Source organism: Apteryx mantelli, chromosome 2, assembly GCF_036417845.1.
Source record: "Apteryx mantelli isolate bAptMan1 chromosome 2, bAptMan1.hap1, whole genome shotgun sequence".
In the NCBI taxonomy this organism is placed as follows: Eukaryota; Metazoa; Chordata; class Aves; order Apterygiformes; family Apterygidae; genus Apteryx; species Apteryx mantelli.
Genome location: NC_089979.1, coordinates 15446434 through 15590612, shown reverse-complemented (window position 1 = coordinate 15590612; position 144179 = coordinate 15446434). Strand labels below are relative to the sequence as shown.

The following is a 144179-nucleotide window of genomic DNA, read 5'->3' as shown; positions in this document are numbered from 1 at the left end:
GCTCAGTGCCTGATGTGTGAACAGGATGGATGGTTCTCAGGAGCGGCCCAACAGAGCAATATAAATTGAGACTTGTGATTTCTAATATGAAAAGGGTCAGTCTTGGCCAATAATAGATTCCCCATAAATGAATTTAGGCTGAGAGATCTGGACTGCAATGAACTGCGCCAAGAAATCTCTTCTAAGTAATTATAGCAAATCCATATAACTCTCTGAAAGAAGTTTGTGGCTACAGATATAGGGAACTCTTACTTTCTTATCATTGCTGTGGAAGTAATAAGATAATAGATAGCCAAGAATTTGCTTTAGAACAATAGCGACTTCAGGGATTCAATAGGACTATTCTTCATGCATATCTTATGTGGTGAACACAGACTAGAGGGTGAGGGATTGAGGGAACCACAATGGATCAAAACTGCATTTTTAAGCCCTTGATTTGATTGTTTTGTTAGGTGTCAGATATTTTCCCATAGAATATGAAATATCAGCACTTTCTGAGGCCAGACAATGACCTGGCACCATGAACCCATTATCTGGAGGCAGATTTTAAATGCATTAGATTGACATGAAGGTGAATCATCATGGTAAAAAAGAGGTCTGGGTTTACTTTATATGAAACCTGAGCAGATGCACTCTGAACTTTATCACCTAAAGTCACAACGTTCCTTCACCAGAAGGCAATGATCGAATTAGCATTGCGAAAACTGCTGTAACTGTGTTGGAGTGGTATTCTGGGAAAGGAACTCAACAGTGTCAAGAAAACAGAGATTAAATGGAAAGGATGTAAAAGTAGCAACTTGAAAGAGCCCCTGTGGCTGGTGTAGGAAATTGGATGGGAAAGGCACATTATATCTCAGGACAGGATGGCTATTCAGGCTGCCATAGACTTGAATGAACATGGGGCATGATATTCCCTAAGTTGATAAAATTCTTCACTTTGCAAAGTGAAGATGTTTGGCAGGAACTTTCTCTGCTAGGGAGTGAAGCTGAGTGGGGACCACTGTGGGCCTTCTAATTGCAGATAGAAGGGAACTGAGTGTCTTCTAGAAGGGTTCGGGGGAGACCCTTTATCCTGTGTTCAGCTTTGGAGATAGGTTTTAGAAAGTGCATGCCACTCTTCCTCTATCTCTATTATGAATAACAGTGCTACAAGAGGAAAAAAATAGTGTTGCTAGCCTGGGAAAACTATGTGGTTCTTGTAATAACTAATTCCTTTCCATGCCTTTCCATCAAAGTCGGGGAAGGGGTCCAATTTGCTAAAATCTGTAGATATGAAAGTAGATAAGGACCACTTGACAATGGAGAACTAAGAGGCTTTTAAGAACTGAGAAGCCTATTTCAGTAGGCTGAATTTCACTGAATGTTTTCTGGGGGTCTACAAACCAAAAAATTTTGAAAACTACTGAAACAGACAAAAAGAAAAACATCAGCTTCCAAAATAATTAGATATGAGCACATAAAAAGTACCATGTTAATAGGTACACATAGTTATTCCAATATTCACATTTTTATTGCACCAGCATGATTAATTCAGAGTTCCCTATGGTTCAAAATCTGGGCGTGTGAGAAGTCTGAATGAGTTACTCTCACAGTAAGGTACACAGAGGCCTGAAAACACCCAGCCCCAAACTTGGTCATCCTCTGGAATAAATGCTATAGGTTTTTGAAAGAACTCAAATAATAATTGCTGGCATAAAATATTCACTTGCACAACTGTATAAATAAGATAGCAGAGTCGTGCTGTGGTCACTTTGAAAGCTAAATAACTTGCTAGAGTTGTTTCACAAAGCTCTGAAATTTGTATTGGGAAGGCACAACATAAAGAAAAAGCAGTACAAGTTTTTCCTTAAAGCTTTTCTCTCTGTAAAGTGCTAGGGGCTAAACTGAAAGAAATACTTTCTGAAAAATCTCATCACAGCTCTTTTCTTTGTTATACTCTGCAGCACATTGAATTGCAACTGTTGTATTTGGCAAATAATACTAGAACCTGTAAGTGAACTCAAAATATCTATAGCTAAGGATAAGACAATTCAACTGATCATAAATTGAAACTGTATGAGCAAGCTGGAGAGAATACTTGTCTGTTGCTATAATAATTTTTGCTCGCACTCTTTTCAGCAGGGTGTCAGCTTTACAGGCATGACAACATTATAAAACTCTTGCTGGTATAGCACACCTTGAGAACTTGTCACAATTGCTAGTCTATGGAAATAGCAGATGTGCATTATAAACAAACCTCTTTTTAATGAGTAACACGCCATTTCAGAATTGTAGATACACAAGGCTGAGAAAGACCTTGGGGGGTAGCCTTGTGTCTCCTTTTGCTCTGAGACAGGATGAATTATGCCCAACATGCCTGACAGATATTTGTTTAAGCTGCTTTAAAAGACTCCTGTGAATGGGATTCCACAACTCTCCCAGCGAGGCTGCTCCAGCATTTAACCATTCCTATAATGGAATAGCTTTTTTTCTTACTATTTAAGCAAGTCTTCATTCTCAAACTGGACTGTCCACTGCCCTGAGATAGTCCATATGACTATGCAAATTTATGCCTCTGCAGTCTGGTTTAATCTGTCTTGAAGAATCATGCTTATGCAGGTTACAGGTTAAGATGCTTTATCCAACTGTCAGTTTGTGAAACTTCCCCTTCATTTCTGAAAGTCAAGCTGGATCCTTATACAACCATCATATGCAGTAACCATAACCACACTATGTACAATCTGACTGCCTATCTAGAATGCAAGCTGGCTTAGGGCTATAGATGCTGCTTCAAATCTGAACTACATATCAGTTTATTTTTAAGATTGCAGTCTGAATTTTTAGAAAGGAAAACAGGTTTTCATATCACAGAAATAGGGGAAATATGATGTCATTCAATAACCTTTGGAGCAAACACTTTTAGAAGGACAAAAAAACCCTTCAAATTCTTTGAATACTCTATTTATCCAAATAACCTGTCATTGTGAATTTCTGGGAATGTGGGAAAAAAATGAAGTGCATCAAATGAGAAACAAGATAAAATAATCTTCAGTCATCCCGTTCTGATCATTTACAGCACGAGCTGTTTCATTTGCAAACATCCATGGAAACAATTCCTGAATATAGTCTTCTCAAAGAAATCAAGCCCATGGATGACCTGAGTGAAGCTGTCTGCTGCGACAGGGACCTAATCAAAGCTAGAGAACTATCCTCATTGCTGGAAAAGGATTCACTTTAATAAACAGTTTACACAACCATTTGACAAAGACTAATAATTCTGTTTCACAAGCATTTCTACTGGAGGAAAGTGGCTGATTACCAGGAAATAAATAACCTTAAAATGACAATCACTCCATTACTATATGTTAGAGAAGCATTAGCTTGGATTTATATTTTTTGTATATGCTATGAGAGAGTTTCACGTTCAGTTGGGACAAACCAGAAGGTGAAGAGAAGAATGTCTTTCAACAGCCATATGATGATTTAGAGTAAGGTGATCATCTCTCTTCCTTTCCAAAAAGATTAGAGATGTGGCCAAAAGGAACACTGTGTACACTGCTTTTATTCTCAGAGAGAGATGATAACTCATTATAAGTGTAAAAATGTGCACACAGCCTACTTCACATTCAGAATGTGAACACAAAATTAGGAAAGTGGAACCTGGAACAGAATATTTAAAATGAGAAGCATTGTATAGTTCATAATGCAATAAACAGAATTCACAGAGCTCAAGGCTATTAGTATAAAGAGCTATTCTCTAAGTATGAACTAAACACTATGCTTAGTTGAAAATCTGCAAGCAAAACTAAACAAATGGACTTTTTTTTCCTTCTTGAGGGTGAGGAACAGGAAAATTGTCTGCTGTTTTTTCAGTTTTCTTTGCGATATCTACTTCAAATCATAATTCATCAACTTAATTTGCCCCCCCTACACAAATGAGCAAATGCCCCCCACATTAATGTTTCCATTTCTTACTTATTTCTTCAATACACAATCAACACTTGGTTAATTTTTGTTCAAACACGATACCTGCAATTCTGTTCAGGTCCCATGCTATGATTGCCTAGTAAAATACGATGGATTTCATGATTTTTACTCCTGTTACTTTTTCTATTGGTGAATTAATACTGTTTATTCATCAACAAGTGAGCAAGTTGAGTTTAAAATTTCTCCTAGGCTTCCACACAGTGTTAACTGGTCTTTATGGAAAGCATGAGAGAATTTATATTAGCAAACTGCTGTTACATTTTCCTCATCCCCCATGTGATATGAAGAGACTGGAGTGACTGAGAAATTGAAGAAGGAAATTCACTCTTTTTTTCCGAAGCTGTCTGTGTGTACAACAGATTTTTGTTAAGAACTATCACAAGAATTATCCAGGCTGGACTAGAAGGACACCTCTGGGACTACTGCTTGATAGAGACAAAAATCATCAAAGCACCTCAGAATATGCTCCCCAGGTACAGGGGACTTCACCCGGCAGATGCTGGGGAGAGTGATTCAGAACTAAGCTCCTTGATTTCATCTCTCTCTTCTTCTCTCCTTTCCTGACAGAAGAGCACTGAATTACATGTATATTTATATTGCTAAGGAGGATGTCTACAGCTAGATTTAAAGGGATAATTATTTGTGACAAGAAATGAGAGAGCCTTTTTTTCTTTAGGGTTTAATCTAACCATACTCTGATGGGACTTGAATTTCCTTATACACTGGTTTACATGACATGGCTGAATTCTTTAGACCAGCCTTCATAATATATGTTGGAGCACTGTAGCACAAGGCTGACTAAATTCTGCTGTTTCACTGTAATTTATGCAGGTTACAGGGGAGTTGCACCCTGCTTACAAATGAAAAAATTAACGGATGAGCAGCACTAAATGGAAATGGGATTGGTGGATATTCATCCCTTGCAGACACTGCTCACTCAAGTTTCTATAGTTATTCTATTATCATGTATTTATTTGTCTTCTTTCATACTATCTGCCAAGTCTTGCTCCCATGGAAATCCATCTGTGACATCATTCCTCTGGACCTCCAAAGGGGAAATCAAGGAAAATACTGAAAGGTTTTGGAAAGAAAAAAAGCTAAAGTACAAACATCCCCTGTTTCTTATAGTACAACCAACTATTTCAGCTGTATAAAAAATGTAAACAGTCAATCAACTAGTGATACTTGGTTATCTGTAGGCAGGCCCCATTCCAGTTCTCACCGAATTCAAGAGCACTATTTCTGCTGGTTGACTTTGAATCAAGCGCTGAATATCTCTTTGTTGGATCTGTCTCCATTTGCACATAACTCAGCAGAAAGCTGCAGGTTGTACTCAGTGTGTTTGTAAACAGTATAGCATTGATAGAGCAGTGAACAACATGCTATTTTATAAGAGTATCTTTAAAATCTTCCATTTTCTTGCCAGATTACTTGACTTTTCTCTATTACAATTTTCTCTGACTGGTCTCGCTGAAAAGTCTGTTGAGCACATCAAAAGACTAAACATAAGACATAAACAAGCTCTGAAGCTTCTTGTGATTAGGCTAATTCAGGATAAAATCTAGCAAGGAATTTCAATTTTACAGCCTAGCTTTTGCATGTGGGAAGAGTTCTCCATTAATCCTTTAAAATCAGGCAAAACTCTTGCACTGACACAGTCACTTTGCCTGGGGAAGGAGTCTTGGCCCAGTCATCAGGCATCTTGAATTCAGCTTGAACAATTTTCCATTCCTCTATGCTATATCCAATAAGCACATATGCTAATGAATAGCATTACTTTTAAATAGCCTGACTTAAACATTCCTTAGCCTGAGTCCTCCTTTCCTTGCTTCCAACTCTTAGCTTGTTCATTTTCCAAGCATTAAAAAAATGAAATATGGTGTGGATAATGTAAGATGCAAGAAAGATGCATGAGTAGTCACATGACATTAATAAAATAGTAGTCTTCATGCCGTTAGTAAAGACATTTTGAGTCCAGTCTTGTAAAGCACATGTGTTCTCATGTCCTCTCTCCCCACATATCCCCTCCATTCTGGCCATGTAAGTGCACTTGCTCTCTTCCCACCTCTGCTATTTACCTGGAGATGTTAATGGTCATGTGGGAAATCCAGCTGCTTTCCCACAACTGGTCACCCTTTTGGGGCATTGACCTTCAACCTTCTCAAAGAAGGAGTTGCCTCACCAGTGGGGTGAGAGCCCACAGATGTGTGCATGGAGGTGTGGAATCAGGAGAGAATTCGGGAGGAAAGGAAAGGGGGCACAAAGGAGAAACAGTACATGGCAGACAAAGCACACCACCCTTTGGCAACGTGAGTAATAAGCTAGCTGGTGAAGGCCAGACAGCTTGTTCCAGTGGCACGGTGGAGGAGGGAGCGATATGGAGGTATCGTGGTCCGCCCCTGACCACAGAGGGTTGCATACCAAAAAATAATTGCTGTTCACGGACTAAGTGTTGACCTATAGTACCCCTAGACTCATTATCCCTGATTACCATATTAAAAACACACCCTTTGCTGCATAACGATATGTAAATAAGGGGGCATATCCCACAACAATCATGCAAATGGCAATCTGGCCAATGAAGTATGTCTGCTGCGCTTCCACATCCCACCTTCAGCAACTATGAAAGAGAGGACAGCCCACTAAGGTTTTTTGGAAGGGAAGAAAACTGGACCTTCAACCTGTTCACTGGAGATTGCTGACGAGCGAGCCTCCTTCTTTCCTCCCCCAAACAGGGATGCCTCTTTGGTAAGACTTGCACCTCTGACAAACGTTGGACATTACCCGGGGAAATATATTATTATTGAAAGTGCTAAATTGTTAGTTTGAGCTCATAGAAAGAAAATTTGTAGCAGCAGGTGCATTTATCAACAGCAATTCTGAACCTGTTGTATCTGTCGCTTTAATAAATTCTTATTCTTTTCTACTTTGCAAAACTGACTCAGGGAAAGTCCCTGAACAAGGGGCTCTGGCAGGCAAACGTAAATTACCAAGATAAGGAAGGGCCTGCCTTCCCTCCATTCACGCAACAGGAGCTAAGCCTGAGATAACCAGGAGAAATTTAGGTGTGCCACCCAGAACCGCCTACAACTGCAGCACTCGTTTGAGACACAGGAGACCACAGCAAAAGTCCTTATTCTAGTTCCCATACCACCGGCTAACGTGAGTCTTTCTTTCTCACCCAGTACATATTTAATTAATGTAGAGAGTCCCAAATTTGCAAGAATAGAGGTGGCCAGTGAGGGCACTTCCCTGAGACACAGGATCATCAACCAGAATGGAGATTTGAACCTGAAATTCCTGTGTGATTTAAAAACTAGGAAGCTGATTGATCTCAGCAGCATCCTCCATCCTTTAGCAGTCTCTTCATAGACAGGTCTGAGAATCAATTCTTCAGTGCCTAAATAGCCTGGGAATTAGCCATTACAAAACTGCAATTAGGTTTTGACAAGGCCATTTAAAACTAACCTCCTCTGAGAACGGAAAGCAGGTAAACAGAAGAAAACAACAATGCCTCAGTGCTTCAGGCAGCTTTAGTTCCAGTTTTGAAAGCACCTAAATGATTCTGGAGCATAAAGGTTTCTGCTGAAACTGTTGTCCCTAAATTCCTTAGGTGTTCAAGCAATTCCTGTTTCTTACTTCCCTCTCTCTAAATCACCTCCTCTATTTCAACCCCTTGCAACTATTTCCACAGACAGTTAGGTGAGTGTTCATTATCCTAAAGTGTTCAGAATTCAAAACAGAACCCCAAATCCAAATATTAATTATGGAAATTTCTAAAAAATTGTATAGGAGCTTTTATCAAGTATGAATGAATGTCAGTTTTGTATATCACATAAACAACTGTACTTCACTGGTCTGTCATTGCTCTTCTGACTGCATTTTGGAATAAGATGGCACTTATAGCATCTCCCATGAGTACATGAACCAAGATTCAAAACCTCTTTTAGCTCCTATGTCAGGAAACTTTCAAGCAAATTCCATGTTAGCCTACAGAAATCACAAATCCATTCCATTTCACAGTGGTTTCTCAAGTTTTTTTCAGTCTCTACCAATTACATTGTACTACAATGTAATAAAATGTACCATTAAATTTGCACTAATTGTGTTTGCTTGTTCATATTTAACTCTTCCAAAACACTGTCCAATAAAGACAGCAGTTTTCTATTGCCTTTCTTAGTCCTGTTGGAATCAGAATGAATAGCTGGAAATAGAAGTTAGTTTCTAACAAATTGTTCTCTTTTAGTATTATTTCTTTCTTCTTTACAGAAAATATTTCCCTTATTTTATAGCACGATTTTATAGCATGGCCAGATGAGGCAATTACTTGTCTGGATGAATCCTTTCGTGTAGTCCCAGCGGGGTGCTACCTACTGACTCAGTATTACAAATGTGGAGCTGTCCTGTAACCAGTTATTTTAGCACCTGTTACCCTCAGAAATGTTCTCAATATGACTGCAGAGGACTGGTATGACAGAGGAAAGTCCAGGAACTGGCATGAGGGAAAGGCATATGGAGCCAGCTAACAGAGGCAGCCAACAGGCACGGCAGTTTGTGTAGAAGGGCACCAGGAGCTCTGCTGAGGACAGCGTGCATGGGCTCAGCTATGGTGGTGACATGCCACAGGGCATGGTCCCCAACGGTGACTGGGGCAGCTATCCCTGTAGCAACAGAGGCCTGGACCTGGAGGGAGCTCCCAAGGGAGGATGAAGATGTGCAGGTCTGTAGAGGTGCCTGGGGCCTCTCGCTAAGGCTGGGGCTGGGGGAGGTGGGCTCCTGGCCTGCAGGAGGTGTGTGCTGGTGGAAGGCCTGTGTCATCAAGTTAAGGGGATGCAGGAGGAGGTCAGCAGACTCAACAGTGTTAGGGACAATGAAAAGAAGATGATCTGATCTTCTCTGAGACCCTGCAGCTTCAAGAACCTGAACCCCAAGGGGGATGCACAGGCAGAGTCCGAGCTTAGCCAGTTGGGAAACAGAGCCTCCCATGATGGTGAGGACTGGAAGATGATGACTCGTACCAGGAGAAAGGCTTCTGCTACCCCTGCAGATCTACTACTACAGAACAGGTCAGTGTGCTGGTAGCTGATGAGGGGCTGGGAGCGCTGTCCAATGAAGCATCCAAGCCGGCTGAGCCCGAGCCACACAGCAGCACCAGGAGGAAGCGGTGAGTGATAGTGGGAGACTACCTCCTGAGGGTGCCCCCCCAACACCTGCCAACCTGACCTACTGTCTGGGGAGGCTTGCTGCTTGCCATGGGCCCACATTCAGCATGTTGCGAAGAGGCTGCTGAGGCTTGTCTGGCCCTCAGACTATTACTGCTGCTGTTCTTCCACGTGGGCACCAATGATACTGCCAAGGATGACCTGAGGCATGTCAAGCATGACTATATGTCTCTGGGGGTGAGGGTCAAGGGCATGGGTGCCCGGGTGATTTTCTCCTCATCAAGGGGGAAGAGCTTGAGAAAAAGTGGTTAGATCTGACCAGCAACTGGTTGCACACCTGGTCTTGACAACAGGGATTTGGTTTTTACAGCCATGGGACCCTCTCTGAGGATCAAGGACTGCTAGGAAGAGATGGGATCTATCTGACAATGTGGGGCAAAACCATCTTTGCCAACAGGCTAGCCAGCCTCGTGAGGAGAGCTTTAAACTAGGAATGACAGGGGAGGACTAAACTCGCATATCCTGAAAAGGAAGTATACAAGAGGTGGAAGCAGTCAGGTGATCTGGGAGGAATACAGAGACACTGTCTGAGTGTGCAGGGATGGGGTTAGGAAAGCCAAAGCCCTGCTGGAATTGAATCTCGTGAGGAACCTGAAGGGCAACAAGAAGGGCTTCTACAGGTATATTAGCAGCAAAAGGAAGACAAAGGAAAATGTGGGCCTGCTGTTGAATGGGACAAGGGACCTCCTGTGTGGAGGAGGATCATGTTAGGAAACACTTAAACAAACTGGACATACACAAATCCATGGGACCTGGTGGGATGCGCCCATGAGTGCTGAGGAAATTGGCCAATGTCATTGTGAGGCCACTTATGATTATCTCTGGAAGGTCCTGGTGGTCGGGGGAGGTTCCTGAGGACTGGAAGAAAGCAAATGTCACTCCTATCTTCAAGAAGGGCAAGAAGGAGGATCCAGGGAACTACAGGCCTATCAGCCACACCTCAGTCCCAGGGAAGGTGATGTAGCAAATCCTCCTAGACACCATTTTCAAACATATTGAGGACAGGAAGTTGGATTTGCAAAGGAGAAATCATGCCTGTCCATCCTGACAACCTTCTACAATGAGATGACTGGCTTGGTGGATGAGTAGACCAGTGGATGCTGTTTATCTTGACTTCAGTAAGGCTTTCAATACTGCCTTCCATAACATCCCCATAGAAAAGCTGATGAAGTACAGGCTAGATAAAGGGATATTGAGGTGGACTGAAAACTGGCTGAAATCACAGGCTCAAAGGGTTTTGATCACCAGCATGAAATACAGCTGGAAGCTGGTCATTAGTGGCATATGCCAGGAGTCAATACTGGCTCCAATACTGTTAAGCATCTTCATTAATGACCTGGACGATGGGACAGAGTGTACCCTCAGCAAGTTTGCAGAGGATACAAAACTTGGAGGAGTACTTGATACACCAGATGTTTGCGCTGCTATTCAGAGGGATCTTGAAAGGCTGAAGAAATGGGCCAACAGGAACCTCATGAAGTTCAGCGAAGGGAAATGCAAAGTCCTGCACCTGGCGGGGAATAACTTCTTCCACCAGTACAGGCTGGGGGCTGACCAGCTGGAGAGCAGCTTTGCAGAGAGGAACCTGGGGGTCCTGGTGGACAGAAAGTTGACCATGAACCAGCAATGTGCCCTTGCAGCAAAGAAGGCCAACAGCATCCTGGGCTGCATCAGGAAGAGCATTGGCAGCAGGCCAGCGAAGGAGATCTAAGGACAAAAGGCAATGGGAGCAAACTGAAATAAAAGAAATTCCATTTAAACATAAGAAAAAAACTTTTTTACTGAAAGGTTGGTCAAACACTGGAATAGGTTGCCCGGAGAGGTTGTGGAGTCTCCATCCTTGGAGGTATTCTAAACCTGACTGGGCATGGCCCTGAGCAACCTGCTGTAGTTGACCCTGCTTTGAGCAGGGAGGTTGGACTAGACAATCTCCAGAGGTCCCTTCCAACCTCATCCAGGATTTGAGATAAGTTGTCTCCTGTCAAACTTTTCAGAGCTATTGAAGATGCTGAGACATTAGCTTATTCCCTTGTTGAGCATCCGCAACTGGTCAAAGCCCAGGAAAACAGAACAACAAACAAATTTCAGCAGTATTTTAAAAAGGGCATCAAATTCATGGCACTTCTTCATGAGTCATATTAAGGTAATGTAGGGCTACAAATGGGACAGAATCTATGTAGAATTTTTCTAGCTTTAAAACTTTTTCCATCTGTAAGCTCTGTTTATGTTGCAATATAATTACTAGTTTGGTTTCCAGAAGGCTGTTTGAATGCTGTGTACAACTGAATGCAGGATTCCCAAGAAAGGAACCTCTTGAATTCAGACCTGACAGAGATGCAAATTATACTGGGGATGCAGTAGCCCTGTCTAAGAATGGGAGACTGCAGACTTCTACCCAGAATAGACAACACATTTTGCTTTGACACATGAGGGCTATCAGAGAGAATAAGAAATGGTAGGCTGGGTGGGGGGAGGGCAGCTCATTCTGCAGTAATGCAAAACATTTATTTTTCTCTTCAGCTTTCTAGTAGATTTTAGGGAGACTAAAGCTGTTTAGGTGATGTCAATTACAGGGCTTCTCTTTCCCATTTTTATAATGATCAGTATATTAAATAACACATATAAATATTTTAAGATATATTCACACATCTGACTATCTTAGTCACCTTAATTAGTTTTCAGGCCAGTCTTTTCCTACATGACCTTTAGAAGTAACACCTTAAAATCTTTATCCACTATCCAACTGATAGCTTGAGTCTTCATAGCATCCTGAGTTATGGTCAGACACTTATGTAAATATGAACTGAATTCTCACTCTGGCATAAAAGAAGTATGTTTTTTTTCAATCCATCACATTCCCACCATGAACTCTGACTAACTTAGTAGAGTTGAACCAACTTGCAGAGAAGTTATTTACTAGAGAAACTTCAAAATAACAAGGATGCAGAATGGTCTTCATCCTGGAACAAGATTTCTTACCACAAGCCCCATAGACATCTGGGCCCATAAGGAGTAGCTGAATGGTTAGGGCAGGTCAGAAATTTGCCAGAGATACAACATTTCATCAGAAGATTCAGAGTTATGTTGTGGGAAACACTCATTTGAAACATTTCATGTCTGACAGACTTTCATCAAATTAATTCCTGCTGGGTCTGCCCTCAGGTCAGGTATCCTGGAAGCCGCAGCATCGTTGGTCCCAGAGTGCTCAATAACACTAACATTCTTGACAATTTCATCAGAGCTATTAGCCGGTGAAACCAAGCAGCACACCAACTTCACTAGACAGCTGCAAGGTCTTGGGAGCCACCATTTCACAGGAAATTTGGAAAATTTATGGCTTTTGTCCAATTCAGACTTTCAAAAAATGAAACTTCCTGCAAAGCAGAAACACTGCTTTTTGGCCAGCTCTAATAAAGTTAGACTTTGCAGTGTACTGAACAGAGGTCATATGCTGAAATCATTAGAGAATAAACTGTATTTAGTTCCCACTGATGCTGGGATTTTTGCTTGAGTAAGGACTTAAGCATTAAGCTAGAAAAAATATAACATCACTAAGTCTAAATTAATACATATAAAAAAGTACTATATTAACAATATATCTTGCATCCAAAATGTTCTGGGGAAAAAATGTCTATGAGACATAGCTTATCAAGTAGCTCCCAGCCCTGGGATTCAAAACACACAGGCTTAACTTCTAGCTTTAGGAATTATTACTTTGTACCTCTGTTCTCCCATCAGTAAGATAGGTATAATGAGATCTGTCTCCTTTATAAAGCATTTTAAGATCTACTGAGGTTACAGTGATTAAGAAATAGTGATATATGTTATTGCTATTATTTTAAATAATGAAAATGAATAAGCCACTGAATTAATTTGAAATTTCCCAACCTCCCTACTTGGATTTCTTACTTATTACACCAGAGCTCTACAGAATGACTTAATAATGTCATATATATACAATATGTTATTATTTTGTTTTTTAATAGTTGAAAATGATCATCTGGTCAATCCACAATAAATACAAGCTATGTTCTCACAGTGTGTTAAAAAAACCACTGGTGTAAATCTCTGCTTAAACTGAACAAAACACAGATTGTATTAAAAAAAAAAAAAAGCTAATCAACATAATACTCCTGAAAATGTAGAACTAACCACCAAGAGACACAAATATGCCAAGAACCACTCTATCCTACTCAATAAGCACATCTTGAAGCATTTCTGCCTGCAGACACATAGGAATTGTATTGCCTATGGCTAGCCTACAATTTGCTGAGGTATAATTCTGCTTGGACCTGCACTAACCTCTGCACTGCCAGGATCCCTGCTGGGAGCAAGCCCAGAAGCTGCTCCTTGGTTCTTCCTCCCATTTCCCTGTACACGTCCCCTTGTGACCCACAAATTTGCATCTGCAGGGAGCTGGCAGAAGAGAAAGACCAGGGAAAACATTTGCTCAGGCTTTTGTAGATCTGGCTCGCCGTTATTTGTATCAGCAGAAGAGGGCATGGGGCGGTCTGACCTGCCTGAATTAAACATGAATTTTACCAGGATTAGCCCAGTGTTCTTGTACCATTTTCTGTCTATTAACTCAAGCCCCCCCCTTACTTTTCTAACTATTGTTGCATATCCCTGCTCAGAGCTCTGCATGATGACTTTTATGTCTCCCTCCTCAGAGAGACCTTGAAAAATCAGAGCCCATCAGCCTATCAGAAGTCTAGCCTATTTTTTCTATTGTGCATTACCTGACGGTTCTCAATTATACTTTAATAGTCTCTTATGAGGGCTCTTATCAAAAATCTTTTGAAAATCCAAGTATGCTGTTTCCACTGGGTCCCCTGTATTAACACTCAAAAGAGCTCTAACAAGATAGAGAAGCACATTTTTTTCCTTGGAGAAACTGCGCTGCTTTGATCCTGAGAAGCTATCCTTATCCAAGTATTGTACTATTCTATCCTAATTGAACCCTCAATCAGGTTCCCTGCTATATAATAAAGTTCACTGATCTGTAACGCCTCAGATGGCCCTGAGCTTCATTTGTAAAGATATGGACGCTAATGAGTTTTTAGTTTTCAGGCTTAGTTGCTGTAAAGACTGTAATATATCCTTGTCAGTATTGCTACTGTTAAATGTTGTGTTTGTTTTCAAATCCTTAGATGAGTATCAGCCAGTCCCTGTGATTTACTGCTCCTGGGTTTCACAAGTTGTACCACAGATAACTTTCTCCTTAGGAGATTCAGTCTATTAAAGGCCACCATCTGGTTTCAAATAAAAACTGCCCTTTAAATAGTATTTTCCCCATGCTCTACCATAAAGATTGATGCACAAGTGCACTTTAATTCCTTTGCTTATCCCTATTATATCTGATAGGAAAGAAAAAAAGTTCTAAGAGTGGAACTTTATTAAAAAACATTTTTATTAATGTATCACTGTCAGGATATCACGAAACTCACTGTGAGATCAAAGAGGAGAGTTTGCTTAGCAAGACTGAAGCCAGCAACATAGAACTGTTCAGGTAATTTTCAACACTCAGTCCACGAGGGTAAAAAACTCACAGTTTGTGTGAATCCCCTCTCTGGATGACTCTCTTCTGTGAGCATAAAGGGAGCCTAGGGCAACTTCTAATTTAGGTGCATCAGTTGAGTTGCTTAAAGAAAAGCAAGAAAAGAAAAAAACACTCTAGAGAATAATTTGGAATTCCTTGGTCCCTGCTCTGAAGAGCATTTTTGTCTTCTGTAAGAGCCCATCACTTTCCACTCACTCTGTCGGGAGCAAGGGATCACCTTCCTAGCACACACAGCTAAATTAGCTCCCTAAAGTACACGTTATTGTACATTTAGGAAAACAGTGCTATGTCGCATTTTTATGGCTAGACAGTCTCCCTGTGTTTCATAAGATTGATGTTTCTTGCTAGAAGACCCTTACAGTTTTGTTCAACAGCCATTATGTTTAAGAACTGTTTGATCTGAATGTAATTTTGTTCATAGTGAGATTGCACAATTGGAGAGAAAAATATGAGCTGAAACAGATGAACCACTTCTGAACAAGAAGTGGGAGAAAAATATGCTCTTTTGGCCATAACTAAAAATTCTGGTAATTTTCTCTTTGAAAACCGCTGGACCTCCAGACTTTGGAGGGAGGACTAGGGAGAAGGACAGATGGGAACTGGAAATCCAGCTTGGTGCTCTTTCCTGTCTTAGGGAATATCTACTCAAATTTGATCAAGGAATATAAGACTTTTGGAAATGATAATTTGTCCTGTAAGTAGCTCTGCTAAGTATTATATGTTGTTGCATATCATGAAAAAAAAATTAGTTGTGTCTCAAATTGGCATGGAGAGTCATTGATACCTTTGATGTTAGACTCTCACTGACTTGATTCCCCATTTGAAATGTGAAATATAGTATCTCCTATCCTCCCAGAAGTGTGGCAAAGATTAATTATTTTTTGCAAAGTATTCATAGAGCTGAGGGAAAAAATGAAATGTTGACAGAAGCAATACATTTATATTCTGCAGTGAATAAGACTGCTTACTAGATAATGAGGGAAAGACAAAGTATTGTCTATTCGTTTGTTAAGTAAGCATCATTTGTTCTTCATGGAGAAAAATACTAGAACCTATGGAAAACCAGTACATGACCATAGACTTTAGGTCTGTATAGTCTATATTTACTACATAATTTTACGGTAAATAATATATCATAAGTTATATGAATGAAGAGACTAAAGTTAAGATAACTTTATCTTAATTGTGAAATACTTGGATTTGCAACCTTAAAGAAGGCAATGTAGTTTTTATAGTGTAAGATATTTATCTATCTGTCTGTCTGTCTATCCAAATATATCTTTACTAATGCAACACACCACTGGAGTGATATCTCTCCTGAGATATATTTGCTTATCTATGAATAAAAAAAAAAGCCTAATTTCTAGCAGTCAGACTAAAAAACATCAATCTCTCACTGTATAGATAAATCATTTACTTTATGCATCTCTTTTGGGGGTTGGATTTGAGGGGCGGGGAGATGCCTCTATCTATGTACATGCATGCTGTTCTTTTAGGGCTGAGTATCAGAGTGTTGCCCTCACTGCAGGAAAGCTGTCGTTGTTTGGCTGATATGACTGGCAGCAGTGCTGCAAGTCGTGTTCACAGAAATGATCTGCGGATACCTAGAGCTAATCCCTCAGCAGGCTCTTGATGAGAAAATAGGAAACCTAGACTGGTCTCTGGACTCTGAAATGAAATTCTGAAAGTACATCACAGCTTTATTCAGCCTGAATTTTTTTTTTCAGGATAGTCTTCTATAGAGGTCATTAAACTAGCAAGCCTACCATTCTGTGTGACTCCACACAAACCCCAGGACACCGTCAGAAAATGCAGAACACAAACTGCAACCTCATAGAGATTTTTGTGGCTATCTCCAGCCTCAGATTCCCTGGGCAAATTCCCCTACATGGTAACATGCTGGTATATACTGATTTAGAAGGAAGGCTGGTTCTGTGGAAATTAGAAGAATAGGCTAGAAGAATCAGGTTCATCCAGCTTAAGAAAATGAAACCTTAGAGAAGCAAGGTTTGCTGTCTGTGAATATATAACTTGGGAGTCTAAACCCCAGAGAGGAAAGAATTGCTCAAGTTAGCAAACAATGATGATGCAAGGACAAGTCCATGAATAAATTTAGATTTGGAATTAGAAGACTATTTGTAATCCTAACAGGAGTGAGCTTGAGGATGCATGGAGGAGAAAAACCCAATCAATTTAAAAATGGTTCCTAAGAACTTTTTTGAAAGGCATCACAGGGCAGGACTGCCCTCAAAATAGAGGAGTAGGTTGACTGGGACCATCCCTCTGTATTTTTATTCCTAGCTTTGCTCTAGTTCTGAGTGCAGCGGCTCACTTTCACAGTCTGTAAATGGAAGGTAACGCTCCCTCCAGCCTCACAAGGGTTTTACTCACTAAGGTTATGTGCTTTGACAGTCTCTCAGAGGGAAGAGTAGTCTAAAATTATCAAATGCTGCCAAAAATACAGTATGTTTCCTTTAACAAACCCTTAGATTAACTCAAGCCTCAAGTAACAGCTATTCAAGTGTCCTCTTAATGTGAATGGGATTGTGGATTTCACTTTTATCGCCATACAGCATTAGGTATTTTATTAAGCATTGGCCAAGTTGCTTGCAATGAAAAATTTTCTGCAGTAGAAGTACAACATTAAAGCAACAAAATCCTAGCTCTACTTTTAACCTTAGGAGAATCTCAGTAAAAAGCATGAAGAATCTATTAGAGGAAAAAAAAAACTTGCGCCCCACACAGCGTGCCTGAAAAAGATCTCACCTTTCCCTGAAATGTAGTTGTCTCTGAAATACAAGGGAGCCTCTGGAGAAAAGAACACAGATACACATTGTTATGTGAAAATAATGTTAACTGAAACTGGATAGATATGCTGTGATTACCCAAGTTATAGCTGAATCAGACCTAAAATCTGGATCGTTTTAGAAATATACAAGATCTTTTTGGATAAAATATGGCAAAGATCTTGATTCTATTTCTTACATGAAGAAGCTGGCCAGCAGCCAGCCGTCGGCCAGCAGCTCTCAAACCTCATGATGACATATTGATTTAGTGGCTAGTGTGGATGAAAAAATATCAGGCTCATTAGATGAACAATTCTGTTTCCTGTCATTAGCATTGGTATCTTGAGAACAAGGACAAATGCTACTAATACTGCAGACACAGGCAGAAGTAGTGACAGTAGCTCTAATACGGACAGTAATGCTATTAATAACAGTGAAGATGGGGTCACCCAGACTGCTGTATGGACTAGACAGCCCCACTGGGGCGGCCGAGTAGCTCCTTCAGTGCCAGACGTCATGGCTGCCTAGTAGGTTGCGTTGGGTATAGCTGTCTTTACTGTAGTCACACATCTTGCTGCAATACTTTTGGGAGTCTCCTCGTCAAGTACTGAGGTCCTTTGATTGCAGTGTGAGATCTGATGCTTGAAGTGCAAATGCATATTAAAAAGAGAATGCCAAGTGGACCTGAAATGGTCTGCATTCCTGAAAAAATATGGGTAGACCCATAAATGTTTACTGACATGGCTATGACAACTTTGTACGGGAGGTCGTACTGACTTCAGTCAGCACATGAGACTGCCCAGGAACTACTTGTGTGGGAGCTGCAATGTCTCTGTGAAACAACAAACTCAGATTTTGCTGCATGATGAATATAAGTCTAGAATTTCTTGGGGTAACTTGTGTTGCTTTCTACACAGCTAAACTGCACTCACTACAAGATTTCCATTTCCACATCACCAAGGCTGTGATCTAGAATCAATATTATTGACTGTTGCCCTGGCCCACCCCCGGGGTCCATGACAGGAAAGCGGACATGGCAAAAGCTGTCATAAACAGCCTATCATTTGTAAGTGCTGCCAAAAGCAAATGGTCTGAAAGCAACAAAGGTTGCTATGCCTGTTTTCCTGCCATGCTGTTTTTCTGTCGCAGATAAGCTGAAGGCCAGATAATTCATATCCATCACACAAGCCTGGAGGAGTACGGGATGGCTGTGGGGGTTTGGGTGGCCTTAGGCACTGGTTTCATGGACTGAGGCAGCTAGACAATGGAGTCTTATGTGTCAGTGCCAAACCAAAACTGGCGAGACACTGCTTAAGGCATTGGTTCCTGTTCTGGACCAGGGACTCACAGCAGCATCTCCCATACTCACAAGTGTCCTATGCCCCATATGACTGTGGGGTTGTGTCTCAATCACACTTGTTGAAGATGTTTTCTATGCACTCCCACTGGGTGTGTGGGAACAAGGTTCAAGCCACTTCCCCTGATTTATGTAAATCATACTAAATGAAATCTCAAGAAAGACTGAGAGTGCGTTCTCCGTCCAAGCGCCTAGAGGTTGACGCACCTGCCATATAGAAGACTGAAGAGCCATCCAAGTATTTTGAGTACTATCTAATTGCTTTTAAACATCAACCAAAAAGCCAACATCAAAAGGTCTTCCTTTGAAACAGAAAATTTTAAAATCTTAAATCATTTCCTATGTGGGCCTTGATCTAAGACTGCAGAGCTAGAAACTGGACTTTTCCTGGATTCAGTTATTCTGGCACCACACGAGCTTAAGCAGATGGGTTTTCTCACAAGGTGACTGTGCTGAGAGATCCTGACCAAGCTGTAATGGTATTCACAGGAACAGTAATGATGTGTCAGCCATTAATACCACTTAAACCCCAGGTTTACAAAAGGATTTTCTTCTCTTTGTTTCTGTACCAAAATTCACTAGATTATCTTTTTGTAACTGATTATAACAGGAGCTGCTGATAGCTCTGTCAGAGAGTGGAGGGCACTTGAAACTTTTCTGCATTATTGCTAAGATCAATAAGACCTTAAAATGTGTACTGCCCACCTACATAGGTGATGAGGTTTTTATTTTTGAGAGGACTGCAGACTACTGATCACCTCCCAGGTGATAGCTGCAAAGCAGCCTAAAGGATGCAGCTCCTCGTGAAGTTTTGGGGTGGCACTAGTTGCTAGCAGAGCACATCCCAAGCTGTGAACTCCAGATCCTGTCAGCTGCAAGAAGCCTTTCAGTTCACCTTTTAAAAATAGCTGCAGTGTCGTTTTGCAGAAAGGCAAAAACTACAGCCATGAGCAAACTTTTCAGACCCAGTTTGGCGCCATATCTCTGTGGCTGTAAAGCACAGATCATCTGCAGCAGCAATTAAAGCTGGAGGAGGAGGAGGAGGTCAGTGGACCAGTCAATAATAAGCTCTGAAGCTTGTTAATTAAGGTTTGGAGTTTTATGTAGTGCACTTCTGCCATCTAGAGGTTTTCCTGCCATTCTGAAAACATTCTGTACCAGCAGGGAATTTTTTTCCTTTCTATATCCCAAACCTCTCTAACCAAGTATCAAACCTCTGATTAAAGGATGACAACGCTAAGATTGATATCATAGTGAACTAAGCTAGAATTAAGAATGGGTTGGAAATGGGAAAGGAGTGTCATGCTGTTCATAGCTTTGGTGGATAGAAGATTTACACAAACATGTTCATAATATACTCAAATATATTTCATAATATTCAAAATATTTCATATTTCTCCGGGAAATAAAACATTTTGGAGGAAAGGGGATAACGCAGGAGACCTGAATCAATATGTAAGATAAAACATTCTAAAAAACTCAATGCAAGAGGCTGATCTTTTTTAAAGAAACTGTAAAAGAACAATCTTTATATTTACCACCCAGAAAATAATTCGACTTATAATGAAGGTTGATCCTGTGATGAATACAAACCTTATACAAAATGCACCACCAGAACACTGCAATTAAATACCTCCAAGCATTTAAAAGTAAGGGGATTTACATAAAGATGCCATTAACCTTACAGTTCCTTCCATTCAATTAGTTAAACATAAAAAGCCCCCGTACCTGTTCTCCTGGCAACTTAACTATGACCCTCAATACAGACTTAGAACCTCTTTCAATGTCTACAGCTCTTTATGCAAGTCTCAAATACTTTATGAGCAAGGAGACAGGCACATCAGCTGAGCTACATCCTGTCCTTTAAGTTTTAAACACCCCTGCTATGCTCTGCTTTCATATTTAAAAAAACAGAGTCTCTCCTATCAGTAAGGGACTAGAAACTATTCATTCAGGAGATTCTGGAAAGTGAATCTGCAGAAGAAAACTGATAGTTTGAGATGGGTATTGCAGGTTGGGAACCTTGAGGTGAGATTCAAACCAGGATTTAGGACATTTGTTTGCACTGCAACCTGAGGGCTGCCTCAAGGTTGCCTTAACATCAGACACTCCACTGCTTTAACAGCAAATTAGAAAACCTGGCTCCACACAGTTTGAACTCCGTGCACCAAATAATACACCTGGCAGGAGGTGGTCATGCATATGCAGGGCGCTTGTGTTCAGGCTACGTGTGCGATAGCTGCACGGTCCGAAGGCAAGTGGCCCATGAGCCAATATGCCAATATGTTCATGGATGCTCTAGCACACACCCATCAGACGCAATGCAGTCATGGTCAGCCAAGCGTCAGCCTCTGCAGCCTAAAACACAACCCCAAGTCCTTGTTTGACCGCTGCCACACGCTGAAAGCCTGAAAGCTCACTGGGAAGGCCCGGACGTGCCTGCGGCACTGCCCGCACACCTCCCGCTGCTGCTGCCGAAGCCCTGCTGCAGCCACTGCGGAGCAGTGCCTACGTCCCTCAGCACCCAGAGCCCATGGGCATGCGGCACAGACCTCATGCACAACCACAGGATCAGCCTGCAACCAAAGGACAGTTGCAGATTTGTTTTTTTAATAGAATGAGAGGAGGAGATCGTTTGAATTTTTAATCTAGTGTTGGTTTGCTGTAATTTGCCTGGTGAGGAGAAGGCTCATGAAGACATGTCAGCCCATTTCTCATCTTTCTGGCGGTAGCTCTGAGCGCTAAGAACAAACACCGTCAGCACTACATTTTAAGACAGTCCCATTGTGTTTTTCAGTGGCTCCAAAGTGGGGCAGATTTCAGGAACATCCCTGCGTTACCCTGTCCTGCTGGCTTGCTCTGCATTCCCACCTGCTCAGCGTTAGTCCTTTCCAGTAACTTTTCAGTATCTGTACAGCTTTTATATATCTAACACTGCCTTTTAGCATCAACTCTGAGGGCCAAGCGTGTCCCAGATAATCACCTATCATCCAGGCCCTGTGAGTTCAAATGAAGTCCTTGGAGATCTGAAGGAGGACTCTGAGCTACCCCTAGCACCCAAGGAAACGGATTTAGTCCGCAGGCATAGGCAGCGCCCTCAAGTAGGAAAGCGCTCAGAGGAAAACACACTCGGGAGAAGGGGAGCGCTGGGGGAGCCGTGTCTGCATTACCCGTGTGCTCCTCCAGCTCTGCTAGCACCGCTGCTGCCCAGCGTGTCCATCCTGAGCCAGCCGGTGCCAGGGAAGACACAGGAGTGTCAGAGGCCAGAAGACCTTGCCAGTTTTCGTGTGAGCGTGGAGGCCAGGAAAGGGTTTAACAAATACAAAGCATATCCATTTCAGCAGCCGTGAAAAATGGAGTCGCCGGGATTTCAGTCTTTTGAGGACATCAGGGGCTCCTCTGGCGAATGCCTCGACTAATCTACTTCATCAGCCTTTAAAGAATTCACTGTGGTACAGGGCTACCTCCTAGTGCTCGGGGTCTGACCCTACTGCATGCTTCAAAGTTTCAGGAGAAAAATGACTTATACCTCAGCCAGATAAGTACTTCTACTCTTTTACCAAGCAGGAATCCCACTGCTGGTAGGTATCCCAGGAAAAAAGGCCATAAACAAGCAGTAGAAAAGCCGTGCAGAGAAACCTTTTTTTCAGTGTTCATAGAGTGGCTAGCACAGTGGGACAGCAGTAATACAAAATATCATTATTATCATCCCAAAAGACAGAGAGAAAAGAAATACCTAAATACCTAAAATACCTAAAGAAACAAAACTGAAAAAGGAAGCATACTTTCCAGATCAGAATTTAAAATAGAGGCTGCACTCTGGTGTGTTGTGATTCAACCGAGAAAAGTTTTTATCCTCTGTGCGTTATAAAATACACAGCAAGAGGTGACTTTAGACAGGTCTAACCCAAATACAAACTTCATCAAAGAAGCAGGAGAAAAGCACTGTATTAGAAATACCAGTTGAAGACAATGAACTGGTTTCCAATCTCTATATTCTGTTTTTTAGTATTATTGTATTGAATTATGTTATTGTGACCATTATTGATTTGAATTAACCACTTTCAAGAAAGTGATTGATTCAAATCATTAGTGGTGACAATGACATAATTCAATGTATTGTTATTAAAAATCAAAATACAGATTTTGACATCCAAGTCTATTCACTTCATTTGGTGACATATATAAAAAACTATATGTGTCATCTGTACAAAAAGCACCAACAGAACACCGCTGGAATGACTAGAAAACATTTCAGAAACCTCATTCTTCCTGGCCTTGACAAATTCACTCCAATTTTAATTGCATTTCCAATTCTGTTGAAAACAACAACTTCACTCTTCCCTTTGTTATCCTCCAATGGTACAAATTTTGCCATTTTTAATTACACAAAGAAAAAGTCCTATCATGGTATGGTCATTTCCCATTCACTGGCTTATCCTCTGAGTGACTCGCCGGAGCCACTACCTGTTTGATACCTTAAATCTTCCCTAAGCTGCCCCTCACAGCTGAGATACACATCTACAGAGAGCTAAAAAACAATTATCTTCTTTCAAATCCCTACAAAATATCTTTTTTACTGTTATTCCTTCAAGTAATCAGCCCAATGGTGACAAATCAGTCGACCACTTGCTACCAATGTTGTCTCATTGATCCTTGATGTTCCACTATCTCCCCGTCTACATCTGCTGTCTCTAGTGTTTATTTTTTACACTCTTCGAGAAAAGGACCATTTTTAAAAATGTAAGTGTTAAAATGACTCTTTTTTTGCTAAAAAGAAATCATTACCCTTGCCCAGCAGTGGGCAGAAATTGGAAACCAAGCAGGACAATGGCTGCTTGGTGCCAGGAATGGTGGGAGCCTGTTGTATTCAGTGACACCACCTGCACGGTGTGTTTGTGGGAGTGTACAGGGTGTTCATGTATAGGTATTCACATATAGGTATTCACTGAAGTGCATATGTGGATGGTATCATTGTTTCCAGTGCATCTGAAGCTGGGTGAGGCACAGTCCACTTCCAATTTGACAAAAGCATCAGTTTTAAAGTAAGCCAGGTACCTGATTATCATTTGGACTGGCAAAGCACAGAGAGGGCAAGAACTATGCAGGAGCAGCTAGGTTTTAGTGCCCTGTGTAATAAGGAATGATCTGATTGCCTAGGGGCAGGTTCCTATACAGAGGACTTGATGACAAGCAGGTAATTATCTATTACAATTTCCAGCTTTTCTTGCAGCTTTTTTTAGACCAGGTTTTCCACACAATTTTTTCTTAGTGGGGAAATTTTTGACATCTTTTCAAACAGGATCAAGACACTCTATTTCATAGGTACTTGTGCATGGATATTTTAGGTTGTGTGGTACCTCCTCAGGTTCATCCTGCAACCTGTTATGCTATTAGGCCTTGTCATCTATTTGTGTCCCCTTGGAGGTCTCATTCCCCTGAATAACTGCCCCGATATAAGCTAGATCCTTTCTTCTCCACCTCTTTTTATTTCATACCGAGTCCCACCTGGAACAATATTAGAGGTATAGAAAGTCCTGGAAGACTCAAGGGAAGTTCGTCTCTAGGGTAAAGCACTGCCAATGCAGGAGTTACAGCAAAGCTCATTTTAAATACAGTCATGAGCTGTGTTTGATACCACTGCTTGTTGCTTGTACTCCCCATCTCAGACTCAGCTCTTCCTCCCACGTCTGAGATCAGTGGACCAGGGAGCCATCACAGGAAAAAGATCAAGAGCCATCGTGCTCAGTGTGGTCCGTGCCATTGGTTGATCCAAATTCAACAGCCAAAGTGGATATTTTGTTTTAAACGAACCATGTACTTAGGAACAAATTACACCAGAAAATACATGACAGGCCCTGCTCTAACATTTGATGAACTGTATGTCTATTGATTTAAATATATATTTTTCTTTCTCATTATCACTTAGAAGTACAGGGATAGTGACTGATTAATGAAGCAGTAGGTATTTTTTCTTTTAAGTCTGATGATAATTACTTTTTTTAATGAATAAGGTCCAGGTTCAATAAAAGACCCATCTGGCTTCATATAATATATTGATTTTATGGGGCTGCTGTGAAGTGGAAGCCAGAGAGAGTTTTTATTGAATCTAGGCCCAAATATAATATATCATAACTCTCATTTTCAGCTTATTTCATTTATTAATAAAAGTCCATTTAAAATCTTTGGATATTTTTCAAAAGGTTTGTCCTTTATCCTCTTTGTTGTAATTAGCATGCAGGGTAATTAGTTTTTACATAGGAGTTCTCCTTCATCAGATAAAAGTCATCTAAATTATTTTCATTTGCTTATGGAAATAAGAACACCACATTTTTATTTCTCCTTCAATTGCTCCCTGGTGATTACCTTAATTGGAATTACTATTTCTATGCTGCTATTGTGAAGTTTAACTCTTCAAGGATTGCTGCTGTGGACAACTAGCCCAGAGCTTTCTCAAACAGTTTCAGTGGATGGAAAACAAGCAAGCTCTGCGTGAAAAGAGAGCAGAGCACCAGTTATGGTACCACCTAAAATCTCCAGCTTCCACGTCAGATATCCATGAACAAGATTTTGAAGGGCACAAGGTCACAAATAGCAGACTTTCTGGAGAAGGTTTTGATAAAGCAAGCAACATAATTAATGTAATTAACATATTTTAAAAGCAGGATGGTGTATAATATAATGCAGATGGTGATTGAGGCATGTTCTGTCAGAGAAGGCCATTTGAATTCCAGTGTCCTTACATAAATGACAGTACCACTGCTATAGGGGTCAAAACTGGAATAGATGTTCTGGAAGGGTTTGAAGGTGGAAAAAAGGGTAGTGACTTTACCAGCCAGCTAAACCGAGCACAGCTGGGACGCCTGCCTCCGCGCTGGCCCCCGCGGGCACCCTTCCCACAGCTCAGCCGGTACCGCTGGCCAGAGTACGGCTGGACGGGTGGTTCCCAGGGTCACGCTTCTCCGTCCCTTGAGCCCGTCAGTCCAGGTGCGTGGTTTCCAAGCACCGCGGCGCGGGTTAGATGGGTAACGCTCGGCATGGCCACCACTACCGACTGCAGGGAGCAATCAAGAGAGAAGAGCAAAACCTCTGCCCCACGTGGCAGACTGGCCGCTTCGCCCAGTTTTCAGCCGCTTTGGCTGCGCGTTTGCCATGCTCATCCTCTGCTTCACTCGCACATTTTCCTTCCAGCCGGCCCCGGCATGAGGCAGGGTCAGGCACTGGCAGGCTCAGGTGGGGCTGCCGCTCCACCACCCCTTCTCGGGGCGGCTCACGCACCCGTCTGGTCGCGGGCTGCTTCTCCCCGGCCACGGTCTCGAACGCCTTCAGTGACGTGCAGGTGGAACCAAGAAAGAGCTTTGAACAACGGCCATTGTTCTGACTGCATAAAAACTAACTTGCACACTGTATGACATCATTTTCAGCTATTTTACCATGGTAACCAAAATCTTTTGGGTACCAAAACTAGCAGCGCTATATTTGTATAAACAAGTGAGAATGGAGCATTAGGCGAAACATTAACTCTTCACCTAGCAGAGGCTCACCACTGGCACAGGTCTTCGTTTTTCATTCAGAGGACTCTTGAGGAAGGTGTCTGGGTTGCTGCTAAAACTATTTCTGTTTCCTTGTTTGTTTATTCAGGAAGGTTGGGACTGCAAAAATGAAAAAAATATGTATTTGCAATGAATAGATATTTTATGTAATATTGCATGCAATATGCAGTATAATGTAATATATGAATCTATATCTGTACCCAATAACAATATATTCACTAAAATTGCATTTATTTGGAAAAAATATTACTCTGTAGTAATAAGAAAATTTTAAGTTATCTTTTTTTTATAGCTTCTAAATCAAAGAGGGAAAAAAGGAGTTCAGACCCCAAATTTATTCCCCTTTCCTTCTTTCATTATGAAATAAAAATTTCTGTTTCATCAGAAATGATGGAAAGAATTTGTAAATTTCATAAATGTTTTATTTTTCGTTACAAATATTTTTAACTCAATAGTATTTTAGGGACACAGACTCCTCAACTTTTTTTCAATATAGTTTTGCTGCTGCCTTGATTTAATCTTCATGGTATTCTGCAACTTGTGCACTCAGAGTCTTTATAAGAGTGGGAAAGATGTGTGGAATACAGGGCAGATGAAATGGAAAATATTAAATAATTTAAAATATATTTTTAATTTTTAAATAATAATTTGTTTTAAACAACATGAAGCACTGTGCTTGGAATACATGTAATCTGTCATTTCAGAATAAATATTTCTTAATTTTAAATATTTCCAAGAGTGTTTACTCTTACTCTTTTTACTGTAGATCTTATTGCCTAATACTTAGCGCAATGACATTTTGTTGCTTTTTAATTCTGGGACTCACATGTAACTCTGTTAGGGCTTTTAAAAGACCTCTGAGAGCTTATTGAAAGTATTGTGATTAATTATAAGCACCAAGTAAGATTCCTTTCCAGCTGAATAACACAGACAATAAAATCTTACTTAGCACGACTACATTTAATATCTACTTGACATCTTTATGTCATTGACTCAGTGGCAACTTTTCTTTAATGTTAAGGTCATTAGAAATACTCAGCTTGACTGTTCTCACATCAGGAAAAAAATACTTTCAAAGCTAATGTAGTAAAACTGGGAGTGCAACAAAAAGCAGGCCCATAAAATGAAGCCCAAAATTAAAAAATGGGCAAACACATTGATTCAGAAATCAGCTCTGTGCATGCACCCAAGGACAAATCTAAGAAAGGAGATGATTTCCAGCGCATGGTTCCTAATAACCCTGCAGTATTAGACAAAACTAGCTGGGATGCATCGGCAACCGTACTTGCTTGTCCAGCACACTGAAATCAGGTTATAAATGATGCTAATCCACGCACTTTATTGCTAAGGAGGCAGAAAAGCCTCAGATTTCACGTACTCTGATTTCAGGCTGATTTATTTCATTTCCAACACTGAAGGGGGAAAAACATTTGTAAGCAAGGGTAAACAGTATGAAAACTCACAGGGACACAAAGACGTGGAATATAGGATAACAGTTCAGAGTCACCCCTCAGAGCCAAACTTCACTTTACAGACTTTTCTGTTTATCACTTAAAACACACAAAACCAAGCAATCCTCCAAAACCTACCTCGGATATCAAATATTTAAGCTGTGTAATCACCAGACTATCCTCCTCTGGATTCCTGCATGTCGCTTCAGGGATCAATTAAAAACACAACGTCTTCCTCCCACTCCTGCGGGTTTGATCCTCCCAGCCGCTGGGACCCAGGGACTGTGTTGCCAAAGGTACAAAGCTGAATATCGAATGAGACACCAAGGGCAAGAAGGCAAGAGGGGAGGAAGGTGGAAAAAACCTGCTTGCTGCAATTATTCATACAAGGAAAACACTTTAAGGTTCAGATGCAGAACTAGAATAAACTGGTGAAATTTTAGAGAAACTGCCTACAAATAATGCCTAGGTGCAGTGTGATTTGAGAACGTTAGATACACGAGGCCCCATGTGCTTTATTCCCCATATCCTTGGGGAGGAACGGGTGCATTGCAGGCAGTACTGGGGTAAAAAAAGAGACTTAAGTGAAAACAGCCCCTGCACCATGAGGAGCCCATTTTTCATCCCATCTCTGTTACTGCCCGAGGCATTAAAATGGAAAACCTGAGATCTGGGGCTACTGGGGAACAGAAGTTAGTCACTGTTAGTTAAGCAGGTAGTGTCTTTTGTAAGATTGTCCCCTGGGCAAGACAACTTTGCATGAGAGATGGTTTTGGCAAATAGTTCTAGTAAAATAGGAGGGAGGAAAATGCCGTCTTGAGATACCACAGAAAATACTTTAAAGTATAAGATTAGTAAGGATAAGCTAGGACAGTAGTTAGGATGGAGAGGTGGGGATTAATTTTAGAGGTACACTGGGGCTGGACATTTTAGGAAGAGACTAAGCTGGGGGAGTGGAAAGGTTTGGATCACAAGGAAGATGTAGATTTGAGAGAGCATCATTAATGTCAGGGAATTTCCAGACATGTGAAGTCCGCATAGGGGTGCTTGTTGAAGGGGGTTGAAAGTATTTATCATTTGGAGGGTAGTCAGGCTGAATATCTCTGAGGGTGCCCACAAGTTCCCATCTGAGATGTCTCAGTCCTTTGCATATAACATTGAAAAATCATTGCCTAATGATTTCTGCCATAGAAATAATGTCATAAAAGCATAGGCAGGGGTTCTCACTGCCTAACTGCAGGTGACTATGGCAACTGGAAGACTAGTTTCCAATGCTCCCCATGCAGCAAATAGAGATATGCTTCTCCTGAGGGAGATTCAGCAGAAACCCACCTCAGATGCTCTGATTTGCCTCTCTGGGTGCCTCTCTCTCGCTACGGAGGGAGGCTGGATAAGTAGCATAGAATAGCTACCTATCTTTTAGAGAACTAATATAGGTAAGATGAAGCTGACTTAAGCAAATACCTCAAGGTGAATTGAGTGTTAAGACTTACTGCGTGATATGGCTACAAGAACTAGAGACTAGCTTCCTACATACTGCACTTGCCTAAAGTTAGGCAATTTGAATAACCAGTACTTCCAGACGACAGCAATAGATCATCCTCTGTCAAACATGTGATGTCTTAAACTCATGGGTTACTTTGGAACTTTATCTTCATGCAACTTACTTTTTGATACATCTAAAATGCCCCAAATGATTTTGATATATGACAAAATGTATCTCGTTCAAAGCCAAACAAATATCCACTAGTTCCACTTATCTTCTTGGAGCTCCCTTCACACAAGTGCATCCCTGCACACTTCATAAACAATCACTTTCTATGGCAGTATCTACTAATGAATCTTCTTTAAGCGCCGACAGTGGGATGAGCAACATCAGCTTTTTCTACAAAGCCACGTCCAGCTGTTTCTCATTCTTCATAGTTGTTAAACTAAATGATCTGGCACATCAAGTTTAAGCTGATGTTCCAGGTAATTTTCCTGTTGCAATAATTTGGTACGTTCTTGCTCATGACTAAAAGCTTGATGTTCCATAGATTTTTGTGTGCTAACCCTACTGTGTCAGGGATGCTCTAGATGACCAGTCAGTGTTAAGATAGTGTGCAGTTCCTAGGGGTATGTGCCACATGGATACCATTAAGGCCCACCTCCCTGCAGCCCGATGCTCCATATACTTAATAGCAAAAACGCAACTAATCTCTGCTGTGCAGGATCAGCCTGTTAAAAAAAAAAAAAGTGTACATGAATAAATCTAATGTAAATTCATATACTCCAATGTATTCATATATTGCATAATACAAAATCTAAAAGTACATGGCCTTTTTAAGATCTTGTTCCTACTTCACACTTTTGTTAGTTCAATTATTTCTCTCTCTGGCCCAGCATTTTAATTTTTTCTGGTCCTCCCTTCTGTCTTTCTTCTATATGCAGTTCTCTCATTCTTCATATTAATTGCAGTAATTACCTTTCCTGCTTTCACAGTTTTCTTCCCTTCGCTTATAAAATCTAGATTTTGCAGATATGAAAAAATATTAAAAATCTTGGAATATGTTCTCTGCCCTCATTTTAAGAAAATGCCAGTACAGCTGTGAAAGCTGGTCCAACTAATTGAGATCAACGTGCCATGATTTTGTGCATTGTCATCAATAGATCTTACAAAAAGAGTATAGAGTTAAGTGACACATGTTACTAATGGTGTCTGATCACATCAGTGGCAAGCAGTCACATTCACGGCACATTCTCAGAACTTGAAATTTCCATTCTGTGGGAAACACCAGTGTTTCAGAATTTTCTTTCATATGCAATCAGAATAGAGACCCAACATTTCAGATTTTCTTAGGAAGCAAATATCTGAGAAAAGGAAAGGTTTTAGGAATACAGAAAACTATTAAGAAGATTTTTCAGTCTTTCCAGTTATTTCAACATTGCTGAAGTAGTCTTCTCTCCTTTCTTAACCTTGCCGGTTATATAACATAGTGTATTAGAGTCTGAACAAAGTGCTTTGGCCACATATAAAGTATTTTGATGAGCCTGATATAAAATATTTTGCCTCTGCCAGAGCAAGTTGTTTCAATAATTTTTCATTAAAAAATCGAGCAGCCAATACATCTAACTAGCATTTTTATTTCCTCAGATCAGCATTTTCTGATAGAAATTATTGGCCAGCCCTAGTTATGTTTATAATTCCCCTATTGGAGTGTTATCAATAGCAACTACTAATTTATTATCTTTTATAAACTATAACCAGAACCTTAATACTATGTATTAACCTTGATTCACCTGTGACTCACCAGGTAAAGCTGGAAAACATCATGGATGTTCCATAATTTTCCAGACCAAATCAAACCTCTTAGAAGCTTTCCGTTCTATTTGAGATAGATGACAAAGTTCAGAACAATTTTCATATTCCTCAGCTGTTTGCCTGCTTAACTGGTGTCAAGTCAACTTTGTTTAAGATCTTGACATCAGAGAGTGGGAGGCAGATATTATATCTAGGGATTTTCTTTGTTTCAAGGCTTACATGCCTGTGTCCCATATTGACTTCAAAACAGATAAGAAAATGTTTATCTCTGTGAAAAGCCCCTCGTAGTGAAGAAGAGGCGGCTGCTGGTATTCAAAGATGGAATGAAAGCCAGTGTTTGTACTTCCTGACAGCAATGACATTCTCTTACATGTTGCTTTAGTTTTTTAATTATTTATTATTATTAGTCTTCTTAGATGGTTTGGTGATTTACAAGATGTTCCAAATCCCCTTCTAGTGCCTCTTCTTTGACGCTTCTCCGTTTCTTTGCCACGTCGAAATGTGAGCACCAGGTGGCACTAACATCTTGCTGTTCTCAGCAGCAGCTTCCCTGCGAGAGCAACAAAGCTCCTTCCCAGGGTCAACAGCATTTCGGGGAAATCTCTGCAAAAATTTGTAGCAATTCTTTCCAGGCTGCAAACAACATTTACGTTCTGGAAAGGAGATTAGATAGGAACCTGTACTTAAAAATAGATTAGTAATCTGAATTAATCTGATGGAAGGGTAAGAGACAAAGTAGGTAACTTGGAAAGACATACCAGTGAAGAATAGGATTTGATCGTTATTATTACTATTATTATTTCTCTTTGTGTTACTGTTAGAGGCTCTTCTTCTTTAGAAAAGACAGAAAAAAGGGATAAGAAAAAAGAGAAAAGGGGTTTTGGATATGTAAGAAATACTTGCAAAGAACAGGGGAATACACTGTCCTTTGTATTCACTGAACAGGAAAAAAAGTATATGGGCTTAAATCAATATAAAGGATATTTAGGGTAGACAATAGATAAAATGCTATAAAAAATGTAGTAAAGTACTGGAAATGATTGCACAGGGCAGCTGGGGCAACCTCATTACAATGGTTTTAAGGAACAAGTGAGATAAACCAGTCAAGGAAGAAGGGCAGGGGAAGGATGAAAGGAGTTGTCAAGTCCTTTCTAGTGCTGTTTTCTACAATTAGGTGAGATAATTATACTCAGGTACTCAAACAGCATCTTGTCCAGTGGTACAGGCTGCATAAAAATCAGATAAAATTCTGGATAAACACTTGGCAACTGTAGCTGCTGAAATCCAAACAAGCTAGTTGAAAGCTAACTCAGGTATATCTGTACTAATGGCAATCAGCTCCTTGGATTGCACTCCATCTGTATCCTTAGGGTCTACCCTCAAAAGAGAGATTAAGGGATAAAGAAGCAGCTCCTTCTCACCAAGAATTTCAGTCTTTCCCTTTGGAGACACTTCTTTTTAGTACCTGAAAACATGCGTTTGCCTGGTTGGCTTGGTTTGTTTCTTCAAGCCCTTCACTTTCAAGCTTGGAAACAGACTTTGTGGTATATATGTGTAACAGTTTCCCACACTGTGGGCAATAAAGATAAAACCTAGATTGAAATAAAAAAGAGAAGAATCATATTTGGTGAAAAATATATTCTAACATTCCCACATATCACATATGTGAACATATTTCATGTAATAGCAAACATCAAAATAGGAAGATAATTTTATGAGATTGATGAGGAAAATTATATTTCACTAGTTAAATATGATGGTTCTAGATCAGATATAAATCCAGAATCAACAGAGACAAACCCTTATTTTTCTGGATTATTTAAAATGTGGGGAGTTTTCCACTTAAAATTTGACAGAGCCTTTTGAATTGAGACTCTCAGTAGCTTTTTCACACTGATGGTGACTTTTGTTCAGTAAGAGCCTGATTTTGCTCTCAAGCAAGAGTCTTTTCTCTGTTTGTAGTGATATTCCAGTGTTTGGCTCTTCCTCATAAAGTTCCAGTGCTGCATTTGTTCCTGTGTCTTTCAGACCTTCTTCATGTCGGCTGCTCTTTGGCACATGTAATGGCTGGCTACAGAACCCGTTGCGTAAACACTCCCATTCGGTATTGTGATCTCCTTAGGAATGACTGAATTGGAACTAGACGAAGTGATATAATATGAAGCTGAAAACAGCAAAATGATCCCCAATTTAAGGCCATTGGGAATGCCCTCAAAATATTAACTAATGCCCACAAAAAATCATGACATGGGCATTGACTCTGATTTAGAAGCTGCAAGCCTAGGGCTGCCTCGATTAAAATAGTCACTCCAAGCTCTATGTATTTCCATTATTCCATGCAGAGCTACATGAAGAACTAGAAATCAGACCTGTGTCTGTCCGTCTTTCATCGTTGCTGTCATTTTGCCAGACTTTCCATGGTGAAATGGAGAAATCTCTGTTCCTTTTCATCCTTGCTTTTCCTGTGATCACACATGCAAGGAAACAAAGTTAAGCCAAAACTGTCTCCTACTAAAGATGCCAAATCTCAAACTACATTTCTGTTTTACACAATGACTTGCTTGTGTGTGTGTCTCTAATTTCACCTGTGTAAACTGGTCACTATGATAGCTTACTAGATTAGGAATCAACTTGAGGTGACTGGAAAGCTCTAGTATGAAAATGAATGGCATTTGCTTTTGTTATGAATAATAAATCTTTTGTTAAAATTCCTCCCACTTCTCTCAATTCCCTTCTGGATGGATTAACCATGGCACCCATATAGATTGATGATACATTGTCTCTGATGTCTGATGGAGGAAGAAATGGAGCAGTCCCAGGGAAGCACCTGACTCCAGTAAAGTGGCAGATTACAGCCATTGAGAGATTTTCCTATTGGACACTATAACCAACCATCTTGAAAATGGTTAATAAAAAGTCTTGACAGGAAATCCACATTAGTATTTAGTTTTTAGAGAAGCAAACAAACTTATATGTGTCCCTCCAGCTATTTTTGTCTTAATTCTGAAGTTCCCATGTTATGGTACAGCCTCCCTCACTAACATTCCTGCGTATTTTAAGAAATCCACCTCTCTTTCCCATCTTTCTTAACACTAGCAATTCCAGTTACCAGAGAGAGAAAGCAAAACTGATTTTATAAGCACCATATTAGTTAGGATTTTTAAATATATAAAACTTACCCATATCCATCATTGAATCAGTCTGTAAGGAAAGGTAACCTATTTCATTAGACCAGATGGTGAAATTAAGAAAAAAAGAAAAGCCTACACACAGTGCAGAAACTGAGCTTTCCCATTTGGAGCAATAAATGCATCAATTTTGCTTTTCAAAATCTTTGATCTTTAGATGTATTTTATCTTCTAAAAAGTTGGAGAATTAAGAAAGTCAAAACTGATAATGAACTTCTGATTTTAGTGCCAAGAAATGTCAGCTGACCCCAAAGGAAATATTTTTATTCATGGAAATTTTTCTTAATTTGCTATTTTGTTTTATTTAAAGGAAAAATTAAAATCCACAGTAATTCAGTTCCTGCACAACTCTAGTTATGATAATTTAACAACAAACAATTTATAGACAAATAAAACTAAAACTGAAAGGAAGATGATTCAGCTTATGAGCCTTAAACAAGTAAGTTCTATCTGAGTCAAACTTTTGAGACAGAATAAAAGCAACGGGCAGTTGTTGCTTTTTAATTAAAGCAGTGAAAAGTAAAGCAAAGAATAAAGAGAGCAGTACGAAAACTAAAGCTTGGCAAAAAGATTTGAAAGCCTGCTTGTTGCAGTGGAAGCTGTAGAGAGGTCGACAAGAACAGTAGTAGGGAAGTGACAGGCTGCATTCTGAAATGTGAAAGGTGAATTGCTGCCTGTGTTAGGCAGCAAAGTGATAAGAACAAATAAGATATTCAATAGCAGCAAACTTCTTTGGAAAGTTTGAAAGACTTGGAAATAGATGGAGGTCTAAGATTCAGGTAATATGAAACTGAGAACGTTAAAAACAAATAAGAACAGAAGGCAAGGGAGTTTCAGCTGACATTTTCAGAAATGCATTTAGTACAGGAAAGAGTCCCTTTGGACTAGAAAGTACCTAACATAACCTTTTAGAAAAAGAGTCAAGGGACCCAACAGGAAAATACAGAGCAGTCACACTCACAATCTACTTTCAGAGATCAAAAGGAAGAATAGTTAAAACAGTCAGGCTTCTCTTGCCTTCAAATGCATCCTTTGTTAGACTTCTATGAAGATCTCTCTGACATGCTACTCAAGAGGGATGCATCCCTTAGCTAAGATGTCCTAGAGCACTTGATAACACAGCCCACCAGCAATGAATGTCACGTGAAGAAAGAAGCATCAACAGATAAGACAGAAAGGGGAACAGTGGGATAAGAATAACAGGTTGTCATAAACATATCCTTTGCCTCCTGAAAAGAATGTCTGCATACCTCAGAGATCAGTGTTAGAGTTGGCTCATTGCTTTGTCAACAATTCAAGAGAAAAAAAAAAGAGCTGAAATTGTTTGCATGTCTTGTACAATAACAGAAGAAAATACACATTTAAGGCTGAAAAAAATAAAGTATGTTAACACTGATTTATTCTCTGACATACCTCTCCTGGAAATTGTATGTGAGGTGTATTCTAACTCCTACTGCCAGATAAAGAACAAAAAAAACAACCCAGTGACATCAGACAAAACAACACAACTGTTTGCAGATATCTCTTCAGAACTCAGCCAAGGTGGGTAGTTCAGGTTTTTCTATTTTTAGGGACAGATCCTCAGCTGATGTAAGCTGGCACAGGTCCACTGAAGTCAAGATGCCGAGCTTTAAAACTAAGCACATAGTTAAGACCTTATTTTGAAAATGAACAGCAGTTCACACTATGCACTGTTAAGCCCCAGATGCCTCAAGCAGGAAATGCATGGAAGACTCGGCTGTTACATCCAGCTCTCTGGAGCTCCAGTCCTCTTTGACTTTACCCACACAGTGATCATGAAGGATGTCCTTAGAGCCATCAGCATTAAACCTTTGCTGCTTTCACTCAGCCTAACATCACTCAGTTCCTCTTCAGTGCTATTTGCCTCTACTCCTGTATGTGTTCACTAATCTTTTATACATCATAGCAACCTAAATTAGACTATTAGCAGCTCAGGGTAGGGATTTTATCTCCTCATTTGTTAGTAAAGTGCCAAGTATACCCATAGTACTATATAAATAAACAATAAGGCTAACAGGCTGGCTCTATATATAAGGATTTAAAAGTCAAACAATCTTAACATCAATCCACCTCTTTATTAGCAGCCACTGAAGCCTGCAGATTCCTGGCCTAAAATGCACACGCTAGCCAGCTCCAGCTGGCAGCTTAGCTGCAGGTGACAAAACATCTTTTCTGACTTGCATGGAAATGTGTCTGGAAGCAAAGAAAAAAATAAGAAAATAATATCCACTAGAAAGAAAATACAATACAGGCCAACAAAGGGATTTAGAAACTGGGGAGGCTGCAGGGGTGGGGCAGGGAATCCATAAGCTAGTGATGATTCAGAAGTGCAGAAAGACGTTGGATTCAGTGATGCTGATGGCGATTGATTGGGCATTTGGCAATATGCATCTCTTGTCATTCCAAGCTGTCTGTCTGTATTCCTGTTCCCTTCGCTTTGTCTCTTTCATCTGAAATAATCTGTCAATACAGGGAGCATGGGAATGGAAACTGAATCCCTTACCTGACCAGTACTGGAAGTGCACCACGGGGAGAGGGAAGGGAGGGGATGCAAGGACTGTGTGAGCTTTTGCCAGGTGCAGCTGTTAAGTAATGCAAACGTGTTAAATAACACCAACTGTCTTGATGAGCCCTTTGTTCAGCACCAGGCGACCTAAAGTCAGAGATCCTGTTTCAGTTTTCAAAGAGTGGCAACCTAAGGCCAGGTTTCTCAAAGGTGATGAGACTTTTGAATTTACTTCATTTCAGGATCTCCAACCACTGACATTTTTCACAAAATGTTGGTGTATTTAGAGAGGAGCACTTGGCACTTTCTGAAACAGACTTTAAGCTGGGCATATTATAATTGAAGCATCCTACATCATTAGACACCTTAAAATACCCTGAAGACAGATTAAGCATTTCATGGGATGAGATGGGGGAAGTAGAACAAAGGCTGGACAAGGTCTGGGTGATGACCCTGATAAAAACAAAATCCTTACATCCCCATCTCGAATCATGTAATTCAGGTCTCTAGGCCTCATCTATGCTAGAAGGTTTTCTGCTGAGGCAGGTTGTTGGCATGCTGCTTTCTTTTTGTATGCACATAGACTCTCTAATATGAATTCCACTGTCTCTTTGATCGTCTCCTTGAAAATATTCTTCTTCTTGTCAGAATAATGTAGTTACCCATACACTCTGTTCTTCTTATGGTACAGAAAAACTGAAGCAACAGGGCCAGCAAAGGGTGTGGAGACCCCAGTGGGCATCTCAAATGAAGTCTCTGAGCTGTGAGTGGCAGAGTTCAAAAGAGCTGCTAGTCAGGCACCGTAAAGGGAAAGCTGCATTCAGGAATAGCAGCCGGCCTGAACCAGAGTGCCTCCATATGCGTGCCTCCATACTGCATTCAGGCAGCTTCAGCTGTTTTGTAAAGGGAAACACCCATCATAAAAGAAGTAAAATATTTCTTTCACAGAAAACAAAATTAAATGTGAGTACATGGCAGGGCAGTCTGTGCCAGAAAGCAAAACAAAATTATATCAAAGAAAACTTTCCTGTAAAAAATCAAATCTCACTCAGTTACGAGTCCTGTCAACTTCAGCTGACGCAGGAGTATAGGGTTGTTCAGATGAAAGAGGATTGTTGAAGACATTTCTGTAAGAATGTTTTATTTTACCCCAAATGAACTTAAAATTCCTTTACAATTCCTTTCCTTTCCTCTCTCTGTAACTGACATATTCTTTTTTGACATCTTTACTCTCCTTTCCCTTGTCTGCAATTCATTCTGAGAAAAAAGACTAAACAGCAAAGTGTCATTTTTTCTTTGGTACGATGGCCTTTCACCCTTGTGATCCTTTTGAGGAAACCAGCTCTTATGTTTAGATCACTAATCCCCTTCGGAGCAGTTCTTACTTTCTGGGTGGCTTTATCAGTCAAGACCCACAAAGCGATGGCTTCTCCATTTATATTATTTTAAATGAGGCTCCCTTATCCATTGCATGGCACGGTAGGGCATCTTTGCTAGATGGGGGGACACTGTTTCGTACACTCAGCTCACTACAGCAATTAGAACCTGCTTGTCCACTAACCAGCTACACTTCCCCTGCCTCACAATCACGTTTTCACAACTCTTCACTTTCCTTTCACCCTTCAGATTCATTCCAGACCTCTGAAATGGACATGATTTCTCAGGAATCATCTGCAGATCTACAGTGATGACCCTCAGCTTTGCCTCAGCAGGAAGCTTCCCTTCTTCCATCCTTCTTTGTCACCTAAAATTCCTCTTTAAAGATAAAGAACAGCATTGCAGTTAAGGCATTGGATTTTGGACATTTGCTTCCATTTTTTAACTATGCCCAGACTTCTCCAGTGGGTTTGCCCATGTCACTGAGAATGGAGTTTGCCTTCCCTAACTTCAGCTGTCCAGTCCAAGCTGTTCTCTACAGTCAAGATCAAAGCATCTCCAGCAATTGAGGACTTGGAAACATCATTCTCTGTGGGTGTTTATCACTCTTCTTTGACTAATGGGAAAGTCAAGACAACAAGGTTAGTCTACACACCACAGCTTTCAGATGACTAATATTTACAAGGAAATCTTACTGTAACTCACTATCTAAAATGGTAATAACAATGATGCCTTTCTTCCATCTGTTACCTACTGTCTCTGTTCAGGTTATAAAACATTATAACACTCTTACTCTGTGTTTGAAGGGTGCTCAGTCAAAGAAAAGAGGGACTATGTGTGCCTCCACTGTGGGAAAGGTTGCAGCACCACTCTAGCCCTTGTTAAATACCAGATCAAACAGAGGAGGACACAGCCATCTTCTGATGGCAGGTGGAGAGACGTGTCAGCTGTCAACCATACCCCATCCATCTTTCCTTTGTTAGCCAGTAGGAAGATTACTTGACAATTATTTTTAATTTAATTTAATTTAATATTTATTATTTTTATAGTTATAATTTACCTTCCACATCCATTCAGCATGTGAAATATTGGCTGAGCTTGCTAGTATCACAGTGTATATTCACTATTCAAATATATGCAATTGTTTGCCCTGCTAACTGTGTTCAGAGATCTCGCCAATTGTTTTGCCTTCCAACCTCATACTTCCTCTTCTTGACATATTTTGAGGAGGAGAAAGCCTAAGCCGCTAAGATCTTAATGTTCAGAGGCATTCGGAATTTAGCTTTTTGATTCAAATGATTATAAAGAGTGAGGCTAAATATGTAATTCACATCCACACCTGGTATCTGATTGTGAATATCCAGAATGCAGGAATACCCATATAACACATTATTCAGTTAGTCAAGTGTTGTTTTCTAAGAACAAATCCAAATTGGTTTAGATTTATCCAACATGGTTTAGAATTATCCACTAGCTTTTGGTTAATCTAGAGCAGATGGTTCCTCCAGTTCAAAACCAACTGCTAATGTCACAAGGATCAGGATCCTCAGGCATTTCAGCCTGAACTGATCTCTACTCTTGATCTCTTGTTGAGAAGGCTTATGAATCCAGAAGCAGCGATTATCACTATAACAAAGTTTAAGGCATCAGAAACAACATAATGAAGAGAGTCTGCTGAAGCAATTCACTCACTTTACGCCAGGAATCCAATCTGTTCCTGGCTCTTACACTCATATGAAGGCTGTGTTCAAATTTAGGTCTTGCCTTATATGGTCAAATAAAGATCATATCTGTGCCTAAGGAACATTTTGTCTGAAGTTATTTTCTACTTTTCCGTTCTCCTCTAGCTAAGCTACACTTCAGTTAAGTTCATTCTGAAAATGTTCTCCTCTTTATAAACACACCAGTATATATTGGCATCTCCTCTGGGTATGTATCAATGCACAGAATGTTATCAGCGGTAGCACAATTCCTATAGACCAATTATACTGCTGACATTTACTAAATAACCAACAGACAAGACAAGGCATGAGCTGCTATCGTTCTCCTAGTGTGAGGACAGATGGGCAAACAGTCTTGTTTAGATGATTCTCAGGATTTTAGTCAAGCAGTTAAAATACCTGAGTAGTCAGAAAGAATTGTTTTTTCCATCTACATTTTAATTATGATGGTTTACAGTATAAAAATGACTGGGTAGATGTATATATTTCATAGATATGCACAGGTACATACAAGCAGATACAGCTCGCTCACACACACACACACACACATATAACATGCAATACAGCATATGTAATATCATAGTATATAATTTTATAAATTCACTCTCCTAAATGTAGATTTGTGTCTTGGATATATTATTAAGATGTGATATTCAACTGCATATCAGTAATTTTAAATTTATTTATGTCATCTGTTTCTTCAGTTTTTTCAGAAATCACTTATGTGCTGAATGACTTTCTAACATCTCTAATTTAGAAGGGTCAATACTAATCCGATTTTTGTGTCAACCTTACAGCACGAAGCACAGCAATTTCAATAATAAAATTAGTTATTATTTTGACAGCTTTCCAAAGTGTGATGTTGGCCTGAATTTGGAATGTCAATAAACTCAAAGCTAAGCACATGCTTAAGCACTTCCCTGGAACAGTGCCAATAAAACCAGCTGAGATGAGGGATTCATTAAAGGTAGACTTATGAATTGTTAGCATGGAAATGGGCACTGAAGCTTTTTAAGTAGATTACATAGACAGATCGGATAAAAAGAAAGAGGAGAGACACTAATAATGAACCCTGTTGGACATTACAGGAAGCTGAAGTCAGAAGTATCTGCCAAAAGTATCCCGGTAAGGACCTGCCTCCATTCCTTCAGACTGTGTGTAAAAATAAGAATACTACTGCTTTTCACTGACCTTAATAAGGCCCTGAACAATGAGAAAAGGTACAGAGCAGGGAGATTCAGGTGCCATATTGGGTATTATGTATATACGTATGTATTTATCCCTCATTTATGTCCATATTAAGGGACTGCAAAAACATTCTCATGCTGATGGAAAACTAGTTTGGAATTCCCTCAAAAAATAAAAACATAGTGCAGATGTGCAGCTGGAGTGATGCAACAGAGATCACTTATTAGTCAATATAAACAATCTGGTATACGTACAGTACAAAAATGTAAGCGCTTTCCCCAAAACTGTTTAACAGATTAATTATGCAGTATTATTTCAGTAATTTCAGTATTATAGCAGCAGTGCTCTTAGCCTGGCTTCCTGCTTTGTGTTCAGAGTTCCCATGTTCTTCCTGTGTTGTAAACTTACAGCACCATGGGAAAATCGAAAGTGGGTGAAGATAAAAAAACTGATGAAAACAATGGCAAATTGGGACAAACGGAACCCCACTCTTCCCTAAGTGCCATGAGATCTTTACTGTTCATGGGAAACAGAAGATCCTGATGCTTAAATTCTAATGCTAAAGACTGAGGCTTAGCAAACTACTGACTCCTCAGTATATTTACTCTGTAAGGATGAAGGATTGTTGGTCCCTCTGGGATTATGAGTCTGAGAAGCGGTGTTATTTCAGACCTGATGTTTAGACCATTAACAACTCAGTGCAGTCTTTTCCTTCACTTCAAAAGCTGTACTCCTGTCCCTAATGTCATTTTTTCCCACTTAGTCTGTGGATTTGATGTGATTAGCATCTGAAATATATTACTTGGGCTGGCATTAATTAATTTAGCTGATATATTGCAACTTTTAAACTATGTTGGCCACAGGAGGCTGAGTGAGGTATGACAGATTTCATCCTGTTCATCTCTTTATTTGAGTCTTCAGGGTTAATTAACCCCAGAGAATTTTAACCATAAACAAGAACATGTTCAAAGTAAAAGGATTTTCTCTACCAAACTTTATTAAGATCCCACCAGTGGTTAGGTGTCCTGTCAAGAAGCCACAGTTCTTTCACTGAACATGTGTTAGCTAGATACCACAAGAAGAATGTGCTCTCAGACCAGATTTCAGAGAGTTATTCAGGCAAGGATACACACCCAAGAAATGGCCCTTATTTATTGTGAGCTGCACCAAATGCATCAATCCCACATTCTGCAGTCTCACAAATCAAGATTTAAACTCTGCAGCTCTTATTGCAAATCTATATGAACCAAATCTTTTGAGTCTTGCCCTCATTAGTTTTCACTCAGGGATGTCTGTTAATAAAATACAGGATGGCACAGATCCTCAACTCATGTAAACTTGCCCTGTCACTTGATAACTGGCTCTTTGATGTAAGTGGAACCATCACAATTTCCATCAGCCCCAATATACATTTTTTCCTCCTGTTATCCACTTCCCTGAAGACATGAGTCATTAGAATCCTCCACTGCTGTCATATACTACCATATAGACAAAAGATAAGTCACTTAGAAAACTTCACATTTCATGCTATCAGCGGATACGGGCTTGAAAAAACAATTCAGCTTAAATGACAAATGATGAAACACTGACTTGACCTTTGCACTGTAGTCTTCTGCTTTTCATGCTCTAGGATAAGCTTTTAATTCTCCTCATGCCTGCAGCTATTACTCAGCAGATATCAGCTGCCGAAGGACCTCTTCCCACGCCCTCTTAATACTGTATGTTTGCTCTGTCACTTCTGGCACTAATAGAAGCAGCATCCCTAAATACGTTTCTATCATTGAATACTAAGATTAAGAAGGAAGATGAGATGGCAGAGTTGCATCTCTGATGGGAAGATGCACACAGGCTGACAGAAGAAAAAGGAGTATTTGAAAGATACGGATTTACCAGTCCAAGAGATCTTTCTATAGCATGTAGAATACACTATACTGGTAAATCTTCATCTTTCTAGATAAAACTAAAAACTCTTTTAATCTCAGCTGCAGAAATAGCAACAGGGCACAGATTTTTACCTGTAAGCACTCTTTCTAAACCAAGACTTTCATTCTGTAAAGGCTGCAAAAAGGATTTCACAGATTTTTCTAAATTAAAAAAAAATCACCCTTTCTTGTGTTATTTATATATGTCTTTTTATGTATGGTAATCTGGCATCTGTATGTGAGAAGTAAAGACATATGGGTCTGAAGATCCTCAGCTCAGGCAATGAGAGCTAAGGATAATACCTTTATAAATTAAAACTAAGAAAAGAAATTTATAATAAAGTTCTGCTCCTTGCAAAATATCTTCTGCTATTCTAGGTATACATTTCTTTGATCTGTTCTTTCCTACAGTGATGCATGGATGATTATTATTGTTAGCAGTCTCATACCAACAGGCCACACTTGTTTTCATGTCTGAGGTTTTCTTTGTTGATATCTACATGGGTGGTATCTGCTTTTAAAAAGGCTTCTCTTAAAGGGCCACTCCTTAACTCCGAAGCTACAATCCTTCTCACGTGTGCCAACAAATCCCTTATAGCATTAAAATGGAAGAGTTTTCAAATCTCTAATTGCTTGAAGGGTTTTGTTAGCTTGTTTTGTTGTTTTTTCTTCTGCTTGAGCAATCCAAACTAATTAGTCAGCTTCTCCTTTTCACACAGCCACTTTCTGGTCTGTTTCCCTTGAAGTTTTTTCTCTTAGATTATCACAAAGCTACGTGATTTGTGGTTCAGATAGTTATGGTCAGAAACTTTCCATCAAAAACTTCCATTCAATGAAATGCTTCTTTTCAGTAAATGGAAACATGCATTGCTACTCCTCACACCATCTACCAAAAGATGAGAGCTTTCAAACAAACACCTCCCCCTCACACACATTTCAGATGTAAAAAATCAATCAAAAATAAATAAAAATAATTTTCATTACTTTTTTTTGGAGGCATTGATGAGGGGGAAGGAGACAGGAATGAGAAGAATATGTTTTCTAACCAATTCTATTTGGTTGCACTACATGTGAATTTCTCACTGAATATTGAAAATAAGTGGTGGAAACATCTCATTGACTTTCAGCATAAAGTTGGTTGTTATAAGACCTAAATTTATGGCCCATATATATATATATATATTTTTTTTTATTGGGATCTTTTAAAATCCAAATCATATTCTCCTGTATTAGAGGAAGCCCATCGATTGCAGCCCCACGACAGCTGCTTCGAGCTCAAGGATGCAGTTGCGCTGCAGTAATGTCCCACAGCAACAGTCGCAGCATTCAGCGAGAGCCAAGGGGATGTTGCGGCCCCGTTGTCAGCACTGTCAGTGCAGATAAAAACAGCGTTGTGTCACCATGCAATATTTCAGCTAGTTCTGCAGAGGATCTGAAGATCCACCCAGAGCACTTGGTAGTAGGGCTTTATGAATGAGGGACTTGTGCTTCTCTGCTTTGCTTTTTCTTTGAGAATTCACTGCACTGATTTACAATGGTTGCATTTTCTCAGAATCCTTGCCTATGCTACCACGTAATTTTACACTATTCTGCCTCTGCACCCTTACGGTTTGTCTGCCTGGATCCTTGCTTCCCTCATATGCACAAAGGCAGGTGCAGCCATGAGCATTTCCTTAGGGCTGAGAGCAGCTCCTCTGCTGTCCCTGTTAAAGGATCATCAGGAGCAGGTCTATGGCAGCCCCTTTCAACAGAACGTCATCGCGGTTCTCATCCGTAACAGCCTAGTAAAGCTGCAGAGAGGCTGATACTTGAGCTCTGTGTAGCTGTGAGGCTCCTTTTTTCATTTTGTTATTCTTGTGATTTTTACTAAAAGTGTTGCTGCTGACTGTGGTCAACTCCTCTACTGACAAATGACCAAAAATATGTTCTTCCCATCCAAAGGTGGAATTCTCTGAAATCTCCAAGCATTAGCATGTTTGAGGACCCTCATGCTGTCACACTGTTTCTGACAGTATGTTCACTCTGCTCATAAGCCTTTTTGAGCTGTAACCTCATAACAAGTTTAGATCTCAGATCGCTAATTATCATCTCCATTCTGGGAAAAAGCCTTGTTCCAGACACTGACAAAATTGTGAAACTGAAAAAACACCAGATTTTCACTCCCTTCACACAGCTCATGGAGACAACATTTGTTCATGTTACATTTCATGTTAAAAAAACTTCTACAATAATAATAAAAATAATTACATAAATAAATAATTACTCCACCAAACCCTGTTATCCTCTTAGAAATGCCATGGATAACAAGATTATGAGATTTCTTCTTAAGTAGCTCTCTTCTCTTCCATCCCATTTTGCATTTCAAAAACACTGTTCATAAGAATACAGAAAAAATACAATTATTATGGACCTTCTCACTGGTGATACTCTTCCCTGCCTCTAAGAAAAGAAGAGTAGACAGATCTAATTCCCAGTGGGAGAGTACCTGAGGTCTCCAATATAACCTATACTTTTAATTATCATCAGTAGGCTTTATCTGAACCTGCAGGGAACTAGAGAGGAAAACAAGGCAGCAAAAGACTTCGTGTCAGGTCTTCACAAGTTCGTTCTTCCAGCACCAATGAGAAGAATCAGTATTAAAAAAAAACACCTCTAATTCCTAGTGTAGCAGCAGTAATACAGGATAGTCTTTAATGTCCCAAACTTTAAATCAATAGCAACCTAATCTTATCCTCAGAAGGATCCCATTAAGACAGAATATGGAGTGTAGGGGACTATAATGGGTCATATCAGCTGGCAGCTAAATAGGGGTATCTAAGTCTATTTAGGAAAGGAAGAAATGAAGATTTGGGACAGACGATGCGGATGCTGAACTCAGCCCTCTACAATCACATGCAGCCATATGATACACACAGGGTACATTGTTCTAGCAAATTTTTGACACTGTCTCCCATAATATCCTCATAGGCAAGCACAAGAAGTGCGGGCTAGATGAGCAGACAGTGGGATGGATTGAGAACTGGCTGAATGGCAGAGCTCTGAGAGTTATGATCAGTGGGGCAAACTCTAGTTGGAGGCCTGTAGCTAGCGGTGTCCCCCAGGGGTCAGTACTGGGTCCAGTCTTGTTCAGCTTCTTCATCAATGACCTGGATGAAGGCACAGAGTGCACCCTCAGCAAGTTTGCTGATGATACAAAACTGGGAGGAGTGGCCGATACACCAGAGGGCTGTGCTGCCATTCAGAGGGACCTGGACAGGCTGGAGAGGTGGGCGGAGAGGAACCTCATGAAGTTCAACAAAGGCAAGTGCAGGGTCCTGCACCTAGGGAGGAATAACCCCATGCACCAGGACAGGTTGGGGGCTGACCTGCTGGAAAGCAGCTCTGCCGAGAAGGACCTGGGAGTGCTGGTGGACACCAAGTTAAGCATGAGGCAGCAATGTGCCCTTGTGGCCAAGAAGGCCAATGGTATCCTGGGGTGCATCAGGAAGAGTGTTGCCAGCAGGTCGAGGGAGGTGATCCTCCCCCTCTACTCAGCCCTGGTGAGGCCACATCTGGAGTACTGCGTCCAGTTCTGGGCTCCCCAGTACAAGAGGGATGTGGCACTACTGGAGCAAGTCCAGCGCAGGGCTACAAAGATGATTAGGGGACTGGAGCATCTCTCTTATGAGGAAAGGCTGAGAGAGCTGGGCCTGTTTAGCCTGGAGAAGAGAAGGCTGAGAGGGGATCTTATCAACGTGTACAAGTATCTGAAGGGAGGGTGTCGAGAGGATGGGACCAGACTCTTTTCAGTGGTGCCCAGTGACAGGATGCGAGGCAACGGGCACAAACTGAAACACAGACACTTCCATCTGAACATGAGGAAAAACTTCTTCACTGTGAGGGTGACAGAGCACTGGAACAGGTTGCGCAGAGAGGTGGTGGAGTCTCCTTCTCTGGAGATATTCAAAACGCGCCTGGATGCAATCCTGTGCAATGTGCTCTAGGTGACCCTGCTTGAGCAGGGGGGTTGGACTAGATGATCTCCAGAGGTCCCTTCCAACCTCAACCATTCTGTGATTCTGTGATTCTGTGAAATTAAGCTCTGCCAAGGAATTTTTCTAGGTATGGGAACTCAATCGTATATACCCATTTCTTATAGTGGTCACAGGCACACTTTTTGCCCATGTCAGCTAGCACTCTACCACAAACATTTTGGGAGTTAGCATGGGACAGCAAATATTACCAGTAGGCAGTATGCATGTTGCTACCCTTTTTCAAAGGATAAATTCATTACATACCATGCATCTGGGCTGTTCCATGCCAGCTGGCCTTGGATCCTGAGAACAGCCTGATGCACATTTAATTTATCATATAGATGCAGCCATATACAGTCTACCAAACATCTGTTTTTCAGCACACATTACAAGTCACAAAACACTTTCCAGCACTCCATAACAAAGTTAGGATATAAAATGAACAAAAAGCCTAAAAACTAGGATCCAATGAGTAGAAAACACTACTGTCCAAGCCTGCTCTAGCTGGGAATGTGGTAAGTAAAAATGGCCAGATGATGGGAGGATGTATACAGGTCTCAGGCTACCATGGGAAAAATACTGCTTCTTGTAATTGTGAGGTACTTCTAGAAGGTTATAAAGCAACAGGATAGAAAACTCTGGAAAAATACAGGACATCCCCCATTCTGTAAAGTATTGCTTGTAAAACTGCATAGAGGGAATGTGGCCAGTTTTGCATAAATAATGTCAATATGAGTCAATCCAGGAACCCTGCAATAATGCATCAGCCTGGAGGGACGATTTGTGTTCAAATATCTGCCTCCAGCAAGGCATTTTTTCCATCTATTGTTCCATGCCCTAGTTCACATAGTCTTATATCATTGGGAAGACACAAGTGGCATTTGACTTACGTCAAGAGATGATGGCTGTTGCGTACAGGATCTATGCTATATATCTTTCATGCCTTTATAACTTTTCTTGTATTACCATCTATACTGCTGACTTATTTCATGGTAAATTAGGACACTCCAACCTCCTTACCCAGAAACCATTAGGTCCTTTTAATCTATCTTCTCTGCTATGAAATACACAATCTCTGAATTGTAAACCATTCAGGACAGGGACTGTCCTCCTCTGTATTTGCACAGTGGAATGAGGTTACAATCCCACCTGGAGTCTTCTGCTGCTATATATTTGCCACTACTAAATAATGTATGTCCTTGTTTGTTTAAATCATTCTAAAGCTACCAATAAGAAAACAAGAAGAGCAAAATGCACCTTGGGATGAATACATTCTGTGAGTGAATGGCCAAATGAGGGAGTGAAAGAAACAGAATGATTCAATGAACAACTATGCGCACAAGCAGAGCTATTGACCAGAATGCAAAAAACTCCCATGGCCAGATTTATAGCATTAGAAGGACTGATTTTACTTCTGTGTTAATAACTATTTTACATGCCATCCAGGTCTGCACACAATATCTGATTCACATGCAGGAAGGGTTGTGGAACCTGTAAATAAAAAGGGAGACCGCAGAATCCAAATAGACTGACACTGAATAAATCACAATTAATTTTGCTCATAACAATGAGGTTACAGGTGAGAGAAAACATATCTTGCCACAGATATAAGGAACAATGATGAGGCTTACAATATTTCAAGAATACAGATCTTCTTTGCAGTCAACTGACAGATGGCCAGTGTCCCCAAATAGGAGGAATTAGGCAATGACAGTGATGTAGACTTGTAAGAGGTAAGTTTTCACCTGTTTCTAAGGGTTTATAGGCAGAGAGATAAATAAAATACTGGCAGAGGCAGATGAAGAGAGAACCTCCAGGCTGCTGTGCCTTTTAGGGTCTGGGACAAGAAGTCACATACTGTATAGCACAGCATGGATCCCCTCACACAACTAGGACATGTTTGGGGAAAAAAAGAGCACAAAATCTCTCGGCTATCATGGAGTGAGTCACAGGAATATCATCTGTTAACACCTTAACAAGAAGAACCGTACCTCCAGCTGTGGAGGAACAGTGGGAAACTGCATACCAGCAATGACCCTTGAAGAGAAAACCCACCCTTGCACTCTTGCTTATAATGCTAATAGCACATAAGCAGTCAAACCACAGCGTAGACTAGCTTTTCTCCAGTATTAACTACTGTGCTGTCCACCACAAAGTCATTTGTCACCAACATACTTCAAGCATTGGTGTAACAGCTGCAAAAACATAATTAGTCCTTCCATCTCTGTCCCATTGGGTACCAGTCACTGCTTCGGTGGTCTCTTTGGATATGTTTTTGTCCTCTGCTGGCCAGAGGGCAAGTCTTCCAGAAGCTACTTGCCTGTATAAATTTCAGTGCACATATTTTACATCTCATTGTAATGCTTTCTTTTGCCAGCATCCTTTTCTTTTGCCAGCATTCTTTGCAAATGTTCCATTTCCAAGCCATTTTTGTGCAAGCCCCAGGAGAAGCCATCAGACAAGCATGCTGAAAATTTATCCACAGGCATCATTAATGCACATCCGGCTGATGAAGACATACAGTTTATATAAACTACAGTTTGGAATGCCTCCCTGTCAAAACAGCTAATCCCACAAGATTTGCTCAGGAAAAATAGGACCAGAGGAAATACCTGAATGTCCAGTACAAAAAATCACAGACTGCCCATAGCTATTTTGGGGGAGGAAGAAAAGCTCGATAACTTTGTATCTGAATAACTTGCAATGCTAACATCTGGAGCACCAACATAGCTGGAGGCTGTGGGAGAGGAGCTGGGTTGGTTGTTAGAATTGAACAAAGACACAACAGGCCTGCTAGTGGGGCTTGACTAGACTCACAACGCGCGCATTCATGTTGGGACTCCAAGATGTCTCTTTAGAGACAGCAACTGTACGATTGCAAAAGCAGGAAGATGATGAGACCTCTACACCGAGATATCCTGGAAGAAATCTCGGCACTCCATGTTATTTCTTTCCTTGTTCTTTTCTTTCAAGGGTCACAATTACAGTGAAAGTACAGACTGCTGGGAATAATGGCCCACCATATAAAACATGGGGAAAGATATTTCAACAATCTTCACGCCAAAAAACAGGAAGGAAGAAACTAGTTCTCTGGTGTTTAAAACAACACGTAATGGGACAGGGGCAACATTTTCTGAGATGAAGGTCAAAAAGAGAAACTCGGAGAAGCAGAGAACTTACGATGCAACATGTCTGTCAGGATCAAGATATGGGGCTGCAGGACCCACTGCAAAAGGAGAATCAAAAATCAACCTACATCATGCTTTAAGCCCCACAAATGTACATTGCGCTATCACACTCTGCCTTAACTAGCATCTCACAATGCTTGTAGAGTTTACGACATTTTCATACTGCAGGAAGAAGCGGATGTGTCTCTGAGTTACAGAAGCAACACAGGTCCCAACAATATCTACATTATAAGGGGTGGTGATCAGGCCATTCTGAAATTCACAGACTTTTACAAATCATTTTGTTTGACCACTCTGTGAGCATGTAGAGGCTTGGCTACAGTAAACTACTAAAGTTGGTACTACTTAATACTACATTTTTTTAAACCCAGTAGCCATCATGCATTATCCTGCATCTCAGTGCCCTGGCAGAAGGTGCCAATAACACATAGCAAATACGGACAAACTTGCCCACAGAAGTCACTTCATGAACCACAGGGGATATATGGAGGATGAAGGAGAAAAGAGGAAATCAGGGAGGCTGAACACCTCCCAGCTTGCTCTCCTGCTATCCTTTTACCACGTGTAGCACCAATGGGCTGCATGACAGAATCACGTAATGACAAAGCTGCTATAATTCTGCTCAATGCCCAACTTATCCTCCATCCAGAAAATAGCTCTATCTAGCCCTTACTGAGCCAAAGGTAGTAGCTCCCTTTTACTCTGAAGCCTTGTGCTTCCATCCTAACTAACTTATCTAATTTATCCTATCCTATCCAGCACTGCTGTGGATGATCTTGCTCCCCTCTAAATAGCTGTCTTCATAGTTCACAGAAATACCTGTTTGGCTGGGAAAAACAACACTGTGACCAAAAAAAAAAAAGTCCCTCCTCCCCAACTACAGCTTAAATGATTCTTTTGGCCTATAAATGTCATCTTTGCTGAATTTAACTCCACCCAGCTTTAGTGTCTGTGTTGGCCACATACTAAAAAAAGTTATGTGCCATGCTGTTATCACAGCTTGGGAACAGCAAAACTGTGCCTTGTCTGTTTATTGCTGGCAAAGGATTCCACAAAGCCCCATTATTTCTCTTTGAATCCACACATAAACAGTGAATGGGACAGAACTGAGAATGAAAGTCCTTCCTGGTTAACACATTTCCCCTAAGCCCATCTGTCACCCTCAGAGCAGCATCAAAGCATTGCTGCTAAGGAATAGAGTGAGGAGACCTGGAAGTATGTTTTTTCTTTATTCAAGTTAGAAAAAAAGATGATCCAGGAATTCTACCAGTTCTATTTATTTTTTAAATGGAGTGAATCACTTTGCCTTGCAAGCACATCAACAAATTTTCAGAAAATTCTTTAAAAAGAAGCAACAATTATTCTTTTTGTCCCACTACCGAGCATTTTTGCTTTCCTGATAAAACATGGCCACCCAGACTTTAGAGCTGCTCAGGGTATAAGAGGGAGATCCTCTTAAAATACTATAAAACTATAAGCCATTATTATTGTGAAAATTACAGTCACTGAACTAGTTTCTCTTTAAATTCCTAATTTCAAATTTGGGTTAAATTTGATTGGACTAGAATATGAGGTGTGAACATATGCTATTTGTTAGTTTTTTGATAGCTTCCTGTACAAGAAGAGAAAAGACAGAGATTTGATACTGTGTAGCACTTGGCAAGGGCTGCAGCATCCTAAGACACTGGTTGAACTGATGCCACAGAAATTGAAACGGATGTGAAAGATGGACTGTCTGATTTGGACGCCTTCCAGACGAAAGCACTTGGCCCAAATGGAAGATAGACAAAGACTGTTTAACTGATTGCTTTCAAAAAAAAAAAAAAGTATATTCATCTTTTTCTGATCCAAGCAAGGAAATATTCCTCATCTAAAAGTAGGAGATTCCTAATCCTTTGTCTAGGAGTGAAAAATCAGATTTAGACAGTTCCGCAGACTGGCAACAGAGACCATTAGGGCCTCCTAGCAACGTTCTCAGAAGCCTTTGCATGCAGACTTGGCTCTGCATTTCAGCTGCCTACTGTAAGTGGCAGGCGTATACTTCAGTATATGACTGTATATGGAGTTTATGTCTAGCAGCCCTGAATAGTAGGTGGTCTGAATTGCTCATTACTCTCTGGAACTTAAGATGCCATCAAATTTGGGGCAGCCAGCAAAGCAGTGTGAACAGAGCTCTTGGGCATGCAATCAAAAGAGGAAAACATTATCCTTTTGTGCTAAACTCAGCAAATAGTCTTGAACAGTTCTTGCATCATTTCCTTAACGCACAATAAACTGAGAACTAAACCCTCATATAAGCCCTTAGAGATTTTCTGGGGGCTGCTTCTCCCAAATGCTGTCTAGCCAGACATGGTGGGATGTTCTTTTGCTGTCTGAAAATATCCCCCTCTTATTTTTACAAGCGATTTTTTTCCATCAAAGAAACCTCTTTTGCCTTTTCCATGCTAGGGTCTTTGTTAAAATACTTTGTAATTATTTACATCGTGCCTTGGCTAAAGACGTATTTTTGGAGAATTTAATCAGGCAGCAAAAGGCTCCAATTTGGGGGCAGGGGGAGGCAGGGAGGGTTTTTCCCTCATTAATCTGTTACTGAGGAAAAAAATGTTTTCTGCAGCAAAACGCCTCTGATGCTAAGTTTGTATGGTTCTGTCCCTGAATGTTCCTTGACTGCTTTCTTCTTTCCTTAACATAAGCTGTGTATCATGCATCAGACTTCTGCTTTTTTTTAAACAGCATTACAAGCGCCATGCATTTCATACAAAATATTATTCTTAATATCAGCTTTAATATAGCATAACTTTTTTAAGAGTGTATTTCATAAAAATTTCTAAGAAGCTGCAGGTATATAAATGTTCCCTTCTGCATTTTCTGGCACTTACTGTCAAAATCATTCAAATACAGAATCCTAGGTATGACATTAACTGCAAAAAGAGAAACTTTAATATTTACCCACTTTTACATCTGAAGAAATTTGCTTTTCATTATAAAGACAATAAGCACCAACCACTGTATTGACAAGTTTGTATCTATTGGTCCTCAAAGATTCAGCCTTGTTTCTTTCAGAAGGTGTTTCTTTTTCCTTGCACTGTAACTAATTCAAGCACCGTCTGTACTTAGAAACCGCACCAACTTCATTATATTGGTATAGTACAAGCACTACAAGGCGGACAATGCAGGAAGGAGTGGTTTATACCCACACAGATACCGGGATACAGGAAGGCCAAGCATAAGGCTTTTCTATACTGGTAAAAATGAATGTAGGTAAGCAGCTGTAGTGATACACGTGTTTATGTAAATAGAAAGGTATGCCTATTGCGCAGCACTAAAATAAATATCTGTATGTGTACACCCATGCATGCACACACACACACACACCCCTTGCAGAACATGTTAAAAAAAATTATCAGCATGACTTGCCAAAAGGGGTATGTTCGAGGCCCAAACCCCCACCACCGCTACAGGGCTGGTGTCACTTGTGCAAGCGCAATATGCAGGACTTCGACCCGCACGCGCAACCTCCCAAGCGGAAAAAGAGCCCTCCGCGCCGTCACCTCCCGACGCCAGCCCGCCTGGCCCGTAACGCCCCGCCTGCGGCTCCCACGGCGGGGCCCACACGAGGGGGAGCGGGCGCGACGCCCCCCGCCCGGGCATGGGGCCCGCTCCCGCTCCCTCCGCCGCCGCCGCCGCCGCCGCCGCCCCGCGCGGAAGGGGCCGTCGCCGCCACGTCACTTCCTGCTCGGCTCGCCCCGGCGCCGCCGAGTGCTTCCGCCCGCGCGTTTCCAGGGCGACGAGCCGCCGCGCGGCCCCCCCGCCCGCCCGCCCGCCGCGAGCGGCCCACCGTGAGTAACGGCCCACCGTGAGTAACGGCCGCGGGGGCGGCCCTGCCGCCCGGAGCGGGGGGGGAGGGAGGGAAGGGGGGCGGCTCGCGGGCCTGCCTGGCCGGTGAGGGGCCTGCAGTCCCGGCGGGAGCCAGCGCGGGGGTGGCCTCCCCCGCCGCGAGGCCCCCCCGGCCGCAGGGCGCCGTGCAGCACCGAGCTGCCCGTTATCCGCTTAACGAGTTTGTCTCGGGTAGGACACTGCACTGGGGAAGGGAGTGGTGGAGCAGCCGTATGGAAGCGTGTTTTTTGTAATATACTCCAGCAGGCACTTAATCGTTCCTTCTTAATTCCTCTGCGCAGCTTGATTGAGTGGGACTGGGTAACATCAAGAGATGTCAACTCCCCCTCTAGCTGGGGCAGGGATGCCTCCTGGCGCTTTCTCAGGGACACAGGCTCAAGCAGCTCGGGAGGTAAATACAGCTTCTCTCTGCCGTATTGGCCAAGAGACTGTTCAGGATATTGTGTTTCGAACCATGGAAATCTTCCAGTTGCTGAGGAATATGCAGGTGAGAAATAACTTTTTTCCTTTTTTTCCTTTTTTTGGCCCTAAGTTCTCTTCTTATGTTCTTATTGCCACCTGCCTATATGTGTGCGTGCGTGTGTGTGTGCATGTATATGTGTGCATGCACACACACACACGCACACATACTTGGAGGTAGTTTAGGACATTTAAAGGCCTAGCTTGATCCAACTACTTTGAAAAGAGGGTTGAGTGCCAAAGTGTGCTTACCGCTGTTAATACATTTGGTTCCTCCTGTATATTAAGTGAACAATAAGAGTGTGGAGAAGGGCTGAAGTGTTCATCTCCCTCCACAATTAATATACTTTAAGTACACTTAATCTGTGTGTTTTCGTTTAAGAATAATTAAGTGTGTTTATGTGCCATTTGTGCTTCTATATCCTTGTTATCCCCTGGGATATCCTCTGGGATTTTAGTGTTATTTTTCACAACTCTTTTTCTGTAATAGTATTTTGCCCTAAAATCTTGTGACATACTTTATGTTATCAAAGTGGAAATAATCTTTATTTGGGGCTACTTCCTGAGAAAGCATACAAGTTTGGGTCATTTCTCTGTTGAGAGCAGAAATGCCCTCAGCTTGAAAGAAACATGGAAATAATCACTCTTGTTCACTATGTAGTTTTCTTTCTTTGGAAGCTTCATATTGTGATTATTTTAGGTATAGATATATGTACTTGGAGTTTTACTAAGTCACTTTGAATACGAGTTTGAACTGTGACCTAGGGATTGAGACATGTAATACTAGTAACAGATTGAAAGCAGTGTCCATTTTGAAGCATTTTGAAGACATTAACTGAAAGTTTCAGGGAGATGGACAATGGGCAAAATGTAAAATGCATGAAGGTGTCTGACAGCAGTGATTTGGCACATCAGATGAGCACATCACATGAGCAGATAAGATACAGAGTTTTACTGATAAAGAGAATATTAGAAATTTCAGTGACTTCTGTGGAGATAGTGTGATTATCTTATTTTACAACGTAAAAAGAAACCCCTGATTTATTTTAGTTTATTTAGTTGCTGTGAGAGAAATTTTAATTTAATACTTTTAACATTTTTGGGTTTTGGTTTTCTAAGTTACCGAATGGTGTTACTTATCATACTGGAACATATCAAGACAGACTGGGAAAGCTGCAGGAACATCTCCGTCAACTATCAATACTCTTCAGAAAACTGAGATTAGTCTATGACAAATGCAATGAAAACTGTGCAGGACTTGATCCTGTTCCCATAGAAGTAAGTATCTTTATTTTATATATAAATTACAAATCGGAATCGCCGCTCTCTGTTTAGCATACCACCCATTCTCCTCGACTGTACCAGGGAGCCATAATAAACATTTTAAATGAGAAATTCTTCAGTGGACTGACTTCTATGTATTATTTGGAACTGGTTGAAAGATTGTGAAACTTTCACATTAACAACAATTTTTACCAACTGGGAGGGATCCAATTTTGAAATCAAGCTTCACTTCAAATTTTAGTCTTTTCTGTCAGGCTTTTTGGCACACTCACCACTTTGTTTCCTCTAGGAAAAAAAGGGGTCGGGTAAATTTTTTTAAAGAGGTTGTTTTAATGGGAAAAGTCTTCTTTAAACTGTCACCCACCAGCATGGCTTCCTAACTAACAAGGCTTGTTCCCTTGCTCTTCCTGTCAGTCTGTGCCTACATAGTTCCTTCACTCTACTATTAACTTGCTGTGCCAGTGTGAACCAAATATAAATGTGCAGTGGCAGTCAAAGTTAACAATGTAATACTTCCAGGAACTAGGACTGGCCAAATGTTTTTCAAATAAAAATGCAGTTTCTAATAAAATAAGAACTTCATTTTTCCCCCCTCATCAGTTAAGTTATTTTTGATTCTTGGTATACTCTTAAAGCCCATTTTGTGTTATGATCTGAGTTTCTACAACTCTGTAATCACCAGGACTGTGAAGTTCTTTTATTACTGACCTCTAGATTCTGAGGCAACTGTATTAACAGGCTTCTAGTTATCTATTGAATTTTAATAATTTAAACATGATGTTTTATATTTGAGTCTTATCGCTGGATAGGAATAAAGAAATGAAGGAGTAGCTATACACTCCATTCTAGTCTAGGAATCTACTTTTGTCAGCAGTCATTGCCATGTGTTTCAGAGAAAGGTATTGGGAAACCTTACAGCAAGCAAGAGATTGAAACAACTTTCGCATTTAAAAAAAAATTAGTTTTCATGGTTTGTTGAAGTTGGCTTGTATGCAAAAGCTTAATACTTATATCCCCTTAAAATGCTTTTGATGTGTCTTGTTTTCATGTGCAATTGGGATGAGGTACAGTCACTCTTTAAAAAAAAAAAAAAAAAAAGAAAAATTTCGTTATCAGGAGAAAAGGAATATCCACAGGGACGATGACCAGTCCCTTTAAATCTCCCTAAATCAAGGCCTTCCTGATCACTTATGCACAACTGAGTTTTCTATCAACAGATGATTTTTTTTTTTCATTTTTATCAACTTAGTCTTTGCTGCTCTGAAGTTAGCAGAATGCCTACTTCTTCATATTTTATGAGTTAGGGTGAATGAAGTGTCACATCATTTCTCTTGATCCGTTTTCTTAAACTCTTGTTTCATCTTTTCAAGGATAGTCTCAATCATATTATTTAATGACTGATATTCTAACTGTATCTTTAAAGGATGTCAGCAAATCTCTTTTTAAACAGTCAAATTCTTTAATGGTTTTTCTTTCCACATAATTGATTCCTATCTGTCTAGTGGGATAGATATATGATGCTCTTTCCTCCTTTTTTTTTTAGCAGTTATGAGCCGCCTTATGAGATTTCATTGAACAAGAGAGGCAATTATTTAATGGCTAATTGTTTGATCCTATAGCAATTGGTGTCTGGCAATACTTAGATGGAATGCCACCTTCATTCATCATCTTGTCTTGTAGTTTTGTATTTTCAGCTTGCTTCTGTGGCTCTTCAAGGCGCCTACTACATATACTCATACCTCCTCAACCTGCCGTCTTCCTTTATGCTTCCAACCTATCTCTGCATGTACAGCTACTCAGTGACAATGTTGTCATTACGCTCACCCCTGAGTAGTCTGTAGAAGCTGTGTACCCCTCTTCAATAGTTATGTTAAGGTACATGAAAGTAACTTTTGTTTACTCTGAGATAGCAGGCATAAAGGCATGGCTGCATATTGTTATGTATCTTATTGCAAATGGCATGTAGTAGTTTGTTAGTTTGATGCAACATAATACAAAGATCCCAAGGCAAGCCCTCTGTGTGTTCAGGCTCTTAAAGTTGGTTTTACCTTACGCCTTCCTTAACCTACACTATGTATCTCAATGCAGAGTTGAGAAATACTGCCCAAGACATTTTGTTATTTTCTCTCTCTCTTATTTCCTATTTGTTTCTTGTTTATGGCAAAAAATTATGTCATTACATTCCATCAATAAAGATAGTATCTACTAATGTTCACTAGTATATTATTATTGATTTAAATGTTTTATTTTTTTTGTTAATGTATGTTACTAATTTAATAAATATTCTTGTCAACTCTGTTAACCAACATAATGAGGTGTGAGATAACTGTGAAGCAGATCTGGCTACAAAGTTTTAATTGATTAACTTCCTGCTTTATTTATGTATTAAGTGTGCTGTAGTTTGTTAGAATTCACTAGCTCTTCTGAAAGATGGGAGATTTTTAAAGGAGACACATTTTCAAAGTGGTACAATATTCTCCCTACAAGAGAGAAGGAGCTTTTTCCAAAGGTATTTAGTAGCTACACTACTTTTGCTTTATGGTGTGCAAACGTAATAAATTGTGGACTTTCGCTATGCTTTCATGGCAGAGCTTAGTGTGATAGTTTTCAGCCAATCATTCTGATGAACTTAAAAGAATGGCGTGTAGAAAGTTTTTGTATGAAGGCAATTCAATTTTCGTTGTTAAATCAAAGTAAGCTTTTATCAGAATACTGAAGGATGCTGCTGAATGCTTCATAATATTACACCACAACCTGAGTAACAAGTTAATCTGCATTCAATGAACTACCTCTTCCCTGATTTTTAGCTGCTGTCTTCTTTCTCATTTGCATCAATTACTAGGCTTTAATTTGTTTGTAATGTGTATGTGAACAAGGATGTAATTTTGCTACAGCTTTAACTTATCTCAATTCTGTGACACTGAATAATTTTGAGATATTATACAATTTTTGAAAATAGAAAAGGATAGAGAAAACAGAAGACTAAAGACTGTGTATGTATATAACATATAAAATGTTATAATTATTTTTGAATAAGATGTTAGCAGTTTGGGAGTGTTCTGACACAAGTATGTATTTATTCTGTATTAAGTACATTTACTGATTTTTTTTTTTTTTCCCCCCTAAGGAAGGGTACATATGTTAATATTCATTTAGAAATCCTTTATCAAAGACTTTGGCTTCATAGAAGCTTACAAGAAAAGATTACGTGCTTGAGGAGATCATAGTGGAAAATCCTTATAGAAGAATTCTTATTAGGCAACTGTGGGCATGGTCTTAAGAACAGCCAAACAGAGGCTTACCCAAATAGCAAGTCATAATTAGGGTATTAACCAAGTGGCTGGTCTCTATTTAAAGCCAGTTGTAAATTATATTTAGTATATCACTGAAATATTATCATTATAATCATAATTATAAATATTATCACTACAATCATTGTAATAATGTATGTAAAATTTCAAAATGTGGAATGATACATTTTAAAATCGCATTGTAGTTTGTCAACAATTCAAGGCAAGATAAGCCTCAACCTGCCTTGGCTGCTCATTCTCACCATCTTTGTTGTTGCTTCCTGTTTGCTCTCCTAGATATCTGCATAACCACATTTCGGGTCTGATCACTTCCTTAGCCTGTTTAACTCTGCAATTGCATGGGAAGTTGTGCTGGGAAAAGAGGCACTAGAAATGAGCAACGGAGAGTGGGAAAAGGATGAAAGTGCTTCTTTCGGTGGTAGTGCTGGCATATGCTGGCTTAAAATTTTGCATGTATTGTCCATGTAAACCAAATCTCTTCAACTCTATCAAGGGTGTGTTTGCATAAGAATGAATTGACCTGGGGGCATGTTACATGATAAACACAATCTGGGACACATAACCTGCATTTAAAAAGTATGTCTGTAAATCAGAAGCTAAGGCTGTATCATACAGATCTTTTACTACAAAGAGGCTCGTACATTAATATCCTTGTTACCTTAAAATCAAGGCTGTGGGTTAAAGGAAGTCACTTAAGTGCACTTTATCCATTGCTGTCTTCAGGCAACAGAGAAATTTGTCGAGTAGCTTTGTCCCCAAAGTTGGAGTTCAGGAGACAAAGCTAGAAAAGGACTTCTGCTTTAATAAACCATGAGTCTGTTCTATTTAGCTAATAGCTGCAATGGTACATGAAGGAGACTCTGGTATTCAGAGTACAGATAATTAAAAAATAATTGACTTTGTATTTCAGCGAGATACAATTTGTTTTGTTTTGTTTTGCTTTTCCTCTTAAGTCTTGTCTGATCTTGAGTGTGACTTCAGGGTAGCAAATAGGTTCTTCACTGCAAAGAAGTCATACACATAACACTGTTGTCCTGCTCGGAATACCTTTACATGACACAAAGTTGGCATTTTCAAAAGTCTAGTCATACAGGCTGCTGACATGGAATGGCAAATTGCGAAGGCAGGAGAAGCTCTTGTGATAAGCATTAGACAGGAGTCTCGTTAGTATGCAGCAGGTTGTTGATCAACAAGAAAACCTCAGACTCTGGTTATCTGTCAATGGGTGACAGCAATTTTTCCTGTTGATGAAATTCTTAATCTACAGTGTTCAAGAATACAAGAATTACTTGCTTATCAGATATCTTCAAATGTTAAGACTGGGTTTTGCCTACAGTTGTGAAATTGCTTCAGCCTAGGTATGGCAATATGTGGAATTGCGTCTTTTTGAAGCACAGACTTTTCATGGAGAACAGGCAGAGGCCATTGCAAGGCCTTTGGTTCTGAGGTGATGGAGTAAACCTGTTCCACTTTTTTCCTCTTGGGAAGTTTGAGCCTCTGGAGAAAATGGTAGTACCTTCTGTATCTCCTGCTTTCAGTTTCTTTTCTTTTTTTTTTTTTTTTTTTAAAGTGAGTGTTTGTTGTCTTCACAGCAACTTATTCCATATGTTGAAGAAGACGGATCCAAGCATGATGATCGTGGTGCTGCTAGTCAGCTTCGTTTTGCTACTGAAGAGAGAAGGGAAATCATGGAAGTAAATAAGGTAAGAAAGTTGAGATTGATTTACATAAAACAGTAGATGTCACTCTGTCATTGCAAAGCCCCTATTGTTAGATTGCTGTACTAAATGCAGTATGTGTGATGACTACCATCAAACTTGGTAATAAAAATTTAATGCATGTGACTGTTTCAGAATTACCTTTTAGTAAGCAAATTTTTTTTAACTGTACTTCTGGCTGTAGAGTTTAGATATCCTGACATTTTTACCTTGTGCCTCTTTTTAAACCAATACACTTCTGAATGCAGTGTGTTATAATTATGCTTAATCCACTAGATATTTGCAATGCAGCTAGAGGGAAGGTGCCTGCTGGAATTTTTTTGACTTGAAAAATTTTGTAGGCTAGTGGGTTAAAAATGCATATGGAACGTCAGATGTGTAACTATTACATGATGTTGCAAATTAATAAGGGATTTTCAGGGCTACTCTCTGTATTTTGGCAATTCGAGAAAGAACATTCCTTTTGTTAAACATAGCATTTATTGAATCATGACACATTCAGAAGAAAATGTACTGTATATGATAAAGATGCTTTAAAATTTTCAGTTTGAATGGCAGATACAATTACTAAAGATTGATTCAAATCTAAAAATAAATATACTGTAGTAAATGCTAATATAATATTGAAGTTAAAAATATGTAGCTTTACTAGACCATAGTTTTGAACATTGTTCCTTCAATATCTAAAATACCAAGATAGGATTAATTAAATATTTTTGTAGCTCTAGTATCCATCAATGCTAGGTAAAAAGGAGGCATTATCCACAAAAACAATTGAGCAAATGAAATGAATGAGTAAAATATTTCTTTATAGGCAGAATAATTGATGGATTTTCATCTTTTAAAATATTTCTGGTATTTTCATTTGTCTTCAACAATTAGAGTTAAATAGGTTTTAAAAATTTTTATATATTTAGAAAAATGAATGCATGTTGTACAGGTGAAAATGGGACAAGACAAATTTATAGAAAAGCAGCTGTCAGCTTTCCTGTTTTTTTTTTTTTTTCCTATTTGGTGCTGATGTAACAGGGTTGTATATATTATATTATATGTAATGTTACACTGTGAATTTATGCACATTTATTTGCAAACTTTAACTGTTAATAAGCTCAACTGTCTACATTTGCTGTGGTTTTGATAGTTTTATGACATGTTTTTGCCCTTGTTGTTGTACTTGTATGCTAATATGTTTTTTAAACCTCCTTGGTATGATCTTGTGAAAAGAATTTCATAAATGTTTATGATGAGATCTAAACCTTTAAAAGGTTGATGGTGTTACAGAAGCATTGGTGGCAACTCAGTAATTAAGAAAATATTCAGACATTCACTTAAATCTGGTCTGAAATCCATATTTACATTTAAATGCCTAAACATATTTTCCAGCTTTTCCACAATAAATCTTCAGAAGACATTTGAACTTTCTGTAGTATTTTTGCAGACAAATATTTACGAACTGCTGGAAAAGAAATTTAAACTGCTTCTTTTTGAAACTACACTTTTTTTTTTTTGGTCTCTTTCCAGCTGTATAAGAATATCCACTACCAGCTTCAAAGTTCAAATTTTACTAAAGTACAGAATAGGAAATGCTTTGTTTTTTATGACTGGACGTAAAGCACTTCTTATTTTTGCAAGAAAAAAATCAATAGAATCAGGTTAATTGGTCCAATTCCGACCCTGTTGAGCTCAGACAGCCTCTCTGGTTCTTAGCTGGTACTCCTGATAGCTTTTCACTCCTATATAGTATGTAACTTCTGTCCCCAAATCAATTTTGCTTAATTTCTTCTGGCATAGTTTCAGTAATGTAAAGTCAGGATAAAATGCTGGGACAAGGAAATTGATGTGACAGATGAGGAAGCTTTATGTATTCTTGACCCACTATCTTTTCTCCCTTTAGCTGGTTCTTTTGCTCTCAGCTAGTCCTTTTTGCTGCCGGTAGGCAGTATCGTTTCAATCTTTCATGTTTTCGATACCAAAAAAACACTATTGCAATAACCCAAATATTTTTACATTGTTGAGACATTTGAATTCCTGGGCCTTGCATGGGTCTCTTACTTTTGCCCTTTGTGACTTCCAGCTAGTCTCATAACATTAGCGGCCCACTGTGTATATGAGAAATGTTACCCTGCAGTAGGGAGCCCAACCCAAACTAGTACCTTGTAGATCATCTACCCTCACACAAAAACATCCATGTCAGGAGCCACCATCACCTGCTTCTTGTACTAACCTCCTCATTCTGAGAACAGCCATACCTGTTGATGTAGCACAGTTCCAAAATACTGTAGTAGCATCTGATGTCAGTTTATAGTCACACCTTTTTGTTTCTTTATTTATTCTGCTATATCAGATTTGTTTGATTTTTAGGCCAGAAAATTTCATGCCTTCACCTTGGCTAAGAAGTACTTGTCCATTAATTTACAATATAGATCAATCTACAAGGTAATGAATTCCTATCCTAGCAATTCAACAATATTTAACAAATGTAGGTTTAAATAAAACCTATTAAGCTTAAAAGTAAAAAGGATTTTTGCCCTATAAAAAGTTACTAAAAAGAGTGCTAGTAAGTATGCACCATTATTATTAAAAAAAAATCTATTTATTCAGCGCTGACTACCTCTGCCTCTTTACTACACAACTCTCTCCCCAACTCCCAAAGATGTTGCTTATTCCTTTTATCTGTATTTGCTTTCCAGGACTGTAAATTGGTGAGATGGTTGACTCTCTTCTGGAATTTACTGTTCCAGAATCAGTTTAGCATTTACATTGATATACTAATAGAAATCCTGATCCATTTTTCATTGAAGATAATTGCTCTTTGCCACAATTGAAAGCTGATATTCTGTCTGCAGCTTCCTTACATTCCAAGTATAGCGTCATGTGTAATATTTTCAAGATGTTAGACTCACCTGGAGTCCTTGGTCTTATAGTACATTTGACAGGACTTAAAACAGAAAATATCAAATCATAGATTGAGAATGCTTTATTCTGTGTTACTGCATTATCAGCAGTTTTCTTTACTGCTTGTTTTTAGAAATGGAAAAAATACAACTTTTTTTTAATGTTCAGGTCTGGTTTGGAATGAAGTGCTTAGAAAAAGCATCTCATAACTAGTAGTCTCAATACATTTGTGTGAAAATGAAATGGTATGAAATACGTTTGTTAGTCCTAACAATTAATCTTTACTAACTAGTTAACAATGATCTTGCTAAAAGAGGAAAAAACAATCAACTTTACATTACAGACTTTTGAGTTAAGATGTTGTGAATTAACCCCTGGACTTTTTGATAACAAAACCACTGTGCATTAGAGCTGATGTTGTTTTAAGAAGTAGTGCTTAAAATGACAGCCATTTGTGATTAGTCTTCCTTTTTGGAGAAGAACTTTGTCTGAGATCTGCTTTCAAGTGTGCTGGAAATTTGTATTCCTTTTAAACTATCATTCAGTTCTGCACTGTTTGAATCTATTTTCATCCTAATTTGTATTTGTAGAATCCTTTTCACACGGAATCTGAACGTGCACCAAGGAACACTTTGGCGAGAGAGGAAGAATTGTTTATTTGGGCACCTTCTCAGCATGTTAATCTACACTGGGCACAGTTCCATGCTGTTTTGGGTACCCAAATTTGCTCTCTGCAATCATAGAATTGTAGATGAATTTAGATTTGAAAGGAGCTCTGGAGATTGTTTTATCCAACCCCTAGCTCAGAGCAGAGCCAACTATCCAAGTTAAATCCATTTGCTCAGGCTCATGTCCTGTAGCATTTTGAATATCTGTAAGGATGCAGATTCTACCTTTTCTGGGCTCCTGTTCAGTGTTTGACAACTCTCACTGTGAAAGAAAATTTCCTAATATTAAATTAGAATTTTCTGTGTTTTTACTTATTCATTGCCCCTTATCCTTTTGCTGCACACCTCCAAGAATGATCCAGCTTTGTTTTTTGTATGGTCTTCGATCAGGTAGCTGAAGACAGTATTAAGTCTTTTCTGTTTAAGACTAAACGAATTGACCTCTGTCAGCCTCTACTCGTATGCCATGTGTTCCAGCCCCCTAATCATCTCGGTGGCCTTTCACTAGAGTTGCTCCAGTATGTTAGTGTCTTTCTTGTACTCAGGAGCCCCAAACTGGATAGCAGTTCTCTAGTGCCAAATAGAGGGGAATAATCATTTCACTTGATCTGATAGCTACACCCTTGCTAGTGTCACCCAGTGTGCAGTTTAGCCTTCATTGCTGCAAGAATGCACTGCTGACTCATGTCCAACTTGTCAGAAAGTTTCAAAAGGATCCACAGGTCCATTCAGAGAGACCTGGACAGGCTGGAGAGGTGGGCAGAGAGGAACCTCATGAAGTTCAACAAAGGGAAGTGCAGGGTCCTGCACCTAGGGAGGAATAACCCCATGCACCAGGACAGGTTGGGGGTTGACCTGCTGGAAAGCAGCTCTGCGGAGAAGGACCTGGGAGTGCTGGTGGACACCAAGTTAAGCATGAGGCAGCAATGTGCCCTTGTGGCCAAGAAGGCCAATGGTATCCTGGGGTGCATCAGGAAGAGTGTTGCCAGAAGGTTGAGGGAGGTGATTCTCCCCCTATACTCAGCCCTGCTGAGGCCACATCTGGAGTACTGCGTCCAGTTCTGGGCTCCCCAGTACAAGAGGGATGTGGCACTACTGGAGCAAGTCCAGCGTAGGGCTACAAAGATGATTAGGGGACTGGAACATCTCTCTTATGAGGAAAGATTGAGAGAGCTGGGCCTGTTTAGCTTGGAGAAGAGAAGGCTGAGAGGGGATCTTATTAATGTGTACAAGTATCTGAAGGGAGGGTGTCAAGAGGATGGAGCCAGACTCTTTTCAGTGGTGCCCAGCGACAGGACGCGAGGCAACGGGCACAAACTGAAACACAGACACTTCCATCTGAACATGAGGAAAAACTTTTTCACTGTGAGGGTGACAGAGCACTGGAACAGGTTGCGCAGAGAGGTGGTGGAGTCTCCTTCTCTGGAGATATTCAAAACGCGCCTGGATGCAATCCTGTGCAATGTGCTCTAGGTGACCCTGCTTGAGCAGGGGGGTTGGACTAGATGATCTCCAGAGGTCCCTTCCAACCTCAGCGATTCTGTGATTCTCTGCAAAGCTGCTTTCCAGTTAGTCATCCCTCAGCCTGTACTGTTGCATGAGTTTATTCTGTCGCAGATGCAGGGTTTTGCCATTGGCTTTTTTTGAACTTCCTAAGATATGCATCAGCCTGCTTTTCCAGCCTGTGGAGGTCCCTCTGAATTGGAAATCATGCTACTGAGTATACTGACTGTTTCCCCCAATTTGATGTTGTTCACAAACTTGCTAAGGTGCATTTTGTCCCATTGTCCAGGCCTTTAGCGAGGAGATTAGGAACATTGGCTCTAGTATGAACCCTGAGGAACACCACTAGTCACCAGCTGCCAGTTGAACTTGATACTGATGCTTGCAACACTTGTAGTCCAGTTCTCTAGCCAGTTTTACAGTAACCTTATAGTCCACCTATCCAAACCATCTCTCTCCAATTTGACTACAAGGATACTACGAGAAACTGTGCCAAAAGCCTTGCTGACATCAAAGTAAACAAAATTGCTTGCTCTCCCCTCATCCACACAGCCAATCGTTTCATTATAAGAGTCAATGAGGTTGGTCAGAAACAATTTACCTTTGGTAAATCTACTTCGTTGATCCCAATCACCTTGTCTTTCATGTGTCTGGACATGACCTCCAGAAGAATTTGTTCCATAATCTTCCTGCCATCAGAGGTTAGGCTGACCAACCTGTTGTTTCCTTAGTTTCCTGGATCCTTCTTGCCTTTCTTGAGGATAAGCAAGATGTTTGCTTTTTCATCAGGAACCTCTCCAGATCTCCATGACCATTTGCAAGTGACAGAGAGTGGTCTTGTGATGACATCAGCCAGTTCCCTCAGCATTCTCAGATGCATTATGTTCCATATAATAAAATTTTTCATTTGCAATTTCATGTAAAACATTTTATGAAAAATGAAACAAAGCTTCCTATATTAAAACAATATTATGGTCACAGAGTTGAGAAAAGTTAGGAAATGCTAAGCTTAAAGCTGTCCCTGCAATCCCAGTTGTCCCCTGTGTCCTCCTATGAATGCGTATTATGCAATCTTTATCACATTATCAAATTTGGTTTCTCTTCTTTTTTTTCTTCTTCTTTTCTGGAAGAGTCCTTGGGCTATGCTACTTTTGTTACAGACTAGGCACTGTTTACATTGAATCAGGATTGTAATAAACAGGGTTATAGGAACACTGGTTTGCGTTTTGTATAACTTGGATGTGAGTATTGAATAAGCAGGGAATTTGGTAAAGAGAAGGAGAGATTTGATGTGAGTAATGTAACTGAAGGCTGCTCTTGAGAACTGGATTTTTATTCTTGTCTCTCTCTCAAAATCTCTGTGGTGCTAAATTGCCTAGTTCTTCCCCTTACAGTTGGTGATAGCCGTCCTTTGAATATACAGAAAGCTGTAAAATGCCAAGTATAGTGATGTAACTGAACTTTAGGTGTCTCTGGACAAAGTTAGTAGGCCTTCCAGTTTTATCCCTGGTCTTCCTCTGACTTAGTTTGCCATCTATAAATAAGAACCATACATCTATGTGAAATGGTGTTACTGAAATAATTCTTTTGTATTAAGAAAGGGGGTGGAACAGTGAAGAGTGTGCTGGAGAAGCACCCTGCTGAATGCATAATTCCATTGCAAGCTACACAGTTGAAACAATACTCACTAAATAAGGCCTCAGACCTCATCACTGAATATAATAATATTAACTAATTGAATTAAGTGACTATAACAGTATTAATTGTGTTAACTGAATGTAGTAGTATTACAGTAATTAGTATGAAGGAAACATCCACCTATTTTAATGACACTTATTTTAATAAAACATCCACCTCTGAGTGACAGTGCAGAGGATATATGTAGTTGCTGTCTGGTTCAATATGTGAGAAGTGTTGAACATGCAGTGGAGCACCGGCTGTCACTGGTGCCTTGTGAACACTATGTATGCACAAGGAGCAGTTTTCCTTTCAGCTGTGAGGCCGGGAAGGAGACAGAAAGCCCAAATTCTCTTTTGCAGTAAGGATAGAACTGTTATGCCTGTGAATGACATCAGAAAAAGCTGCAGTTAATGAACAATGAATGCATTATGTTTAACTGCACAGCAGTTGGTGTATTAGCGGTGAATACTTTTTGTACATTTATACAAATACCTGGATATGTAAATTTATTATGATGGAAAGTGGACCTCGGTGTAAGTTGAGTAGCCATACTTTAAAACATCATCCAGCAACTTCAAGAGAATGTGAGCAAAGTGTTAGGGCTTTTTTTCATCATTTCTTTTTTCTGCTCTGCACACATAATATTGTAAACCTTTTGACTGTAAAACTGAAGAAAAAAAACAGGAGAAGGTTTTCCCACCTCCTGACTTCAGATATTTTATTATGAAGGACTCACTTTAAAAAAAAAAAAAAAAGAACAGTGTAAATTGCCAGGGCAGGCTGCACTATTTGTCACCTATCATAAATACTTTTTCTGTGGGGAAATAATTTTTTTTTGACTTACATGGAAAAACAGAGGTCATTAGCACCTTTTTAGAACTTTCAACAATCACTTTTTAGAGTGTACACTTTTTTACAACATTTTTATGGTGTAATTTAGTGGTCAGAAGTAATAAAATGCATATTAAGAGGATGGAAATTCTCTCCACACTAGAGTGGTAATCAACAAGGTAAATGTAGTAGTTTTAATTCTGCTGAAATTTATGCAAGTAAAAGTACCAGTACTACTAGTACTTAATAATTTATTTAATAAGCTTAGATGGATTTCTGGCCTCTACAGTTGCAGGTCATGAACACAACAGGTAGGAACTGATAGGAGGCCCAGTATTCAGGAGAATGGTCTTTTATATAAGATTTTCAAGATGGAGACACTTTTTTGCTTAAACAGAAGAGGTGCATATAAAACATAGGTACATACTTTTGATGTTTTTACAGGTGTCAGTCAGAGTATAATCTTATTTTTCCACAGTATTTATGCTAATATCTTTGTTTGAAGGAGGAACCTTTAACAAATGGACTGAGTGCAGAATAATGACTAATAGTGATGTTTAGGATTTAAAATGCAGAAGATAATTGGGCTTAATATCAGGAGAGGGAAAGGAACAGTATGCGAAGGAAAGTTCTTCAGAGGCAGCTCTGGTAGAAGCTCGTGGATTGGTGTAGGTAGCACTGCTTTCAAGTGAAATGAAAGTGAACCAAAAATGCATTTAAGTCAAACACTGATTTCAGTCAAAATTTAACTTACTGTGCCCTGCTGAACCCAAATCTGTATGAAGTATGTAAAGTTCTTTATTGGATGTTCCCTGAAAGATGGATATTTTTTGGAAGTATGGTATGGTTTTCTCTTCTTTTTCTTTCACTTTCTGGTTTCTGTGCACATATATATGTGTTTACATAATTGTCCTACCTTAAGGTCTATGTGGTTACTGAAAGAGCTAGTCCTTGCCAGCTCCCTCATGCTGACACTAATACTTGCAGTGTCAGTCAGAGTGGAGAGTTAATCACACTGAAAATTAACATCACCAAAAAAGAACTCTTAGGATGGGTTTTCAGCTAGATCGTCTTTTTAACAGAAGGGGGGAATAGCAGAAACATGCCTGTCTGATGTAAGGTCTAGATGACTTAAACTGATTGTAAAACTGTGCCTCATGTAAGCTAATTTTCCTGTGTCATCTTAAAACAGAAAAAGGTAGAAGCTGTGCCATGTATGTATGATGAAGAGCCTTTCCTTGTTTCATACAACTGTTAATGCCGACAAGCAGCCCAGAGTTCAGCTAAGCCATTTCAGCAGAAGGAAAGAGTGGGAGACCACTTGCAAGCAATCTGTTCGGGCAAAAATTTGTCGCTGCTGCAGAAACTGTTTACAAATCTCACCCATTTCCCAAGAAGACTATTTCACCTTTCTTTCCAAGGTTAGAATTAAGATGAGATGTTCTTACTGGCTCAGCAAAGTCTTAAGCAGAGGCCAGCATTGCCAGTGGTGCAGAACATATTAATTATGTAGCAGTTTGTGGTGTGGACCACTGCCTGTCAGAGATTGGTAACCAAATCACTATATGCATTTCAATTAGGAGACCATGCTCTCTGTAGTGGAGTTTTGTTCCCCTGTTATATTATTTTTCACCATAGCAGTCCAGAGATTGTGCTTTCCATCCAGAGATGCTTTTCATCTCTGAAAAAAGTAGAAGAGCTAAGAAAATAAAACTCCAAAGAAAAGGATCTAAAATTATATAGGTTTGCTTGTTGTCTTTACAGACACTGAAAACAAGTGAATCCAATTTGAAGGTTCTCTTGCCTAGCATCAGTTAAAGATCAGATAACTTACAGTTTCATAACATTTGCACAAAAAATTAAAATTGTTGTCTTATAGCATTAATTTTTGGGGTATATCCTGTGTAAAGTAGTTTAAATTCACATAAGCATAGCTGCATAAGAGTACATAATAGTACAGTTAGAAATGGATGGAGAGAGAACAAAATCTGCAGTATCGGAGGTTAATAGTTCTTTCTATTTGTGACTTGAAAACCATCACTGACTGTTCAACCTTCATTTCTATTGATGAAGGGCTTTGAAAAATAAATGACATGCCCTTAATATCAGTGAGTGACAGCTTGCATTAAAGTAGTTTTAATGTAGCATTCATTGATTTCTCTGAGATTGAATGTTGAGTATGGCAAACAGAAGTATGTTTAAAAATGCCACAGGTATGAATGTGCTTGTTTTTCTCATCCCTCTTGCACCTTCTCAAACATCAAGATCTTATGCTGTTATCTTCTGTAGGGAGAATCTTACAGTTCTGCTGTTTGGATGCCATGGTAACTACATGCTTCTCAGCTGTAGCTCTTCTGTTTAGGAGTTGGATCTCTGCTGTATATAGTGCCATCTTGGATTAGCGAATGGGAATAAAAGAGATTTAGATAATATGCGCATAGTTATATTTAAAATAATTTTTAGTCTGTCATAATGCTTGATTAGAACTTCTGAGTTAGTGCATGTGAGCTGTCCTACATGTGTCTTGCATGTTTCTCAGGAGACTTTGGAATTGTGGTCTGTTTTCAGAAATTGTGAAATTCCAGAAATGTGTCCACCAAAGTCTGTCTTCAGGGATATTTCCCTTTCTCAGAGTGGAATGTTCCCCATATAATGTAAGCCTAATTGTTATATTGCTTAAGGCCATTTTTACAGGTCTGAAGTGTATAGGCTTCCTTTTTTTTTCTTGACTTCTTTCCCAGCTGACAAGCTGGGCAGTTCAGGAAGATCACTGTGTTACCCACATCCAAATTCAGGAGACTGGTTTTCAGAATATTAAGGCATATTGCTCCTTTTTAACACTATTCCAATTATTTTGGTCGTGCTACTGATCTGAATTATCCTTTTAATGTATTGCCATTTGCATAGTGCAAAGAACAAAGTTATGTCTGCCTGAAACATTTGTAATAGTTTGTCCTCTTTTGATGGTAATAAGTCTTCCCTCCAGATTGCCTTTATGAATAAGTAGTTTGATCTCTAATGTAAGAAGGGATACCTTATGAAATCTGAATGAAATGAAGGACAGGCTTGTTGTTAACAATATACAGTAATTTAGTTCTTGATGGCTTTGATTTGAGCAGGAAAATGAATAAATCGGACAACAAGTACGTGTATTATTGTGAAATGTGAGAGGCTGGGGAGATTGTGCAGTGGCTTAATGCACTGATCTTTCATCCATAGTGACTTGATTTTCGGGTTCTGGTTAAGGACCCAAACAGAAGCAAGTCTGCTGCTCTTCTGTTTTTTCAGGTGCTCCTGCAGTTCCCAAAGCAGATCGCAAAAGCAAATATGCAATTTTAAAGAATTTAGCATGCTGAGGAATATCTGTTTAAGACAGAGCTTCAGTAGCACATCAGGGTTGACCCACATAGGCAGAAGGGTTGGAAAAGCTTGACTGACTCTATCTGTACATCATGCTTTGTTCAGACTTCTACTGTTAATCTGTCACTTTTCTGAGCATCCAATTCATACAACATATAACCACATAAATTTACCTGTTTCTTGAGCTCTTTTGGTATGAATTATCAATCCCTTCTTCCCACAAAAATGTGTGTCTTTTGGACTTTGCTAAGAGAGAGATAAGCCTCCGGTTTTTGAAGGAATCAAGTGTTTTGATTAAAAGACTGCTGTGGAAAGAACAGCATTTCCCTCGAACAGTGGTCCTTAACTTTTGAGTCTTTCTTGTATTTTACCAATATGTTTAAAAGTGAATACATTATCCCACCGATACTGCTCACAGCTGAAAGATCCATGTACCATTTCATAACACTAACTTTTATTGAATTTCTGATTATATTATCTAAATTGATCACAAAAAAACTTCTAATGCACTCTTCCCACAGAAACTGAAACAGAAGAATCAGCAGCTGAAGCAGATCATGGATCAGTTACGGAATCTCATTTGGGACATAAATGCCATGTTGGCAATGCGGAACTGAACAAGGAAACAACTTAAAATCACACTTCATAATTAGAAGAGATACTGATTTTTTTCAGATATACTTGATTTTTTTCTAAGAAGTAGCATGTTTTCCCACAACCATGTTGCAGTAATATTTGAAAAGTTTTCAATATTAAAATGTTTTTTCTCTGATAATTTAAATAGTGTTCGCTTTTTTTTGTAAAAGATTCATCCTACAGTTTGTATCTGATTCAATTAGGCTGAATATAACAAGTTTTGTAACTTACAATAATAATTTGAATTGCTATATAAATTGGTTTTTTTGTAAATGGAGTCTTTCTAGATTTTGTATAATACACTTAACACACAAAAAATGTTTGCATGCCATTCTGCAGTGCAGACTGCTTCTATATGTGGGCGAAGTTACAATACAGAGAAGCTGCTCCAGTAAGCTGCAGGACTGAAATAAGTGATCAGAGATTATGATTCAATATGGGCCCATTGTGGGAACCTATGGACTCCTATTCCATACTAGGTCATCTTATCCCATATCCTATCACTATGTATGTGTCGTATTAGACAGATTGAAGCAAAATACAAGAAGCCATGTAGAATTACCCCTATCATCATGAATAAAATTGAGTCCTTTTAAGTGAAGACTTTAGAACTCATCAGCCTTAACTTCTTCTGTAACTATGTGTTATCATTTTCTTGAGTATTGCTCCAAGTATTGTCGGGCCTCATACTTCTGTACCATTAGGTAGGGCTGAAATGCTTTGTTCTCTTTTACCAGAGTGTACTGAGTAGTACTTTGCATTGATCATTTTACTATGACTGCCAGTGCTAAAAAACTTCAGTGAATATGAGTAGTTTGTTATCTTGTGCTAAGTCATGAAACTTATCTTTCTTTGTTTTGCTTATTTGGCTAATTTTAACTCCCTTAGGTATTCCTCACAATTTTTATTAGCCCTGAAAATATTCTAATAATTTCTGTTATCCACAGATGCTGCCACTAGACTGTGCATCTCTTTCTTCCAGATGAATGAATATTTAAAATAATATTGTTTCAGTTCGAATCTTTAGGGCACTTGACTGTTAATATTTGTCAAGTTGAAAACTGATGATCCTTGTGACTTGCTTCTCATGTATTACCTTTAATTCCCATCCTGTGCCCAATTAGACTCCTTAATAGTTTTGTTTGAAAGACTTGCTCAAACCTTCTGAAGAATCCAACTAAATGGTATCCTACAGATGTCCTTTATACACTACAGTATTTTAATACTCTTTCACAGAGTCACAGAACGGTTGAGGTTGGAAGGGACCTCTGGAGATCATCTAGTCCAACCCCCCTGCTCAAGCAGGGTCACCTAGAGCATGTTGCACAGGATCTTGTCCAGGCGTGTTTTGAATATCTCCAAGGAAGGAGACTCCACAGCCACTCTGCACAACCTGTTCCAGTGCTCTGTCAGTGAAGAAGTTTTTCCTCATGTTCAGATGGAACTGTCTGTGTTTCAGTTTGTGCCTGTTGCCTTGCGTCCTGTCGCTGGGCACCACTGAAAAGAGTCTGGTCCCATCCTCTCGACACCCTCCCTTCAGATACTTGTACACGTTGATAAGATCTCCTCTCAGCCTTCTCTTCTCCAGGCTAAACAGGCCCAGCTCTCTCAGCCTTTCCTCATAAGAGAGATGCTCCAGTCCCCTAATCATCTTTGTAGCCCTTCGCTGGACTTGCTCCAGTAGTGCCACATCCCTCTTGTACTGGGGAGCCCAGAACTGGACACAGTACTCCAGATGTGGCCTCACCAGGGCTGAGTATAGGGGGAGAATCACCTCCCTCAACCTTCTGGCAACACTCTTCCTGATGCACCCCAGCATACCATTGGCCTTCTTGGCCACAAGGGCACATTGCTGCCTCGTGCTTAACTTGGTGTCCACCAGCACTCCCAGGTCCTTCTCCGCAGAGCTGCTTTCCAGCAGGTCAACCCCCAACCTGTGCTGGTGCATGGGGTTATTCCTCCCCAGGTGCAGGACCCTGCACTTGCCTTTGTTGAACTTCATGTGGTTCCTCTCCGCCCACCTCTCCAGCCTGTCCAGGTCCCTCTGAATGGCAGCACAGCCCTCTGGTGTATCGGCCACTCCTCCCAGTTTGGTATCATCAGCAAACTTGCTGAGGGTGCACTCTGTGCCTTCATCGAGGTCATTGATGAAGAAGTTGAACAGGATTGTTCCCAGTACTGACCCCTGGGGGACACTGCTAGCTACAGGCCTCCAACTAGACTCTGCGCCGCTGATCACAACTCTCTGAGCTCTGCCCTTCAGCCAGTTCTCAATCCACCTCACTGTCCACTCATCTAGCCCACACTTCCTGAGCTTGTCTATGAGGATGCTATGGGAGACAGTGTCAAAAGCCTTGCTGAAGTCAAGGTAGACAACATCCACTGCTCTCCCCTCATCTACCCAGACAGTCATTCCATCATAGAAGGCTATCAGATTGGTTAGGCATGATTTCCCCTTGATGAATCCATGCTGACGACTCCTGATCACCTTCTTGTCCTCCACATGCTTGGAGATGACATCCAGGATGAGCTGCTCTATCACCTTTCCAGGGATGGAGGTGAGGCTGACTGACCTGTAGTTTCCTGGGTCCTCCTTCTTGCCCTTTTTGAAGACTGGGGTGACATTGGCTTTCTTCCAGTCCTCAGGCACCTCTCCTGTTCTCCATGACCTTTCAAAGATAATGGAGAGTGGCTTACCAATAACATCCGCCAGCTCCCTCAGCCCTCATGGGTGCATCCCATCGGGGCCCATGGATTTGTGGGTGTCAAGTTTGCTTAAAGGATCTCTAACCCAATCCTCCTCCACCAAGGGAAAGTCTTCCTTTCTCCAGACTTTCTCTCTTGCCTCCAGGGTCTGGGGTTCCTGAGGGCTGGCCTGAGCAGTAAAGACTGAAGCAAAGGCGGCATTCAGTAATTCTGCCTTCTCTGCATCCTTCGTCACCAGGGCACCCACCCCATTCAGCAAAGGGCCCACATTTTCCCTAGTCTTCCTCTTGCTACTGATGTATTTGAAGAAGCCCTTCTTGTTGTCCTTGACATCCCTTGCCAGATTTAATTCTAAATGGGCCTTAGCCTTCCTCGTTGCATCCCTGCATACTCTGAGAACATTCCTATATTCCTCCCAAGTGGCCTGTCCCCCTTTCAGCATTCTTTGTACTTCCTCCTTCTGTTTGAGTTTTGCCAGGAGCTCCTTGCTCATCCATGCAGGTCTCCTCCCTCCTTTGCCTGACTTCCTACTCGTAGGGACGCACCGCTCTTGAGCCTGGAGGAAGTGATGCTTGAATATTAACCAGCTCTCTTGGACCCCCCCCCCCCTTCCTTCTAGGGCCCTAACCCATGGGATTCTTCCAAGTAGATCCCTGAAGAGGCCAAAGTTTGCTCTCCTGAAGTCCAGGGTTGCAATCCTACTTATTGCCCTGCTGCCTCCTCGCAGGATCCTGAACTCCACCATCTCATGGTCACTGCAGCCAAGGCTGCCCCCAACCTTCACATCTTCCACCAGTCCTTCTTTGTTTGTTAGTACAAGGTCCAGCAGCACACCTCTCCTTGTTGGCTCCTCCACCATCTGTGTCAAGAAGTTATCATTAATGCTCTGCAGGAATTTGAATTCTGAATTTGAATTCTGGTGTATTAGAGATGCATGTTTTTTTTTTACAGGTGACATACTGGTTTGTTGTTCTTTAAGTTTTGGATTTTGGTTTTTTTTAATGATTTCAACCCATTTGCCCACTCCTTGAGGTAAAAATCACTGGCATGTAGTAGTCACACCTGTTTAACAATATCTGATTTTGGTGGGGGAAGGTTAGGTCCAATTTTTCTCTTTTTTCTCCTTTTGAAGACTTTAACAGATTAATGGATGCCCAACAGTCTTTACTCCCATTTTGCAAATGGAAGCGTTGATAACTCATTCAGCATTCAGTGGCCAAGCTAGCAGTGGATCTGCTGAGTTCCCATTTAGGCTGGCCATTACAGCAGAGCCATTGATCAAGGAATAATGTTTCTCCAGCAGTGAGAGACGTTGCTATTATATAATTTATGTAAGGACAAAACAAATTAAAACTTTGAAGAAAGCTTTTGAAAAGGAGATGATGGGTGCCCATAGAGATTTTTCTTTGTTGAAGATGGAGGCACATCTTTATATTTGTAACATGTAGTGGCAGCTTTCTAGTCAATGGAATTATAAGCACACGTCCAACTTAGAAGAAATATTTGAAGTGGATTTTGAAATGGTACCAACATTTTAAGTGTGAGTATAAAATTCTCAATACTTAGCATTTTGTTGTAGTTTGGAACAATGAAAATGATTACAGAAAATGGAGATTAGAGTAGATGTTTATCCACTGTCTATATAATATCTCTGTGTTTTCACTAAATTTCTTTAAGTTTCTTTGCTTATTTTTATTATTTATAAACAGTGTAAAAATAACCTAAAATGTGAATAAGTGCAAGTATTGCAAGTAGATGTCAAGCTGATGCAATATTCAGCTTACTCTGTGCATCTGCTGGCAGTAGCCAAGGTTCATACTACAATTTTTCATCTGGGAGAGAGGGAAAAAAATAACACTTTAAACCACTGCCGGAATAGATAGCACACTAACTAAATTGCAAAGGGTGGAAATTGACAGAATTGTAAATTATCACAGTAAATACTGTCAAAACAGGGTCTTTGCAAGGTGTTGGACCAAAACCATACACTTTGACTTACACAGATGAAAGTAAGGGGAGTGTACATAATTCACCTACTACCACGTCCATGAATAAAGATAGGTTTTGGTCAAGAAGATGGCAATTTTAAAATGAGTAGCTATTCCTCAACTGTAGAATGCTTTTTAAGGAATTGCTGGGCATCAGCATGTGTTGAAATTTAATATTTTATTGCTAGTTAATGAAATGACACCAAATATAAGTATTTAGAAATACCGGCAAAGCAATACCAACACAGTCATTTTAGTGTTTTGTTTCTCTATCATTGACTATTTCTGTATCTCAGATTAGACAAAAGCTGGATAAACAGACAGTACTGGGAGCAGATACCAAACCTAGGATGGTTCCGTTGCTGAAATACAAGAATATTTGAGGGGTTTGGTGGAATTGTTAGGACTCTGATTTTGCCCAGAGAGAACCTGGTAGTGGAGCTGTGATGCTGAATATTTTGTAGCATGTTTATGGGATTACCTCAAATTAATACATACCTCCAAATGTAACTGCTAATCTACCATTTTCATAAACAATATTACAAATATTGAATGTTCAGTAAGCTAATTGAACTCAATGTGACAACACAGAAGATGCCTATTCGGCAGTTTGCAGAGGTACAAGATCTTTTTTATATAAAAAGACAGAGAGCTGAACAGATTTATGACATGTTCAGAAAAGATGCAAAGAGCTTACTTTTCCTTTTGTTGTCTTCCATAGAGGCAGCAAGGCCACATCCAGAGTGCTCTAATAAACCATGACTAGTTTTGCTGACATATAGAAAAACCCTTGTCCTGATTGTAGTATTTCTTACTAATAGTGAAATTGGAATCTATACACAAGTGCTACTTGAATTCGTCCCTGTAAATAATGGATATAGATGGTGCAGGACAAGGATTCTGGTCTCCTAGTAAGCAAGACTTCATCGGTGTGCAAGGTGGCTGCACAAGCCAAACAGATTCTACAGCTGAAGGATGATTGACAACTGCTGTAGAAAATGGTAAGCTCCAGATGTAGATCTGAAGTTAAGAAAAAGTCTTTTGTCAAAGGAAAAAAAAGGAGATGCAGCGACAACCAAGGACACTGTGAGTCAACTGAGGTTTACAGAGGATAGATTAGTTTACTTCGTGCTAACAAAGGAAATGGGAATAATAAAGGAATTTACTAATAAACCAGTGCACAAAGAAGCATTTGAGGAAGAAACTGAATACTTACCTCACCTTATTTACTAGCAATGAAGACTGATAGGGTAGAGCATCTGTGTCTTTAAAAGCAGAGGGTTTTTTGCTGTTTGGAAGATCATTCTATTTTTATATATAAAAATAGCAAACTGAATAGATTATTTGTATTGCAGGTTATTAATGAAAATGGCAAAAAAATGTGTACCAATGACAGTTTTTATTTAGCAAATGTAATGGGTAACTGGAATGTAAGAGTTAAATGTTTATTGAAACTTTCATCTTGTGAAGTCTAACTTCTGTGTAAGGATTTTAAGGATTTTTCTTACATTGCATAAGGGACACATTCTGGCATCTTTTAAAACACTAAAAAGCAATAGCAATACTAAACAACAATAACAATGCTAAAAGTATTGATGTCAGTGTAGTCAGAAGCAGAATACATGTTTGATTGCATTTGTCACTGGAGTAGGTCCAGTAAAGTACGTAGACATATTTGAGGCAGATAAGCAGAGGCACGTTTCTCATGTGCACTTAACTCGGGGATCATCTCAACTCATTATATGCCTTTGAGTTCAACTTAGAAGTTACCTAATTGTTTAAAGTTCTGTTTCTGCACATACCCCCAGCAGCTGATAATATCTGATCATCACTGCTTAGGTTGTATAAACTCTGCTTTTCTGCCCAAATCCTGTCAGGGGCCTGATGCACTAGGCTCTCTTCGGAGTGTACCCATTGTGCTCTTGCGTCCCCTTCTCAGATAACTGCTACTAACTGCAATGCTGTAGAGTCATGGTCTGGAATGGGGTTCAAAATGAGTGGCTGAAATGAATGTATTACATGCATATTAATGATAAAATCCTTCCCTGGATCTACATATGCTTTCTCATGAAATCTTACTTGAAAAATAAATTCACATTTGTCTAAATAGGAAGAAAGTTGTGTGAGCTGAAAGTTGTCTGAGTAGCAGTGACTAGCAATGCAGTTGTTTTTATAATCATAGAGAGGTTTTAGCAGGTATTTACAGTCATGGAGAATGGGGAAGATCATGGAAATAGCCTCTTACCAGAATACACTTGCGAAGTGGGAAGACTTTCAAACAGACAAAAACAGAGAGAAATAGAACAGCAACAATCAAAACTTAATGTGAACATAAATTGGCCCTAAAATAGAGGCGGGGAAAGAAGATTTGGGAAAACACATTTTAAATCTGCTTTAGACAGAGAATTGAGATGCAGTGTGGGGGAAAAAGCCATTACAGTTTAAGGGTGCACAGTCAAATATTGCAGAGCAGGGAATATACGTGTGAGACCTTGCAGTAATTCTGCACGAAATATTGCATTCATTTTGGCATCATCATGTTACTAATGCAATAAAATAGAAGATACCAATGTACTACTGTATGATTAAGCATTAGAATAACTTGGAAAAGCAAAGATGCAGCTCAAATCTAGAAATTGTTGGGTAAATGCAAAGGGGAGATAATTAATTAGAATGATTTGGGGTGGTTATAGTACAGAATAATGAAAGAAGGTAAGCAAGGTCTTCATTTATTTGACTGAACACCAATGGGGAGGGCAAAACCTTGTAATGCTAAGGTATGAAATATTAATTTCTCTAGGAGTTTAAAAGATGTCTCTTGGGTTACTTGGAAATTTTAGAACTAAACAGCATAAAAATACTAGAAAATGCATTGGGAAAATGCAGAAAAAAAACCCATCTTGCATTGGTAGAGCAAAGGATGGACTAAACTGACCTTTACTTTTTTTTCCACCTTTAGATTTTACAGTCATAAAACATCTTTTTATCAGATGACTATTTGTCAGATGATGAGCTCCTACGAGACCTGGACTAGACACCACCCGCAAGCATTAAACAGGTTTTCACAGCTTCTTTACGATGATTTGTTGCTGAAATTCCTCTTCAGGTAAGGTGCTTTCTTGGAATTTCTATTAAAGAGGAGGCTGAGCAGAAAAGGAAATGAAACAATACCTTGTTTCTCCCCCGCTCCCCACCCCCACATTCCCACCCTCTGTTTTGGTTCATGTCCCAGTGAAGAACTGCTCTGTGAGATTGCTGCAAAGTTGAAGTAGTAGCTGCTGTCTGATTACTGTCAGTTGACTCAGCAGAACTTATGAAGCCATTTACTAATATGAAATATGAGGCTATTTATCCACCCTCCCCCCAATTAATATTAAAAGCAGCTGTAGAACTTGCATGCCTGGCAGTGGGAGCGCTTTTCACAGGTTGCACTGAGAGAGCACGTTTGTTCCGACACAGAGATAGAGGGGTGAGCTAAGTGTATGTAAAACATGATCAGATTTTGCCTCAAATATAAAGTAGTCATTGTCATATAAATTGTTATGTAAACCACAGGCTACTTTTATAGCATTTGCATGTTACATGTATTTGTGTTCAGTGTGGGAGGTTGTAATTACTCTCTAGGAAAGGAGAACTTTTCTTTTTTAAGGTTTTGAATAGTCTGTCTGAGCAACCACATCTAAAATGCCCTCCAGCAGTCACAGAAAACAGAAGTAAGAGATGAAAATAGAACATAGGCTTTGCACTTTCCTCACAGAGAAGAAAATGGCTTTTTGCTTGTATTTAATTACTGTTGCCAAAGTCCCAGATTCTCATCATAATCAGCTTAGATTTTATAAAAACTAAGAGCCCCACTGTACTATTTTGAAAGTAATAAGCAGATTCAAGGTAGTTAAGCCAAATACAATTAGATTTATTTATTTTATAGCTCCTTGAAGCTGCAGAGACTACTATAATTTAAATTAGCTTTACCAAGCCAGAATGGAGACGGAATAAATTCATGCTAAGAGTATATGGCTTTTAGATTTGAGCCTTTGAACTAGACTCAAACAATTCCATTAGTTTTCCTGATGAACCAGAAAGAAAGCACAGACAGTAGTAAATCCTTCAGTTGTGCAAACTAGCGTCACAGACAGGAGTAAGGAAAACAGGTGGAAACTTCAGCCTGCTGATACTCTGAAATACAGTTATGGAACAGACTGGGATGTACTACAGTTTTGCTGCATGTTAGTACAGTGCCTATGGAAAAAGGGTTGTAATCATGACAGAGCCCAGCGTGGTAGCATAATCTAATGCTGCACTGGCTATATTCTGGTTTGCAGTACAAGTATTTAATCTTGAAGTTGATTTGTTCCATGTGTGTAAAATTAAAGGACCCCCCTGTATTATGGTCTGGGTATTTTTTTAAAAGACCGTGCGCTGATCCATGGTAAAGGAAAGTCTCTGTTGATCAGCCCTATACTGGTATGCCATAAAAATGTCTATTTATATAAGTGGAGATTTGCAGAACTGATGGGTGTCTTTGTCCCAGGGAATAGGGTAAGTAAACAGGAGGAGATAATGACAGGAGTGAAGAGAGAGCCCAGAGCTGCTATCCACAGGGCTGAAGCCATTGCATGGGTGCAGTGAACAAAGGCTTTGCTTTCCCTTTGTTTCACTTATTTTTGTTTGTCAGGTTTTTAGATTAATATGTAAAAACCTGTCACCTTTCAGTGCATGCAGATCTCCATTTCTTGATCCAAGACTATTTTTATTTGAAGTTTGGGTTCAGTATCGCAAGGCAGTAACTATCTGCACTGTTCAGACCAGAATGTAGTACAACTGCCCAAGAGAATAGTGATGCATCATCTCTAGGGTTTTTGTTGGGGTCTTATATGTTAACAGCATAAGCCTTCCCACTCCATTTCTAGCACAATTTACACCAGTTCTCTCTCCTAAGAGGAGAGAAAATAGAGGCGACAAAGATGTTCCCAAAGGAGTGACTAATCTTTAGCCATCAGGAATGTTCAAGGATAGCCACTTTTATTAATCATTAAATAGCTGTTTTTAAAACAAGAAAAAAAATATAAATGCAAAGCAGATAATTCCATTTTCCAAGTGTTTTGCAATGCACATCATTACCTGCTCAGTTTTTCATAGTCATTACCAGGTAGAAATTAGGTCTAGCAACGTATTGTCAGTAAGATGCTGTCAGCAGTACACACTTCAATTTTAAATTTAAAATGGAGTCTGTTGTCTGCCTATATCAGCTATTAACTTTACTGTCATTGTCACAAAGTCATCAATCTCAGTCTGTCCCAAACGCATTTTCTATATAGAGTCAGACCATCTTCCTTAGTTCCTCTCATGCAAATTTTAAATCATGTTGTAAACCTTGTACTGCACCAAAGGTTTAAGGCTGTAAGACTTGGCAGACTTTTTTTTTTTTTTTTAACATACATTCAATATCTACTACTGGATGATAGACTGCAGCTACTCTCTGGACAGGAACATGCCAGAAATAGGAAAACAGAAAAGAAACCCTGCAAGCTCATATAAAGTGGGTGAAAGTCTGGTTCCACTGAAGCTGATAGCAAACTTGGTAGAACTTAGTATTAATTTCCAAGTAATTGCTATAAAGATTGTTTCAGAGAAAAAAAGAAAGTGCACAAAGTGGTCTTTGCAAGCTGGATCTTGTATATTTTAGATATGACCTCTGCTTATGTAGCATCACAGCATCTGAGAGCATCAGAGATGCTCCAGTTATTTGAGTTCTATTTTAATGTGGTGGAGCTTGCTACCAGAACATTTTAAGCAGAGAGTATTCAGTTCTGGATTTTGCCTCTTACAGGTCTAACTTTCCAGAAGGGCACAGCTTAGAGAGCATATATGTGGTTTATAAAGATATGTGATATGAGGAGTTCCTTGAATACAGAGGATGTTCTGATCTTCAGCTTACTCTATAAATATGAAATCCTTCAAGCAAAAGTCTTTTTTAATAGCTGCAGAGAAGTGTCTGTCTCTTTGTTCCATGCCAGAAAGTTGCTTCATTGATTTACATTGCACTGGAAAAAATGTAAAGGGACCGATTTGTTAAATATTTTAACTGTGATGTGTTGCATCTGTACATTACATAGAAAGTAATAAAATATGGCTAATTCTGGTCATTTGCATGTGCAATTACTTACTTTGCAAATGCTGTTGCCATTGTTCATTTCTGCATTTGGTTAATATAACTGAATGTCAAGCCACTCAAAACGTTAGGAACTTGGAATCTAAGTTCTCAAAGAGCTGTATTGCCACCTTGAGTGCTGTATCTAAAAACTAAGGTGACACTAATATTTGTTACAAATCCCATGTTCAAATTCCATATCACCCTATAAATGTCTGTATTACTGTAATGAAGTGCCCAGGTTTTGGTTACAGGCAATCACAGACTTACTAAGGCTTAGTGTTACTGAGCTGCTGTGATTGCATCTAAGTGCTAGCTAGACTCCCATACTGATCATTTCTTCACCTGTTGCTCTTGGGACCTTGAACTAGTAGTCATTTTCTATGTCTGGCACAAGAAACAACACAAGGAGATGTAACACCCACGCCATTAGTGGTTAAAGCACTTCCATGAAAGACCTGAACTCAGGTCTTTCACCTTTGATAGCAACATCAGGCTCAGCTTGAGGCAGGAGGGCTGCAGCAGCATAAGACGTGCCTGAAAGGAGCCTACTTTGTGTCCAGAAGGTGCTCTCTCATATGCAAGCCTTTTTTGCATCCATAGAAGCTACACTGAAGAGAGAAGCAAACATAAAAACTGAAAAATGACACGGAGAATGTGCATAATTTATACTTGTTGGAAGATGCAAGTTCTGAGTGCAAATCAAATAGTTGCATCCAGAAGAGGGAAAAGACAAAACAGTACATAATGAGAACCAAGCAAGTAGCCCCTCGGCAACGGCAACAAAGGCCAAAGTATAAAGAGAGAGGTGGTACTGTGTAAAGAGGCCCACTGAAGCAAGGTGCACTGAGTATTTGTGCCTTCAAATTATGTCCCCAGCTACAATGAACTGCTTCACTAGCAAGGGAATAGTTCGTGTGGTTTGGCCCTCAAGTCTATGTTATAGCTCAAATGGTAGAGGGGCCTTTTCATACAGTTTTTAGAGCATCCATTAACATTGTATCTTATCCTGTAACACTGCTTCTATGGCGGGGCTGAATTTCCAGTTACCAGGCTGAAGCCTGAGATATAGTTGCAATACCTTCTTACTAAACCTTTGCAAAATTGCCAGAAAACACTCCATTAGCAAAAATATACAACACACCCCTCTTTTTTTATGGTCTCTCTTCACACACTTGTACATGGTGCCTAAGAAACATAGTCCTATAACTCTTCTTCCTCCCACAAATATCTATATATCACCAGCTGCACACATACAATCACAAACCTAAGCTCCCATTACTCACATTTTGTATGGCTGGAAAACCATTTCTGATGGCAGCAAGCATTCTTGGTTGACACTAGATCTGCAAAGTTTCTTGCTTGACAGGATTTCAATAGCCCACCAAGATCCTCAGCCCCTCCTTGGAAGGATGTGTCTGCAGTGGCACTTGTCTTCTAGAACTTCTCTAAACATGGGAAGAACACAGACAGGACCAATTATGAGAAGAGGCTTTATGGCAGGAGGACATAAGTGTCCTGGGCTTAGCTTCAGCCAGTCAATAAGAAACTATCATAATTAGTTAAGGATTGTTCTCAGAAGGAGAACAGGAGGAATTCTCAGGAAGCCCTGATCTTCACTCTGGATCTTTTGTACCTGGGAAGAGGCTCTGATTTGAAAAATCTAATGTCATTCCATCTGTAAAATAAGAAGTATAATAGCACATAACTGCAAGACTCTTAATTTTAGTGGTTGTTGATCACTTGAAGTATGGCTGGCACTATGCAAGGCATAAAGAATGCTGCTGTCTCCAGGGGCTTTTAAACAATGAATTGTAGATAGAAGCCTGGAGCTCATCAGAGGCCAGGATTTGATATCATTGTATAATTTTGGCACTGCTTGGCCTTGCCTGAAGGACAATGTCATATTGGTGCAGGGAGGGCTGTAAGAACACCAATTTACAGAAGAAGGTGTGTTTTGAGAAAGGATTTTTAGAAACAGGGGTACATTCCTTGCTGAATTGCATAAAAGAGGCATTTCCGTTGTTGAGGAATGTTATGGAATATGGAGGAGACGATAAAGGCGTCACCGAGGTATGATGTACTGGCTGAGTGAAATAGGAGTAGGAAATACTGCGGTTGGTGCTGTAGGTCAGAGCAGTGTTCTGAGGAGTCTTGAAGGGAAGCACAAGTAGTTAAATTTAATGCAGAAGGCCAAAGGAAAATGGAAGAATTCTGAGGTGCTGCTGTTGAGGCAGATGATTTACTGAGGCATTTGAAATAAGTTGCAAAGGAAAATGATGAAAATGAAGAGGAGGCTGCAGTAGTTTTGCAGAGAAATGATCAGGGCACGACCATAATTTTTGTTGCGTGGCTGAAACTGACGGGAGGAACCTTAGAGAACTTGCACATGGCGAAATGTAATGATGTAATTTGGCAAACGCCTGGATGTTGTCTCAGACTGGCAGGATGGGTCTCAAGAGTTTTAATTAATATTTAGGACTTCTTGTAGGAAATTTCTAAGTGTTGCTATGCACAGAACTTTCTTCAGAAATAGAAAGCAAAGTGAAAGATGCTCACGATTCCCTTATTTCAGAAAGAAATTCAGCAAGAGTGACAATCTGTCCAAGCGATGCATATTCAGACCTATTGTCTCCCTTTGGACAGAAAGCTCTAGAAAGATTAATTCTTTGCTTCTTGGGCCTCAGGAAGCTTCTCCCTGAATGATGTTTGAAACATAGCTTGATAAATCTTTATGGAGAGATAGAATATCTCTCTTAATTTCTCTATCATGATTTCAAATTGACTTGTTATAGACAGTAACTGTTCTGAAAGTGTTTTCACATATTCATTAATCTCCCTTTAGAGAATGGAGTGTGCCAGTTTCTGAGAAAGAACAGAATTATCTTGTTGTTTTTTGATGTGGGCAGTTTGTGGTTAAAGTCACTCTGCCAAAACAGACTACCAAATTCTTGGTTTCAAAACCAAGCAAGTTTATTAGATAGCTTTAAAACTCACTGTGAAAGAAAGAAGAGAAATTTTCACCTAACTTGAATAATGTGGCATGTGTTGCCAGCCTACAAATAAGACTGTAGCTGGAGTAGCTCAGCAAGAAAAAATGAAGAATATTAATGCACTGAAATGTCTATATGTGGATGCAAGAAGCATGGAAAATAAGCAGCAGGCACTAGAAGAGATGCTAAACAATGAAGTTTATGAACTAGCGGGCACAGCTGAGACAAGGTGGGCTGAATCTTGTCAATGCTTTGAATATCAATAAAGAAGGATACAGCCTGCACAGAAGAAACAAATGTAAGGAGGCGTGGTAGCCTCATACATCTGTGTTTTCTCACTGGTGTGGTGCATTCAATTGGCTTAAAATGGTGCTCTGTTTTCGTGAAGAAGCTTAAAATTGGTGGATCGGAAGAAATAATGAGCATGATGGATCCAATGGGGCTTTTTTGTTTGTGAGCTCTTGGGAGTTCCTAAACTCCTGAACAAAACAGATATAAAAGTATTTGTGATAAAGACATTTCAAGCTAAATTAACTAATACTTGCAATTCATTAGTAAAGCTACAAAATGCTGGATGCTCTGTTTGAATGTTGAGTGTATTCTTAAGAAGTTCCCTAATTGCAATAATTAGTACCAGCCTTGGGATGGGCCACCCACTTCTCTTTCCCACTTTGATGTCAGATACTCAGGGGAAGAATGAAAACAGAAGCTGAACTGGAAAGGCAAACACTTATTGAGGCCCTTGGCCCCAGGATCATAGCCCTGAGTCACTGTTTTAGTTTGAACATCATGGACATATGAGAAAGAACTATCCTATGAATTACAAAACTACAAAGAAGATATTCTAATCAGCCTCCAGGCGCAGGTAGTTTGGCCATTAATTGTTTTCACTTTTCTTTTTCCCACTCAGCGTTGATCACTGAAATCCTATATCCGTTAGCTGAACTAACAGTGGTCTGTTGTGAGCACGCAGCTGGATGAGTTTGGGTGAAGCCGACCAAGCTCTGAGTGGAGCTGCAAAGCCTATGGAAAAGCATAGTTTTGTGAGCATACACATGTGAATGTGGCATAGTGGGAGAGGGTGAGAACCACGAGGTTAAAGCCTAGGCTATTTCTGAAGCTACATATACAGTGAGGTGTTCAGCCTGGTTTGGTAGTCTGCTTCCCCACTCCTGAGGCTATGAGGTATCTCAAGAGCCTGTGTGAATTACAGAATAAGAGTCTGAGTAAGGATTTAGGTACCCAGGATGTCACCTTCTGCTAGGGATCCTGACCCACAGGTCCTTTTCCAGTTAGCTTCACACAGATATATATGCTACTAAGTAATTCTGGAGTTTCCACCAGCCCTCAGCCTCTGACTGTCCACACTACAAACATCCCAAAACACCCTGACTTTTTCCTTTTGAAACAAACAAAGTAGTTCCCGCTGAAATGAAACTTGACCAACACTCCAAGGATAGTTCATTGAAAGGCCTGTTTTCTGTGGGCAGTATGGACCAGAATGCCCCAAGTTTGGATCCCATTATTTACCACTCTCCCAGAAAGCCTTGCATTTTCCCCTCTCCTCCTCAAGACACTGACCATGTAGTAGCAAAACACACCATGAAAGGCTATCTCACAGCATTTCAAACACTTTGGGAGGGGTGGGGGGAAAAAAAAAGATTATGTATTAGGTCACCCACAGGAAGCCTGGTAGAGACTGAGACTATGTGCTCAGAAGTATGGATCTGCCAGTTGTCTCCAGAGGACTAGTCTGAGCTGTTGGGTTGTAAACTACTCTACACCACTTGGGCAGATCACTTGTTCCCTATTGCAAGTTCCTTTAGACAGGTAGACACAGCCTAAGCCTTGTTTATGAAACATGATGGGGAAGGACAGACGCCTATTGCAAAATAGCTACAAGGCAGATAGGGAAAGCACATGTCTGAATATGTTGGGACTTGCTCCCAGTCTGAATTAGGTAGTGGTGTAATTTGAAATATTATCCTCTAGTGTGTACTCTAATCAGTAGGCTAACTGGGTAGTCTCCTTTCCTGCTTGAGATTTTGTTTTCATGCCTGGTTGCTATGGGGGAAAAGAGGATATGAAACCATCACGTTTTGTGACAGCCAGAGAGTGCACTAAAATACCTGGAGAAAGGTTTCTGGGCTGCAGGGACAAGCAGAAGGAACCTCACAGGCTGCTTCAACCAAAAGTGAGCTATATCAAAGGCAGGCAAAGACAGACTCCATCCCACAGGAGCTGTTACCTTCCTGGATCCGGCACGGAATAATGCTGTTTGCAGGCTGCAGAACTCTTTATATCCAAGAAGTTACCAAGAAGTCCCTTTCCACTGCTTTTTGTAGCACCCCCATGTAACTAAAAACTGACTGGATGAAACTGTATGTGCACCTGGTACTTCAGACTCTTAGGCAGTCTTAGGCAGCAGACATGCATCCTGATTTCAGCTGTAACTGGGCTCCTTGTGGCCCATATGCAGCTGATTTTTACTACCTTCCCACTACCACTGAAAGTTAATGCCCTTCTTCCTCTATCAGCAGAGCTGCACCTGTTGAACCTCATTCACAGAACTCATTTAAATTAACTTAAATACTTTGAGTACTAGATACTTTCTTGCCTGGATCAGTCAGAAAATGGGAAATGCATGTTTGACTAAGCTATCCCTAATCCTTTAATGGGAAGCTTTTATCTACAGGAACTAGAGAGTGAAATACACAGGATGAAGGCTTGTTAGCAGAAAATATTGCACCGTTGTGATTTCTTTGGCAATTCCACAGCAGCCTGCAACACTTTGCAGACATGCATGTATCAAAGCAAGCCATGCTGCTTTGCTGAATGGAGCCTGCTGCAAATAGAGGGAAATAAGGGAGGGAAATAAGAGCTAGATCTGGGATGAGATATTGCAGTCTGCAACTGCCCCACATGTACTAGTAAATCAGTGTTTTGAGATATGAAAGCAGTGTGGACTGTCAACACTAAATATGTCAGTCACAGGTAGAGATCTCTTGGCGTCCTGCAATACTTATTTGCATGAAATCAAAAATAGTAGGAGGAAATCTGCCCACAGCAGACTTTCAATTTACGTCAGTCTGTCAAACTCTTCAGCAAAAGAAAGCTGCTGTGTGAACACTTAGTCATCTCCTTCATTTAACATCCAGTGGGTGTAATGTTTGGCAGCCTAGCCCTCTGAAGAGACAGTCCTAGCATTTCATTTAGCACATTATCCCATTATATTGTGCATTGTAGTATCCCAATGTAAGGAAAGAAATTAAAACGTAGCTGTATGTGCACAAGGGGCACACAGTCAAAGCTGGCTTATTTGGGGCAATGCTGCTATGTACCTGTGATTAAAAACCACAGGGTGACACGAAGAGCAGGGCAGGCAAAAAGAGCACTGAGACTACCTTGGCTGACTGGCAGGTCAGAGACAAGTACCTCCTTCAGCTGAGGAGCCTGTTTTCAAACCTACTCCTGGAACGAAGCAACCAAGACAGGTCATCCACTTAGCTAGATCAGAGACAGAAATAGAGGCGGTATCACTTTCTTCCCCACTCAGTACTCCTTTGAAAGTTGCCCTCCAGTTCCCTGCGTTTGCAGTTTCCACTTGTTTAGCAGCTCTGTGCCTTTTCCGCTTCTCAGTGGAGCTCAGACAGTCAGCACTCCCGCGCAGGGAGCAGGCTTAGGCGCACGTGGAGCATGTGGCCAGACCTCCTGGGGCTCCACTCACAGGCCCTCCCCAGGGACATTAGCTGGGCCATGAAACTGCGAACTGGTAGAGACTGGAGGTTGCACGGTGCCAGAGTTGGGGGGCTCTGGGAATGTCCTCAGGGTGGATTTCAGTGTCTCTTTAGATACCAAAATCCATTCCAAATCAGACCCTTTATGCAATCAAAGAGAGATTTTCAAAGATATCTAGGTGGATGCCAAGTAAGAGTTTAGAATTTGAAATTGATGGGAGACGTTTGCTAAGTCTTTATCAGCCCTTTCTAACAATCCTTGTGACTTTGCATTTATATCTGCAAGTGCTAAATATCTTTTCAGTCCTTAGGTGCTTGATCCTTAAGGGCACCAAACTTCCAGAGATTTTCATGTGATAGGCAGTTAAGAGCTAAATTAATGCAACTACAAGTAAGGCACCACAAAGCCTAGTTTTTAGACCTCCCCTGTGCAGAACCCAAAATAAGAGTACTTCTGTGGAGATTACAGTCATCCTAGTAAATTAAACATACCCAGAAGCATTTCTGTAATAGAGACCAGCTGGCATTGAATGACCTGCGTAAAAGTCTCTCAGCTTCCAGAAGTGGGTGGCCACATGCAGACTACCTCCTGAGAGTGGTCCTGCTCCTAGACTGTGCCTGGATGCTGTTTGGCTGACTGAGAGTTGGCACAAGCCAAAAAAAGTTTCCAGGAACTGTTCTGATGATTTATCAGCATCCATGATCGAATTACAATTTCTCTAGGGGTTCCCTGGCACCCTTCAGTTGACTGATATAGACACAGGCATGGACCTACACAGCATGTGCAGAGAGCTGGGCACCACTGAGGAAGAAATCAGAACGGGAGAGGGATGAACAGCAGTAAGAAAAGAGAGCTCTTATTCACCCTCACTAAGTGCCCTAACCATTAGACTACAGCACTGTGTACTTGCTGTGCACTCTTTTCTTTGCCCCGTGAATCTTGATTTTTTTTTTGTACGTGCCATTGCTTTCTTGCTATTTCTCTTAATCTTGGGCAACTCCCTGCTTAGCTGGCCAGCCACTGTCTTTCTTAGACATTTTTGTACCTCCATGCAATTTATAGGGAACCCGAACCACACAGAGTGTAAGGCAGAAAATTCTGCAAGAGCTTAGGTGTTTTTGTGCTCAGCTAAGCCGCAGCGAAATCCCTCGAAAGGTTTTGTGTCTTGTTCCCTTTAAAAATAGGAATTAGATGCTTTAAAAATGTTATCCCTAGAAAAACAGGACTGAGCTGATGTGGTGGCTTTGAAGCAGTGTAACAGACTGTGATGACCTGAACATCCCTGAAACTCCGTGAATGTGGAGGGCAAGAAGGTGGCTATTTTTATTTACAGCTAGCTTGTGACCTGATCCTGTAAAAATATGCTCGTTAATAGGCCTGATACCAGTGGGATTACTCTTGTTACTCCTGTAAGGAGTGAGCCCACTGGCAGAATAAACATTGGCGGGATCGGGTAGCAGATGAGTCATCTTTTCCAAACACAAAAAGCCAGTGAGCCCGTAAATAAACATGTTAGTTAAATTAACTATCACACACAAACTTTGTATATATTTACAGCAATGCTGGGATAGCCACGGCCACATACTAAAATACTATCTGGATCCCTGGCCTAACACAAGTGTCTCCAGTTAATACCGCCTCAATCTGCAGCAATTCCTCAGCCGTATCCATCCCATGGCAAGGGGAATGCTCTTCCTACCACGTGTTCTGCGGCTGTATAGAAGTGGATAAACTTATGGAGCCTGGTGAGACAAACATCTGCTGGGTTAACGTCTGCTCTCCTGTGTTCCCAGTACAAGCTGTCTGAAGTCCATGGGGTTGTGCTATGTAAATTAGAAGGGAATTGTGTTCACGGTGTCTCTGGTGTAAAGATAATGCTACAATATTCCATCACAGGCCTTTGAAATAGCTTTAAAGAGTCAATATAAAATCATAACTATTGAATTAATAAAACAACATCTAAGCTAGTAACTTTTACCTGAGGGTTGAAAACCTTTTTTGTGTTTTTTTTGACAAGTTGAGTAGGTGAACATCTCCTGAGTAAACTGATCCTAACAGTACAAAGATTAAGCAAAACAGGGTAAGATGCCTTGCTAATGGAGAATTTTTCTTTGTAATATTTTTTTTCAGACATCTTTCAAAGGACAAAACAATAAGCCTTTGATGGAATTATTCCATGATCAAATAGATCACACCTGTGGGAAATTTTTACCGATGTTCAGTCTACATTTTTCTTATTAAATTTTATCTGACTGCTCTTTGCTAGCTTCATCAATGGCATCCTTTATGGTAAGGAACGGATTACTTCAACAGTTTCTTTAAAGGTCTGATTAAGTGCCACTAGAGCTGTGGGAGTCTTTCCAGTTACTATAACATGAGCATTGGACTGGACATCTTGGGCCTGTCCTCTAGTCAAATTAGAAAGACCTGTTGTCATCAGGTGATCTGTGGTCGTGTCCTATAGCAGGAAGCTAGTATATTTATTTCTAAGGACTTCTGATTTAGAGTCTGTCTGAGCAATGACTAGGGCCTATTTTCCAGATAGGCTGAGGAAGTCGATACGCATAACATGCTCATTGTCTGTGGAAGTCAGACACATGTATAGATATACACAGACGGTGTTCAGCGCTGGAGAAAATAGAGCTGTTTAGGGACTTTTGATGAATATTCCATCACTGCATATAGATACTGTTCCTTTCAAAATAAAGAGTTGTGGTTTTTGTATGGACTTTTTATAGCCTGAGGTGTCAGCTTCAAAGCCTTAATGAAGCAATTTTTTGTATCTTTTTCCCTTAGCACTGAATTGTTCACAAGACACATTTTATTCCCTTTCTATTTTCTTCTTAGAAGAAAACTGTGCAGCAGAAAATAACACCAAGATGAGATTCCTCTAGCTCTAGCCTTACTTTGATAACATTGTGAATGAATTAGAAGACCAGTCTTGGCTGTACCGTTACCCATTAGTCCCATTTTAGTTGTGGTTTTGATACTATCATCTCTAGTATCTCCTTCAAAGCTCTTCCTGGGCTGGGTTCCACGTGGAGTGATGGTGAGCCTTCCCACTGAAATCAGCACAAGTCTAGCACACGGGCAATTTCACAGCATGGAAACGATGTTCCCAAGAGTCTGCAGTGTCTACATCTTTTCCTTGGGCATGGGGCCCACTCTCTGCCTTCTGAGCTGCAAAACACTCCAGTTGTAGCAGTGGTTATGTGGAACGTATTTGCAGAACAGATTCTCAGCTGCCACAGACTTAATAGCTCCACTGATTTCTCTTTCCTCCCAATAAAATTATGACTCGTTTCTTTGTTTGTTTGTTTCATTTAAGATTTGAATGGTGCTGATGATCCTCAGAAGTTACATTTCCCTCAGCACGGTCATTATACCTTCTATCAAGATTTTGGTGGCAAAGTGGGCTGAGCCATGATGCTGGAACTGTTAGTCTTAAATTAACTATTTGGTGAAATTGTGACTCAGGCCGTGACAATGGGAGGATGGTGACGGCCTTTGGTGGGACTCCCATTCTGAGCCCCAGATTTTCTGTCCCTCAGTTCTCCTACCGATGTCTCAAAAGAGCTGACAGAATAGTGAATGTTTTTTAAGTGCTTAAGATCTTGGAACAAAACTCCAATAATGGAACTCAGCTCTTGGGATATATTGGGATACTCACAGCTCTGATTTTCCTGACCATTTGACAGGACAAAACACACCGGAATGAAGCAAATGTAAAATGTTACCGTTCTTATTTTGTAGAGCTACCCGATATCCATATAGGGTTCTTTTCCATGTGGATCTTATTTCAGTAGTCTAAGGACACAGCATGCAAGGCAGTGGAGAATCAGGCCGTGTCATTTTAATATGGAATTTTAGTTGTATTTCATTTCAGTAATATTTTACAGGGGTGTTTCTATGACTGACAGGCACCATATAAATAGAATATATTATCATTTCAAAACCATAACCTGTAGGTTGGTCTCTTGTGCTGACTACAACGTTTGCTACTAACATTCTTTCTCAGCTGTAAATACAATGAATCAATGAAGTTGCTGGACACAGTGATTTTAAAACTAGTCTATAAACTAAACATGTAAAAGAGGTATATAAAACAGAGGGCAGAGCATATCTTTATATGTGTCTGTATATACCAGTTACTTACTCACCAACACATATGCCCATGGTAAAAAGTATCAATTTCTTCCTTCTCAATCATATACTTTTAACAAATGTAAAAATAAATCACCAGTAAAAATAAATCAGCTGACTCAGATGCCCATATACTATGAACTGTGATATGCCCTGGTTGTCAGTAGGTGTCATGCAACACCACAGTTTTTAAACACCTGGCTTTCGTAAAAATATCGCTCAAGCAGGATATTCATCTCCAAAGGTTTTGCCATCCTTTAAGGACACAAATATTCTCGTTTGGACAGTGAACAAGTGTCATGTGAGCATCTGCTAATGAGGAACTGCAACTAATTCCCATGTATATTTGGTTACGCACGTGGTTATATTTGGAAAGGCAGTGGTAGACAACACAGCTATAAAGCAGTGCACTCTTGCTGGAGAGCCTAAACACAAAGGCAGCAAGCCTAATACTTGCTCACCTCTGTATTAGCTTTTCTCTCCCTGCTTCTCCCTGTGCCCCCAATAATCCAATAAAAACTCTTTGGTTTCTGTCATAGCTGCAAATACAACTCAATAATGTCATCATACAGATCAGCCAGCTCAATCTTTCCCTAATTCAGTCAATAAAATAACCATGCTTGTGCTTTCTGTTTCAATTTAAAACTGAGGATGATAGACTGAAAGAAGTAAATCCCTGTCCACTGCTGATCAGACCTTAGGGCATCATTTTGTTCAGTTGCTGTTTTCGCAGCTTGTTCATATGCACATTGAACCCACAAGTGCACCACTGGAGCTAAACAAAGCAAAACAATAGTTCAGTTTTCCAGCTCTCAGGCTGATTGCAAGCTGATATCACACCCTCTGCCTTGCTGTTACTGCTGCTGCAATTGCAAGTGAGCAGAATCAGGCCCTACGTACAGTGTGTGAGGCTTTCTTTTTACAAAGTTGTCATTTGTACTAAACAGGCTTTCGTCTACAGAAAGCACATCTGCTTTTAGACTTCCAAGGGTAATTCATAGTAAGACAGACCCGTGGCTTAGAGCGGCGCTCCCTCTGGCCCGTGGGGACGAACACAGCCAAACCACAAGGGCTTCTGCACCCCATCTTTTCTGCGGTGGCTTTCTGCTATGGCTAGAGGTGGGTGGACCAGACCTTCTGACCAAGTGTAAAACCTTACAGCTGCCAAAGCCCTCACAGAGCACATTGGACACCCAGGCCCCTCATTACATGAGTGTCTGGATCCCCATTAGGGAGGAGGTAGGTAGTGTCACACGTGTGGCATGACACGTGACAGTGACATGACAGATAACAGCAGTTTGTTTATGTCTGTACATGGCCCAAAGAGCTGCCCCAAAACTAGCAGCCATCCACTGCACTGAGAAGTGCAGACCGCCCTGAGACAGAGAATTAGAAGTGGTGGTGAAGATCACCCAAGCATTTCCATTCCAGCTCCCTCTAATTCCTGCTAACACTTTGAATGTCCACTGATCAGGCATAAATTTTCCTAGTTGCTTCCGCAGCTGAAATTTCATTTGATTTGTTGGCACAAAGCCATCATCAGATTTTAATATGAAGAGAATGACTTTTTTTTCAATATCTATAAAGAGGAAAATTGTTGCAACTCATTTTTTTTAAGTAGTTTTAATGCCAAAACAGATGAGGGAAGCAAGACTGAATTTGTCAGACAGATAGGCCTCATTGTACAGAAGTGTCTTTGAGTGTTCCGGTTAAAATTGGTTTTGATTTGCCAGAGTTAAGAGCTGTTGAGAATTGCACATGCAGTAAATGTTTTAACACCGATAACGCTGAGCTGGGTACTTGCGGAAATTCACTGCTGCTGCTGCTGCTGCTGCTGCCATGACTGTGTTCTGGCCAAGTTCACCGAAGCAGAGGATTGTCTGAGGCCCCTGAGGGCAGTAAACCAAAAGGGCCAGGTGGAGGGATCCTGAACACTAAGTAAAGTGAACTGGAGCCAAAACTCATTTTGTGCTCAGCATCCCTGAGGACTCCGTAACAATGAAAGTGGAGGAATTTTGGAACATATGGGTGAACAGAAACTAAGAACAAAACTCATAGTGGCTAAAGTCTGCCTACAGCATCATTTAGACAGGCTTAGTGTCAAAGTCTCAGAGAGAAGTTCAACATGCCTACTCACAAGTCCAAATTTAACTTGCACTCACCAGAAAAGCCTACCTAAACTTCCATTTGGGGCTGACTCCAATTCAGGGAACAAACGTCTGACTTTTACACCACCTTTTTACTGGACTTTTGTACTGGAAAGTGTGTGTGTGTGTGGAGAGTGGGGACAGACACTGTGTGAGACCCTGCTGCGTTTCCTTCTAGAGCACCTAAAGGACCTCCCACACTTAGGTGAGTGACCATCTCTCAGACCCAAGTGGAAGGAGAGGTTTTCTGTCATTGGCATGTCACGAGTTATAGGGACACTGAGATCTCAAAACATTGTCTCCCACATATACCCAAGTGGCCAGGTCCAAAGAGGAAGGTGCTTAGTGTCAAGGCAGTGCACTGCAATACCATCCTCCTGCCTCCTGGTCCCCATGACCATACACACCAGCTCAGGACATCAGCACCTGGCTCTAGACTGACCTTTGGCAGATGTAGCTCTGGCAATGTCTTACCCTGTAGAGAGCCAGCTAGATCTGGAAAGGGATATTTTCCTTCCTTCTGCTGGATACGAATCGCAGCGTGCAAAGGGAGAGAAGATGAGAGAGACAAAATGCAAGAGTGTGACCCTGTTGCCTGCTGATATTCCATGGGAAAAGATGAGTCTTGCCTTCCTAGGCTCTTGTCAATGAATTTCATCAGCCTTGGGCAGAAATTGTACTCAACAAGACCAGAAGGAGCCCCCCCTGCCTTGGGTGTTCACAGCAGAACAACCTCAGGCACCAGAGTAGGTTTTCAGGTGACAACTAAGGTGTCTAGATGTGCTAAGATCTAGCAGAATATTTTGTGTTTAATCAGAGCCAGGTATCCAAATTCTACCCAGAGAGATAAAAGTGATTAAATCTCCATGGGGATCTGATCCGTCAGACCTCTACTAAATCCAACCCTAAGTCAGGATGATTTTTTTTTTCTCCTGCACAAAGTCACACTCACTAGAGGAAATCGCAGGCTGGCATCACCAATAAGGTAGCAAAGTAGTCTGACAGGATATTGATTTTGCACAACATAAGATGCTTCATGGAAAGAGAGAGATTTACTGTGTGATTGATAGATAGATAGATAGGCAGGTAGCTGTGTAATCAGAGAAAATGTAGTCTACTAGCAGCATCTTATTTATAGTAGTTTATTGTGAAAACACTGAGCACCCAGAAAAGACTGTTATTTTCTCTTTAAAAGCTCTTGGAACAGATTCCCAGTAGCTTACATGGTATTATAGCTAGTGAAGTATTGTACTAAGTAACTTGGACTGATGTTTTGTTAACAGATGCATATTACTAATAGTATAATTATTGATCTATTATTTGCATTGACCAAACTTTGATTACCTAGTCAGAACCTCTGTGGTACCTATAAACTGTGCAATGCTGTTTCTGTACAATACCGACACAAAATCACCTGCTTCCCCGAAGAGTATATAACCTGTTACTTATGTCACTGTTTCTGCATCCTGTACATGGCCACAGCCTGTCCATCTATAGGTCCTCTGGCCACATCTGGTGTTGAGGAGAAAGAGGAAGTGGAGGGTGGTAATGTAGTTGTCTGTAAGGTTGATAAAAGGATGCAAACATGCAACATTCAAATAGTTGAAATATATAGAGAGATGTAGGGGTGTGTGTGTGTGTGTGTGTGTGTAAGACAGAACTTCATTATTATGATATATTCAAATCTATATCTGATAAATACACAATTTCCAGACATATTACAAGACAGCAGAAAGAAAAGGATGTATATGCATTTAGAGACATCCAGCTCTCTGGCAGGAGAAAATACATAAGTATAGCAAATACTTCAGAGCAGCAGAATTCATGGAGGCTGCTTTCCTATGGATTTGTGTCCTAGATTGACTATAGAGTGTATAATAACACATGAAGTCCAAATGATTATTTCCCATGTTGGGCACACTCCTAGCGTCCCCCTTCCATAAGGGTTTTTTTGTGTCCATCAAAGGGTTAGACAAAGCTTGTGCTGCAACCTTTCCTTCAGTGGAGACAATAGCACAGCTCTTTCCTCTACTTGGCTGCCTGTTTTCTTTAAATCTGTAGGAATTCAGTCCCTCTGAGATTGCCATCCCTGTGTCAAATATGGTTGAAATTAACCAATAGGTTCAAAAGTTATTAGTAGCACATACACATGTATACATGCACATGCTTGCAGAGCATGATCTCATAAGCATGGGCTTATAGGAAGCCAAGCTCAAAAGAATGTGTGAAAGTCTCTCTGATCTCTAAGCTGCAAATTCCCAGTGTGAAACAAAACAGCAGAATGCAGTTTATTAAAATATTTGTCAGTATGTTCTTAATTTAAAATCTGGTTCTTTCTATAGGAGAAAAAGAGAGATGCTCCTGTCAAGAGCTGAACAGGACAAATGTTTAACTGTTCATAGTTTTTAAAGCTGGAGGACAGTTACTCTAATCCAGTCCAGTGTCCTATATGTCTCATGCCAAAGAATGTATCAGGCAAGATAGTTCCCATATGGATAAGGCAGAATTAACAGCATTGTGTTAGACTTCGGTAAGACTGTACCTGGAATCCCATTCCCAGTTCTTCTCCCATGTGGTAAGGAAGATTAATTCAGACTCGACTGGGGGCAGAGTAGGCCTAGTAGGATGTTCAGGGATTCTAGCATTTATTTTTGGAGGGGAGACTGGGAAAGCTTGGCTCATTTAGCTTAGCAAAATGGAGGCTGGGAGAGAATATGGTCATTCTCCGTAAATGTATCAGAGAGGCATGCATGAGCAAGGGAGAAGTGCTAGTTAATTGAAGAGACTGCTGCTAGCCTAAGAGCTCATGGCCATAAGATGGTCTTATAAAATGAGAACAAAAGACAAAGAAGGTATCTAGAGAGCAAAGGAGTTAATTTCTGAATCTACCTTTTGACAGAAGTATAAGTAAATAGCAAACTCATTTTAAGACATAGTTTAATAAAAAGTCACTAGGAGTATTTGACCCAATGGTATGTAATTAGAAGAGCTTGAACTCTACAACCCAAGATGTCCTTCACCCTCATGATATTTCAAAGGACTTCATTCAGCATGTCGGCATCCATAATTTGAGGCTGAGCTTTTTATTATGTTGGAAAAGCATTATGCCATAGGATAGGTCTGTCATGCAATGTCACATCCATCATCTTTGGAGGCAGACAGGGATCTACCCAGGAACAAAGGGGAGTGGAGGCCCTTTTCCCCCACACATACCACAGCAGGTGGTATAGTATGCAAGCCCCAAGTGATGTGGTTGCAGCCACATCACCACCCCTACTCAGCCTGGCATCAAGGCAGCTCCTGGTTAACCACTATCCCATTAGCAAGAAGCACAGTGCTCCATTTCATCTCATTACTTTATCATTTTCTTTGCTCATGCCCTATTTATTGGGCCTGTAAAATGTTTATAGCCTATAAGCAGCAGAAGAAACTTGACTAAAAATATAGTCAACAGAACTGGGTACAACACAGATGTGGAAACTGTGGAAGGCAATAACCATAATGACAATGCTGCTGGACATGCATAATTGAATGTCACTAAGCCACTCAACAGCATTCATGTTACGTGGGTTTGATTTCTTTTTCCTGGGTACTGATGAACAGATTGCTGGGAGTCTGGGGAAAAGAAAACAAAAAGAACTATATTCTGTCTTGCACCCTAGATAATGAGCCTTACCTTCCACCAGCAAGCCCGTCTGGTACTCACATTAAGAATGTTTACCCCAATGCGTAGGTGTAGAAGAAATCTCATTCCTAATGCTGCATGTAGGCGCTGATGCCTGCTCTATTTCAATCTCTCTTTATGTTTATCAGTAGCGTAAATCTATTTTCTTACAGTGCAGAACCAATCTCTGGGAGGCAGGAACTCATTGACCACATGCTGCAGCAGTTGGAGAGGCATGCCTCCTAATTACTGGCACTCGGCAGCATTTACATCAACATTTGCTGTTGCAAGTAATAATAATGAGCTTCAGCACTGATCGGATCACATAACCAATAGCTTCCTTCCTACTTATTGTTTTTTCCCCAAGTTTTTCCCTTTCACTTTCTGCTTTCGCACCCCAACCACTTCTTTCATCCCTGAACCATGAACATGAGCAAGCTCCATATCTGACAAAACTTCCATGTTGGAAGGAAGGGAAATGGAGGCACTAACCCTTTATGGAAATCTGTCTGAGGAAACTGATTTCTCCTGAAACAATCATCTCACTTGTTTCAAGAGGCGTATTTGGATTAATGTTCTAAAAGGTCGAGCGGGCCTGTCTGTGACAGCATGAGCTGGTGTTACAAAACAATTTTCCTATATAGATAGAGCAGGAAGTTTCTGTAGACCATAGGCAGAGAAATATGGTTGTATGTCCCTCCACTTCTGAGCTCATAGCCATCTTCATTCAGACTAAAAATACATTATGGGACCCGATCCTGCACTGAGTTACAAAAGTAAATCAGTGAGGCCTGCTTAAATGAATGGAGATGCAATGGTTTAAAACACATGTAAATGTTCAGAGAATGGAGATTTTATACTGCTGGATTTTTTGTGATGGCCTCCTTTCCATCTCTTACATCTTTGCAAGTTCCTAGTAAGCTGGCAATATCAGCAAAGACTGAATGAATTGTAGACAGTTGCTGTAGGTGCTTCAGATTTCTGTACCATCTTTTACAGGTCCTTAAAACAGACATTTTCCTGGAGATGTTTCACAGATTATTTCACACTGCATGACAGCTATAGTCTGAGAGGTATTGCTAAGGTACTTGACTCACTGCTGTGTGACTCTGCTTTGTGATGGAGCGACCCAGTCTAAATCAATAGGGGATGCACCAGCATAAAGAGCAAAGTGTGGTGGGTCAGTTCCTCCTTTTCTGTAAAATGTTTCTGTCCCTGGTCGCCTTTGTACCAAATGTTCTCAGAGAAGTCAGCTTTCACTGTATGCCAGTGTGAACAATTGCTTATCCATCGGAGGCAAAGCTCATCCAGTGGCAACTCGAGAACCGCCATCCTCTTCCTTTAGAAAATGAAGAAATTAAACATAATATCAGAACGTCCAGCACACATCATCTTTCCAGGTTAGGCTCTACTAAAGGTACTCCCAAAGGGTGCCTAAATCCATACCCCGGATCATCCTTCACTAGAAAGCTCCTTCCTTATTACTTTTCTATCTAGCATAACAAACCATTTTCTTCTTTTTGTGCGCAGGCCCACTCAGTCCCTTCTTAGCAGAATTAACATAACTAACAGCTTTGAGATTTGTAGGGACACTTTCAGCAGTACATGTTTGGCCACTGCACTTCTATGGACTGAATTCTCATGCCAATACACTAAATGAAGCAAAAAGTACATGAACTGTGTAAAGCCTGAAGTTTAACTGCTTTTTTTCCTAGTCTCACAGATTTTCCTTCTCTATTATGTTGATTAATCATAACTCACAAGACGCTACCAGTACATACAGAATTGCCAGCATCTTGACTGGCAACTCCAGCTCCCAAACGTCAGAGCCTAACATTGGTCATAACACATCAGCCCAAGGGTGCGTGCAGTTCAACAGCCTGTTCCTGAGAAAGAGCAAGAGAAGAGCAGAGCCACATGTACTGGGGTGCCACAAAATATTCTCCTTGCCTCCAGCAGCTCAGGGACTATACAGTCTGTGCAAGCAGTTTTTGTATGAATGATAATGTGATATATGCGCTCTATTTTTAGTCAGCCAATACATATAAGAAGCTTCTAGGACTTTAGTCTACTCAACTAAGAGGCAAGAGGATTTCTAGACATTATTATTTCTTTCTACATATAAAGAGTGTGGAGGAAAAAGGATGAGCAGGGAAGCACTGCGGGGCGGAACATGGGAAGGTTGTAACGGGCGGAGCACTGCTGCCGGAGAAGAAGGCGGGGCTTTACAGCATTATAAAAGAGCAGGACGCGCTTCATTAAACGCCATTTTGCCACTCCTCATATTGGTGTCTGTGTGGTGATGGTCCGGGGCCTGGGGAGAAGGCCCCGTGCCTCCTCGGTAAGAACGAGAACGGTAACAAGTGGTGACCCCGACGTGATTCCGAGGAGGCGGCTCGGCTGGCGTAGGCACCGGGAGCGTGAGGAAGGGATCCGGATCCGGAACCATGGAGGCCATATGTAAGGTAGTAATGGCCTGCGCCAAGGAATGGCGGGCGCCGCTGAAGGCGAGCGCGATACGAGCGTGTGTAGAGAGGCTCGTAAAGGAGGGAGCGATTACTTCTCCTATGGAGATTCTGCGGGAGGAACTGTGGCTGCAATGCACAGCAGCGCTGGCGGAGTCCCCGATGAACGGGGGATCCGCGAGGGAGTTAAAGGTGTGGGGGCTGATAAGAATGCTCCTGCGGAGAGCGAGGGAGGAACGGGAGACATGGAAGGCAGCTAGAGAGGCACTTAGAGGGAGTGGGATACGCGTGGGGTCGACGGAGATAGAGGGAGCGGCGGAGGAGACGGCGCCAGAGGGGGGAGAGGAGCGGGTCGAAGAGCAAGGGGAGGAACAACGGGACGGAGTTTTGGTGATGCCAGCCGGGCTGGGAGAAGAGGCTTCGCGTGCCCCTCCACCACACTACCCCTGGGACGAGTTGCGACAGGCAGACAGAGCAGGACAACCTTGCCCTGTCGCGCCCAGTGAGCCCGAGGGGGAAGGAGAATGAGCGAGGGAATGAGCGAGAGAATGAGCGAGGGAATGAGCGAGAGAATGAGCGAGAGAATGAGCGAGAGAATGAGCGAGGGAGAATACGAACACCGAATGAGTGGCTCCCCGGGGCACTCATGGTACCTGATAAGAGCTGGAATCAGGGCGAGTCAGCGGCCAAAGATGGCGCCGGGGACAGAGAAAGAGGGTGGAGGAGAGTCACCTTCGATAGTACGAGACGAGCCAGTGGGAGGGAACGGGTGAGCGAGGATGAGATGGACAGCGTTACAAGGCGGTTTCAAGAAGTCTATCGGGGGGGGGGGGAGCGTGAGGGAGGCGTGAGAGCGGAGGAGGTGGAGGAGGATGTGGAGATAGGACTAGAGCAGGCGCTGCGGCTCATGCGGAGGCTGGAGAGAGAAGTACAAAAACAACAGCGGATGCTGCAGCGACTGGCCGACACACGATCCCAGGACGATTCCAGTGGCGAAAAGCCCCGAGCCGAGTTATACCTGCCAGATTGGCAACTATCAGCGGGGGCGGTGACGTTACGAGGTCTTAAACTCACGGCACCCCCTGAAACGCCGTCGGCGCTGCCGGTACGCCTGGCGCCCGGAGGGCTCATAGAATGGACGCCCATCGACCCGAAGGCAGTGAACCATCTATCGAAGTGTATTGCGGAGCAGGGCCTGAGACACCGGGACACACAAGCGGCACTAGACACGGTGTTCTCAGCATCCCTGACCCCCTCCGACTGCCGAATGCTAGCACGCGCAGTACTGGCTCCCTCCCAAGTTCTCCTATACAAGGACATGTGGGTTGGCCGATTGCATCAGGAATTGACACTGGGAACTCGCGATCCGAATCATCCACTTTACGGGTCGACCCTGAACCGCCTGAAGGGGAGTGATAATGCCATGACCACTTCGCAACAGCAGGCCGCCTTACTGACGGCCGGTGAAATACGAGCCATCACAACGGCAGCGCGCGCGGCGTATGAAGACTTAGCGCGCGTGGTGACAAAGACGGACCCATGGGTGGCAGTAAAGCAGAGGCTGACAGAATCGTTCTCTGCCTTCTGCGATCGACTCTATGCCGCCATTGAGAGCACTGAAGTCCCTGAAGCGGTGAAGGCGTCACTGATGCTCGAGTGCCTGAAGAATCAGGCCAATGACGACATAAAAGAGATCATTCGCCGAGCCCCGAGGGACCTGGGGCCTACCCGGTTAATGAAGTACGTGCTGGAAGAACAGAACCGGTTGCCCGTGAGAGAGATCCGAACCGTTGTCGCCACAGCCATGGCGGCACAGGCCGCGGTCGTACGATCAAAGACATGCTTCGGATGCGGCCAGCTTGGCCACGTCAAGGCGGCCTGTCCGAAGGCGCGTCAGGGTCCGAGCACCACCCATGCCCCGCAGATAACATGCTGGGCCTGCGGCAGGCCGGGGCACCGGGCACGGGAGTGTCGCTGCATGGCGCCGGGAAACGGGAGGTGGGGAGGCCAGTCGGGGACCCCTCCCCGCCCCCAAAGAAAAGCCCCGGCCACCATGTATACCCAAGAGGAGAGGGGGAGCTCGACCGGCGAGAACCCGGAACAGTGGCCCTGGTACTAGACTGCAACCACCGGCCTGGGGCCATGGTCACCCTGGAGAACCCCTGGGCCTATCCCCAGAACACACAGCTAAAGATGTTGGTGGATACTGGGGCTGATGTCACGTGCATCCCTCTCCGCATGTGGCCGAAAAACTGGCCGACGGACCAGGGAGGAAGTCTCACCGGGGTGGGAGGCAACGCGAAGGCGTACCGCTCGCGGTTCGCATTGAAACTCACCCTGCATGATCCTGACACAAAACAGCATGGCGCGCCAACACAAGCGATAATCACACCTTATGTCACCAAAATTGCTGACCCGGTACTGGGCCGGGATGCGCTCAGCCAACTCAACATCAAGATCAGAAATTTTTGATGGGGGCCACTGGGACCGCCGCTAGTGAGATCAGGACTATACCCTTAAAATGGAAAAGTGACGACCCGATATGGACTGACCAGTGGCCCCTGACTTCAGAAAAATTGGAAGCGGCGCAGAAGATAGTGGCTCGCGAACTGGAGCAAGGGCACCTAGAGCCCAGCAATAGCCCTTGGAACTCTCCGATTTTCGTGATCCTAAAAAAGACTAAGGACAGCTACCGGCTATTACATGACCTGAGATGGATCAATCAACAGATGTGTGACTTTGGACAGTTACAACCGGGACTGCCGGTGCTGACGGCACTTCCTGAGAATTGGCCGACTATGGCAGTAGACATCAAAGATTGCTTCTTTTCTATCCCGCTGCACTCACGGGATAGGGAGAGATTCGCATTTCACAGTCCCATCGGTGAATAAGCAGGAGCCGGCGCGGCGCTACCAATGGACGGTGCTCCCACAGGGCATGAAGAACTCACCTGCAATTTGCCAACGCGTTGTAGCAGACGCAATAGCCCCGGTACGAATACAACATGCGGCGGGGGTCATGATCCACTACGTGGATGATATCTTGATGGCAGCACCCAGCGCAGAAGGGCTGCAGGAAATGGCAGCCGACCTGAGGCGGTGCTTGGCTGCAGCCTCGCTGGCGATAAACGAAGCAAAGGTCCAGAAGGGACCAGACATTAAGTTCCTAGGGGCGGAGATTGGACACTCGCAGATAAAGCCGCTGCCTATAACTTTGAACCCAGACGTCCGCACCCTACATGACGCTCAGGCGCTAGTGGGGAGCCTCCAGTGGCTCCAGAATATGGTGCCCATAACACCGAGCCAGATGCAACCGCTGTACGAAATGCTGAAGGGCAGGAACCCATGGGAGGAGAAGCGACTGACCGCAGAGGCCAAGGAGACTCTGAAGAACATCTCTGAGATGCTGAGCCACCCATCGGTGCAGCGCTGGGACCCTGCTGATAAGATCATGCTCTACCCAGTGCTGAACTGGCAAGGTGGCATGGCTGTGCTCGGACAAGGACAACCAGAGCGGATGCGAGTGATCTGGTGGGTCACGCCCACGCGGCCGGCTGGAGCGTTTGTGCCGCATTCCAGCCTCTTAGCACGAATGATCACTAAGGGGCGGAAGACATGTATCTCTGCATTCGCACGTGAACCGGACGCGATTGCCCTGCCTTTCAAGAAGGGCACCGATGCACAGACAGAGACCTTCGCCGCGGCGATGGCAATGGCCATGGAAGGATTTCCAGGAGAAATCCAGCACCTCCCACACCTCCAGCCGTTGAGGCACCTGGACATCATAGAGGTTGGCGGGCCTGCTCGAATGCTTCCTACTCCGAAACCGGGAAACACTGTTTTTACGGATGCCTCCTCAAAGACCCAGACAGCGGCCGTCGCCTGGCAGGAGAATGGAGAATGGAAGGAGGCCACCTTTCGAGCGGCAGACGTCAGTGTTCAGTACCTTGAAGCCAAGGCCGTAGAGATGGCCTTGAGAATGTTCCCTGATGACCACCTGAATATCACCACAGATTCCATCTTCACGTACAACCTGGTGAGGCAAATGGCCACGCAGGGTTGGGCGGGCACGCCGATCGCCACAATGCTAGAAGACGCCTTGCAGGCGCGGACTGGCACGGTTTGTATTACGCATGTCCGGAGCCACAGCAAAATACCGGGCTACTATCAAGAAGGCAACGCGGAAGCCGATAAGGCGGCCGGCAGAGTGATGACCCTGCGGGAGGCCAGGGACCTCCATGAGTGGCTGCACGTCGGAGCCAAAGCCCTGGCCAAGACTTGCCACATCCCCATCTCTGAAGCCAGAGGCGTGGTCGCCACATGCCCGTACTGCTGCAGGCGGCCTTTGCAGGAGGGAGGGACGAACGTCCGAGGCCTGATGGCGAACCAAGTCTGGCAGACCGACTTTACCTTATGTCAGAGGCTCCGACCAGATCCCTGGCTGGCAGTCACGGTGGACACATACAGCGGCATGATCGTAGCCACGCAGCACAGGAAAACCACGAGCCGAGCGGCCCAAAAGCACTGGGCGTACGCTATAGCTGTGCTGGGGCTACCTCAGACCATCAAAACCGATAATGGATCCGCATTCACATCGGCGAGCACCGAAGGGTGGGCGCAGCGATGGGGAATCAAAATAATCCACGGCATACCGTACAATAGCACGGGGCAGGCCATAGTCGAGAGAGCCAACAGAACTCTTAAACAGAAAATTGACGTGTTGGGAGAGGGGGAGGGCATCCCCGAGCACTCAGCCATCCCCAAAGAGAAACAAACTGAAATTTTACAAAAAGCACTGTACGCCCTAAACCATCACCTCCGAGGGGAGAATAGTCATGAACCGGTAGCAAAGCATTGGGGAGGGACGAGCCCAACGGAGGGTCCCGAGGTGCAGGTCAAGAATCCCGCAACGGGGGAATGGGAGACCGGGTGGAGACTACTAACGCAGGGCAGAGGTTATGCTGCGGTCGCGAGCGCGGAAGGGGGCCCGGAGGCCGCGAGGTGGGTCCCCACACGCTGGGTAAAGCCGCTTTTACGCAAAATAGAAGCTCATCGAAACAGCTCTGACACCTGAACTATAGGCTGTGCTACCAGCGGACTGCCCCCGTCTTCGGAAGGTGCATTGGGCCCGCCCCTATTGCTTTTAATGGTCGAGGTTATATATGTGTCTCTGCAGATCGTGGTCCAGTGAAGGTACCCAGCAAGAACGTGAAGCCTGTCTTGACTCGCTATGACTCATCTACTGAACAAGACGGCGAAGATCCTGATTCTGGGGATACTGTTCCCAGTGGTAATGGCTCTCTACCAGATTGAGCCCAGGCAAAATATGTGAGTTACCTGGGCAAACAGGACAGGGCAACACGCTTTCTGTTTGTCTCTAGCTTCCGCTACCCAGCCTTTTAGAACCTGTTTAATAGGGGTCCCCAGCTATAATGTCAACAGCTTCCAGGAGTACAGCACGGGAAGCTGCAGTGGCAGTCTGTTGACTGCTAGCTGCAGTGCCACCCTCATTGCAGGCCTAAACAGAACGCTGCCATGGGACCCACAGGAGTTAAACCTGTTGGGGTCCATGAGAATTGGAAACACATCAGGCAATTGGACTCAAACATGTATATATTTTGGGGGACGCATGCACCCTTACCGGTTATTTAACTGGACAGGGTGGACGAACGTCACTCCAACAGCAGTCTATTATGATTATCAAAACCGTGGTTCCTTCTGTGGCACCAATGGCACCAGCCGCCAGGGGCTGGGAGCCTTTGGGGCTGAGGCCACAAAGGGGCACTTAATTTGGAACAATGGTACCCCAAAGGCCTTGCCACCAGACGTCTTTTTGATATGTGGTGACCGGGCCTGGCAGGGAATTCCAAAAAGGGTAATGGGTGGTCCATGTTATCTTGGTAAGCTGACATTACTAGCACCCGATCAAAATTGGTGGAAACATATCACGGAGAATGAGACCGCCGTCCGCAGTAAACGAGCAGCCATAGGGCTCTCACCTGAGTGTAATGATCAAGTTTCCCTCCGCAGTCCCACTGAAAGAGTGTTTTTGGCCTTCTTCGTGCCTGGAGCAGCGGCAGGCAACGCTCTGAACCAGATCGGCCGGTTAGCTTGCTGGGCTGAGAAGCAGGCTAACGTCACCACTGAGATAATAGCGAGCCTATTAGAGGATCAAGGTAGTTTGCGACATGCTATTCTGCAGAATAGAGCTGCAATTGATTATTTGCTACTAGCCCAAGGCCATGGTTGTGAGGATTTTGAAGGTATGTGTTGCATGAATTTGTCTAATCATGGTGAATCAATTCACAAACAATTGCAGTGGTTGAAGGAACATGCCAGCAAAATCCGTCAGAACCATGGGTTTTTAGACGAATGGCTAACTAACCTGGTTGGCAATCTACCACCGTGGCTAATAGGACTGCTCGCTGAAGGCTTGCGCATTTTGTTAATCCTCATAGTTATAGCCTTATGCCTGTGTATAGTACTGAGCTGTGTTAAGACAGCCTTGCTGAAAGTAGCGGGCCGCGTCTGGATTGCTCGACAACAAGAAGGAGAAATTCTGGAGGAATGGCTGGGCTTTGGGGGGGGGGATATAGTCTGTTGGAAATGAGCAATCCCGCCTATGCCTTTAAGGTTTTCCCTGAACGACGAAGACAAGGACATCGCCTGCGTTAAGAAGCGGAAGAAGGGGAGGCAGCACACAGCTCCGCTCACGAAGCTACTAATGCAAGGAACCACCCGATGGCGGTCCCGTCGAGACACGCTGCACTTCCGCGTGTTTTGTTGCGTCCCGCTCGATATAACGAAACAACGTTGATGGGAGAGGGGGAGATGTGGAGGAAAAAGGATGAGCAGGGAGGCACTGCGGGGCAGAACATGGGAAGGTTGTAACGGGCGGAGCACTGCTGCCGGAGAAGAAGGCGGGGCTTTACAGCATTATAAAAGAGCAGGACGCGCTTCATTAAACGCCATTTTGCCACTCCTCATATTGGTGTCTGTGTGGTGATGGTCCGGGGCCTGGGGAGAAGGCCCCGTGCCTCCTCGGTAAGAACGAGAACGGTAACAAAAGAGGCAAGTACTGTTTATTTTCCCCCATGCATTCTTATTTTCCTCTTATTCTCAAGGTTCTCCATGCCAGAAAAGTAAATATACCTGCAAGTAAGCACATCTTTTCAGTTTAAACTGATATGAGGACTTATTGAAAAAAGTGGTAAAAAGCTGTTTCAGTGGAGTTTGGTTTTTCAGAATGAAAATCCATATTGATGAATATTTATTAAATAGAAGATGGGTGGTCAAGCAACCAGGAAAGCAGTGTCAGTTTACCAGGTGTTTTCCCAAACCAGGGCCAGGACTTTAAAAAGCTAATGCCAAAGATTAATGTAAATAGGTGCCAAAGAAAATCTTTACAATGTACAACAGGAAGTTTTTGTGGTCCCACCAAGTCCAGAAACTATGCTACATATTCTGAGTATCATTTCCTGGCACCTTATCTATTGATCTACCACATACATATATCCCATAGCATAGTTAAGTTGCCTAATTTGAAATATTACTCAGTCTACAACTCCCACTGATCTCAGTAGTATATTTAGGTTTCTGGGGGGGGGGAAAAAAGAAAAAAGAAAAAGATTTGGCTATCTTTTCAGGAGTCTAGATGTGGAGAAAGAAGAATAGATACTCAGATCCTGGCACCAGATGTCTCATGGCGTGTTTGGAGAATTTGTAAGACTAGCTAGACAAGAAAAATGAAGAGGAAGGCTTCACCCAATATAACTGGAATGTATCTGCAAGCAATTAGTATGTCATTATAATTTCCCAAACAATACATATTAACTGATACACAAATCTTTGCAAGTGCTAAATGAAATCTTAACCATTATATTCCAAATGCTTTATCACAAGAGACATTTTGTGACATCAGAAACTAGTTTTCCTTCCACTCAATTATCTCTATTAACTGGTAATGTGTACTGAATCCATGCCATGCGTTTCATAACAGTGATCCTCATTAACTAAGTAAACAGAAAAGCAGCCGTATTGGCAAGGGAACTCAAGTGACCAGAAAGCCCAAATCTGAGCTTGAGATCATATATGGTCAGTCACAATGGCAAGGTATGAAGTTAGCATGTAATTAATAGGCATTTAGCATGAACAGGACCGCAAAGAAAGTCTGCAGATTTATACTGACATATTGGCAGAAAAAGCACAACCATTCCACAAAAGCAAATGGCTACTGCAGCGTGGAGGACTTTGCTTTACAGGCAGTGCATAATGACATCAGGCAGATTTCAATCTGCTGAAAACCGGGAGGAATTTATAAAGCAAAATTACATAAAAACAGAAAGCACGGAGCATACAAACATGTAACCCACTTTTGTATTATCCCATACTGCTGTGAAAAATTGGACAATTATCCTTCCCTTGAAAGACCTGAATTATAAATGACTTTTCTAGAGTTCTGTAAAATGGGAATTCTCACACTCTCATGTAGTGGGTCTGATGCTTATTCACTTTGACTTCATGTATAAAATGATACCAAACCAAGGACCCAGTTCAGAGAAACATTGAAACATGTGCTTAGTTTTAAGTGCTGCTTAGTTTTAAGCTCTTGGCAGTAAAGCTTACATTTAAATACTTTGCAAAGTAGGAATGTCATTACGAGTTGAAAAAAAGCCCTGGACTTAAACTGCTCTGACTCCAGAGCGGCTGTATCCAGTTTGTCCCGCTCTGCAGTGGTTTAAATGGCTAAGCAGGGATCACAGCTGCGGAGAAACAGCCCCGGCACCAAAATCCTCTAACTTCAGTTGTGCTGGCCTCTGTCTCCAGTTCTCTATAATTGTATGTGCACAGCTTGACTGTCTTCTCACATCGACAAGTGCAAATCACAAGTAAATCCTCTGGCAACGGGACTGAATAGTAGCAACAGGGAAAGAACCAGGCTAGCTCTTCTCTTCCTAGCTACTCAGGAAAATCAGAGCAATACTAGAAAAATGATCGCTGGGAAAAAGAAAAAAAAAACAGAAAAGGTTTCTGTAAAACTGTCATGCACTACAGCTCCAATTTTCCTACTGTGCTTCTGTCGTCACCTTCTGATCACCCTCGAGCTTTGCAGCCTTCCTAATTCTTCTTGAGTTTGGAGAGCCCGGTCCTCCTGTGACAGCACATCAGTGTAAAGCCATGACTGCAATTACACACGATTTACACCAGCATGAGTGAGTGAGTGAAGAAACGGCCCCTTGTGGCCCTTGCCTTCCCACCACTAACCATCCCTAACTCACACAGACTAAGGATCGCGCTCTGCAGCTGGTCTCCTGTGGCTTCGGTTATAAAAGCACAGAGTCCTTTTTCAGATTTATTAACGGTGAAGTTAGTGATGGCAGTGTCGTTCTTCCTGCGATTTACATAAAAACTGTGCAGAAAGAGGAAGAAAAATTGTGAACATCTGGCTGTACGCGTAGCCGGTACAGAATCCTATTACAGTGCTGGCACGAGTCTACGAGCACGGCGCTGCTAAATAATTCATTAAATTAGCAGAAGTTACATGTGGAAGAGGTACACTAATCTAGCGCAGAGGAACGCTGTTAGCTATAACAGAACAAGCTCTACAAGGATGAGGTGTGCACCACCTAATGCCGAGCCGAGGCTGAGGAGGATCTACTTCTTCCTCGAGTGGATCCCATAAGCGATAAAAGCTCAGAGGAGGCTCATCGCCCGGTACCGGAAACGCTCATTCTCCACCGCAGGGACAAGGACAACGCAGGAAGGTTTACGGCGGGGAGTATCCTCGGGAGCGGCTCTACCTCTCAGTTGAGCAAGCGGAGCTGCTCATGAGTCCATCGAAGTCTTGCACAGCGCTGAGCCCCGCGAGGCCGGCGCGTCTCCCGTGGCCAGAGCCGACCGAGAGGAGCCCTGGCCGAGCGCCTCGGCGGGCTGAGCCGAGCTGGGAGCACGGCCAGGGCTGGGGTTCCCGCTGGGGTTCAGAGCGTCTCCCCGCTCCCAGGGAGGCTTTTCCCGCTGCAGTATCCCGAGAGAGCAGATCCTCCTGCCTGCAAGGCGCTCAGGCACTAAGGAGATTAAGCCAGAAAAGTTTCTGCTCGAGCAGCAATGAGAGCGTAACCGGAAATTGGCTTTGGCTCGAGGACCCAGCCAGCAGTGGCACGAGCGCTGTTCACTTATTCGCGATTAATTCAACCACCTCTAATTTGCCTAACGTACAAAATTTACATTTACTCTGAACTCGCTTTATTGGCTTCCATGCACCGTGACGTTGGCTCCCTGTAAAACCTTATTGCTCACCGCTTTGTAAGCAAAATATTTCCAGCCTTTTTTCTTTTCTTTTTTTTCTTTCAGACAATGAAATCATGTACAGTTCCTTTCTATTGTTTTGCAGACAACAGCTGAGTAAAAAAGACGAAAACATAGTGTCAAATCCGCATATCACCTGAATAACTGCCATTCGCAGAAAGGACAGTGTTTTCATCTTAATTGCGAGCCAGCAATGAAAGTGTTGGAGTTCAACACTTTAATGTAAATCAGTGATGGAAAAAAAATCATAACAATTTATTAGAAAAGAGACCGTCTTTTATTGTGGGCATTTTATAATGCTGCATAGGTAGGAGAATTGCATAGCCTACTTGCTCTGCTAACACAATATTTATAAATCCCTATTATGCCAGTTTCCGTCATTTTAAACCTTTTTTCTATTCCTGAGCAATTTGCAGAGAGTGTTCTGTTTTCTGATAAAGACTGAAACACCTTTGCAGTACTGAGTACTTGTAAGTTTACAAATGAGCTGTACAAAGCACTTGCAATTTTAAACTTATTTTTAAAAACATACATAGCTGCGAGACTGCAGCACTGTAAAATATCACTCTGAATAGGCTTGTGATTCATTGCAATGCATTTAATGTCGGTGCTTTCATTATTTAACATAAAACCCGTCCAGTGTGACTGGCCCTGTTCCAACAGCAAGAATGGAAAAGAGTTTCTGCTGTGGGTATTGCAGTTCTCTAACTTGACTTCCCGTAATCCTTTAGTCTGATCTAGTGGTTGCCCAGCCCAGTGCAATGATTAAAATGCTATCTATCTTTGCCTTGAAAGAGCTTGATTTCATGGGGGAGGTGTGGGGAGTTTTAGAAGCTGAAGGCCTATTAGGCACGCACAACCAGAGGTGCCTAAAGCCTTTGGCTACCTTTGGTTATCACCCTTCCCAAGCTAGAACTTTTTAACACAAAATGTTGAAGTGGGAATTGCTTTTAAAAAATCAGTTTCTAATTAAAAAGGATTAATATAACTTGTCATTAAAGATGAATCTTTCTGGCTGAAATGCCAGGACTTTATTATAAGCAAAACCAGCCTTTTCCAAAAATCTGTGGTGATCAAGTATTTTACAATGTGTACCCACAAGCTAGTGTAAACTGCTCACATTACCATTTGAAGTTGACATCCAAACTTCTCCAGCAGCTGGTCCCTGTAACCAATTAGTTTTCTTGACAGGACTTGAATATTAAGTTGTTGTGGTTTTTAATTAAATATTGAAGAATTATGGTGACATGGCATGACAGCCTACTGCAAAATAATTTACAGTATCCTGTTACATTGTTATTTTAAAACAATTTTCCTGGCATGTTTAATCTTCTTAAAACCTGCTGCTAAATGAAATTATGGTATTTTGCTATATATCAAATAATGATAAATGGCATCTTACATTTACATGTGCCTTCCATATCCAAGGAGCACAGTACTCGCTCCTTCCTTACCTGCCTCCCTGCTTTCATTAAAGAGGACAAGACTGCTTTCCATCACTGAAAAGCCCTAAATTTTTAGAACAGTTCCCCAAGGGGTTTGCTCCCACTTTAAAAACTGGGCTCATGCTGAACATGTGCTATTACTATCAAAGACAGAGAGGTCAAAGTAGAAATTAAGAAGACCCTGTGTGAAACCTCTTTGTCCAACCACTCAGGTCAAAAAGTGCCAGTTCACATACGTGATGTTTTGGTGCAGTTTGTGCGTTGGCTGATAAAAGAGTCGCATAATCTGCTGTTCAATGTCAATTAGGTGTGTAACAAAATGGGCTCGATTCTGTCCTCCCTTTCAGCTATGAAACCCCACGGAGCACGATGAAATTCCATGGGTAAGTGTGATCAAGAGCAGGATTTAACCAGTAAATGCCAGTAACAGCAGGTATTGTTTCAACTTAGTTTGGAAAAATCTATAGAACTCAGTTAATGCTTCACTTCAAGTTTTTATGCAGCACCTCATTAGCCAAGCAGTGATCCAAAGCACTTATCCTTCCGCACATTCTAAGATCATGTGTTTAAAATATATCATCATGGTATCAATTTCTAAATATCACTGGGTAGCTGAATAACTCTAGAATTTAATTTTTGCATCAGCTTTATTTGAACTAAACTAGAGGATGAATATAAGATCTCTGAGCACACAGCACATTTTTCAAAGGTTAGAAAGATCTTTTTTCCAGCACCAACAGGAAAAATTGCAGAGTTAATTTTGACACCACAGACACTGCTGCCATTGTGCAGTCAGAAACTCCAACTTCCCAGCTGTCTTGCTGGCTCAACACTCCATTAAATGTTTGAAAGGGAAGAATACATGCTGGAAATTTTGTTTTGAGGAATCGCTCAAGGGCAGAATGTTAGAATGCTTTCACAAACAAAGTTCTGGAAGGCACATTATCATCATTATTATTTCTATTCTCCCCTTTATAATCTCCAGCTTCCAGGGACATAATGACACACTACTGTTTCTCAAAACCACCAACATGTCAAATGAAACTTGGGCCAGCGTCATCAATAGTAGCAGCTAAACACCCACAACGCTCATGCCATTTTTTTTAGCTTTATGAGGGCTACAGCATATGGATGCCTCAGCTCGCTTCCTCCTCCCCAACCCACGGAGCACATAGACCGTCCAGGCAACGTCAGCCTGCTCCAGCACTGGAGGGAAAGCATTTCAGTAACAAATGTGGCTGAAGGAATTATTTGCAAGCGGTGTGATCTTTTCTGCTCCACCTGCAGAATCCTCCTCAGGTCCTACAGTGGTATTCAGTATCTGCCCTGATGGCACGTCCTCACAGCACATGCTGCCAGCAGAGCTGGGGACACGTGGGTCCCCACCAGCATTTAGCCCCGACTCACCTCCCAGCTGCCTGGACCCTACTGGGTGTAGTCTGAGGCATGGACCTGAGGTGAGCTCTGGCACTTGCTGAGGAGGAGATCCCCAAAGAGCGAAGTGCCTTCATGCAGAGCAATCTTTGCATGTGGTCTGGCCAGACTGGTCATGGGCAAGTCTCCAGCAGGTATCCCCAGCTTAGCTTTGGGGACCTAGTGGTGGTGTGGACAATGTGAGGCCAAGCTATTGGCAGGGTTTAGCAGCCTTGTTAAACACGTAGGTCAGGAGGAGAAGCACAATTAAATTTACTGCCTGTTTTGTGCTTGACAAGACAGACAGCTACAGCAAACAGTTCCAAACTGAGAAATGCAGTTTATAACCTGCAGCCCAGAAAAAGGGCAACACTAACGCCTGGGAGTCAGCCTGGACGTCACTGCAGAGATCCCATCTGGTGTCAGCGTTATCTGGTATGATGGAAGGGATGTCTCTGTCTTCTAAAACAAAAATTATCAGCAAAACCAATCATTTCAATCCCGCTGCAAACATAGCAGTAAACAGATGGATCAGGATGAGGAAAATAGCAATAGCATGGAGAAAAAGAATGGGAAAGATAACACATTTCTGTGATAGCCTGTTCCTTGAGCCCTGTGGCGTTCCCCCAGGAACCCAGCTCATTTTCTGTATACATTGCCTCAAAGGTGTCTTCCCGAGCAAGGCTGCCCCTTCTTGTCACCCCTGCAGATTGGCCATCCTCATCAGTGGCAGCTCTGCACGCATAGCATTGGTCATGTCCTCATGATGAAACACAGAAAAGAAGTTTTCCTCCCCTTACATTCCCCCTTAATATACTCATCTTTCAAGCTAAGTGACTAGGATTACTGCCATGGACGTGCTTTGGGGAGCCCATGTGACAAAAGCTTTAAAAGCATAAAGGGAACCATTAGTTTTTATGAATCCCAAAAGGCTATTCTGAGAGGTGCCCAAAGGGAACACATGAGCAATGCTTCAGAAGAAGAAATATTATTTTTCAATAAGGTATAAAATATTTACTATCTGCCAGTGATGGGCGCTGAATGATTTGTGAATATTACTTTGACAGCACAGTGTTTAAGGATGCATTTCACCCTACATAAGCAATCACCAGAGCAGTATATCAAAACCTAAAAATCTCCTGCTAGTATAAATATTGACTCCATCTGAAAACAAACGCATGTATAACCATACATAACTTAATGTAAAGTTGTGTGATTTTTAAATATGCACATACATATTATATGTACTTCCTGTTGGCTGAAACTCACACCTGATATATTCTATTGCTCAGGAAAGAGAAAATCAGGGTTCCAATTTACATCAGATGCAGGAAACTAAGATTTCTTCCCCATTATTTACTTAGCCAGGGTGATTTGTACTGTCATTTAAGGAATACAAGCTTCTCCTTCCTAGTTTCACATTGGGAAGAAGCAGGCACCTATGGGAGATAGATGTGAAGCCCTGAGGAAAGACAAAGTTGTAACCTAATGCAAGACACAAGGCAAACCATTTAACCTCTCTTTGCTTCAGTGTCTCTAGAAGAAAACAATGTCCTGAAAATAAGAAATTATTGTCCAGCAAAGGCCTGCTAATCCTGCTAGAACTCTACAGAAGTTTCTACTTTAATTATCCCTATAACCTCAGTGCTGGGACCCTTTGGTACCTCACAGTCCTTTCAAAAAGAGATCTCGCTGCCGTTTGTGTTTTGGCCAGAGAAGGGGCACCTCAGTTTCATTTCTCTGCCTGACTGGTGCAGGGGAGTGAGCAGCCAACTCAGCACTGGATGCGAACCAGCTAGGAGGAGGAGGCATCCCACCTACCTTTTCCTTTACAAGCTAGTCATCTATCTGATGCAACTTGTCAAGATTTCCTCCACAGTCAGAGCAGAGCAACAGGCAGCCCCAGAGATAACTCATCCATCCCGTCTTAGACCTTCTCTTTGGACGGGATGAGTGCCTCCAAGGCAGTGCCTGCCTCCCACCATGGTCCCAGCTGAGCTGCTCAGCCCTGATGTCTGCCTGCAGGCAGTGGTACTTCAGTGAAAGGACTCCCAGCCTGGCTGTCCATGACTTTTGTCTAAAATCTTGGCTTCTTGAAAAATGCTCTTTTCTCAGAATAAGAATCACAGAATCACAGAATGGTTGAGGTTGGAAGGGACCTCTGCAGATCATCTAGTCCAACCCCCCTGCTCAAGCAGGGTCACCTAGAGCACATTGTACAGGATCGTGTCCAGGCAGGTTTTGAATATCTCCAGAGAAGGAGACTCCACAACCTCTCTGGGCAACCTGTTCCAGTGCTCTGTCACCCTCACAGTGAAGATATTCAGATGGAACTGCCAGTGTTTCAGAAAGAAACCAACTATCATTTTTACTGAGACAGGAAAAAATTATCAAAGGGAAGAGGAAAAATTTCAACATCTATTTTTTAGTACTTTGCATTTATTTAGAAAATGCTTTCCCAAAGTGCTTGATCAGCATCCTAATAGCACATAAAACTGTATAAAACTCACAAAACTAGTGTGGAATCTTTGCTTTGGCTTTAGTTCCTTTACACTCAGGCCTAATGGACTTTATTTTTAATTCTGACTTCCAATGAACTTTTCAAAGTGAGATTATTGCTCAGTTCACAAGAGTGTTCAAAGCCACAAGCTTTTAATAGTTTCAGAACAAAGAAGGTAAATCCTTTCAGCTTTTTACTTTTTTTCTAAATGTTATGTTTATTTGCAAATCAATCTAAAACCAACAAGTTTATACAAGGACTGCACTTTTGCAGCAGTGATGTTTTGTAGATCTGTGTATGAAACTCCAGGCCACCCAAGCAACGTTGTTCTTCTGAGTGTTTGCCTGGTAATAGTGCTGGACTTCCGGCGGCCTAATTACATGGCTTCAGATTATTCACAGGAGTGAAGCCTGAAAGATCAGGCTCTGCTAATGAGAGATTGCTTCACCCAGACCTGACATGTAGCCACTTCTGGTATGGACTGTGGTAGCATTTAACAGCGCACAGCAAGATAACCCAACTAAATTAGGACAAGAAGTGGAAAAAGAATAATACTGCCACCTGAAACTCCAGGGATACTGTAAGCAATCAGATAGCAACTGCCCAAATTGTAACCAGGCCAAGAAGCCAGGGAGAATTTCTGTCAACAGTACAATATTGATCGCACTTTTTTAGTGATTTGAAGGACCAAAACCTGGGTTATCTCTGACACGAAAAGACCTCATATTAAACTGCACAGCTCTCTTATAACTGGCTGGGGTAGGAGCAAAGAGCAATGCCTTTGGAGTCAGTGCTACAGCTTGCAGAGGGCAGAATATATCTGTTACCTGCATGTATCCTACCCGCCGGATGACCCATCTAACCCTGCTTCCCTTGTGTGCTCTGAAGGGAGGACTTAAATCTCTAGGAAGCAATCTGCAGCTACTAAGATTGCTATTACTTTTCCAATGCTTGTTTCCTTTATGGACCTGTCTGGGGTCATTATGAAGTTTCTGGATTATACGAAACTATTAAAACTCTTGAGGTACCTATGAATAGACCCAGCCACATGAAATCATAGTCTAGAGGAAATTAAGAGGCTGAGTGTAACACTGAATGCAGGCCTGAAAAAATCTACGAGTGCACCAGCAAGTTTAGATGCCCTCCCTTCATATCAAATTCCTAGCAGATCCTTTGTTGCTTTTTACCATTTTCTGTTGCTCGGCTTCAGCTTGAGAACATTTAAAATGACCATAGCAGAGTCACCTGAACTTGCAGGGCTAGAAAGCATCAGGCTCATCCTCTCAAATATGAAAAGACTTCAAGCAATTCTGAAGCCACCCTTTTGGCTCCTGCTCAGAGCAGCACAGGCAGCGCTGGCAAGACCGTGACTTTGGCTCCTGAACATCTGGAGTGGAATTGTTGAGGCATCCCACAAAGTGCTAGGATACAGATTAACATATTAATGAGAAAGCTCACTCCACCAGACTTCTCTTTGACATTAATTTCTCTAGCAGATCTACATTCTGCAGGTCTGAAATCACTCACTGGAGTCAGTGTGAAGTGGGGAGGCTGGCATATCACAGGATTGAGTCTAAATTCAGCATAGGGGCCTGGAGCTAAACTGAAACAAGGCAGGGAGGATGCTGGGCTCCTGAGAAGTTTGGAGGCCAAGCCCTGCCCCTCTGGGAGGGTACCCATGAGCCTCTATTTGCAGAGCACTCATTCCCTGTCAATGCTAACTTGCTGATTAAAGTTTGCATGCAGATACATCTGTTCCTTCTGGAATTGGCTAGGACACGCTGCATGCCTAGCAGGCAGTGGCCCACTTCAGTTATTTACTCCTGTATCACCAGTTGTGATATATCTGGCTTAAGGCATTTGACTTGCACCCCAGAGCCTCACACAGCGCTTCAAGTAATACAGCTGACCACAAGAAATCAGATTTGTCCTCTAGTTCCTATGCTGGTTTCCCAAAGACTATCAAATTGAGTTCACAATGTTAGACCTTGGCTTCAAATGCTCCACATCCTTGGCTTAAAATATCTTAAAGGCTGCTAAAAGCCCTGGATAAAATCTATACGCAGTAACTTTGCTCTTCTGCTGCAAATGGAGCTCTCTAAAATTAGGGCAAAGCTTATCTGTGCTGGAGACAGAGCTGGTCAGTCTGGGACTGTGGAGTTAGTTCCCTCAAGCCTTGTGGTCCATGTTTCTCTAACCTTGCCTTCTCTAAAATAAATACAGAGCAACATGTGTATTTTTAAAAGAAAACAAAACCAAACAAAACCAAAACTGATAAAGCAGTATCAAAATAATATATTCCAGGATGCACACTTCTCTCTGGAGGAGGGGAGAAGAATAAACATCACATGACAGATATTAATCACATCACTTAATGCATCATTGCAAAGCATTCAGGTACTGTCAAGATGAATCTATGCAGATTAAAAAACGTAGGTACTGAGCTATTGAGCTCTTTCTCACCAATTTGTCGAATGGTTAGCTGTGATATATAACTTCTCCCTTAAAACCACTTTGGTACTGGAAAACTGCAGTGTTCTCCCCCCCTCTAGGGGAGCTTCGGGGAGCTACTGACCTCTAACTGACTAACACAACTACCAGACAGATTAGTAGGAATTATAATAAAGATAGAAATTGTGGATGCCCGAGCACATATGATGCACTTTTGGAAGTCAGCACAGCTTTTATCAAGGAAAGTCCTGCCTTAGAAACCTAAGTTTCCTGAAGGAGTTAACAAACGTGAGTAAAGGGGAACCAATCGAGAAGGGCTGCTTGGGCTTCCAAAGGAGAACTCTTCTTGGCCAAAGGCTTTTGCGTGTGCAAAAATTTTTCATGGTTTCAGGTGCGTTCTGGACAAGCTCATGAAAAAGGAAGTAATTAAATATTAAAAATCAGTACTTGTACAGGAAGTTGAAAGGTTGAAAACTGCTCCCAGTATCATGTATATTTGTTCTGTTCTCATACTCTTCGTTACATGCACAATTCTACTCCTCCTTCAGCACATAAGGATATCAAACTAGATAAACCTTTAATCTGACATTGTTTGCCTGTTTTTATCTAGCTAGTGATGATTTCAGCACTTTTCATTAACTGGCAAGAAAGGATTATCATCAGATTATGGAGCAAACTTGGGAATCTGGATGAGGAGGCCCAAATCTCTCTTTCCTCATTTTTCTTCCCACTGGACCTCAGTTCCTCATCGTTAAATGACTCTTGCTATACTTCCCTACCTCACTGATGTGATGTGAGAGATAATGGCTCAAACACTGAGGGGTGCTTTGACTTTGCAGTAATGAGGGGTGGGCAGTAGGTAACCTATTTGCAGAAGCAGCAAGAAAAATTGTGTTGTAGAAATACAGATATGGTCTGTTGCTGGTTTTATGAGAGGTAAGGAACAGAATTCACTTCAACAGAACGTTTTAATGACTCCCAGGTTGAGAGCAGGCTAAAGAAATGCTACCTGGAAGTGCAGCAGTATGCAATAAAGCCGTGACAACAAATCTCTTTCTTTTAAGATGATCTTCAGTGTTTCTACTGGCATAATCCTGTAAATCTTGTTCCTGTGAACCATTAGTAATAGAGGAAAGAAGTGGATTACAATTACCATAGCTCTGAGAGAAAACCAGTCATGACATGACACAGCTTCTATCATGCTGCTACCAGCCCTAGCATCCTGGAAGGAAAAACCTAGAGCGCTTCAGAAGATATTTAAGAGAGAGGGCTGCAGGGAAGCTATATCCATGTGAGCGCTGATGTAGTTCAAGCACAATCTTTGTTAGCAGGGGCTAAACAATTTTCTTCAGCCATGTAAGGTAGACAGAACTGTCTCCGTTTATTTGGCCACAAATAGGCATCTACTATCCTTTGAGATGCCCTTGGGTATCCAGGACAACCACGTGAGGCTAGCAGATGTGACTCTGGGTTTGCGGGGGACCCGTAACTTCTAGAGGGGGCAGCTTTGGGGGAAAGGCACTCGAGGGCATCTGCAATGGCACTAGATACCCATGTTTGGGCAGCAAAACTGCACCCAGCTTTTTACAGCTGGAGAGGGATTTAAGTTGGGCTGAGCTTATTTGGCTTTTGACACCTGAGGACCAAAATGACTATAGAGGCTTGCCCACCAGTCAGCGGGGATGGGACCTTTGGCCCTTGGAGTGACAGCAGAGAGCTGCTCTGATAGCTGTGAATCACTGCCCACTGACAAGGCCCTGCAGCTTCACAAAGATGATCTGTTCTTTTTTAACCTGTGTTGTGAGCTGCTTTTCTACACTGTGAAACAGATATCTTTCATCTCAAGTCCAGTGTCTGTGTGAAAAAGTACAATATACGTGCTTCTACTCTGGGCTACAGCAACTGTGAGACGTAGCTGCATTTCAAGGCACAGGTTCCAGAAACTAAGGGCAAATCAATTTTGAACTGTAAACAGTAAAAGAACCACTTATGTTGAATGGCCTTCAGCACTGATTTGTTTTTGGTTTTGTTTTCTATTTTTATTTGGTTTACTGTGTTTTTATGTAAAGGGGCCATAAAACCACCAGCAGATAAGTGCCCTGGAAATACAAATATAAAGATATATTTATGTTAACATTTTTTAAATCATTTCTTACAAGTCAAATCTTGCGGGCACAAGAAAGGTACAGTACAAAGGTTACTAAGTGCATTCAGCAGGTACTGAACTGAAGCTGGGGACTGCTGAGAAAAGCCCATGATAGCAAGAGAAAGGCTAAGATCCCCCTGAAAAGTTCTAAATATAATTAAAACACAGAAAAGAGAATGTCAAATGGACTAAGGTTAACTGTTCAAGCAGTGCCACAGCTTGCTCATGGAGAGTATTAATGATTTTATCAGAAAACAGTGGAAAAGGAGATCGTGAGCCAATCTGCTTCACTTCTGAAGTGTGCAGAGCACTGACTACAGATTTCAAAGACATTTTTTTGTCATTACACCAGAGACCTAGACCAGACCAAGAATGGCCACCTGGAGACCGTGCTGTATTAAGGAAAGGGTTAAGGAGGAAAAAGGCTTAGAAGCATGGGCCTGCGTCCTGAAATCTGGTTAAACGTCTCCTGGTTTACAGTCTGATCCAAAAGAAAATTTTGAAGGAAGCTTGAGCTGACTTGAAATTTCATCTCAGATAATCTCTTTCAGTTCCCTCCTCCATTATTTGGCAGTGTCTTTTGATACTGCTGTTCTTTCAGCAATTTCAGAAGCAGCTGGCTTTCCTCCAGGCAAAAACTGGCTGGGGAGCTGGGGGGAGAGGCCACTAATGAGGAAAAGCTCTTGTTCATTTTGCTGTGTATGGGAGGAAATCGTAATGCCATCCACGTGATGTGGAGGGAGGTGGGAAAGGAGGGGTGGGGCCATACATTAAGGAGCTGGATAAGAAATGGAAATTCCAAATCTGGCATGGAATGTGAAATAAAACCCCCAAAACCATAATACTTAGAGATAGGGTTCAGAAGTGTAAAGGTTCAGGTTTCTTGGGGGATTTAGTAACACAAAAGTCAGCCTGATTTTGCTCTGCAGAGGGGAAACAATACCTAGCTGACAAGATAGCTCCAAGTACAGGAGATGACTAGTTAGATTACACTGAACAAAGAAAGCTGCCATGACAGCAAAGTTTGCTTTCTTGTGTCTAACGCTCTTAACAGATGTTTACTGAGATTGCTTTTTTCCACTTTGTCTTTTAAAAAATCTGGTTCAAAAGAGTTAGGAATTCATGACCATCGACATAATAAAAGAAGCAATAAACTTATGCATATCAAGGCCGACACGTCAGAAACTCAAATTTCCAAAGACCCAAACAAACAATACAGTGATGTGTTATAATACAAATAAGATGCTGAAATTCATCTTAGTAAATTCTTTTTATTATATAACCAGAGTGTCTCCAAAAAACACACCTTCTAAAGGGAAGGTTTCTCTTCAGAGAAAGATTTCTCTTAGAAGAGAAGCATCTGCTTAGCAGTCATTCCACGCTCTCTATTTCAACCCAACTTTTTGTTTTAGTAACAAAATTCCTATCCTAGTTTTGTCTGCTATAGTGTCATTTCTATCATAAGTAGTCAGATAAATTTTTTGCACACAAATGTAGCACCATCCCTATAAAGACAGACAGGTAGCAAAAAGGTAGCAAAAAGATCATTAAAGCAAGGTCCACATTCAGAAAAAATAAGATGCCTTCCTTATCACATTTAATGAAAATCATGTTTGCTGGACACTGTCCAATAAGTGTCATCTGCCCCATTGCCCAGTATCATATACTAGCTGCTGTGCATACAATTTGAGTAAAAGAAGGCAAATATCAGAAGCCCTCAGTGCTCAATGTAAGACACATGATACTGTCCATTGACACAGCCTCATGGAAAGACAGAAGGATGATTTGACCCAACCTAGCTATGTGAGTTTTAGTGTTAAAGGAGAGAAATTTATCTCCAGTAGTGTTCTTCCAGCCATCCAGACACTAAGGTACTTAACTGACTTTAGTTGCCATGATTAGTTTAACTGTGAACACTAAGGCATGCAGACAGAAATATGATACTGCCGAGACTTTGGACTTATGCCAGTCAGTCATAAAGACAGTGGAGTTAGAAAGTATTTTCCAAGAGAGGAGGCACACTTACATCTGGGTAGGTTAGTGAGAGCAGGGAAGGATGGGCAGATAGCCACAACTTCTGAGACACACATGTATTATTTTAAAGTAGTTTTCCTTCGGTATGTGTGTCACACCCAAATTTATTATCTTCACATAAAACTTATTCCTCTCACAGAACTTGTTTCTAGTCTGCCATTTCAAAATTATATGGGATTCTCCAGCACAGATTTGCTGTTTGGGAAACGGCCTATAATCATCTAGAATAACCAGGCCAATTCACATAGACATACTTTCCACAGAAGCTCAGTATTAAGATGGTAATATTCCTTAGGCTCAGTATTCCTGTGTCTCACAGAACCTGAATTTCAAACACCTATTTGTATGGGAGGTTCAATTGCCACGTAAACTTGGCAGGTCATTATCTTTTGTGGCCCTGTTCTTGCACTATGCCTTGAACATAAACCATATTTTTCCAGCCTTGTACTTCCTTTGAGATTTCTGGATACCAATTGGTGATCAGAGAAGGAAAAAATTGTAATGGCAGTTCACCATGATGGTAAACAGAGGGGCTAAATTCCTCGTGGCAGGGGCCACTTCGGGCTCAGCCTCAGACCTCCGTGTTGTTCAGGTATCCCTCATGTCCGCTTTGTTCCGAGTACTCGAAGAATTATATAAGATGGAGAAAGCATATAGGAGGTAAAAGAATGGAGAAAACCTTCCTGAGACGGTAAGCTGTCTTTCAGTAGTGCAGTGATTTTGCTAGTAACTGCCTGCAGATGGCCACCACCTCTGAAGGGTGCCACCAGGCACATCTGGTGGGTGCCAAGCTGTTGTGATCCACAGGCTCACGCTTTCACGCCTCGTGCCATTCATCCACAGCCAGTGGAGAGAGAGTTGGGTGACTCATTCTCTGGAGGTAGACAATAAGATGACAATTTAATATGACAAAGAGTACTTATTTAAAATTGCAAGACTCTGGAGACCCTGCTTTCCCTCCTTTGCCTGTATCAGGGGCTCAAGCAGTTGGTTAAAAATGCCTGAACTCCACACATCTCCCCACCAGGCTATCTTGAAATTAATCCAATCCAGTACTACCAGCTTGCTTTTGCATTAACTTTTTGGTTTGCCCTTGACTAAACCAGATAAAAATGTGGAAAAATGTCAGTTCTGATACTTCTGAACACTCCTTAGCATGATACAGCAACCTGCTGAAACAAGTAGAGGCCAAATGGTCCTGTTACATATGGACCTCTCCTGCTCGAGGCGGGTGAGTAATCACGTTGGCCGTGTTCCTGACACTTGGAAAGCGCCGGCTGCTGAGCAGCTGCGAGCCCAGTGGGCCATGCCCCCCGCCTCCCGCCCCCACCGCCACGTTGCCAGCGGCCAGCAGCCCCAGAGGCTGCCCCAAGCCCTGGAGAGAGACACCAGCTCGGCCTCAGGATGCCTCCACGGGCTGGTGTGCCCCACCTCACTGGCTGCGGCACCTCTCTGGGAGCACCGCCTGGGAAGGAATGACTAGCAGAACACCTGGCAAAGGCTTTTAACTTGTCTTGAATGTGTTGGGTCCTCCTCTGTTTCGGAGATGGTGTTAAACTAAACAGTCTTTCAGGAAGTTCATATACATGCCAAAACAGTGTACCCACATATGCTCACTGGAGCAAGTAAGTCCCCTACATGGTGTTAGGAGAAGCTGTGGTGTGAGATAAATGATGAGGAAAAGCTTCTGCTCTGCTCTTTCCTGGCATGCCCAGAGCATAAAGGGGTAACTAACAACAAAATAAGAAACTCTCGTGCTCCTGATATTGGAGAAAAACACTTTTATTTGAACATGAGAGGAAAGCATGGAGGAGGAGGAGGAGGAGAGCTGTGCTGGAGCAGGCAGCAAACAGTCCCAAAATACCACAGCTCCTGGCAGTCCTCAGGGGCCTGGGACTCATCTGGGCTGTGCCACATTTACCACTCCTAAGGGAAGCTTGCATCCAGCGTCACAGCTAGGCCAGTATGTCCACCTCTTTACTTCTTGTCCTCAGGCAAAGAAGACACGGAAGCATTTTTTTCAGTCTCATCACAGGGCAAGCAAAAGGGTTAATCCATCACTGCCACACAGTATCACTGGCTTTCTGATTTTGCCTGATTTCAGAAACAAGACTTCAAGCGCTTCTGGCTCGGACCATTAATTACTGTCACGCTCCACTCAGTGGCCTTCCCCAAACATTTCTGCAGCACCTGCAGACGGTTTTGATATACTGCAACCACTATTTATCCACAGGGTAACTCAGAAGTTCTCCCTCCCTCTTTGCAGTCACTTCACTTGCTTTCTACCTGTAGCACAGCAATTACATTTTTGCCCCATTGACTTATCAGCCCCTGTCCTTTCCCACCTAACAGATCCATGTGCCTGTCTGAAATTTTCAATAATAGGATGTTGGAATCGTAACCATCCCTAGACATCGTCTCAAGCCATACAATTTATAGAGCTCTCGGTTGCTTCACTGAGAAGCTTTCATGCTCAATTAAAGTAAGGATTGTCAAGACATCTACCTTCAAACTCCAGAAAATTGTTTGGTTTGACACTTTTTAAAGAATATCATTTTTAGAGCATAAAGCTATACAACAAGAAAAGTTAACTAAGTCTTTTCTTCACAGATTTACTCATAACAATAGGGAGCTTGGTTTTCTCTGAATCCACAAGTTATATTATTTTCTATTCAGACAGTCTGTGGATATTCATGAAAATCCTGAGTTTTATACATTGTAGGAGGGATGGTTATTCATTTGAGAATCCCTGCTGATAGTATATTTTCTGCAGTTATTGTTTGAATTGTCCAAGCTCCCTACAAACTCCCAATGCATCTGTATAAACCAGATAGGGGCTGACAAAGGAGACGACTTCTGATTTATCAGCTGGCTATCTCTGCAATCTGGCAAACTACCCAGAGATTTGCAGTAATTTCCCAAGATTATTTATAGTACATGTAGCAAAAGCTCCTTCTTCTGACTTCCTGCTTGGCACCTTAATTAGTGAAATCAAAGCATTTCTTTGGGCTCTTTTTGTTGCCTTGGGGCTTTTTTTGTTTTGTTTTGTTTATCAAATTTTTGATTTTCATCTTTTCAGCCAGAAGAACTAATACCCCATGAAATAGATGACCAACAATTTTCAAAGCAAATAGAAAAATATAGTTATCACTAACAGATGAGATAAGATAGATATGGTCTGTATTGCATCTATAACTGGCCTGCGTTACGAAGAACATGTGCAGTTCAGTGCAGTTAAAGATAATCTGTATCGCTTGCTAAAACATTCCATCAGTTTTACATTTATGCAGCTAAAGGCAAATGTTTAAACATTTGGTTAATGCACCATATGTCTAAAATGTTTTAGTTCCATCTGACATTTTTTAAATATTTTTGTTTCAGTAGTAGTTCAATGAGTAAATTCATTTCTCCTGGAGCTGAGTATCCCATACTCCCTTTTGCCACAGCATTCTTAGACCTGTCTGCCATGATGTCTTAATTTTTTGGCTCACTAATCTAATTTAATCTAATGATGTAATTGGTTTGGCAGCTCTATTAACTCTTTTTTTTTTTTTTTTTTTTTTTTGCATGTAGGTGCTAAATGAAGCGGAATGTGTGCATGGTATGTAAGGCTTCCTTTTTCCACTTGCCCATTTTAAAGCATGACTGCAATTTTCTGGACAGGGGCAAGAAAAGTGGGACAACATAGCCCCTCTGTGCAACCCACCTGGCAGCAAATGAAGCATCCTTCATGGTAATTAGCAGCGAAGCCTTCTGGCAAACAATGGCACAGTGTAGATCAGGATCAACTCTGCACATACCATTCAGGGTGACTAATGCGCATGAAAACTATACTTCAGTAAGAAGACTTTACATGAGCGAACATAGAGACAAAAGAAGCTAGTCTGTCTTGCTTCATCCAGGGGAATCTAGGTCTGACTATGGCAGGGAACACTTTCTGCTACAGGCTGAGAATTGAGTTCATCGTATGTGGGAACAGCATTAGATAAAAATAACCAAACAAATATTATTATTTAAGAATTTTCATTTGATTTTTACTTAATTATTTCCATTTGATGACTGCTTTCTTCACGTGTAATTAGCACTCTGCTTTCCAAAAAGTTGTAGCTATCTGGAAATTCTGTAGTGAGGGCAGCAATGTAACAAGTTTATAAGCTAGATACAAAAGCCATTGTAACCAATCTCAAAACTGTAAGTTAGCTTAAGTGTTTAATGGCCTGAGATTCAAATGCAGCTTGCTGGATTTTCTTTAAATATTGCAGAAACATCCTTCTTTGTTCTCAAAGAAAATCTGCCAATTTTCTGCTGGATCAATTTTCTAAACTAAAACTATAAGGAAACCAAAATAAGTTTTAATTGTCAAATCCTCAGTACGCAACCTCACAAGGAAGGAAGGTTTGTCAGTGAGGTACTAAAATCAGAGCTGGTGTTCTGGTTGTAGTCCCAGCAAAACAATGCTGTGCCACAGGACACCTGGCCCGGTGCCAGGATCACGTTGCTCCAAGAAGTAGCTAAAGTCAATGGATTTATTGACTTTAGCCTAACTTAGAAAGAATTTAGCCCTTTCTCTGGTTTCTGTCTAGGGAAATATTCTAAGAGAAATGTAAAGTGGATTTTGGCTGATTTTGTTTTTATTTATTGTGTTCCAGTAGAAGACTATGCTTGCTGGAGAAGGGAGAAAGTCAGCTTTTCCTCAGCACCGTCCAATCTGGATGGCTGTCAGAACAACGGTGGGGTGCTTTTGAAAACCCCATGGTAAATATTTTTCAGAACTTCAGGACAATTTCATTGTTGCAGGTCAGGGGGGCAACGCTTGGTCATGATAGAGTGGAATTTCCAAAAACTCATCTCCATCTTTGTGGGCACCAACATTAATTTCACCAGCTTCAGCGGAGAGAAACTTAAGAGAGAGGTTTGCATATTTGCAGACGCAGGCCACGAAGGATGAGCAGGGCTTTAAGAACAAGTTACACAGATGCCTGCCAGGGAAGGCATGCGGGAGGTTTAGTTGACTCTGCCTTGGATAGAGAGAGAAACTGGGCGACTTCTTGTTCTGCACTCACTTGCACACCTGCCTGGGCAGCACAGCCTGCTTCGCTGCCTTCTCATCTCACACAGGGTCCTCTCGTCTTGGCAGAGGAATAGAGTTGTGTACTTCTTCCTTCTGCAAGACACTTTTTTACACACCTGCTGGCAAATGGATCCTGATAAAGTGATCAATCAGTTTAATGGAATGAAAGCTCTGTGTATGAAAGGTGATGTAAAATTATTGCCAAACCTATTAGAGAAATAAGCCTGCTGTAGCCCAATAACACCTTTGCTGCATACAATGAAATGACTCTGAAGCAATTCCTCCACAAAGGAATGAACCTGTCATGAAAGAAGAATTTTTGTTCATCAAGGCTATGTATTCAGGAAGTAATACTTCTCTCAGGGTCATGCTGGTAGTAACTCAGCATGCGATTAAAGGAAATTAGAGAGAGTCTTCATTACATTTTATACTTTCCCTTTGTGAAGCTACCAAACGCATATTTAAATCTCTAAATTCCACTAACAAAGGGTTACTCAGTAGAAAATGAGATCGTAAATTGATAGATAGAAAGAATAGCAATTTATATATCTACCGATCTTGACTTTATAAGAGTTTCTTTCCTCAAAATAATTTTCTTAAGAGTTACACCAGCTGAAAATTAAAGTAACTACATTGATTTCAAAAAAAAATTACTCCTGATTTGCACTAATGCAGCTGAGAGTCAAGTCTGGCCTGTTGTCAATATGAAATATTCAGACTCCAGATTCCTATATCCATCTATAATTCTGTTTGTAGTCCAACAAAGAAATTGTGAGGTGAAATAGTTCTAATGATTTTCAGCTTTAAGAAGAATTCCCCAATCAATCTTTTCAAAAAAAGACATATTGAAATAGAAAGGGTCACATCACAGGATCTTGGTTAGCTGAGCAGTAAGTGAAAATCACTGGGAAAAAAGGATCATGAAATAAGCTTAAACATTGATTGGATACTGAGTCTCCTTCTTACACAGTTTAAGCTATATTTTCCCATGAGCTTCAATTGCTTAAATCTTTTCTAACAGCTCTTCCAGGCTATGTAGGAATCTGTATCTCTCACTAACTACTCATCTAATCAAGCTATAATTAGCATGATTTACTTTGGAGAAAAATTAAAAATGACCCAATGATATATTACACAAGGTGCACATATTATGAAAGGAAGAAATACAACAGGTTTGAGAACTGCCATTTGCAAAATGAGTGATGTTTCTCCCCTCATGGTTTTTTGTGAAGATCAGTGGAACAATTGCTCCAGATAAATATGGTTCCTGAATCATTTAACAATCATTTAAAGGAGAGCAGGTTCTGCTTCAAAGCAATTAGAGGTATGATCAGAAATCACAGAGCTGCTGAGCAGGGAAAGGGAAGCTGGTTATAATTCCGCTACTCCACGATGAGGTGAAGAATTGCCATATAATTAAGCTTCCCCAAGCTTTCATGGAAATATTTATGAAATGAGAACATATTTTAAATAAATTACTGGTCTATTTTATTATTCTAAAAATGTTGCATTGACAAAATATTCACCCAGACCTGATTGTTAAGCTTGTTCTGTGATTCCGGCTCAGCAAACAAAGTCAGACGCTAAAGTGCTGAACATTACATCTCCAGGACATTTTCAACCTGTGCCTACTACATGACCTCCATCAACTCAGGTGGAAGAGACAAAGCACACTGGGTTCACAGCGAGGGAATGGGAAAGCGTGCCTCACCAGCATTGTCTCCCTTTGCTCTGATTCCACAAAGGCTGTCAAATAAACATGGTGTGAATTACCGGTCCCCTTATCTGAGAAGGAATATTGCAGACCTACAGGGGTTCAGAACAGGAAGGCAGGTCAAGAGACACAATAAAAGTCCTGGAAACATTCTCATAGGAGAAGAAATTGCAATGATTGGAGTTATTTACCTTAAGGTCTCAGTTCATGAACAGGAATGGATTCACTTAGGATGGCTGAGGTGGTTTCTATCCTCCAGATGCTGCTCTGCCCCTCTCTCAGAAGATCCTGTTTGTGCAGCAGGGCTACCAGAGCAGCTCAAACAGCAGCTGCTGAGCCCCAGCTGGAGGGGGACTGCTAGAGCCAGAGCACGTCCAGGCTGTGAAGCAAAGCCCTTAGAAAAGGCAGAAGGGGCATTCCCGTTCTTCCTGTCACAAGGCACAAGCTAAAGGCAGGAACGAAGGTGGTAGGAAGGGATTAACAATGAAATTAAACACAGATCCAATTCGAATGCAAGAGGAACCTTCTGCTCACCATGTAATTATGCTTGTGCAACTTGACGCCTCAGGGCACTGTTGAAGGTAAGAGGCCAAAAAGAACTGGGTATGAATAAAGACACTGCTTCACTAAAGGTGATGTAATTGAAGATTACTACAGTTTTGACAGGGATGCTAAAGTCTTACTTCCTCGCTGGAATCAATATGTAATGATTAGCATAAACAGGATGCCTAAAGCAAAAGAGGTTACCTTTTATCAGTGGAGGGGCTCTGGCACCTTCCTTTAAAAGGAAAAGGGACAGGACACCGTTCCATGTTTACCTTCAGAGCTGACGGACTGTGCTACCTCCTGTGTTCGTTGCCTGCCCTGCTGGACTGCAGGCTAGTCTCCCACAGCCACAGATTTAAGTTAAATCTGTTGCAGCAAGAATTAATTTAAGTTAAACATGAATAACACAGTATTATTGAGGTTTTCCTCTGACATAGTGAAAGGAAAGATGGAAAACTGACTCCAAAAAGTAATGATGATATGGACGAGTCCTGTGTCCTACAGGGCTTTACATGTGGGAGACGAGCCAATGCTGGATGCCACCAGCTCTTTGTAGTCTTTGATGAAGGGAAGAGAAAGCATCAGAGTGTCACAGCACTGAGGATGTCTATCACAATAGCTGGATTCTTGACTTGCTAACAGATCTACTTTAGAGAGAAGAGAGTTAAATAAAGAATAATCTTTGTATTCTTAGGGAAATGAGAAAGATATGTAAAACAACCTTTTACCTATTCACTGATATACTTTCCTCACTGTGTCTAGTAAAAAGCAATAATAATCACCCTACAGAGACTCAAGGAAAGTCATCAGCGTACATTGTTCCCATTTGATTTTTCATCATTTCTGTCTATCTCCACCACCAATCATCTGAAATTGTCTCCATTCATTAGAAAAGAATATAATTAAGAATCATATGAAAACATTTCTTTTTTTAAAGAGCATTAACTCTGCAGTATCACATCTGGTGGACTGAGAATATTTTCCAGGTCCCAGGTCCCCTTTGGAATGAAGCATACGCTGAATTATTTTTCAAAGATAACCACAAACTTCCGACATTTTCATTTTATTTCAATATTTCATTGCTGTCCCTACTGACCTCAGGAACTCATGCCCCCAAGGCATGGGACAATCAGCTTTTCTGTTATTATTTGAAGAGCGATGTTCGTTCCATATTTTTAAACAGCAATGTGAAAATAAGGCAGAGGTTTATTTGACTCACAGATATCAGCAGCTACAGTTCTTCTCAGTGGAACAACCACAGCTCCCCAGAATGCAAGGGTTACATGACATCCTCGCACATCCTGTGCACAGTTATGGACAAGTCCATCTGCAAGGCCATCTCAACAAGCTGTGCACACCTGGGCTCTGAAAAGCAATCTAGTATATATTAACAAAAACTCTATTTTTCTAAGAGCATTAGCTCTTTTCAAAGGGTAAAATTCATCCCATCACAAGAAACCTGCGTAATAGTGTTTGTATGAGTGCTCACGTAGCTTAAGTGGTGCACCAGACCTTGCAATGGCTTCATGCACTAGAGTTAAACACAGACAGACCTGACTACTGATTATCTTTCCACTGCTTTTTGCCTTTCATTCAAGTCTCCAGGCACTCAGCAGTCATACTTGAATTAAGTTTCATCACTAGCCTGCAGCATTTTTAACTGACCCTCCATCTCTCTGGCCACTTGTCCAGCCTTCTTTTAAAAACATCACATCATCAATACGTGTGGTTCTTTGCTCTTGTCTGTTTTTTCATGACATACTACCAAAGTGTAAGCCCTTGGCTTCTGAAAATATTATACTCCCCCCCCTTTATATTCTGTGGGCATCAAATATTTAGTATGGATGAGATCAGGACACCTATAAGTTATGCAAGCACAAATACTTAGTGTAACAAAGTTATTTTCTGACTTGAAGCACTGTGGCTTTGTCATTTGACTTTTCTCCCTCTGTTCCCATCATTTTCATTAGCAGTGTATGAAGGCACTAATTCTGCATATGATCCAATGAAGACTGCAGGACTACTTTTGCTCCATTGACTTCAGTAAGGCTAGGATTTCTCCCATGAAACCTATCTGATTTTGAAAAAAAAAAGTTAAACTCTTAAAGATATCTAAATAAATCTGATCATCAGCAAATTTTGGATCAATTGACTTGAAAGTGTCATGTTTCTGATTACAAGTCTTGTACCCCAGAGCTGCTCAGCCAGAGTAAATTTGTTTACCACTCAATCTCTGCCAGCTTACACCAGTCAAGAATCTGGCTCAAAATTACAAAGAAAAATAATGTAAAACTAATTTTCATCTATTCTGTGACCTTCCCTTACAAAATGACAGTCACCTAGTGCGAGTAATTTCAATCAAATACATTTTCCCCATTACAATCAATAATGGAAGCTGAGAACAGATGAGAAGATACTGTAGCTGTGTTGGCAAATTTTCCCAACAGATCTGAAAGACTGCTTTATTTCTCACAAATATTACATTTTTAAAGCAGTCTTACTGCAACAGGGAACATCATTAACTAGCTAGACTTTCACTGCTAAACAATGCCTGAAGCTCTATAATGTAGTAACTAATCTAAAATCTCATGGAGGGAATCACTGGCTACATCGGGGGTCTGTATTTTTGTTACAATAAAATATTTTTATGTAAACCAAAATGCCACATACAATTTCTTGAATAGAGCATAGGCTAAGGGGAAAAGAAGTGTTGGAGCCAGTACACGTGTACAACAGCTCCTGCAAAAAGCAACCAATGTGACTAATGGCAGCAAGCATATCATTCCCTGTCATGTCACCTTAAGCACATGCATCACATATTGGATGGGCTAAATTCCCTTTAGTTCTCATATATTCTTAGGCCAAGAAATTCACCCTCATGACAAAAAATTGTCCTTCTCATTCTCATGCCAATTCTCAACCTATAACATGTTTGATAAATCTTTGTATTTGTTTTAAAATGTCTTCACTAATTTTTGACAGGCAAGAAAGGTCACCAAGCAATTTCAAAAGAGTTGTCTGACTTGATTTTTTTTCTATTGTGTTGGTGAGGAACATCTTTATTTTGAATCCATGAATAACAAAACACGTTTTATTTTTCTTTCCCTGCAGGCAGCAAGTATGCCTCAACATCATGAGCACTTGGGACTTCTGCTTCACATTGGAGACTTAAGTGACTCATTTCAAGCTCACTCTTCACCCTTTTTTTGCTTCAGAAATGAAAACAATGTTGACTGAGTAGGTAGCCACAGAGATCTTTTACATAAAAAGAGTTAAGGTTTATAAGGTAAAGATGCACAAGATGGAATAACCATTATTTCAGTACTCATAATGCAACATGTGAGTCCAGCTGGTCATCCAAAGCTTTTGGCTGAAGGGCAGCTGAGATGGCATTTACAGTGACTGGGTAAGGATAAGTTCTGAGTTTTGTTCTGCATCTGTTACTGTGCATGCTAGATACGTGCAAGGGACACCTTTGCCCAGTGTCATCTGGGTAGAACGAGAGAACTCACTTCTCAAAATCCACCAAACACCCATCTGCGGTGCTCAATGCAGAGGCCAGTTTGGAAGCAGGAGACAGGCTACTCTCAAACAATCCCTATGGGCATGAGTTTGGAAGCAATGGCAATAGCCATTCACGCTGAGTGCCTTCAATGCAAAGTGATCTGGGTTTAGTCTGCACCAGCTGCAGCTGGGAGAGCAAGGGGGTGTCTATCCTGCCTCCTACCCACTGCCACAGAGGCCACCCCCTCAAGACTGAGCTCACCACCTGCATAGACAACACCAGAACACACCTTCCTGCAGCCTCTGCATGGACCTGAGTGCCTACACGGTTGTTGTGTCACCTCGTACAGCCACACAATTATTCTGCAGGCACTGTGCAGTGAGGCAGCGGCATGCATAAGAAACACCAGGCTTGGGCATGTTCTCACAGCCTCCATGGACCGCTGTAGAGCTACAGACAGAAATCTTCACTGAACATCAAACAATGTCCTTCACTGACAGCTTTATTCTGTGCTCTTCATGGGTGGGAAGGAGCTGGAGAGGGAGATACTTGTTCTCTGCCAAGGATTATTAATGCCTTCCTTTATGAAGGGAAAAAGCCATGTATGAGGAATCCCTAAACACAAGCTGGATCTGGGGCCTACAAGGCTGACTACATGCCATCTCCTATTGTGGTACAAGGTTACAAGGGCACCTCCAGTACTTTCTTGAATTCTTAGATTTTCTTGCCTAGTCAGGATGGGCAATCTGGGTAAGGGGCTGCAACTGCACTTCTTCAAGGCAATGATCCTTCCAGGCAGTGAGGAAAGGAGCTACTGACACTCGGCGTGTCCAGATACCAGGTCAAGTAATCGGTTACAGGGGTATGGAGCTGAGGCTAACTTCATCAACCTACTTTTAGAAAACTGGATCTCTGTAAATATTACATGTATGCACATATGATATATATTATATGCATGCATCTATTTGCAAAAAATATAGCAGTCGGGAATACTTAAATCTATTGTGCCTGGCTTTTTAATCACTCTTCTTTCCTAGCAAAAACCAAACTGAAAAAAAAAAGAAGAGGCTCCTGAAAGAGAACAAGAAGGAAACTAGGTATTCAAGGGAGGGATGGATTTCTGTTTAGGCCAGGAGAGACAATAGATTATGACTAATTTATGGCTAGTGCTTTTTTCTTTTTAATACTCTGTGAGCCTAATTCTCCTGGGGTTTTTTTTTTGTTTGTTTGTTTTTTTAAGACCAGTCCACAGGTATTCTGTAGATTACTCTATGAATTAATTACAGGAGGATTTATCAAATGCTTTGAGATCCTTAGATGGACATACCTTCTATTCTGTGGCAAAGGAACAGTCTTCCACACTATAGCTAGAAAGTCCTGAGTGAAATAAATGTTGTGTGAATATTTCCCTAAACAACTAAGTGTAAGTACTAAAGATGTGAAAAGCATAACAGAGATTTATTGAAAAAAAAAAAAAGAATTTTTCTGTTATTTGTTCTTCTCTAGAAAGTTCATTCTGTTTGTTTTGTGCTTGTAAATCTCATGAAAACCTCAGGAAAACGTGACTTTTACAAGTCTACTCCCCCCACTTTCAAAATTGAAACTTGGCCCTTCTGGACATCTGCAGTCAGGGAGTGGCATTTGGCCTTTGTTTTGCCAGTTGTTCAGTTCTGGCAAACACATTTTGATGCTTCATTGTATATTATCTAAGTTTTCTGTTTGTTTGTTTGTTTAATGCGAGGAAACCCACTGATTTAGGGATACTGTGCCCTAAAAGGAGCTAGTCAGGAAAGTTCCACAATTCTTTGTCTTCCATGGTCTAGATCTACTATTTAGCCTTCACTTCCTCAGATTCTTGCTTGTGAAATGGATCAAACAGTGCTATCTTCCTCAAAGGGTTTTTGTGCGAGAAAGACATTGAATAGACAGTACTGCCCCTGACAGTACCCATACCTTCTGGTAATTGCAGTGTCATATGCGTATAAAATAGATAGCAATGCTGCACAGCAGGAAAGTGGTTGATGTAGCCCACATGGTAGAAGTGTTCAAGGACTTCTGGTTTACTCTGTTGCTCCTGTATTCCCCAAACAGGAGAGAGGAACAGAATTAAAAAGAAAGTGGAGTCTTGTATATCTGTAGGTTTCCTAATAAGACTATCAGACTTCCAGTAGTCAGCATTTTAGAGAGCAGCAATATTAGAAAATAATTTGGAAGGAGAAAAAAATAAAAATGATGCCAAAAATAATAACAAGTCAAATGTTCTTGTGCTTCTACTAGATGAAGTGCAGCAAAATCAGATTTAACAAAAAGTAATCAAAGACAAGAATATAAGCCATAAAAAACAGCAGGTACGGTACTGGAAAGACAGAGAAAGCTTGCAGCATAAGGTGACGGTTTTAACAAAAAAGAAACCCAAACAAACAGGAAAAGCTTAGCAAAGGATGAAATGTAGATCACACAAGAACTTAAGATAAATAATGGAACTTTTTTTCCAGGTATATAAAGAAGAAAAGGTCAACAAAGGAATCATTAGGGTCTCCCAGAGATAGAAGAGCAGAGACTAGAAGCCAGAAGAGATAAGCATTACAGAAAAATTAAATGAACTTTTTGCTTCACTGTTCATGAGGGAGAAGGATGAACTGCTGCCAAAGAGAGAAATGCACTTTCCTGAGTGAGAAAAATGAAACGCAAAAAAGAACTCAAGGTCAAAGAATAAAAAGGATAAAGAAATAGGATTCTGAGAACATTTCTGAGACCCTGAGGCTGAATAGGTCCCATCACACTTGCTGGGAAGAGCACAACAAGGAACCCCTTTAGTTGCGTCAGCTTGGATTTACCAATGGCAAATCATACCTGACCCAGTGGATTACTTTTTATGATAAAATGCCTGGACATGGGGACAAGGGATGAGCAGCAGATGTCATTTACCTCAACTATAGCAGAACTTTTGACACTGTCTCCTGGAACATTCTTGTGTCTGAGTTAGGATGTTATGGTCTGGATGGGTGGACAACCAGATGGGTAAAAACTGGTTGGATGCTTGGGCTCAGAGGACAGTAGTTAATGGGTGATACTCTGCCTGGAGGCCAGTAACAAGTAAAGTGTTGCAGGGACCGGGACTGTCCTGTTTAACATCTTTATCAGATACCTGGAGGAGGATTGATGAAGTTTGCAGATGACACCAAACTGGGGGGAACAGTCAATACGCTTGTGGGCTGAGCTGCCATTCAGAGGGACCTCTGCAGGCTGGAGGAACGGGCCAACAGGAACTTCATAAAATTTAGCAAGGACAAATGCAAAGTCCTGCAGCTGAGAAGGCAGAAGCTCTTGCAACGATGCAAGCTGAGGACTGACTAGCTTTATTGAAAAGGCTCTGGGGAGTCTTGGCAGACAGCTGCCTGTGAGTCAGGAGTGTGCCCTGGCAGCAAAGAAGGCTAATAGCATTTTGGCCTGTGTTAGCAGGAGCACAGCCAGGAGATCAAGGAAAGGAATGGATTATCCTCCTCTACTCAGCACTTGTTGGACCACAACTAGACACTGCATCCCATTTTGAGTTCCCCAATAGAAGAAAGACATTGAAAAATTAGAGCAAGTTCAGCTGAGGGCCACCCAGATGGTCCAGACTGGAGCACTTGTCCTGTGAAGAGGGGCTGAGGGAGCTGGGATGGTTCAGCCTGGAGAAGAGACAGCTTCAGGTAGACCTGATAGCAACCTGCCAGAACCTGTGAGGTTATCCAGAAGACAGAACCAGGCTCTTGACAGTGGTGCCTGGTGGGAGGATGAGAAACAGTGGGCATAAATTGGAACAGGTGAGGTTCAGACTGGATATAAGCAGAAACTTTTTCCCCACGGGGACAGGCAGACACTGAAGGTTGCTAAGAGAGGTTGTGCAGTCTCTGTCCTGGAAGGTGTTTGAGCCCTCACTGGATACAGCCCTTAGCAACCTGGACTGATCTCCCAGCCACCACTGCTTTGAGCAGTAGCTTGGACCGGAGACCTCTTGATGTCCCTTCTAACGTAAATTATCCTAAGATCTCATGATCTGGGGGGGTTCAAAGAGGACCCAACCAAGGAGAGAGAAATGGAAGTCCCATTAGACTTTGGAAACTTGGGTATGCTACAGAATAAATCACATGAGAGTGCTTGGCAAGGGAAATATCAGCAATTAAAGGCAAGAATAAGAACAGAGATTTGTGGCTTAGCTAGCAAGAGAAAAAAAAAAAAGACACTTGCAAGGGTAGGGAGTAGTTAGACAGAAAAGTTGCTTCCAGCAGTGCAGTCCCTGACTGACTGTGCAGATCTGGAGAAGACTCAGAAAAATCTTTCCCCTGCACATTTGTTAAAGTCATAACATTTTCTGCCTGTCTAGCATAAAAGAAGGGCCAGCCAACAACCCTAGCCATGTAAGTGCCTGGAAGTACCAAAGCAAGGGCAGCTTTCCTGAGGCAGAGGGCATGGTGAGGATAACTGTGTGTTGAAGGTATGTCCACAAGCATGTTCTCTTCAGCAGAGACCTGTGGTTCAGGCCTGGAACTGTTCAACAACCATCTTCCTACCTCTGGAGAAATCATTCAGAGCAGCTATGCAGAGAATCCCACCATCAGGAGCAGCAGGAGAAGCTGCTGCGGCTGGAACTTCTCAGAAAACCTTCTACCAGTTTGACCAGAGTTTTCTTTATCCTAAATTAATTGTCTGTTTGCTGTGGAGGCCTAGTAAATGCAAACACACCCATCCTGCCTCTGGAAATCCCTGAGACAATCAAGCAGTAAGGCTGTAAAAATACTCTGGAAGTGTCACTACTTACCTGCCCTGTTCCTGTGAGGGACAGGGCTCTGGTCTAGGTAGACCTTTTTTCCTGGCATAATCATCATTATCATCTTCTTCCAGTGATTTTGATTCCTATTTAGAAAATGGAAGAGAAAAACTTTATTCCTGTATTTCAGGGATTTTATCAGGCCAGATTCACAACAATAAGGTGCTGTTAGGTCTTCAGATAAATGCAGATCATAAAAAATGGTGTCTTCTTATGCTCATAAATAACTACAATTTAAAATGCAATAAAAAGAAGTCAATCAGCAAATAGTATAGTCCAAAGATTATAAACTAGTAGTGAGGTCATTCTCAAGAGATAGCTGTCTCATCTCCCTTCCAAAGAAACAGCAATATATCACACTGCAACTCATCGCAAAAGTGTAATAAAAATACACATTCATTAACCTACAGAAAAGGGAAGTGATAAAACATGCTGATGAAACAAAAATCAGGAGGTTGTAGGAAGCTCCAGATGGACGTAACCAAACTAGGTAATTGGACAGTAGCATACCAGATGAAACTCAGCTTAAACATGTGGTTTGTGGGAAATGGTTTTAAACTACTTGTAAACATTAATGGGTTCTGAATTAGTTGTAACCTCCAAGGAACAAGATAAAGGCATCATTGTGGTTAGCTCAATGAAGACATCTATTCAATGTGCAGCAGCAACGAAAAAAAATGAATAAAATGCTAGGGGATATTGAGCATGGAACAGACAGAGGATAATACAGAGATCACTGGAATCAATGAAACATCCTCAGCCTTGCCAAGTCAATAGACATTTATTTTGTATACCACCTCTCATGAAATCCACAACCTGAAGTGCTCTCCATAGTAAAGCAATCTAATTGCAGAATTAAATAACAAGAAAGGGAGAGAACTTTGATTCTCTGCTCACAAAATAAGTAAAGAGCAAAGGACTGAAAGGAAGTCTGGACAAAGCAGAGTTACAGAGGGAGTGCCATAGAAGAAAGCTTCCACCACTTATGGAGAATTTTTGGACGAGAGAAAACCGGAAACAGATGAGCAGAGAAGCAAGAAAGCAAAGAAAGGAAGATAAATGTCTGCTTTGATTGATGAATACAAATGGAACCAGTATGAGTAGATGACTAGATTTGTCTGTGGGTGGGTATTTGCATACATACCAAAAATCTCTATACAATAGACTCTCAGAGGTTAGCCCCAGGGGAATCATAGTCACCGGCGCAACGGTCGCAGTACTGAACCTCAGGCGAAGCAGCCAGGGTTCAGAGTAAACTCTTTCAACTTTCATATTTTTCACCTCCTAGTTTGTGTCTTTTTTTTCCCCCTACTTCTGCTATATCCTTTTGGGGGTACAGACTATTTCTTTATGTTTTCTGCTTGTGCAGAAGGGGAAAAACCTGGTATTATCTGTAAAACAAATAAACAGAACAATGATGTTGACAGAATCAGAGCAAGATAGCTGAATATCAGACCAGTCAAGGCCATGCCATATACATGCAGTTTTACAGAGACAGAGATAAGATAGATTTGCAGGCTCAAAAGGAGGAGAAGAAATCAAGGATCCTGCTGAGGTAACAAGCAGCAAAACTAATGGAAAGCCTGAGTTAAAGAAAGTCAGAAATAATGTGCTTTAATGCTCCCCAAACCAGGCTTTGAGACATTTAGCTAAAAGTAGCTAAACCTCAGATGAATGAAATCAAAGGCAGAGGAAAATAATCAGGCTGAATCCTTCTGGAGCGATTCACATTCATAGTTTTCAAGGTAGAAGAGAATCACTATCCCCAGTATACAGATGGAGAAAATAAGAAGAGAGAAGAGTTAAATATCATCCACAAAGTCACGGAGTCAGTCATCAGTAGACAGTGACTTACCAATAGGCTATACTGCAGAAAAGTAACCAAAATGGCCAACTATGAGAAATACCGTAAATGTGCTCTGAAAAGTTTCCAGTTAGAGGTAAGACACAAAGAGTAAAAAGGTGAATAGGAAAGAAAAGTGGCTTGAAAATGGCATTAACTTGGGTCACCCCATATCAAAAATGGTGTAGCAGAAACAGAAATGACCAGGAAAGAATAAGCAAGTTGAATTGGTGCCTCTTAGCTTTTGAGTTGTAACCCCAAGAAAGGGCAAAAAATGTCAGTTCAGGAGCAGAAGCTGGAGTATGCGGGAAGGAGAAATGGAACTGTAATATGCTGAGAGTTTAATTACAGTCTAAAAGTCAATGAAAATCTCACTCTCCCTTTATCTATAAATCCTAACTTTGAGGTCAAGTATTCACTACCAGCCTCCCAAAGTACTCACTCAATTGGCTATATAAGCTTGTCATTAGTATCATAGATACATGTTTTACTCTTACGTTTAGAGTAAATTTCAATATGCCAAGAACATTTTTTATCTTAAATAAGGAATCATCAATCTGAAATAGCTGCATGGCATTGAATTAGAGAAAAGATCAGCATGGACAAACTTTCAAAAGGAAAAAGTAACCATATAATGCAGCTGGACCTGTTTTCTACTTTGTTTTCAAACACTGAAAAAATAAAAAGGAAAATCTCTTTACTGAGGGAAAAAACATATTTTTCCAAATTGGATCCAAAACCACCCCTTGGTCTTTTATTTAGTAAAGCCTCTCTTTTGAAATAATAAAATAAAGAGGGGTGAAAAAAGGATGTTGGGAGGGAGAGTGGACACTCTTTCTTAAATCAAAGAAAGAAACTGCAGTCTAAATTTGGCTTTGTGTAACACAAAGAGGACTTTCTGTCTTTTAAAGAGATGAACAAGTAAAAAGAAATCAGACGTGGTCCTCTCCAAGTAAGTGCTCAACACTGTGTACTTACACCTGCCTTCCTGTCAAGAGGAAGAAAAAGGAGAGGGTAGACATGGAAATAGGCTATTTTTTTTCCCTTTCAATTAAAAAAAAATCAAATTTTAAATCTAATCTTAAAAATGAAAACTGGCATAAAATAATTTGATGAGATATGATTTGACCAAAGAGAAAGTGTCAACATGGTCACAGCCATGTGGGCCACTGCCTGGGATAAGGTTCCAGGAGAGAGACACACACAATCCAATTCCCATTCATACATAAAGTTGGTAAAACATTATGGGGTAAAATCTTTACAAAACTGAATTGGAAACCATGTCTTGTCTATAGCGTCCTACACTTCCATGTTTAATGCCTATTCCTTGCTTTCAGTGCTCCCTCCTCTTAGCACTTCTCAAAGTAGTACAGTTGACTAGATTAATTTAACCTGAAACCATCATCCAACTATAAAATCTATATTAACCCCAAGGTGGTAAGTTCTTTTTGTTCACTGTCCTGAAGGTACTCTCAGGAGAACAGTGAAACGGGACTGTAATAAACATAAAATATTTCAGAACCTTGTTTTCATTTACAGCTGTTCTGAACAGATGTAGCACCACAGCCAGGTGTTACAGGAGAGAAAAGGGCTTGCACGGGCTATTCACTCATGCTCTCTAACCACCTGCAAGTTAGTTTGACTTCTTGAGCCACTAGAAGTGCTTTGCTTGTGTTGCTGATGTTGAAGAGCTCTTGTTTGCTATAAGATATCGGAGCCAAGAAGGGGTAAGGTCTGAGTATCCTGCTCTGCTGTCTGAGGGCACTAGCCTCACTATTATTGGTGCCATTTAAATACAGGCCTTTTTAGACTTTTTCTTCCTCTTTCTTCTATATCA

At 41.4% G+C, this 144179-nt stretch overlaps 1 protein-coding gene and 1 long non-coding RNA gene across 4 annotated transcripts; one reads left to right on the top strand and one right to left on the bottom strand.

The window, feature by feature from the left end:
• The first annotated feature begins 54124 nt into the window (after window positions 1-54124).
• On the top strand, window positions 54125-72784 carry MED30 (mediator complex subunit 30). Of its 3 annotated transcripts, none has more exons than XM_067292279.1 (5): window positions 54125-54176; window positions 54499-54704; window positions 55796-55954; window positions 60864-60974; window positions 72448-72783. In XM_067292279.1, exons 2-5 carry the CDS (start codon window positions 54531-54533, stop codon window positions 72541-72543), a joined length of 540 nt encoding a protein of 179 aa, XP_067148380.1. In that variant the 5' UTR covers window positions 54125-54176; window positions 54499-54530; the 3' UTR covers window positions 72544-72783. The 3 variants fall into 3 exon arrangements, with proteins under 3 accessions (XP_067148380.1, XP_067148381.1, XP_067148383.1); XM_067292280.1 differs by having other exon boundaries at window positions 54138-54159; window positions 72448-72784; XM_067292282.1 differs by lacking the exon at window positions 54125-54176 and adding an exon at window positions 54282-54388 and having other exon boundaries at window positions 72448-72784.
• LOC106496314 (uncharacterized) lies at window positions 67975-140556 on the bottom strand. The gene is made up of 3 exons (XR_001294587.2): window positions 140491-140556; window positions 84694-84855; window positions 67975-68114 (listed from the first exon to the last, which is right to left on the bottom strand). It is a non-coding gene; the product is annotated as an uncharacterized lncRNA (long non-coding RNA).
• Window positions 140557-144179: the final 3623 nt, after the last annotated feature.

Coding starts and splice junctions, on each gene's coding strand:
- MED30 (XM_067292280.1), top strand. CDS start 54,531: ATGTCAACTCCCCCTCTAGCTGGGGCAGGGATGCCTCCTGGCGCTTTC. Junction 55,955..60,863: donor TTGATCCTGTTCCCATAGAA/GTAAGTATCTTT, acceptor TTGTCTTCACAG/CAACTTATTCCATATGTTGA. Junction 60,975..72,447: donor AAATCATGGAAGTAAATAAG/GTAAGAAAGTTG, acceptor CTCTTCCCACAG/AAACTGAAACAGAAGAATCA.